The sequence below is a fragment of the Anabas testudineus genome, chromosome 2, assembly GCF_900324465.2.
Source record: "Anabas testudineus chromosome 2, fAnaTes1.2, whole genome shotgun sequence".
NCBI classification, from domain to species: Eukaryota; Metazoa; Chordata; class Actinopteri; order Anabantiformes; family Anabantidae; genus Anabas; species Anabas testudineus.
In genome coordinates, this window is record NC_046611.1 from 4,810,242 (window position 1) to 4,954,420 (window position 144,179).

Here is a 144,179-nt window from a genome sequence, read left to right on the forward strand (position 1 = left end):
GTATGGCATCATATATTCAGGAGTCAGGCCTGGTATTCATACAGTGCGAGAGCATGGGGGGGGTTATGCTGATGTTCCATGTCTGTGTTTCACAGCAGGAGATTGATCTTTTCAGTACCAACAATGTTCAAACTAACAATTCATTTAATCTTTAAGATACATTTGAAAGCACAAACACTGTGTGTTGTGGTTTTAATTCTGAGGCAGAAAGAAAACATGGTAAAAAAAAAAAAGGAGAGAGAACTTTAATTTAAGTTAAAATGGAGGAAGGTGAAAGTAAAAAAAGAGAGAGACTGTAAGGACGAGTGGGAGAGAAATGGAAGGCAGATGAGTCTGCGTGTTGGTGAATGATGAGGTGTGTGATGGGACCTAATCTGTTGTCTGCTCAGTACAGTGCACACTCTGTGCGCTGAATGTGAATGGGATGCTGGTGCAGGAAACTAAATTCTGTATATTGTTTCTCTTGCAGGTTGTGCACCAGTTTGTCCCGCTGTCAGTCACCAAAATGAACAAGTTTCCATCATGTGCATGTGTGACATCACTGGTAAGCTGTTTTTGCTAATTATTTTTGATTAAGTGCTTGAATGGGACTTTTCAGCACCGGAAGGTTACATTTTGAGTCTGTCATTTGAAATTGTCCTTGAGCATGTCTCATTGTTCTGTTAATAAATCGATTTATCAGCTGCATGAAATGTAAGGAAAAATAAGTTTAGCTGAGACATCAAGTGAGAAACAGGTGCTTGTTACCTTTGGACAGAGTCTAGTTGTTTCCCCCTGTTTCAAGTCTGTATGCTAGGCTAAATTAGCACGGAGACATAAAAAAAAACATAATCCCACACATTTGGAACTACTCCTTTAAATAAAGTACGGGGAGCATTTTCTGCTAAGAATTTCCTACTCAGCCATGAGGAAGTGTTAAACGTGTTGTTGTAGTAGCAGGTGTTTTATTACTCCCAGAATAGAAACTACTTTATATTGCTAGTATAACAAAAAAGGCAGATAGATGTAAACAAACAGAATTATGTCTAATTCCAAACGGAGATTGTATCAGAGAGTCAGGCCAAACAAAAATCCTCAACATTTGTATGTAATCTTATCAAACTGGGAACAAATGTGTTTAACTCCATTAATCTATCATTAGACATAATTTGAATTAACAAAGGAAAATAGAAAATATTCCGTGCATGTATAAAACATTCATGATGTTTTTTTTGTTTGTTTATTTTGTGAAAACATTACCTCTAATTAGATTTACTTAGGTTTTGTCTGAATGTGAATAAGTCAAGCAATTGGTACAGAAGGAGACACATCTGATGAATATAATTAGACACATTTAGTAGAAAACTCTTAATGTACGAGAAAATGCTAGAATCTAGTCAACAGTGAAGTCCTTGTTATTGCACCCTTGATGAAAAATGGTAGATCCTGCTGTAGATCCGCGGATGACAAGTAAAAGCCATTGAGTGGGAAGTTTTTTTGGCAGCTTGCACTTTTTCACAGGGATTCCAGTCAAACAGATAGGCAGTATGACAGGCCAGTCAATACAAGTCAGCAGTGATTATGCAAGTTGCTTATGCCTAATGAGAAAGGTCAGCGCATTGCCAAGAGAGTGGGACACATGCCCAGTTTCACACTGAGATGTACAGTACACACTGCTGTAGAAAACTGTGCTGTGCAAAAACATGCTCCTCGTTCATCTGTGCTGAAGTTACTAAAAATGTCACTAGAAAAAATGGGCATGACCTGATATTTTGTCTAAAAAATAACTTCCCAGGCTGCATAGTTTTACTACATTCTTTTTAAATGCTTCATTTGTTTGTATTTTAAATAGTTTTATGAAGATTTGTAAAAACATGTATAAATGTGCTGCAGCCCTGGCAAAGGGAAGCAGCAGGTCCACGGGAAATCATCAGTAATGTGGGACAGAAAGAAGAAATACACTGTCTGGTTTGCATTTCTGGGCTGATTTTCTCATATTCCTGCAGACCTGGAGCCAAACAGAGCACAGAAAACTGTGATGTTGCAAAGAGTTTTTTTCCAGCCAAAGCATCTAGATCTAAAGCATCAAGGATGTATGTCAGGTTCTGGTGTTGGTCCATCATCATCAGGCAGTGAAGGGTTCTTTCTTTAGAGCTGCCGTTTTGCATCAGCTTCATACTGACATCATACATCAACGTAACATAAATGGAAGATACTGTTGTTCTTTCCTCCAACAGCAGACTCAGCAAATGCTCCACAGCCATGAAAAATGACTTATTGAACCAATTTACTGAGTAAACTGAAACGCTTTGTGGTAAATGTAGAAACTGCTAAACCTCCACTGAGCTACAGAGCTAAAGAACATATCAACTGGCTTTGTTCCTCAGGTAGAACTTGCTCAGGTGTCATCATTATAGTTTATTACTAGACTTTGGTCATGTGATAACAGGTGAGGTGAGGCTAACTCTTGCTTGATGCCACATGATCAGCTGTTGTCTGTTGTGTGCAAATAGCTGATGTTACTTTCTTCTGGTACACTATCAGCGTCTAACCCCAGGGTACCTGCCATTTGACCAATGTAGTGTTCCTCACAGCTGCTGCAAGAGATGTCATTTATCATCCCAGTCATGCTTTCAGTGCATCCTGTCGTACCACCAGTGACATTACGGTGTTCAGTGGTTGTGATAGGTGTTGACTCCTTGTGCTGTCAATACTCTGGTTCTCTCTATTAAACCACCTCGAGAGGCACTGGGAGACTTTTGTGACTTTTTATTGTTATTTTTTCTGGACTTTCCCACCTACGCTGTAGGAGAAAGTTGGCGTTGTGCTCAGTACGTTAGTGATTACTCTGACATTTGACTTTGTCCAATTGTGTAAGCAATCAGACACAAAACTACGCTGGAGAATTTTCTGGATGACGAGGAGTTTAGTTTTGTAGGGAAGAAGTAGTTAATAGGCTCAAATAAAGTCATGTACCTACTTTTTTGAACTTGGTATCTTCTATCTACAGTACCACAGACACAAAATATCCCTTGAGGTACCTGACATATATACAGTATGTCAGCGTGTATGCTGAATAGCAGATAACAGAACATGTACTGCCATAAAATGAAGAGTAGTCCCAATGGTGGCAGTTCTCTATCAATAGAAAGATTTATATTTTTATAGCCAGCACATTTTCATATGACGCCCCCTCACCACCACCTCTCCCGCACCCCCCACCCGCCACCCTCCGGGCTAAGCTAGCTTTGGTTGACAGAGCAGCATCCTCTCCACACTTTATCTCCTTCGCTCATTGCTTTGATGTGTTGTGATTGCGTTGGTGTGGCGGTGGTGTGCTGGGTGGGAGGGGTTGGGAAAAAAGGGGAGGCTGGGGTGTGCGTGTGGTGGTGGGGTAGCAGAGAAAAGCGTTCTGCAGTGAAAATGTGCTCCCACTGAAGCGTAGAGAGACTGCAGCACAGTGAACGAGCCTGTGCACAACCTGCAGTCGTGTGTGTGTGTGTGTGTGTGTGTGTGAGAGAGAGGGAAATAATCACCCAAGACATAACGATTCAACACCCTGCTCCTCTCCTCTTTTGCCATCCTCTGTCCTCTCTTTATCTTCTCCCTCCTTCTCTCCCTTCGACCCAATTCCACACACACTACAATCATCTCGCTCTGTGCCTGCCTTGTATCAGCCTCGCACCGTGACGACTGCTGCGCGACCGATTGTGTGTGTATATATTGCGCATGCTATAGTGTGTGTGTCTTTACTAATAGTGTCTCCCCTCCTGTCTTGCGTACTTCTGCCACTTGCTGTCTGCCTTTTTGTCATTCCCCTCTCCTGATTTCTCTCACTCGTCCATCTTGACTCGTCCATTCACTGTTTCATTTCATTCTGTTGCTCCTCCACCTCTCTCAGCGATCACTACTTGATGCGCACTTTCGTTCACACGCACATCACCAGCTTCCCTTCAGTGACACTGGCTTCAGCTCTGAAATGTAAACACAGTGTGAGCACGCTCAATCTGCCATTCTCATTAGAAACCTCTTCTGTTTTCCGTCTTTTTTTTTTTTCTTTCTCTTTCAACCATTCTGTTCCCAGTCATTTCTCCCTTTCTCCCCCCTCCTCACTCTTTTGCTCCCCTCCTCCCGCGCTGGCTGAGTAAGTGCTGCAGCATCGGTGCATGTGTGTGAGAGAGCAGCACAGAGAGAGAGAGAGAGAGAGAGAGAGAGACCAGTGTGTGTGAGCTGAGTGTGTGAGCGTGAAGCACCGGGGATCCTGAGCCTGGAGGGGAGCCGTGTGATGAGAGGGGGGCTCTTCTGCCTGTGGATGTATGTGCCAGGACAGCGTTTTTTGCAGGCGAGCGTACGCATGCATGAATGTGTGTGTGTGTGTGTGTGTGAGAGAGACAGTGAGTGTGGGCATGCCAATGTGCGTATGTGTATGTGTAACGGTGTCCTCGATCAGCGACAGGCTCTTCGCATTATGCAGCCGACGGTGCTCATCACACTTTGAGGACTGACTCATCTACACTGGGCTGTGGAGACGGGAGGGAACGAAAGAGAGAGAAAGGCGAATGGAAAGACAGGAAAACAGTTTTAGGTTGTTGATGCACTGGGTCCCTTAAGACCCTCCAAAGGTCTAGCCTGTTTGTGGGATGCCAGTAGCTTCACACCGGCCCCCCTTATTCCCCCATAAATTGGAACTGCAGACACACAGCCAGACTGGGCCAAAATTGCCAAAAAAAAAAGCTGAAAGGAAAATAAATCCTCAGTCGTTGCCTAAATTGAAGGAAGGTTTTTAATTAATTTCTGCTCCACGGGCTAAAACAAGAGGGACCCCTGTCTCAACGGGGTCTTTTTTTGCTTGACATCGTTCTTTTTCGGGGGTTGCAGGATCCTATCCCAGAGCCAAGGGGGGAAATAAGAGGCTGGCAGACAATACGGGACAGACGCAGGCATGGCTCGCCTCAACTGGTGCCTTGCTGCTGTCATTAGCTGGGGCAAGTTCCTCTTCGCCTGCTTCTTTCCTCTGCGGGGGGCCAAGCGAGACAAGGTAAGACTTTGCGAAGGGGGGAGGGGGTGTTGGTGGGAAATAGGAGACTGAGGAAGGACTGAATGGACTTTGAGGATGACATCCGCACGTTGTCTGTCATATCTACCTTCATCCAATGCGAGTGACGTTCTTCCACCATAAATACCATAAAAAATCTGGAATTCTCATCCTGCGTGAAATATACATCAGGATGGGCCTCGTTCCTAATCAAACCACTCAACCATTACATGCATACAGCCAGCTTTACCTAAACCACCAAATGACGTAGCTCTAAAAATGAGCTTGGTGACTGGTCATGGACCATGAGCTTTGAACTGGTTGGCGGCCCTCTGTTGGTTGAGTCAAGGTCAGTGTTACATCTCCAAGTGGTCTCCATGAGCCTGCTCCAGATAAAGATGGTGGGGAACCATGAAGATCAGATTTTGGATATTAACATTAGAGCAAGGCACTTGCAGCAACCACCTGGATAGGTGGATAGTTTCTCTTGATACATAGGGTCACCTTGCTTTGACAACTGCAGAATTGTAATGCACCATCATTAAGGATTTGCGCAATGCCAATCTTGGTTTTCCTCATCCATCTCCTTCCATTGCATGTCAAGCTGTATTTGTTCGTTTTTGATGAATCTTTCATCCCTGCGCCATGTCGCGATGGTAGTATAGCACATGTGTGTGAGCAAGAAAGGCCAACCAGAGTTCATTGAATGGTATGAGATGAATGCACACAGTTTGTTTCTTTGTGTGTTTTCCCAGAGCAAATGTTAATAGCCAAACCTGGACTGCAATCTTTTTTTTCTTTTGATGCTTTTCTCTAGTGGATAATCAATCATGTGTAACAACTACGGTATGTTGAAATGGCACTGTTTCCTCTGACACACTCCAACTTGTGCACATATGAGGACACGAGAAACAGTGCCTGAGGTGATGCTCTGATGAATGGTGATGGGTGGCATTAATTTTGGAGGGGATTTCTTTCCCCTCATTTTTAAATGGCACAAGCACCTCTAGAGCAGTTTTCCTAAGGCAGGAACACAGAACAAATCAGCGTAATGCACTGCATCCTCAGCAGTTTTTAAAAATAATCTGTCCTCTAGTGCGAAGACTATTATGAAGCATAAACATCTTTGGGACTTTCCCCAAGCCCTCATATCCCTAATTTTCATACTCATTTCACATCACGAAAAGTATCAAACCTGACATAATATCAGCCGAAAGGTTTGAAACTTGAGTGTTGCAGTGCTGTAGCTCTCTCTCGACTACGTGTGGTGGTGTTAAAAAAAGAAAAGTCTGGTGGATGGTGGGATTTTTGCTTGTGGTGACGCCGTAGCGTGCAGTGCTGCAGCCGCCTGTGTCTTCAAGCCCCAACTCCCTCCCACCAGCACCAAGACCAGCAGCAAAAACCCCCAACCCCCCCCACCCCATTGCCGCAGCTCCTTATCTCTACAGCCGCGCTCAATTCCACCACACTCCCCTGTCGCACTCTGTTGTACAGTATGTGTGTAATGTGTGTGAGAGCCCGAGCAGACACACACACTCGTTATATATCTCGCCTCAGCCCCATACAATGAATGTCCTGCTCATTGTGTTCGTTCGGTCACAGTTTTACTCAGCTTATCCTTTTTTTCTTCAGTCTTGGTTTTCTCGAATTTTTTTATTTGACCCCGGCTCTATCTTTATAGACAGTTCATCCACTATTTTACCTACACTGGAAAATGGGACACATGACGTTGTCCATTGTTAATGCATTGATATCGAATGGCTCTGTCTCGTTCCTTATACATTCACATCACCGCCATCATTTTTTGAGCCACTGCGAAGATTTCAGAACTCATTTTTCAAGCCTGCAGTATTATTGTTCTTGTTTTAAGTATTTTCCAAAATCCCATCTAAATGTGTCTCGGTTCTGGACACAGACACTCATTCCTAAAAAGACTAGTAGTTAAGCCAGTTGTTGCAACAGCAGTTGGACTATTGACAGTATATTTGTTAAGTAGTCAGCAGTTCTGCACTTTAACCATTGCAGCGGGTTTTGTGAATTTTGTAATCTTTATGTTGGAGCTCGTTATTGGCCCTGTCCTGTTTGATTAGACAAATTGTACTGTAAACTGCATGTTAGCTCACTTTTTGCAGTGCACTTGATTCATTCAGTCATTCAGTCGGCTGCTGCTCTACTGCTCCAGCTGCAGCACTAGAGCTGGTCACGTGACCGACTGGGAGGTGAAAGTGGAGAGGTAAGGCTCTCTGTCTGATGTCTTCCCTCCAAGGATTGCTGTGAGGTGTTCAGTTTCCATGGCAACGCGGCTCACGCAGTCCCCACACGATAGGACCGGCAGACTGCAGGAGATGTGCTGGGAATATTGTTGGTAAGGTGTGTTTGACGGTGAATATGTGGTAGAAAATGAAACAGAGAGGTAGGCAGGGCGATGATAAAGAGGTTTTCTCCGTGTGTTACTATGGTGATACTATTGTGGTGTTATAGAAGGGTAACCCCCTCATCTTCTCTCTCTCTTCTCTTATCTATGTATTTTATCTCCTTGTCATTCTGATTTCTCTTCTTCTCTGTTTATCTTGTTATATTTCTCTCCACTTTCCTTGTCTTTCAGTGGATTTCCTCGAGTCATTTCATCTCCTGCCCTCATGACTTTGTCTTTTATTCTCTCTCTACTTGTCTTTGTGCTCTTCATCTCCTCTTCACTGTATCTCCTGTCTTGTCTTTTCCTCTTTGTGCTGTTCTCATTCCTCATGTATTCTCTTTTCTGTTTTCCTTTCTGTTCCTTTACGTCTATCTCATCTAATTTTCTTATCTGTTTTATGTCCTCTTTTGCTCATGTCTCCTCTCCTCTGCATTTGCTGTTTACTCACCTCCCTATTCATTTAACTAATGTCCGGTCGTGCTGTAAATTTACATCCTGCTGTCTTGCAGACAGCCAAAAGAGAAGAGGGTGATGGGAAACCTGTCCACTGAATGGCTCCTTATTCTCTCCCTCTAGATTGCCTCTCCAGCATATGCATGAAAACCTCATTCACTGCTTGTGTATTTATCACACTTTCCCAACCTACCCTCCACAAATCTTGGCCAGTTGCAGCGAATGGTGTGCAGGTACCGCACCCAGAGAATTGCAGACTTCTGCCCTGAATGGTTCACTGTACTCTGGCCGGCATTTAGCATGATGGATGCTGTGTTATTCTAGCATTAAAGCTTTAATGTGATAGATTCTCCGGCGACAGAAGAGGAGACTGCCCAGTGTGTGTGGAATACTTATCTTCGATTTAGCTTTCTTCTTCTTCTGCTTCTTCCTTTTCTACTTATTTTTCTTCTTCTATCGTAGTTTTTATTTAAGATAGATATCAAGTATAACCAAAATATTTAAACTTCACGTCTGGGTTTTGTTTGTGTTGTTGGAGCTGGTGATCAGATGTCACTCTCTCTCTCTCTGCATGTACAGCACGTGAGAGTATCCCCATAATGCAAACATTGTTAATCTAGACTTTAATGGACAGTTTTACATAAGTAAAATTCTGTGGTGAGGAAAGTGTGTGTTCTTGTGCCTGCCTGCCTGCCTGCCTGCCTGCCTGTGTGTTTTCAGTGAGCTTCAGCGTGTTGTATTGGGAATAAGGGAATGAGAACCTGACCTCACTGTGCAAAAATGTTGTACTGAGAAAATACACCACTCCCACTAACAGCCCCAAAATCAATGCTTTTTGCAGGTAGAAAAGTATCACTTCACTTGCCATTCCGGCTGCACCCAGAGAGAAAACAGGAACTTGAGATGTGTAGACGAGCTTTATATGCACATGTACAAAAGCATCCTTGCTGTTAGCCTGCAGAGGGTGTCTGAGGGTTGGTTGGAAGCCACTAGAGGCTGCTAGCAACCCAGTTTAGACCACTTGGTTTCAGGGAAATAGTGGCTGTCATGTATCAAACACAGGACCCGAATCCATTAAAAAAACAGTTCAGGACATAACATGGCTACTACAGCACAGCCAGCTGTGTTTCCCCAATGTGTCCGCACGTTATGTGCTCTTATTATGTTAATATTACACACAGAGACAGGCACACACCCGAATACACTCACACACACACAAACAGATTATGTGTCAGGCTTGCCTAAGGATTGAGGTAACTGTTACAGTGGAAGTGATAGACTGCAGCAGGAATCAATAGAGGGTGTTTTCTCAAAATGAATTGGCTCTTAGCCCTTTATGGATCTGGCTGTGGAGTGATGTAATGCACCCACACCACTGATATAATGTTGATTCAGTGCTGTACTTGATATAGATGTACACATGCTTATAGCAATCCCTCACACATGGGCTTGGAAATGCATATGTGCATTTTTAGTTTATGAAACTTTAGGATCAGAGAACTCAAAGGCTGCATTGTAGCCTATATGGATCACTTTCACTAGGGTACTTTTCCATTCAGCCTGATGCTGAATTTTAAATGTACGAAATGAACTTGAATAAACTCAGACATGAGCAGTTAAGCAGACAGGAATAATAAATGAATAAAGCTATGAGATTACCTTTGTCTCTTGCATATGTTCTACCTTTCTGAAGGTATAACTTTTCTTTGAGCATGTGCATTAGGTTACATGTGCAACATTTGTATACCACAGAGATTAACTCTGTGTTTTCTAATCTCATCAACCTCTGCAGCAAGTACCTGTTTCTTTGTTAGGCCACTGTGCTGCATCATGCAGCTGGTGAGTCCTGCAGTTATTTTGATGAAGTAGAGGAGATCTGGAAACAGGAAGTGGTTGCCAATGAAAAATTGAAGTGACATTAGTGCAGACATGAGCAAGCATGCTCGCAGAAGAGAGGTAGAGGGAAAGAGAGGTGAGGTATGCAATGCAAGGAAGCCAAAGGGGTGGAGGGTGGTCAATGAATAGAGTGTGTGACTGTGTGTGAGTGAAAGAGGTAAAGAAGGCAAAGGAGGGGCTAACAAGGATCATTTGAGGAGAGGGGAGAGGAGGGAGACCAAAACTCACCTCCCCCCTTTACTTTATTCCACACTTCAAGAGGGACAGAGAGGAAGACAGTGGTGAGTGACTGAACGAGAGAGAGCGTAAAGGAGCAAGGCTGGAAGAGGTAGAACAAGCAAGAATAAGAGGGAGGGAGCTCAGATGAGGGAGACTGACTAAGGACTAAGGCCATCAGAAAGAAAAAACCAGAGCAGTGTTCCCCTCCCCACCCTCTGTTCACCTCGCACATCTGGCATGGATCTGTGTCACCAAAGCCTGCGTGGAACCGCTGGGAGTTTCTGGAAATACTGTGGATCTCTGCCGTGAGCCTGGAGAGCCTTAGAGCTGCACTTTTCTCAAGATGCCTTCTGTCTCTCTGAATCTGCCCTCTGCTCTGGCAGGGAGGGCCAGGACCTGGGTTTGCCTGTCGTGTATGTTTTGGGTAAGAAATTTAGACAAGGATGAGAAACTCTGAAAGTTGGTCCAGCATCGTAATGGAGAAAAGATGTTTGGGATTTTTTAATTTAATTAATCAATTAGGGAAAGGTGCTTGAGGCCTTTGTGTCTGCTCACAGGTTTATCAGGTGTTTTGTCACCTTCTTTTATGTTGTCCATTGGGTTCATGTGTTATGGGTTTATGTGTGAAAGAGGAGACTTTATGGTGAAATGTTCCCCTTTGAGTCCAACAGGACAGCAGCACAACTGTTGTGTACCACACTCTTGTATGTATGTGTGTTATGGCAGAAAGTTACAGAATGTCACGTGTTTTAGGAGGATACTGGGTCAAAACGTACACAGGGCTAATGCAGTGCTAACCAGTTTCCTCTACTAACATTTTTCATTGTTTGGCCACTAAAGGTCAACTATGTCCAGCCCCTTTCTCATTCATCCCATCGTGCATTCAGGAGCCGTATGACAGGCAAATCTACAGTAGTTGGCTCCATCCTGTGATCCGAGCGAGGCTAATCTAGTTGACTGCTCCGTGGCAACTCACATCGCCGTGTTCTAGTGTCGTGTCCACGCGGCTTCGGCACTAGAGCTATTTCTGGTTTCTCCTGTATAATTTAATCTGCTGTTGGTCGCTTCTCCTCCTATCTGGGACTGACTGAGTGTGCCATGAACTGGGGGCTTTCCACGCAGCATCTTGGCAAAAAGAAAGTCAAGCATGCCAGCACACCCTTGGACATGTGTGGAGATGTGTGGAAGCAAGCGAACATAGAGACACATAAATTCAGCGTGGAAGCCTGCCATGTCTTTTGTGTTTGGGAAATTCTTCCTCCTATAGGTGCAAAATGTAAAACGTGCCTTTTAGCACGCTTTTCAGCCACATACAGTAGTCAGACATTAGAGCGAAAAACTGGGGGCTTTTTATATGTTAACATACTGTCGCATCACACATTACTAGCTTTTTATGCACCTAGCTGCAGCTTAACGCCACCTTTATTGGATAGTAGCTGCTTTTTTGTTGTTGTATAATGTATACAGTGTGTAATGATCGCATCCAAGTGTTAAATGAGGCATCTGCCCTACTTTTCTGTAGCTTGCAGGGCAGAAGAGAGCCATTTAGATGCAAGGGGAAAGAGGCACTGTGTGGAGAAGAAGCTCCCACGCAGTTCATATGCAAAGTAAGATATTGAGTTGTCCAAACGTTTCCAATCCAGCCCTTCAGATCGACAACAGAAAGAGATGAACACTGAAGAGGAGAGAAGAGGGAAAGACAGATGAGTGCTGTAAGGTGTGACGTCAGCAGAGAGAGGAAAAAGAGTACGGAGCAGAGGCTGAGTGACGTGTCAGTAGCGGGTTCTAAGAAAGCTCCTCAAATACATGCTATTATTAATTTATCAGCCCCACGCACACAGAGAGAATATTACATTTGACATGATGACAGAAACAGCCACAAATGCAGGCTAGTTCCTACAGCGCTGGCCAAATACTTCAGTGAGCCTCTTCCTGCTCTACAACATGCTAAGCAGCTCTGCTATGAATAACAACAACTGGTATTTGATTTTTAACATATTCACTGAAGAATTTCCTGCCAGGGTTCACCCAACTGCGCTCAGGGGGCTTCATCAAGACCTGGGGTTATGCTCATGTGAAAAACATATATGTCCTGTATCATAACTTTCAATAGAGACCTTAGATGTTCCTTTATACCAATCACTTTTTCTTTACAGTCAAGCGACGAGGGAAACATGAAATGGATAATTGGTGCTATGGCTTAGCAAAGTTTGTATAGGAGGCTTATAAATGCTAATGTGTGTGTTTTCTACCTGTCTTTTGCAAATGTCAAAGTGAAATCGCATTCTCTCGATCAAACTAACGGTTCATTTAAGTGAGCAATCTTACTGCCTCTCTAGAGCTTAGAAAATGTACAGACATACACATTTTACGCTCTAGTCCAGTGAAAGGCAGCTGTAACACTGTAAGTCAAGATGTATGGTAGATCCATCATGTCTTCAGTTGTCTAACAGAGTCCCTTATTGACTGAACAGAGTTCCCAGAGAGCTCTGAAAATCAATCAGGCTTTGATTGGACTGTTGCTGCCTGCCACGCCTCTGTGTGTGTGTGTCACCTCTATATAAGTTTGTGACATGTTGTCTTGTCTGTGTGTGTGAATAGCTTGTGTTGAGTAATGAGATTGATTTATGAATCTGTCTGTGCAGCTCTGTGTGCAGCCAGGTGACCACAGCATCATAATTGTTCCATTTTAAGTCCAATACTTTGCAAACAATTGGAATAAAATTGCATTTGGACTATTTAGAACAAAAACAATGTTATTTTGTCAGTCAAAGACTGAAACTGTGCTAAAGATTAAGTGTAACCTACTACTACTAAAGGACAGAAGGTACAGTGGCAGCAGGAGTTTTCATGTTCTTCATGAAGCTACTTTTTATTTGTTTGTTTTGTGGCACAGTCAGACAGACTGTTGCTGTCGTTATTTTGACAGTTAAAATTTTCCAGCATGTAATGATAATGATATTTGTGGTGATGATGATGATGATGATGCCCACCCCCTAATGACATAAAACTGCACTCAGACCTAGTTTTAGTTATCAGCCTCCAAAGGGACCTGATGTCCTGCTCAGCTGCCACACAGGCTGACTGTCCACAGCCAGAGATCCCTCCAACTCTCACTGGAGCTTTGTCCATGCTCTCATTTTTCTAACTAGTGCATTTGTGCCTGTGTATATGTGTGTGCATAATATGTGTTTCTGTATCTCACACTGTCCTCAGAGACTGAACCCATCACTCTGGCTAAACAAAGCTTTGTGTATGTGACCAGGTGATTTATATGTGATGTGACCAGACACCTCCCTGCAGACCCTCGGGCCATCACCAGTCAGTTCGTGACCTAGCTTCAGCACACTTCTCCTGGGCAGTGTGCACTGTGCTGTACTTCTCATCCCTAAATCTGGATCTCTGCCCACAGAATTTAGTAGATTCAGGCTTTGATGCTGTAGATCTGTCCGTAAATGTTTCAAGCGCACACACACACTCACTCACACACAAATAATTTAAGCTTGAATGACCACAGGAAATAAAGATGTAAATGTACCTAAAAAAATTATGATATCACATCTAACTCTGCAGCAAATCAAATGTATGTTTATTATTTACAGCTGCAATCAATCATTATTTTCATTGCTGATTAAACAATGCCATCACAATTTTCCAGAGATCATAGTTATATCTTCCCTTTGTCCGACAAAGTACTGTGATGAAAAACAGAGAAAGTCAGAACAAAAATCATATTTCGCCATAAAATGAGAAGCAAACATTCACATCATCTACATTTCAAAGCCACATTTCTTATGTGTTCTTGTCCTTGTGTGCTGTTTTTTCCCTGAGATTGACTCAGAGAGAGGAGACCTCATTAGCAAACATGGTATTCTAAGTTCATTAGCAGCTGACTAATGATCATAAGCAGGCTAGACTTCATGATCACAGCTCATTGATCTTTGCGTCGCTCTGTCTGCACCTGGTATTGATCATATCGCACACTTGTGCAAACAGAAAAATAGCTGCACCCTGGTGTGGACACACAAACATATGTGTTTAAAAGTTGATTTGATGCAGCGTTACAACATCACACACACATAAGCAGCGAAGCAGTTAGAGGCACACACACGCACAGACAGTGTTTCTTGGCTTGACAATGCTTGGAGGAGGGATTTAGCACAACCTAGCAACCGGCCCATGGTGTCGGTCTGGGGTCGGTAGTATTTCAATGTTCAATGTTCACGTTCTTTCAATTTCAATTCTTCTTCAATGTGTTCTTTCATTGCTTTGACATTGATTATTTCGGCTTCATACTGTCTTATTGATCCTAAGGTATTTCCAAATGTCTTTGACCACAAAGAAACATTTTGAGACACTGCTTTTGACCAATTTAATTATAATACCTTCTACTATGTTAAAAGAAAGCTTTCCTGTAAAGCAAATGTCTGCTTGACTTTACTATGATTGTGGGTACTTCTGTGCTGACAATCACTGATGTAGCCATAATCACAGTGAAAAGGCCCCTCGGGGGTTATAACCAGAATAATGACTATCCTGATATCTTGAGATCTCTCTCTCCCCTCTGTTATTTTCCCATCTACTGTAAAAATGTTCATAACGCAGATGAACTGGACAAGATCTCAATTAAACTTAAATTTGTGGTTTAAAGTCTTAATTTAAGGGTTGTTTGCCATAAAGACTTTCAGGGATCTCTGATATTTGTGCTGAGTAAAGCTGGTGAAACAGAAATGAATTGGCAGAGCAGTTTTGTCTGAACCGTCTTGCAGACTGATCTTGGCCACCCAGCTCATTTCAGCTGTTTGATATGCCATCTGTGTGTTAAGATCACAGATTCAGCGAGAGTTCAAGAGCGGAGGCTGCCAATGAGAGCAAAGTTTACAGTGAGGTTGAATTCAAATGCGGATGATGGCTGAAGCAGGCAGCACAGTATAGTGTAGTCATTAGCATTGTCACTTTACAGCTGCAAGGATCTGGGTTGAAGGCAGCCAGCTGCCTTTTGGCATGGACTTTACATGTTCTGCCTGTGTCTGCGTGGTTTTTCTCTGCATAGTCTGGCTCCCTCCTGCAGTCCAAAGACATGCAATAACGCTAATTGGTGGCTCTTAGATTAGTGACCTGTCCAGTGTTTAGCCTGCCCCTCACATTTACATATCGTCATTTGGCAGATACTTTTATCCAAAGCGATTTACAAGTGAGGTACAAGGTACAAGATAGAGGAACTTAAAGTCCTACTAACTTAGATCCTAAGGTCCTAATATGACAAATTCAGTACATTTACATGACTCTAGGGTGCATGTGCACACACACCAAGTATGTTAGAAGTGCTGAGGTTGATGTCACGCAGTCCTGCTTTGGGCTCGGTTCGAATGCCTCCCACGAAAACTCGCAGTCCGAGATCGTTTTTCCTTGCTTCAGCAGACTTACTCTGCAAACACAGAAGTCTCTCTTCTATCTCTAACCTCTCAGGATCTGAACAAACTGTGCTTTTTTTTTTTGATGGAGTGGTCCAGTATGTGTATGTGTATGTAGACTGCTGCTGGATTCACTTCAGGACTGAAGCTCACAGATAGACTCATTCTGACTGTCTGTTACCTAATCCTGTTCCTCATTCAGAATTTCAAACCCACAAGTGTTACCATTTTAAAGTGTTTTGTCTGTTTGCCAGGTTACAACATTACAGCTCCAGGAAGTCAGTGCAGAGATCTGAAACGTGGTGGAACATGTGTACTTCTTGATTAATAGAGATGCAAACATATTTAAAGTCTGTCTTCATTTTCATGTTGTTGGTAATCTTTTATTTAGAAAGGTTGTCTCATACAGTGTACCGTAGATAGTGTTCAAGGGTTCTTCACCATTACGTGAAATTGAAGTCCATAGTTTTTATGTGTTTTTGAAAACTGCTCTCTAGAATAGGGGATACAAAACATGGAAATGCTGACACACTCACGCACATATTACAAATATCATCCTGCTTCTTGTTTCCATTCTTTTTCTCCCACTCTCTTTGTCACAAAGGCACCCATTGTTCCTGACAGAATTTCAATTTGCTGCAAATTGAAAGCAGGTGTGCCTCTGCTTTTTCATCTCGGGTGGGTGCAGGACTTTTCTCTTACTCCCTGGCATGTTAGTTTATGTGGGGCCTGCTCCTCATGCCTGGCTTCACTGAGTCATGTCGTCCACAGTTTGGGCTGGTTTTGGCACTTTTTGTCTTTTTTTTTTTCTGGGTGACTGATTCGCTCCCCCCTTTCACTCTGTTTTTTCCATTAGGCAGGTAGAGATTTACAAAAGCATTCACCTCTTAAGGTGACCCACTCACTTTCTCTCACATAGTGTATCTTAAACAGTGGAGAGCCTTCATAGTAAAGAGGGAATATTTATTACAGACTCAACTTCAAACACCAGCTTCAAACTTTAATCTCCAGGGGCCTGCATTTATTTCACTATTGTTCCTCGGAGACAGATATTTCACATTAGGGACACTCTGAGCGATTAACGGACTGCAGGGATTGAGTCAAATTACACCATTTTGTAATTTATACTGTCTTCATTCTAACATGCTCTTCTTTGTGATTTTAAGCCCTTCTTCCCATTCATGCATTTATAGCTCCAACTCAGCTCTAAGTGAAACCACATTGGGAGTTTTACATTAGAAGAAACTTACATGTGGGAATGACACGTGGACGTGTGCAAGTTTGTGTGTGACAGAGAGTGCGAGTGGGGTTTTGCACCTGGAAAAACAGGACTACAAATATTTACCCTCTCTTGGTATAGTAAATATTTTTATACATGCACAACTTTAGAGAACTATTTTGGCAAGTCAGATATGTTCAGAGTAGAATAATATCGAGAGAGAAGTTGGATTGATGTTTGGTGTCAAATGCACTGAGGTCTACTGATATCTGAAATAATATCTGCTCAACATGACGAGCTGTTCATAGTGCCAGATAAGCCAGCAGTAGTGCACATTCGGTCTTATTTGTATTTTAGTCATCTGTGTTCATGTGTTGTTGGTGAACAGAAGGACAGAGCAGTGACTTTCAGAGCACCGTCCTCCCCCCCCACCCCCTTTCCTTTCACTTGCTGCTCCACATCTTGGCTCTAAGTGGGGTCGCGGTCGAGGTAGCGCAGTGATGCTTTTCATTAGCTAAGTGCAACTGAGAGAGAAGAGCACATAGTCTTGATTTACTGGGCCTGCTGTCTGTAAGCCTGGACACACACACACACACACACCTACTCTGCTCTTTCTCCATCCTTGGCTCTTAGATTGTACACTCTACCCCTCCATCTACATCCATTTCTTTTCCCCTCCCTAGCTGTCTTTCACTTTTCTGTGTGTCTACATAACTCTTCTTTTCATTTCTGTCACTCCTGGAGTCTGAAGAGGCCTTGGCTTGTTGAGTTTCTCCTCTGTAGTGATTGGTTCTGCGCTTGGCTTCATTCAGATGTTCAACACATATGTTAAGTCAGAAAACATAGCTTCCATTAAAAAAAAATCACAACACATGCAGATTACACTGTGGGAATTTGCTGATTTTCAATGTCTTCTGTGATATATATGATGATTGAGAAAAGGGTTTCAGAACATGCAGAATGCTTATTTTGTCGGTGTAAACCTGTTACTGTAGTGGACAACACATGTGAAACATGGCACATTTGTGGATGCCGAATGTTTTTTTTCTTGGCATGAACATAAGGAGGCAAATTTCATAGCAAATAATAAAATCAGTCATGGATAGTTAAACTGATGGTCGTCATTAGTGACTTAGCTTTCTGATTACTTGCTTAATTGTGAGCTTTCCTAACATTTTTACTCCCTGAAAAAAATAATGAGGGTCATTTCCATTGTAGACGTATGATCTTTCACTTTCCCGTTTCCATTTAAGCCTCTTTTCCCTCTTTCTTTGAAAAAAAATTGTAATCCCAGATGCTACCTGGCGTCCAGCCAGGAACCATTTGCACTCCTGTTGTGGTGATTCTCACTGTGGGCCTATGTGCCAGCATGTGCATGCATGTTTGTGTGTCTGTGCACAAAGTACAAATGTTTTTGCTCTGCTTTTTCTACCCCCTACCCCATCCATCATTGTCTGTGACAGCACATGTTGACCCCGGTTGCCGTGTCAGCCAGGTAACCATGGCACCTGCCTGTGACACAGTTGGCTACGTCTGATTGGTTTAGCTGGCAGCTTTCTGCCAGGTCATCTTTAACATCAGCGCTGAAGAGTTGCACAAAGATGTTTCAGTGGCTGTTTATAAATCCAGGCAGGCCGACATTCAGGGAATTTGCATCTTTTTTAGTGATTTAGATTCAGTCTGAGGATCTTTTTCTTTTTAGTAATTAAATATTGTTCAATATTTGGACTTCATTTCGAATGGTTTATCCTTTTTTTGTTTTTCTCGTGCACCATCTTGCATTGTCCTTTTTTAATTTGTCCTCCTTTTACATTCGATCAAACTGTGCAGAAAAAATGTTTGCAGTCTGCCTCTGTTTAAACCTGACCTGTTGTTCAATACATCAACAAACCCATGGAAGAAAAAGGTCATTAATGAGATGGATGGTGGAGTGGTAGTTAATGAAGGTTTTTTACAGGAATGATCAGCATGCCTGTAGCATATTGTTTGTTTGAAACTACCTGTTGTAATATGCTGTATCTGGCTCTGTGCAGCCAAGGTCAGACATGATTCCTCTCAGGAGCTTATAGCGAGTGTGTCACATTGTGACAAAAGCCATTAAGATTTGGGGAGATAAGGGAGTGAAAATGCTGAGAAATACACTTTTAAAAGCTTTGAGCCAAAGTGACTGCGGCACATGGAGGGAAGAAAATAGGCCGGGGAGCTTGAGAAAGGGACGGGAAAATTAGCTCAAAGACAGGGAAGCAAAGGATTACACAACTTAGTCTTGCTTTCATCAGGAAGCTGCAGCACACTTTGTAATTTGAGTAGTTCCAGTTGTAGTAGAAGTGACTTAAATTCGTAGAGGTAAAGGAAATGAAGGTAGTAATGTAGGAGAAGACACAGTGAAGTGATATTAGCTATCAAATTACTGGATACCAGTGGTGAACGGGCTGTGGTTATTAGTTGAGTTCAGACACTGAATCCCTGTTTTTCTTGGGTGAATTAATAGACGTGTTGTTTTGTGTTTATTTAAGTGATTTGCTTCTGTTTGTAGTTGTCTGATAGACCTTCATATTGGAAACATTAAGAGTCACGTTTGATCTGGACTGGTGGTTTCTCAAGCCCCGAGACCCTGGGCTTGTGCCAACCAGGCCTGTTGATTAATCCATGCATGCCAGTGGTTAGGCCAGATCCTTGCATGGAAGAGTCACCACCACCTGTGTATGTGAGTGAGTAAATTAGAAAAGTCTTGTAATGGGCTTTGAATAAATGCAGTTCATTTATCACTAGATGAATTCTTCTGTAGGAGCCGAACCTTTAGCCAAAGCAATCTTCTGTTTTTGCAGAAGATTGTTAACTTACGGTTAATTATTCCCATGATGACTTCATTCTTTCTTTCAAGGTGAAAGCTGGAACAGGCTGTTTGTAAAATACTGTTTTAAATCAAGAGCACCGAGATTTACCATTCAACAGAGCCCAACCCAGACTGACCCAGCTGCACAAATACACAAAGGAAATGACATCGTCATTATGACTCACTGAGGAGGGTGTTCAGACAGAGGGATGGAGGGAAAGAGAGTGCGGGGGGATCCAGGAGTGCTTGTTCTCCTTGGCTTGACTTCGAGTGGTGAGATGAGAAGCTGTCAGACAAAGAAATGGAAGTGGAACTTAAATGGGTTGCGTGTTCTTGGTGTCTCGTTTAGCAATTTGACCTTCAGATAGACAAAACAGTGACAAACGTACAAACACAGGGCTGAAATTTATGATGCTCCCAAGCATTTAGCTTCTGTGGAAGTAAGACACCTTCAAAGGGAATGCCAGTGACGCAGTTCGAATGTTCTTTGCTGCATTTATGTGCTTCAGGTTAAACTAATCAAATCCATAATGAGTAATGTTCAGCTGTTTGGAAGGAAAAGCACATTTTATCAGTGATTCTTGGAAAATGTTTTACATGTCCCTGCATGTCAAGAATAAATAAAATACTGTAAGACATACAGTTAATTTCCCAAAGGTCTTTTGGGATCTTTGTGCCAACGAGCAAGATGCACACGTCAGCTGCAGCTCCACCTTCACCATCATCTGCACATACAGTATCTTTCAGGACAAAAATCATCTGCACTCTTCTCTTTTTCTTGCTCAGGTTATGGTGCAGTTTCCAGAGCTACTGTGTCCTCAAGCTAAAAATGTTCCAGCACCACCAATCACACACATACAGTGCAGTACACACACACACGCGTGCATACACAAATGTATGCGCACAAGAGGCTATACTATTCCTAGAGTTTTTAAGGCAGTTGGCAGCTGTGAAGATTTTTTTCTGCCCTCCTCTTCATCGTTAATTAGTAATTTAATTAGAGAACTTCAAAGTGAAAACATCCTCTGCTGGTGGGCCGCTTCTGTCAGTGTGTGTGTGTGAGTGTGTGTTGGTGTGTATGCATGTATTTACAAGCAAAACACTAATGTCACCTTTTACATATTAACTATGTCGCCTTATTGTATGTGCTGTGCTCAGAAACCTTCACTATTTTTAATCAATCAATTCATCAATTTATAAGCTGGATGAAAACAGATAAAAATATCTGTAACAGTCTCCCAGAGCACATAGCCATGTCTTTGCTCGGGTTATCCAACAGTATGAACCCTAAGTTATTCACTTTATGATGGTATAAAATGGAGAAAAGGCAAAAATGTGGCAGCCAAAGTGAAAAAAGAGAAAAAGAATAACAAATAACACAGATACAAGAGAACAGGTCAACTGAAACCAAAAACTATCTGAGATCAGCCCCCCCATTGAGCCATAGATGAATACAGTGCATCACTGCTGAATTCCAAATGCGTTTTTATTGGCTGCAGACCTGCTGGCATCAATTCAGCCGACTCCATCTTAATCACTCTGTCTTCCTTCCTCTTCCTCCCTCAGCCCGACGAGCTGGAGGGTGTCCACACACACACCTTCAAGCTAAAGCCATTCAAGAAGGCCAAGAGCTGTGATATATGCAAGCAGGCCATCACTAAGGAGGGTCTCATCTGCAAAGGTGAGTATCTGAGATGTTGAGTTGAACTGAATCTGAGCAGATGGAAGATCAGACTGTGGTTAGGTTCAATTCCTGAGAGAATTAATTTATGAATACTTATGAACATGTGCTGGGGTCTGTCCCGGCAGGCAGTGGGTCAGAAAGGAAGGAAAAACAAATAGACAACGTTAGCTTATGAGAATAAAGGTTTGGTTTGATGTTTTCACCTGACTCCACTCTTTATGCATGAATAGACATGAAACTGATATCTTACAACACAAGATGCTGATCTGAAGATATTTATTGACAATAACATGAACTGTTTTCATAAGATGTTGTTGCTCTAGAACCACAAAGAATCATCAGTTCAGATTACAGACTGCTGCTATTTAGGTTGACATATGTTTGTATTTGACATTTAGTTTTCCACCACTCTCCCCTTGTTTCACTGTTTTTGTTTGCTGTATGCATGTAGATCGGTTTCTTTGCCCTCTTTCTGCCTCACTTTAAGCCCTCGCCTGCTCCTCTTCTTCCACAATCCAGTCACGTGTGTGATTCTAATTTTAGAAGAACTAAAGGTTTTATTGTCACTCCAAGAAACGTCCAGGGGAAATTAACATTGGAGGACTCTTGGGCAGCTTCACATTTTCTCTCGTTCTTTCTTCTCCTTCCTCGATCTCTCCTTCACAACTCCTCTCTCTCTCCCCCTCTCCCTTTTTTCCCTTTTTTGAACTACAAATGCGTTTAACAGGAGCCGAGTTGACAAACACACAGAAGCCTGGCAGTAGGAGAGCGGGCCTGTATAGGGCTTTGGCTGAGGATTTGCTGTTAAAATTAGCATGGCTGCTGCGGCTGCTGCATTAGCCTAGATAAGAGGGAAAACAGGGAAAGAGGGGTGAGTGGTAGGGGGTGGAATGAGTCAGAATAAAGAGAGAGAAATTGGGGTATAGAGGGATTGGAAGCTAGACCTGAAAAACGAATGGCAGAGAGTGAAAAGGGGAGCACAGAAGAATGACTTTTCCCTCCATTCCACTTTAGTTAATGCATTGCCTATGTAAAAATACAGCAGAGTCCTTGCCAAATGGTAACTCAGCCAGCTAAATGCATCAAACTGCCTCCTAAAGTCTTACAGTAATAATATGTGAAAAATGTGTGTGTGTATTTTGCTACGATTGCATGTTCTCATGCAAAACATCTGCACACATGCTCGTCTGAGCATCCATCCTGTGCCTGTCTCCAGGAAGTGTTGCCATGTTGCTAGAGGGCTTCTTGCCAAGAGATAAGATGTGACAACAAGACCACGTGCTGCGCACTCTTCCAGATGTGCTTATACATGTGCCACCTGAGTGAGACTGTTACCTGCACATTCTTCTGACTGCTCTTAATGCCCTCAGCCTCTTAAAGGAATATTTGGACATTTTGGGAAATAAAGTTGCTCACATTAGGTTATGTCCCAGAGTATTTGTTACCAGGTAAACATCATGCACGCGGCAGCCATAATATTTCCGGCTGCAAAAAACAACAGACAATAAAGAAGCTGCTGGTAAATAGTTTGAATTTCAAAATAAATGTTACGGTATTGTATATAATCACAGAGAGAAACTGTTCAAATTGACGTCTTTTAATTAAAATTATGTCTCACATTAGCTACAATTAGCACAATGTGTCTTATTAAAGGCTTTGTTGGTTACCGCAAAGCATCGGTGTTGTTGTTTCTGGTTTATTTACTTGGTCCTGTTTCCTCTGCCCTTTTTCTGAGATGAAGCGGCGTGAGGAGAGACTTGAACCTCCTGTGTATAAGTGGGGCTCATTAACAGTGCATAAAACCACATGATGATAACGATTCCCTCTGGTGTCTGCATGCATTAGCTCCACGTTTTCAGGATACAGAGAAAAGGGACTGGTTATTCCTTGAATATCAGGCAATAAAATAATCCTTATGATAGTAACACGTAAAAACTAAACACAGTGTTCTGTCTCTGTCCAACAATGGCCTTCTCACATGACCTGGTGACAACTGAACAAACTCTGCACTATAATGATCCTGTTGATGCTTGTGACTAAGGTCAGAGTCCAACACAATAAGCAGGTCATTTATTTATCTCCATAACACACATTTACCTTAATTAACCTTAATTTTTCATATTGTTTTCGTCCTCTTTAAGACCATCCAGAGCAGACCTTTACCCCTCTATCTACCCAGCCCCCCACACTACATTACTTCTGTCTCTTTCACTTGCTCTGCACACAAATCAAAAGCACATTTACACACACACACACACACACACACACACACACACACACACACACACACACACACACACACACGCACCACCAGGGACCACCTAGGCTGACAGTGAGGCAGCAGGTGTGGTGCATCAAGGTTGATACCTGCTATGACAACAAAACATGACTGTGTCATGGCTGGAGGTCGACAAGCTGTCTCCCTGAATGTTTGGATGTTTGCTGCATGTGGCCACTTGGGGGCAGCACCACAGCACGTGTGAGTCAGAATTAAAGGTTGAAGCTTGCGACAGGTCCAAAAAAAGAAAAACTCTTAGAGTAGAGTCAAAGAGTAAAAAGGCAAAAAACAACTGTTCTGTTCTCTGCAGTTCAGATGTGAGAGTTATTTTCTGAAACATCAGGACTTCATCTTTCCATAAAGGTGTTTGTTTGGGTTGTTTGTTTTTTTCTGACCACTTCATTTGTTTACTGTTTACTTATTTACTACTCATATGCAAATTGTGCAGATTGCATTAAGTTTTCTACTGTTCAATGACATTTTTTAAATCTTGTATGTTTTAATAAGCTGTATCTGTCTTCTTTCAGCCTGCCGGTTGTCCTGCCATAAAAAATGTGAAGTGAAGGTAGGACACTTAACATCTTTGACTGCTTACTATAAGTGTATGTTTGTTTATTATCAATACTTATAAAATATTTGTGCAATGCAGACAGATTTGCCGATATTTGTGCACGTGCAGTACAGTAGATGTATCTTGTATATGTATCTTTGGTTGGAATTTGGTGCATTGTCTGTTTATCATTACATAGAATTAATTCATTATTTAATTGAGGGCATTTGCTCAGTGTGGCTGCAGATGGTTGCTGGTTGTTCTTTGAAGAATTCTTTACTCTGGCATGTTTCATCACCAAATTTATTATTGCTATTTGCTCTTATTAACAATCATAAGAAACAAGATGTTGCTTTTTGGGGCTCTGTGCAGAGCATACAGTAGTTTTAGCTGTGTGTCGTGGGTAAAATCCTGTTATCTAGTATAACAGACTAGAGGCAGTGTTTAGAATCTCAAAAACCATTATTCCTGAATCATCTGTCCCTCCTGGATCTTGATGAGACAGCCTCTGTTTTTTTCAGAAACTTCTCAAATTTGACAAGTGTGCAGAATTTGACCTGACCTTACAAAGTTCATGCTGTTTGCCGACAGCAATGGTTACGCAATGCATACAGTTTTTTTTTTTTTTTAAAGTCACCAGGGCCATCATTCATACGATCACCTGCAGGATGTTTAAAAAGAAAATCCTGAAGGCAGAATTATGTGACCTCTTTATGAGAGGAAGTGAAACCGCTTCTCGCATCATATCGCATATTCCACATTTCCACCTCTTCACAGTCACAGTCACCACATTCAATCCCAGTCGGCAGTGGAAAAGGGAAAAATGCACTGAGAGAGCAAATGAAAAGGAAGGAACGGAGGAATGAATGACGAGGGGAAGGGAGGGAAAGGGCGGAGGGGAAGAGCGTAACAAGACTATTCTTAGTGGTTTTAGTTATGACTGGTGGGGAGAAATGTTGAAATATTCTGCTTCTCCTTTCCTCCCCTCTCCTCCTCTTTGCCCCGATTCTTACCTCCTCTTTTTCCCCCAAAACATCCTCAAAGCCACCCCTCAACCCAAATATTACTATAGGAACAAAAGCTGTGTGTTCTCAAAACATCCGAAGCAAAATCTGCGAAATACCTCTAAAACCCGGCAAAACCATTTGTGGTGGCAATTGGGGGAATAATCAGGATAGCCAGAGCCATGAGTGATTCATTCTGGTGGTGACAGACATTGGACAGGAAATGTTTTTCAAAGAAGGAGGACTAAGAGAGTGTGTGTGTGTCTGGACTGAGGGAAATTGTAACTTTGCTTCAAAATCACAGCATTGGCATCGATTTTCCCGTCCTTATTTGCTGATGTTCTAATCTCTAAATTGGTTTACTTGGGACTAAATATTTATGTTGGCTTTATCCCGCGATATGACCCTGGAATAAAAATAAACAGGACACAGTATGGCAGTGGCGTACTCATTGTCCCAGGCCATAAAAGTGCGGAAAAGTAAAGTCTTTGTGTCAATACGAGTGTAGCTTTAGTCAGACGGCGATGCTTTCTTCAGCTGACTCTGGGCTGACCTTGAACCGTAAATTTGTCATGAAGCACAATGAAGGCTGTTGCCAGCGGTTTGGAGTTCAGCAGACGTGAAGATAACTGCAGCACTGCACCGATTTCATTTGATGTGTGTATTATTTCAATCTGCCACAACTTTCCTTTTTATGCTGTACAGTAAAAGACAGTTGTGTGACTTCTTTAATAGTTGTGTTATTAGGTTTTATGCAGCGTCTCAGTGTTTTATGGCTTTTTAATAGGGCCAATTTAGACTTTAATGAGTGTCTGATGCAGGTAAATGTTTTAAACATATGATGTGAGATTATGTTTACATTCTTATTTGCATTTTATGCCAAGTGTCTGCGCTATAATGAATTTAATTCATCTGAATTATTTGTTTAATCAATTATGTTTCATATAATAGAGTCATTTTACTGCAATTCAGGGTGCACGAATGTAATAAAGTGTTTCATGTGAGTGGAAATATGCACATTTCTAAAGCAGGAATAGATTATTATAGTCAATCTACTTTAACAGCAATAAATCTTTACCTTTAAACTCCATAAAAAAGCCCTGTAATCTTGTTTTCAGTGAAACGATTAGTCATACTGTGTGTTTCCTTCTGTCTGCCTCACTCTGCTGAACATTGAAAATCTCTGGCCACATGCATTCACTTTTACAGCTTATGAAATTTTCTTTGAGAGCATCCAAAAGACAGTTGTCCAGTAATGTGCCTTGATGAAGAATGGTTAATTGTTTCTGGCTACCTTCCATTTTCCATTTTCCTCTAACCGCAGGTATCTCTGTGTGAGCAACTGTTGTTTGAGCCCAGTGGACACTATAAGTAGCTCTGCAATGGATGAGTTCTTTTCCCGCGGTCTATACGAAGCGGACTTTGGTGACGTCAGCTTGTTCTGCATGTCTATGCTGCAGTGAAGGTTTGGATACCGTCTGGAATCTGGTTGGACAGCCAGGCTGGGAGTTAGACGGTGGTTTAGTGTGTTGCGTCCTCTTACTTTACACCCAAGCTGTGAATTCCTAGAGGCGTTCTCAGTCATACTTTGACATTTTGATTTTATAAGTCGACCAATGTGTGTCAATCAGTATGGGTACGTGTTTCCTGCTGTTTTCGCTCAGTCATCTTATGATGACAGATAGATCCACACACTCCACTGCCTTGATTCAGGGTTCAATTTCACCCCAATGCAACTAAACGAATCCACCCAACAGAATACCATCGCCATCAGTATCCATGTGTGTTTTCTTGTGTCGACTAGCTATCACAGACTCTGTAAACTCTCTGTTCTCGCTCACCCACCATGGAAACAAGCCCTCATTATTCCTTTTTCTGATTTATCCCTGCCATGTCTTGGAGGAGCCTCCTGGAATGCCGCTCCAGCGGTTTGTGCTATTCGGGTTGGAATCCACAGGCGAGGTTTGGCAGGGAAAGGTAGAGTCAGAGAGGAATGATGGGAAGGGGTTGGCCATGACGAGAGAGAGTGCAAGAGGTTTGAATATTCCTCACGTAAACAACAGCGCTGGAGAGTGCCCTCGTCTTGTCTTGGCTCTGTTTAATAATACACTGTTTACAAGTTTGTGTTTGCTAAATTTACTGTGGTCCTTGCTGACATGCCATATGTGTTACTGCTGCAATTCTATCTTTCCCACAAGACAAATTTGTTTGGAAAACCTTGGAATACTGATGCAGGAAGAATGCAAGTTAAAATGCGACTGTGTTGTATAAAGTATTTTTTTTTTTCTTATTTTTCTAGTCTTACAAAACAGTCTGCAAGCAACGTTCCTAAAGCTGATTTAAAAAGTACCTGAAGTAGGTGTTGTAAATAGTTTGATTGTAAAACTGCGCTTCTCAACATGGTAACTAGTAAAAGTGACCTTTCTTGACTGATCATAAAGCTGCTGGGAAAGACCAACAACAGCAGGACATTTATTGTGTTGGAGCAAATTTAAAGATAGCACCAAAATCAAGAAGCAAATCTGTTGACAGGGGCTGTAATACTACTGACACACAACATGCAAGACCACAGTCGTCCTGTTATATTAACAACAGCAAAGGTGAGCAGTCAAGGTCTGGTAAGTAGGGCATTGCTGATCTCTAACCCAGATTTGTCTCTGGGTTTTGGGACAAACTGCTACTGTACCACTCTACCACAGCACTCAATGTTTTCAACGCTGAACAGCAGCAGGTTTTTCTTCAGCAGGCCCATTTAAAAATCTCACGCCTTGTTTGCTTATCGCTTCGGTCAACTGGAGCCAAACAAAGTGCTCTCGTAATCAAGCCTTTCCGCTTCCTGCAGTTGGAGATGTTCACAAGTCTTGGAGCAGCAGCAGCGGTGAAACAGGACGAATAGGAAGTGAGTCACTTCTGCAGTCCAAGAATAAAATAACACTGGGTGTGAGATACATTAAAAGCCAAAGGAGCATATTACTGTTGACCCAGGCCATCTGATAGAGAACAGTTTCATCAGCATGTGCAGCAACCAGAGGGAGGTCAGCGCAGTTGTGTAATAAATAAAAAGAAACTCAATAAAAGCCTGTTAACAGTCTTAAGTTTTTAAAGTGCACCTTTGTCTTAAAGCTGTTAAGGTTTTAAAGCAGATTTGGCAAATCCGTCACATGCTGAATCTCTATTCTTAGAAGATCTAATAGTTCCTTTGTCATGGAAAAGAAGATCCAGGGGATATTATAGCTTTGAGGAGACTGAGATGGTCCTGTTTCATCTCCAGTGGCCCAAAATCCCCATCTGTCAGCCTGTGCTCACTCAGCGCTTACATAACACGAGCACTGGTGTGTAAGAAACAGCGAAGCAGTTCAGAGGAAGCGGCGATGCCCTGTCAGACCTTATACTGATATCAGAAACCTCTCAATAGATTTCACTGTTGCAAACTGACTTCAAGCTGAGTTGTTTGTTTATTCCAAACTGAGCCTAACTTGAAATTATTTGGAGGTCAAGTTTTTTTAAAGTGTAGGTTTTAATCCTGGCACCCTAACATTTTCATCCACTTCCTAACATGTGTGGATGTGTGAAAACTGGGAGAGGGCTTTAATTAGGCCTCTGGCAAATGACATGCTCGATAAAATGCAACCCAGAAGCTCTTTAATACTACAAGAGGCATGAGTGCAACTCCTTTTTACCACTTATAGTAAAACTCTCACTATTTATGGCACTCTATTTATACAGAGAGCGTCTTGGCCTGAACTCAATCGAATGACATTTTGAAATCCTTTGCTAAGAGAATAGTTACAGTTGCATCCTTTTTGCTGCCTACGGCAAATTGATTCGATGGACATAGTTTAAAAAAAGCACAGGTCTGAATAATTACTAAATGAAAAAAGTCTGAAATACAGAATCTGCCCCAGATAATAATCAAATGCAAGCAAAACAATGCTTGTGCAGCTTATGTTTGTCCTCGAGTGGCACAACCGAAGCTCAGACTAAAACCTCATTAAACATCTGTGGACAGACGCACAGAAAGACAGCAGGTCACAGAAACTTCCCATCCAATCTGACAGAGCGTGAGAGGATCTATCAGGAAAAAATGGGATAAGCTTCTAAATCCAGGTGTGAGAATCTTGTGGAAACTTACCCAAGAAGATTCAAAGCTGTAATCACTGTGCTGCCATAGAGGCTTCTACAAAGCAGGGAATTAAGGGTCTGAATAATTATGTAAATAAGAGATTTCAGTTTTTCAGTTCATGGATGAATAAATTACAAAAAATGAAAAAAAAAACATATATTAAAATCACTTCCACATGATTTAGGACTGATAAGTGTGATTTCCGCTTCTGAATGAACTTTTTCCTCAGTCATTCCTTTTTAATAGTGTTGTGGAGGCCGGTCGCCTTCTAAGGTTCTCTGTTTTTATCTGCTTTATCTTCCAAAAGGAGAAAGTGCATGGAGCAAGACCAAAAACACAGATAGGTGTACAAAGGAGCAGGGATGAGGAGCATTCAAGAATGTTGGCATGGAAAAGAGAGTAACTATCCAAGCATGAAAGTGAAAAAGGTAGAACAAGAGAGCGAGGCAGCGGGTGAGGGAGGGGAAGAGAGAAAATGAAACACACATACACGTTTGCGAGAGCCAAGCCCCCCCATTCCTCAGCAGCCCTTCACAGAGACGAGTCTGTTTCCCCGGCTCATAGACGTCACATCAAAGAGCCGTCACTGTGCATCTCCATAGCGACGCCCTTCAGCGGTATGGATGCGGCGCAGTAGTCGGGAGACTGCATTGGCAGACAAACGGTACAGGCGGCCAAATAACCGGGTGCTAGCAGATGACTGATGGCCCAATTTAACTCAGCCCTCATCTGGAGGTCAAGAGCTAATTTCACCTGAAGTGCTCGAAATGGGAGCGAGGATGATGGTGAATGTTTTCCTCCCAAGTATTTAAGAAAAAAGGTGTGTTGGGGTGTTATCTGCTGACCTCAGGTTTTTGCCCTGGAGTCAAGTCAACAGGTGAAAGTACAGCTACGTAACTTTGCTCCTAAAAGCTAAAAGTACTGGAGCGATGTGCCTCTTGCTTCTGTGGCGCTGGCAGATATTTCAGTTGTTTTAACCCTAATGGTTAGTTTTAGGTCCCAGACGACCACAGCTCTTGTTAAACATGGTTAACATTGTTTTATTACTTTATTGCTAGCATCATTGGTAGACCTGTCAGAAGTCTGCTATATAAAATGATAGAGTAGTTGTGTTTTACCTCAGAGACACAGCTGTGGTTAAATACAATGAATGAGTACTTTTTATGTATCTTTACATAACATCATTTAATTGGCGTTCACATGAGGTATAACAGAGAATTACCCCCCTCTCGGGTCTACTTGACTGTGAGCACACGCTGTAGGATAACATACTGTACATTTTTTGTCTGTCAAAGACTTTCTGGCAAACAAAAGTCATATTAATCATTCCTATATTAGACAATATAACATATAGAATAATGTGAAATATGTGTTGATTCTTTCCTTAAAATTGCTGAAATAACAATGTTTTGTGGTTATTTATGTGTTGTGTCACCTTCATTAGATGTTCAAGCCCAGTTTGTGGCAAAGAAAACCACTTCAGTACTCGCCTGCATATTTGGGTTTTGACTGGGTCATGAGAGAAGAACAAGTATTCGTTTTTTTTGTTTTTTAGACATTTATGTGTGTCTAAAAAATATCAGTAATATGAACTGATGAAAATGTTTGCCAGTGCAGAAACAAGAACAGAAAAGTGATTCTTTCTCCTTCTCACTCTCTCTGTTAAGCATGTGTCAACAGCTACAGAGACGGTTATGAAGAAAGGAGGGAGGAGAAAGAGAGAGAGAGAGAGAGGAATAGAGCTGGTTAGCAGAGGGAGGGATACAGAGGGATTCAGTTACTGTCTGCCCCTGGATGGCTTATGCGCTCTCGTTTTGGGTACTGGAGTTGTAAGGAGCCCCAAGCCACTTTCTTGGCCTTATATAGCGTGTTTCAAAATTTCTTGGCAGTTGAAAGGAGGAACCAGAGCCAGCAGTATGAAGACTGCATCCTGGTCCAGTACAGAGGCTGCACAGACATCCACGTGAGCGCGCACGTATGCACAGAACCAAGTTCAGTAGCTCTCTGGCGCACGTTTGGGATTACTGCTGTTGTTTTGAATGAGAGTGGTGGAGGAGGAGGAGGAGGAAAGTGTCTGTATTTGGTACTTCGCTCTCTTGCCCTCTTTCTCTCCCGGAGGGGGGTCTGAAGGCAGGGAGAATGCAGAGGTAGAAACTAGGCAGAGGGGGAGAGAAGAGAGAGCGTGAGAAAAAGTGACACCAGCGTGCAGGTAAGAGGAGATTTCCATGTTCAGGTTCATGCAGTAGATCCCAGTGCTAGTTCGTGTTGAGTAAGTTTCATTTGTTTTCAGTTTGTTTGCATTCTTTCTTGGCTTAAAGACGAACCCCAGCTGAATTTTGAGTGCTTTGCAGCTCATAAAAATGCTGTTGTAGGACGAGTGGTGTAGCTACAACAAAGAGCGAGTTTTGGATGTCGGTTCAGATGAAAATGCTTTCCACTGCATGCTTGGGATATAAGCTAGTCTGCCACACACCCATGAGAACGTTGCTGCCAAGGGAACGGGACAGACTGAGTTCGTTTGAGTTGCTTTTTGAGGCTCGGGAGTCTTTCGTGACCCAACGAGTAGTGATTTGTGGCGGCAGAGCCGGAGAAAGACCGGGAGCAACTGGTCAACACAGCAGGCAAACACGTGTTTTCTCTTTCAGTATAACCTGCATGTGCTTTGGGATTACAAGACATAAAATAAAGCAGGAACTAAACACTATGTTTGCAGGAAACGTTTCTATTTTTTTTCTACTTCTCCTGTGAGTTATATTTGCTTTCCTTTCACTTTCTCACATGTTTTCTTTCTGACACCTTCTGAGAAGGATGTAGACTGATGACGGCAATCATTCACCTCTGACCTTGAGCTAACACAAGGATGATGGTTAAACATGAACAGTCAAGAGGTCGCAAGGCTTGTGTGTCCTGTTTCCCACTAAGGAGTCTAAACAACAGAAAGGAATGCAGGTTTTATTGTTGTACCAATTGCAAACAACTTATTTTATTCTGGCACATTTTTATAGGACAGTCTTTTATTTCATTTGAGGACATTACATCACCTTGAACCTAATGCTCTTGCCCTGGCATCACACATTTTAAAATGGTCAAAAGTCTCAAGGGAAATACTTTCTCTAACTTTCTCCACTTTGACCAGAAGTCACACTTTCAAACTAACAAAAGAGTCCTAACCCACGTCTCACTTGTACCTCATCACATGAAGATGTTCTCCGAGAGTCATGCTTATGGAACGGCTGCTTTCCCTGTAGGTCTGCCACTGTCAAAACTGCCATTTGTCTCTTCCATCTAACTCATCTAACTCCCACAATTTAATAACATACCTAGTCTCCCTCAGGGCAGTTAATCTTTTGACATATCAGAGAGTTGAAACCTTGACAGCACTGAAAGAAATTTTAGGGAAAAAATATTATAAATCACAAAGGAATCATCTCAAAAAGCTTAACGTAGATAACTTTAAACTTCAAGCACCACATAGCACATATTTGTGCAGATATGACTTTATGCAAAGAGCAAGACAAGCTGTGAAAACTACAAGATCCTCCAGCTGAGTCAGCTCTAAAGTATGTGCCGGAAAGTTTTAAATTATAAAAGCGGTAGTTAGCAGAAAGGATGGCATTTAACATGTAACCAAACAAGATGCCAAGGATGAATTAGTAGACAATGGGCCTACCCACCAATTTAGTTCTGTCAATAAGGACAGGCTGAAGAAAAATAATACACAAATTTAGATTAAAACAAATGTTTAATAAAAGCTAACAAAACCAATCTGTTTTCAGATTTACACTTCCAAGAAAACTGCATGCATAAGCATGAGTTAGGCTTTCACAGACATAATTGCAGCAAAAGAGCTTCCATGAATCATTTTGTACATCTTGTGTTTTAGGAAGCCTACATTTTATTGCACTTTTGTGTGTGTACACCATTGATTTTGGCTTGGCGTTGTTTCTTTATTCTCACTTCACTGTGCTATTAGTGGTGAAATGAGAGAAAGCATCCTGCAGTCACCCCTAATTAAACAGGAAATTATAAACCCATCGCCAACATCCAACACTGGCTTCATCCAGTAATGATAAAAAACACGCTTGTTTTCAACTTCCATAGAAGCCCAGCCTTTCAAGTGCTATGAAATTGCAAACATTTTAATTGCAAGTTGTTTCCCGCTAGTGGAAACCAAAGATCTTGCAAATCAGGTGAGTTTTGGTTTTAAATCTGTGCCAAATGTTAAACCTTTCCCATCATTGAATGACCTAACATTTATGATACGCGGTCATACCCCTCTTGAATAAAACTACAAGTGGGCTTTTCAGAATTGGAGGTTTTCAACCTGTATCCAAAGTGAGCCACAATTGCACATCTGATATTCATCATTTCCTTGTTTAATGGGGTATTTTGTCGTCTGTAGCACACAGTGATTTGGTTGTAACTCCACAAGGGGTGAAGCAGCCAAGCCAGAGCCCGCTTACCACTTGCTGTGGCTTGACCATGATCAAATAACTGCTTCTTCAGTGATCCATGGTCCCTGGCCGCTTGCGCGTCCACTTGAAGTTCCTTTGAGCCTCAAACCCAACATTGCCGTGTTGGTTTTGAGGTGAAATAATGTTGGTGCCTTTGTTGGATGCAAATATGAGCTCACTGGCAATAAAAATATTTGAAATAAGAAGGCAATTTACTGTGATGAATCTCATGTTGTGGTATACTTTGTCTGAACCATTTAGAGTGGAAGTGAACGCTTCTACCCATCGGTCAATTTTTATGCTTATTTATGGTGTGTTAACCATGTGGTAGTGATTTTGTTCTCATGTATAATCCACAAGATTTAGATGGCGAATTTCTCATAACACTAAGAACTTGTTGCTTGGTAGATTTCACGTCACCAAAAAAGCACTCGAGGAGCTTCAAAGGATGCTTCTCATCCCGCCGTGGTCTTGTTTTTTGTTTCATGCTGTGGGACGACCCTGTTTGCGTTGCACTACTGGGTGCTGACGGACACCAGTGGAAACTCTTGGTGGGCGGTACGCTCAACTATACAAAAACAGTTATTTACATCTTCTGTGTATATACCAGCCCTGTTCCGTCCTATTTGGGTGCAACAGCCTTTTAAAAAGCTGTTGGACTGAAAGGCATGTTTCACCGTGTTGTTAACTCAGACCTTCATCAACATGTTTACAGACTGACTGTCTTTTTTAAAAGTTAATCAATCACAAGTCTGAATCATTGCCTCTAGGCGACATTCTGCATAAGTCATTTAATTTGCCATTATTTTACTAGACTGTTTAAATTCTTCATCAGATATTAACCATTGATGGGACCACTCAACACTGCTAACACAGTCTTGGCAGAGACGCACTTCCACCTAGTCAAACATGGCACTTTAAATACTGTGATATTATGTCAAAATGTTAAAGCAGAAAAGGCACATGCTCTTCACCGACACGCTCAAAAGATTTATTTGCCCTCCAAGTAAAACAGAAACCTAGTCGATGTATAAATCCCTCCAAAGGAGCCGTTTGAGCTTCAGTCCTTATTTGGACCCCGTTTGGAAAGTGAAGAATTTACTTTCTCAGGCAAACTGCCATCAGCGCGGCAGTGGCTGTTGTGTGGGCAGGAGGAGTGCTTGAGGAATTTTCAGTGTGGTTCGACCAATGGCAGGCTTATTTATTGGAGCCAGTAAGATGATTTATGCACAGTGCCAAACACATGCTTTGTCCCATCAGCTAGTCTGAGGTAGATGAACTAAGATCAGAGTGATTATTGCTGAGGTAAAAGGGTAAAAGGGCAAAGGGAAACATTGCAGTTATGGAATGGCAAGGATCCAAAAGTAAAGAAAATTCAACTGCTCATACTAGATTTTTAAAATAGTTGATCAAAAATATATTTAATCTACAGTAATAGGAGAATTGATATCTCTGTTTTACATCAGAAAGCACACATCTAAAACAGTAAGTGCCCTGAAAACGAGCTGCTTGTTTGACAAAGTGCAAACAAAGAATGCAAAGCTGGCCGTATTCTTCCTTGGTTATCAGAAGATGCTTGTTCCAGCCTGTTTGAAGTGTTTCAAGCTGAAGGGAAAAGTTCATCACTGTCCTGGCTGAGCAATTATTTAACTTAGTGGACCAGGCTCGAGAGTCGTGCTGCACTCTTCATTTCCATATAAACCCACTCGAGTACATGAGCAGAAACTTTGCTGTAGTCATTAAAGCTCCCGCTGATCCACACTCTCAGTGTGAGGAGAAGGGATAGCAAATAAGAGGAGGGCGGCTCCGTGAAACTGTCAAGACTCATCGGAGATATTTGACCTTTGGTGCAGGTAATTCAACAATGTCAAGCCTCAGCTCACCTCCATTTGCCCCCTAATGAGGCCTCTCGGCTGGGTCAAGATTGCAGATGCCCCCCCGGTGGTTCGCTTGGCTCCTTGTTCTAGTTCAGTGGCTTTTCAGACACCCCTCGTGACTCAATGAGATTATAAGGTCCCTGTTTTAAAAGCCTTAAACAACTATGAGTCGTTTTTCTCATAGCTGAGTTTTTTTTTTTTTCAGTTTGTTAGTGAGTGAGTGGGGAAATTTAGAGGTAAAATAAAGGAAGCTCGACAAAATGTTGTCAACATTAATCTTTTATTAGTTAGCTGTCCCTAAAAACTGAAGGATCGAGGTCATCTGAACTGGATCGTTAACAGTTTTTGAGGTGGTAGCCTACAGATGGTGGTCCAACACTGTCTGTGGACGTTTAGGTGTTAGTGTACTGAAGCATGTGGCAGGACCTCTCAGAGATACTTACTCTTTTATCCGTCTGAGCTGGTAAAAACCACATGAACCTTGTGTTAGTCTGGCTTCCAGCTGCACTCACCATATATGGATGAGGTCGGAGTAGCTGTTGTTCTCTCGCTTTGTTGCACAGTGATGCGGTGAGGATTTTAAGTGACGCTGAGACATGGTGTTTGAAGGAATGTAAGATTGTGTGATTATGAAGTCAGTGTCTGTGTTTTCTCTCTGTCTGCTGCTCTGTCTGTCCATTCTCATATCCTCAGCTTCGCTAATGCTGCTATAGAAAAGCAATATTTGTTAGCAATATATTACTTTGTTTTTTATTCACAAATCTTGCACAGAATCATTTGTGATTCCTATCTGGGGAATAGTCTGGTTTCTGTGGATGTAAGTACAACAGCCAGTGAAACTCAAAGTCACCACTGTACCCTTCTGACCTTTGGATCAATACTGGAGGGAGTCATCATCAGGACATTTGCAGGCATTTGCTTCAGTACAGTGCACAGAACAGCACCTCCTGTCAGCTGTAAATAAAAGCAGATGCTCAAGCTACAAGGCCCTGGGGCCACTGGGACCGCCAACACTGATATATGAACGTCAGCAATGGCTCCAGTCAGTGTAGACACAGAAAAGAGCAAGCATGAGCTGACTCGTCTCTTGCTGCTGGCACTAGCAGCTTTATCTTATGTTGGCCTTGAGTAGGTTGGTATTAACTGCTTTGCTAAAGATACAAGACAATGAGACTGCATTAATTTTAGCCAGATGTACCTAATAAACTGGTAACTGAGTGTAGATTCATGAACAATCATGCTCATGTGTGCACTAGATACTGCATTTTGTTTTCTTTCTTTTCACCTGAATCTCTGTAGCACCTGCAGCAGCTTCCATTACCTCATTCACCTTACTTTAAACTAGAGATTCAAAATGACAAGCTAAAGATTGTTGCTGCACGTATTCCTTTCAATACCTTTCAAAAGTAAGTTTTATTGAATTCTAGATATTAACCCATCAGTCATCAATCATCAGTTTTTCCTGCACTCTGCCTTGAGGGAAATCTTTTACTGATTGCTTGTAAATTTATGGCTTATAAATTCAGTATTATTATATATTAAATGACATTTACTATCACCTATTGGCTGATTTTAAGTAAACCATATTTCTGTATATTTTGAGTATGTTAAACCTTGGGAATTTCTTGTTATTTCACACTAATTTGTCATAAAATATGATCTGATCTTCATCTAAGTGAAGAGTATTAATACATATATTGTGCCTGAATTAATATCACAAAATAAATTCAATTCATAAATTCTTTCATGTCTTTATTGAGAACAACCATGAAAACCTCACAGTGTGAGTGGAAGAAGTATGTGAACCCTTTGAATAATGACCTCAAAAAAGCTAGGTGTGAACTAGAGCTACTACGACTGACAAAAATCACTGTAACCACAGAGTTTGCTACACATAAGAAGAATACACTTAGCCATGCCTCGCACAAAAGGAGCTTTCAGAGGATCTATGATCGAGACTTGTTGATTTACAAGTTGAAAAGGGTTATAATCTGTAACAATCTACAATAGAGACACTTTGGGACTGTGGCTACACTACCAAGAAGAGGGCGGCCAGTCTAAAATAACCCCAAGAAGCAACCCTGAGTAACAGCTTAAGATTTGGAGGCATCATTGGAACTAGCTAACATCTGTGTTCATGAGTCTACAGCAGGGAAAACGATGAACTAGCTGGGTGTCTATGGCAGGACACCACAAAGGAAGCTGCTGCTTACTAAAAAGAACATTGCTGTACCCTGAGGTTTGCCAAAGAGCACATTGACACTCCACAGCAGTATTTGCAAAATGTTTTGTGGACTGATGAAACTATATTGAACTATTTGGAAAGAACACAATACTACATCTAGTGTAAGAAGCATATCATAGCACATCATCATAAGAAGTGCACTCCCAGTTGCAAAGTGTGATGGAGGAAACATCATGATTTGGGCCTGCTTTGCTGCATTAGGACCTAGCCAGCTTGGAGCTTTCAATAAAGAAATGAAAAATCTGAATTTGTTTGGTGTTATCACTTTAGGCACATTATATTTGTTAATACTCTTGACTTAGATAAAGATCAGATCACATTTTATGACAAATTAATGCAGAAAACCACCAAGGTTCACATACTTTTTCCTGCCACTGTAACTACATCAGCACTGACTGATGCCATCACAATGCATGTCAGCCTGCACTGGGTGGGATCTGTTCTGCTGCGATGTTATCCAGCTACTGTATTCTGATATACTTGATGATAGCATTACAAAGCGCGAGAGTCTTTTGTTTTCTCAGAGCAAACTAATTACAGCTGCTTCCTTCCTTTGCCTGCATCTGTTGTCTACTGATAGTGTGCGCTCTCATTTCACCGCTCGTAAACATCCATCACCTCACAACACTTGGGTCACTCGGTGCTGCATGCATTTCTCTGAAAATGCACGTGTGCATTGTCCCACATGCATGTTTATGTGTACACACCAAAGTAAATACAACCAGTTGGAAATCACTGGATTTGCCAAAGGGTATGTTTATACATCGCAATCAGTGTTTTGTAGTGCACAGGGTAATACAGACTATTAGGAACCACACTTGCATGTCATGGATACCATGAGCACACTGTTTTAGGATCCTAGGGGGCCTGTGATGCCAGCCTTGCTATTTAAAGACGCTACATGTAGCACTGCAACATCATGAAACCAATACCACACTAATTTTGAGGCTATAGTATAATTAGGGAACAAGTGATACTGTTGCTGGGAGGTTTGACCACGGGTGCTGGCCCCGGACTTTGCAGTTTATAGTACTGGTCTGCCACCAGGCCGCATTTGTTGGAAAGTCTACTGTTGTTTTACTGAGAAAGAAAAACATATCATACACTACAATGCAAGGGCAGGATGCTGTTTCAGAAGACAAACCTACTTTATAGTTTCATTATGAGGCTGTATTGTGCGGAGGTTTGCCCTGTGCCTCACAGCGAGTCCACCGGGCCGGTGTTGGGATCCACAGGTCGGTCACGTGCCTTTCTGTGTGGAGTTTACATGTTCTCCCTGTGTCTGTGTTGGTTTTCTCCGGGGAGTCTGGCTTCCTCCCACAGTCCAAAGACATGCATGTTGGGGTTATCTGGGGACTAGAAAATGCCCATAAGTGTGAATATGAATATGTCCGCCCTGTGATAGAATCTGTCCTGTGTACCCCGTGATGACAGCTGAGAGCTTAAGAGGACAAGCGATTAGGATAATAGATGGATATTGTGAGAAGAGATGTGGTTTGTAAAAGAAGTAAAATAAACTAAACAGATCCTATTTTCAAGTTGTTGTTGCTGTACTTAAATGATGCTGTTGGATTTGTTGTTTAATTTTTAGCCTGATTCGTTACCTGAATGAGTGAAAGTTGCTTGATGAGGCACATGGATTATAAAGCAGTAGTGTGGTGCTCGCTGTAATTAAATGTTCAATTTTATTTTTGTTTTATGGCTTTTACAGGAAGCATATGATATGTTTCCCACACCGAAGAACAGTCACAAGGGCTTCCCGGTTATTTCTGTACTGTTGAGAGCAATTTGGGGAATACTCAGGCATTCAGGAGGAAACATTCAGAGATGTCTCTCCCTCCCTGTTTCGACAAAAATAAATGCAGTTCTTACAGTAGTGTTTTTAAAACACTGTCCTAAAGTACTTTGGCGATGAAAAGATCTCTCAGTCATTTTGCTAAATTATTCCCCACTCTGTTTCTTTCTCTGTCTGTTTTCTTTTGTATCTGTTTAATCTAAAAGTCAGATCAGTTATAACCTAAGGAGCTCCCAGTGCATTTCTTCACTCCTCCAATCTGTGTTTCTTCTTTTACAGGTCACCACATCATGTCAAACAACTACCAACTATGAGCTGGTGAGTGTCACGTCGCTGCGGGTGTCTGTGTTTGTGCGATATATGTGTGAATTTGTACGCAAATAAAACTATAAAGGAAATGTTTAAAGAGCTCATTGACCTCTAAGATGCCCTTCATAATGTTGTGAGCTTTCCTGGAATTGTGTCAGGGAGCATTGTGGGGTCAAAGGTCAGAAGCTATAACCGTAAGAGCTTCCTCTCTATTTAATTCAAAGGAAAAAGGTCATCTGTACGACTCAGACAAGAGTCGCCAACAATGGCTACTTGTTCTGTCAAACAGCTTTGTTTGTTTTTGTTTTCATACACACGGGTTAAGCAGACGCAATTTCTTGGAGGTTATAAAAAATATCAAAATGTGACTGGCTAATTGATAACTGGCATTGAAATACTGCAGAAGATCTTTGCCTCCTTCAGTCACATTACAGAAACACTCACTTCTAATATGAGTTGCTGCACGAACACTTTTTTTAATCACAGTTAAATGTGTAACTTTTATTTGTATTTAGACGGGTGTAAATCCAACACACCCAGAGCACTGAGATGGAAACCGTGCCCAACTAAGAATTGCAAGAGTTGAATGCGTACTCAACGCGCAGCACTTTAGATCGCACGTCTGGGAAACAACAACTAAGAAAACAGAATCTTAAGTCGCTTATTTGGTCTGAGACGTTCAAGATGCTGTTTAAATAGCTGCAGTCAGTAGAAGAGCACAGATACTGCGCTGCAGCCAAAGTGCTAATTTTCCTTTCCTGCAGAAGTGATTTATGCACTGCGACACTGAGGCTTGAGTCGTTTTCACTTTAATGAGCTGGAAATGGGAGTTTTCATCCACTTGCATAAAGACTGCATGCTCAGCAAATTGTAGGTCGTCATTGGAAGGCCAGCAGGAATAGCAATTTGATCGTTCTCCCGATTACTGGTCAATATTCCTAAAAGTTAAATAAGAAAGTGGCTCAGTTAGTCCTGGTTCATATTTTTGAGATTAACCACCGATATTGTGACCAAATTAGGAACATTCCAAGCTGCAGTAACTGCTTTTCACTTATTTACATTGGACACTTGCCTTTTAAATGACTGCTGCAGCTTGTTAAACAGTCCCCGGTTTTGTTTATAGAGCTCACATCAGGCTAAGACGCTGTACTTAACTTTGTTAAGAGATTTTCCTTAACACATGGATCACTGTCCGTTTGTGTGTGTCTGTGTGTGTGTGTCACATGTTTTCATCTGCTTTCTCACATATTCTCCGTCATTGAGCATTAATATAATTTTAAGATTAAGAAACATTAATTTTATTTTTAATTGTCTGCTGCTCTCTTCCACATGTCTCTCCATGAGCTCCCTTTTTCTCCCAGCCTCATTTAATATATGAATACAGCTTTTTCTTTTAAATGTCCAAGCACTGCAAGATGCATCAAGAAAATACTCTTCAGGTGTGTGTGTGTGTGTGTGTGTGTGTGTGTGTGTGTGTGTGTGTGTGTGTGTGTGTGTGTGTGTGTGACAGAGAAAGTGTGCATAGATCAAAGAGACAAAAGAAGACCAAGTGTTTTCCTCAAGGTTAATATAATGACTCTGAGTCTCTGCTGTATCACCATCAGCCAGACGGAGCGAGCAAGAGAGAGAGAGCTCTATAAAGGAAATAGTCTCTCCCTCTTGTCTCTGTTTCTCTTTCCCATCCATTTGCTTACCGTGTTGTTTCTTCCTCTGCGTGAAAGAAACAATGACTAACCTACTGACTCTCGCTTCTCTCTCCAGCCTCCCACTCCTCAGCTGCCATTAAAGCATGTAGATACGCCGGTAAGTAGCACATGTTTATGAGTATTAGTGCCACGGAGACATGCTTTAAAAAAGCTGTTCATTCACAAATGCTGTTATTGTTATTGCAACAACATGTTGGAGTAACAATTCTGAAGTTCAAAGTGTAAAGTACTGTATGTGGAAACGTGTGTACTTTAGGTTGGGATGTTTTTAATGGTTTTAACTAAGCCCGTTAGTTCTAGTTAGAGATGACCATCACCTATTATTACTGCATTACTTACACCCCATCCTGTTTGTACAATCTATAGAGTAATTATAGGCTTCTCTAGTATTTAATTTGTAATTACTTAGTCAAATGTAAGTAATAATTAAAGCTGTTTGAGCTCTGACCCCAAAATTTATGTCTGCATGTTCCTGCAATCTGCAGAAGGTGGCAGCAACACAACAGTTGACAAGTCAGAGCCACTGATTGTGCTTTTTAGTTGCCACTACTCATCGTATACATCTCTAAGACATCTTTACATTACAGAATATTTAAATTGTCAGTGTTATTTTATGAGAAATTACTAAGTTACGTTTAAATTTAAATTCATTGCAGTGCAATTGTATAATTCTAGGATATATATATATATATATATATATATATATATATATATATATATATATATATATATATATATATAATTTTACAGTCTTCTAATTAGTCCAATCCTGATTCCACACAACCAGGTGTCGGACTGAGTCACTATAATGTTTTCTCCCGTCTGTGTCTATTTTGTGCGAACCCAACAAAGTCAGAAAATCTGCCTCAACAAATGGAATATAAATATGAATATGTGCCAGAAAGTGGTGCCAAGGCCTGGCCCGAGACAAAGCAGCCGTGTTTAGCTTGACATTGCTAAAGCATGAAGGGTGTGGGCACAGGCAGTGGGTTTCCAAAAAGGCAGCATTCCAAAAAATATACAGTAAGAGAGCTGACAACCACTACTGGTGCAAAAAGAAAACTGTTTATTCAAGCCAGCAGTCACAACAGCGAAACTATGTTAGGTTGTTAAAAGGTTTTTAGATTATAAGCATCTCCGAGTGTCTTCTTTTTCCTTTTCCTGAAACCAGAAGCTCCATTTATTCAAAAGATAAAAGCAGCTCTGATGCCTTACATCTCTGTTTTCTTTGTGTTTTGTTTTTTTCTCGTCTCTCTTTTGTGAGTCATGATAATGAGTCAGTGTTTGCGTCAGTCGCCGCCTGCATGTTTAGATCGGCTGCAGAAAATTCAGCGGTGACTCGAAGTCAGATTATAAACACAGATCGGTGCGTGTACACGAGTTTGAGTTAAGATTAATTCACTCTGTGAGTTCACACAAATAAAAAGGCCCATGAAAGTCTACAGGATGAGTTTGGGTAGAGCTGACATTAAATGAAAGGGAGACAAGCAGGTTGATGGAGACCAGAGGAAAAGACCAACACTGAGCAGAAGATGTGTAACATTTAAAGAAATACTGGTCTTTAAAAAGCTAACTACTGTCAAGGCCCTAAAACAGCATCAATTCCATCTTACTGTTGATATGTGTGTAATTATCATTATGTATCAGTATCCTCTTATTCAACAACCACCAACGGGGTTTATGGGAAATGGGGGCGTGACATGTAAACTGCTAACACTAAAAATACCAGGACAGAGGCTACTAAATTGTCTTGACCGTGGTCTGTTTTATTACTATAATTATAGAAAAGTTGTCACAAACAATTTTGACAATGACACATTGGTGTTTGGGAGTAAACACTCTACATACATGTAACCAGACATTTCACATAAAAAAAATGTATTTGTCATCATAACATTTAATAGAATTCATGTGTTAGGCTAATTGGTGAAATCCACATATTTTGGCTTTCTACAGAATCATTAGTTGTCTTGTAGTGTTATTTTGGCATCATCGGCTGTCTGTCTTAATACTGGAATAAGAAATCATTATCTCAGATGTCTGTGTTCATGTGTGGGTGCACGGTGTGTAGACAGAAGGGAATAAGTGCCAGTAGATATGTATATATATATATATATGTATGTGGCAAGAAGCAGTATGTCAGTATGTGAACCTTTTGGAATTATATGGTTTTCTGCATTATTTGTCATAAAATATGATCTGGTTTTCATCTAAGTCAAAAGATGACATTACAAATATAATGTGCCTAAAGTAATAGCACAAAATAATTTTGATTTTTTATGTCTTTATTGAGAACATAAAAAACTTCACAGTGGTAGTGGAAAAAGTATGTGAACCTTTAATTAAAGGTCACTTCTTGGTAGAGTAGCCACAGTCTCAAAGTGTCTCAATTTGTAGATTGTTTGTCTAACTGTAGACTGGTGAACTTCTAAAGTCTGTGACATCTCTCTTTGACATAACCCTTTCCAGCTTTGTGTAAATCAACAATTCTTGATCGTAGATTCTTTGAAAGCTTCTATTGGTGAGACATGGCTCACATAAGCGTATTCTTCTTGTGGGAGCAAACTCAACAAGTCAGAGTGTTTTTTGTCAGTCGAAGTAGCTCGAGTCCACACCTCCAAACTAATTTTCTTAACTTATGCTAACACCTGACTCCAATTAGCTTTTTTGAGGTCATTATTTAAAGGGTTCACATATTTTTTCACTCTCACTGTGAGGTTTTTATGATTGTTCTCAATAAAGACATGAAAGATCAGATTTTATTTTGTGTTGATACTTTAGGCACATTATATTTGTTAAAACTCTTAACTTACATGACGATCAGATCATTTTTATGACAAATTAATGCAGAAAACCACAAAATTCCAAATGGTTTAGGTATTCAGATGAAAATGATGATGATGAAAGGTACATACTTGTACTGTATAATGTATATCGATTTTAAAATCCTCCATCAGGTTTGTGCAAGTCCACCGTGGGGACTCTTCCTGTTGTTCTGGGGAAACAGAAAGTGGGTGTGGATGAGGACTGTAAATCAAAAATAATGTTGTCAGGCAAGGAGACAAATTTATGTGATGGGCAACAAAGAATCCAAAGCAAAAAATGGCTTCATCCAATTTCAACAGTTCTATAGATTAATCATTTTACTGCTTAAGACAACAGGCAAATATTAACATAGAACAAAAATATTGTTTTCATTACATATTTTTTTACACTTTGGTATCAGTCATCAAATTTTACAGCAAGGAAACACATGGCTTGGGGAAAAAAGAGAATAACAACAGGGTGGGGAGGTGGGTTAGAGTCAGAAATAATAAGATAATGAAAGCAGAGGAGGAGCTGTTCCAGAGAACACAAAGTGGGCGGTAGGGAGAACGCAGGAGAAAACAGGGAGAAGGCAGCTGACATGGATGGAAGAGAGGGAAGATGCTTCATGATATGCTACATAATTGTTGATGAAGCTCGGCACAAATGGCAATAGAGCGGAGAAGCGTGTGGACTCAATGGAAACTGCTCTTTGTAGCACTTGATGATTAAGGTCGTGATCACCTGGTTGATACTTGTTGTTAATCCTAAACCAGCAAGTGAGCGAGTACTTATCAGCATAGGAAAATATATAGAGGTAGTTTCTGTGCCGCAACATGCCTCTGGGCAGTTCTATTAGAAGGCGCTTTGCTCACCTGCATTCATCCTGGAGGTGGAGCACTGGACATCTGTTCAGCAAGGTAGGCCACTCCCACACAGGAAGTCTTTTTGTATTAACGCTTGCTCAAAATGTGCAATTTGTTCTTACATTAGTAGCTGCTCTGGAGCTTTCAAGTGTTTCACATGTTCTTACTATATACTTGTTTTTTTATTGTATTGTTTTTTATTGTTTGACATTTTCAACAAATTCCCTTTTTATCTATTTGTACTAATGGTAACAAAGGAACAGGACAGTTGTGACATTTGTGGATTTCTTTTGGATTTCCAACTTTTTTACTGTGAAAACAGTGTTTTCATGTCTGAAGTGCATTCAAATGGGTAGATAGTAAACTCCACTTTACATGCTGCACTGACTTTCCCGGGGCGTTCGTGCACCCATGTTGCTGCAAAACAACAGATTGTTCCTGCGATGTGAAATGTACCGACGTTAACACCCCCGAAGCCCCATGTGAACAGCCTGTTTCATTTTGCAAACACCAGCACCCATGGTCCGCCTAGCATCTGGTTCCTGTCAAATCACAGAGAATTATGCTTCGCTTTTTGGCTCCTGGGGGTGGGATTAGCTTCATCTGTGAGAAGCCACTCGGTAGCAATATGGAGAGCTTTGGGCTGAGTGTTTAACCTTGTGCCATGATTAGAGACCCTTGTTGCAAACATCTCTGTTCAACTATTTAAAGGCTAAAGCTGAACGTTTCTATATGAAACTGTGGGGAAAAGGAACGACGCCACAGAGGACGTTTGTGAAAACAAATTCTGCTGTTGTATCTTTTTGGAGGACTTCATCTTATTGATGGCAGCTGCCACACAGACGAGTTCTCCCCTGATAGTACGAGGAAGAGCCAACTCTAGCATCTATTATGCAGTGATTCCTCAACAGCACATTTAGGAACATTTTCCCTCTGCAGTCCTGTCACAGCGCAACAACTGGACTTCCACTGTTTCCCCAGTAAATAACTTGATTCAGTACAGCGTAATTAGAGTGTGCTGAAGTTCTGACATGACCTCAGATGGCTTTCTCCTGTGACACAATTGGATTCTTCTTCTTTTTCTTTTTCGTTCCTTCTTTGCTTCATCACAGTCGTCGTTTTTCTTCCTCTGTTGTTTTCTGCTTCTCTGTACTGCTTCACTTTGTCTTTCTTTATCTGCACCTATATTTTGTTGTGTTATTCTTGTTCGTCCTTCCTGAATACTTCTCCTTCTCCTCCTGCTTTTTATCTTCTGTTTATCTCCCATTTCCTCATTTTACTTTTCTTTTTCTCCTAAACACGTTCAGTTTTGCTTCTGTTATTTGACTTTTCCCTAATAGGTTATGTCACATTATAATTCAATAACATCATCATCATCACAACCAGATGGAGTATGCTTATGAATCATTTTCTCTCTCCCTTCCTCTCTCTCCCCCACTGTTTGCATGTGTGTGTGTGTATATGTGTGTGTGTGTGTGTGTGTGTGTGTGTGTGTGCGTGCACTCTCCAGGGATCGACAAGGTCCTGCAAGAGTGTGGAGATAAGGCGAAAGCAGTCACGGTAAGACCCAGCATCGTCATGCGATCATGTTATATAAAGTACTCACTTATTTCATTAGATAAAAATAGTAGTAGATGTTGAATAAATGAGAATCGATTGGGTGATGAGTTATTTTTTCCTCCAGCATTTGATTAGACAACGCACAGAACGAACAGAGTAAAAACATTTATCCTAAGGCTACTAAATGATTGTGGCGACACAAACCAAGCGAAATTCTGCTAGTTCCTTTTAACAAGTCTCTTAAAATAGACTGTAATCCACAGCTTGAATGTATTTTACGATGAACATCAAAAAACTATTTGTGTTGGATATTTGGCCTTGTTCTAGGAACCTAAGTTCTCATTCCACTCTCCTTTGTCTGTTGTTCGTCAAGCGTGGCTATTTCTCATGCAGAGCTTTACTGTACGCTCATTGGCCAATAAACCTGATTACTGTTTGGCCAGTGAAGCTGATTGCATAATATCATCAGAGGCCATGTCAAGTCAGTGAAGGACTGGGAATCTTTTCTTTTCCAAGAAATATAAGAGTGAGCTGCAGGAGTTTACATTTGATCGGGTGGACAGCTGCCATGAACTCTGTCGTTAGTCCCTGAGAGAAATCGAACAGTTGTAGAAGCGTCCTCACAACAGCTGTAAAAAAAGACTCATAAAGATGCTAATCACATATAATTGGAAATCTGTTTGGAGTGAACAAAACTAAAGCCCGTGACTCTTATAGTAAGCTAGTGTGGGTTGACTGTAGAGGTAAAAAGGTCAGAGCCCCCACTGTGCTCTGTCCTAAAAGGATCTGTACACTCAATCCAGTCGTCTGGAGTTGGGGAGTACATCTAGAGGGCTGGAGGACCTGTCGAAAACGCCCTCTGTCAAATCAACAAATCAGTGCAATACTTAGAACCCACCAGCTTGTTTCAGTTCACTCTGCTTTAGCATATAAAGCCTGTCTGATAACACCCGTCGCTTTCTCTACCTATTCAGGAGTCAGAGTGTGGTTCAGGCCATGGAGGAGAGTTATGAGGTCGACCTGGTCTACATCACAGAGAGAATCATCTCTGTCTCTTTCCCCGCCTGCGCAGAGGAGCACAGCTACGCCACCAACCTCAAGGAGGTGACATCGATGCTGAGGTCCAAACATGGCGAAAACTACCTGGTGAGATACCCCCCCCCCACTGAATCCAGGACATTTGACTCTTTTGGTGATTCCTGTTGTCTCTAAAGTTTCTGAACGTTTAATGTAATGAGATCAGATGATGCGTTTTCTGATTTTGGATACAGTACGTCTTCTATCCACTGTCACTAGAGACTACAAAGTGCTTTGACCCAATCATTTTGTTCTCTTTCTGATTTCAGATGCTCAATCTAAGCGAGTGGAGAAGTGACTTATCAAAGTTAAACCATAAGGTATAAACAATCATTTAAACCACTTACATCTATTATTAAGATCTAAAATCCCCTTTAAGAAAATCCTCTTGAGAGGATCCAGAATAAAAACACAACCCTGAAAAGTTTAGAAATGAAACCTCCTTTTCATCTGAATAATTCTCCTTAGGTTCTGGAGTTTGGTTGGCCAGACCACCATGCCCCAGCGTTGGACAAAATCTGCAGCATGTGCAAGGCCATCGACACGTGGCTGAATGGAGAACAGCACAATGTGGTTGTACTACACAACAAGGTATAGCAGCATTGACTGGTACACAACTATTCACAGAATCAAAGATTCAATTGATTAATTACCTTTTATTGTCAGGGAACTATTCTCAAAATCGGCCTTCTTAAGAAAATCATGTTATCGACAAACATTTCTTTTTTTCTCTTTGCTTCTGTGTCACAGGGGAACCGAGGTCGAACAGGGGTGGTGGTGGCTGCGTACATGCACTATAGCAACATATCAGCAAGGTATCGAACAGGTCGAGGGAGCTGACTCTACTAAATTTAAACAAGACAAGTATAACTGTTTGTGTTGAAAAAGAGTGTTTTGTGAAGACAGGAGCTCTAATCCATCACAGTTAGGGTTAAGGTCTGAGTAGAATTAAAAATGAAACACTGATATGATTAATGTGATAAAACACTCCGTCCTGGCTGGGTTATTATTCTGACTCTGTGAGAAGAAAACACTCTAAATAATGTCATTATTCTTTAATGCATCCAGATGTTAATAGGTAGGACAGAGCCAAGAGGATAGGAGGAAGCCAGCAGCTTTTTAAAACACCATGTTGATGATGGTACTTTGTAAGGTGCAAAATGTGCAGTGATGTATGTAGTTAAAGGAACAACAATGAGAGTCCAATGAAGAATTGTAACAATGCCCGTCTAATTTTGTGTTGTGCAGTGCTGACCAGGCATTGGACAGGTTTGCTATGAGGCGCTTCTACGAGGACAAAGCACTTCCTGTGGGTCAGCCATCACAAAGAAGGTTAGTTACAACCTTATTTCCTGTTTACTGACATTTGCTGGAGCTTTTGTGTCCGACAAAGTCTACAAAGTTTGCGAAGACTGAACCCATACAATAAAGTAAAGCCCTATGAGTTACTTCAGATATGCAGTTCACTACAATTAGGTGGCAGATTTACAGCTCTGAATTATGAAGTGGTTTCTAAACAACAGGTCCTTGATTATAGGCAAAGAAGCAAAAGGACACTTTTCATTTCTGATCAAATAACAGATTTTCTTCTCTAAAATAATAACTTTTATAAGCAGATCGCATCAGATTCATTTTGTTGTCAAAGTTAACATTAGCTTCACGTGTTTGATTGAATGGTCAGTGAAGCTGACTCATTTTAACACAGGGTGAGACATTGAAAAACAAGGGAATACTACACAGTGGATGTGTATATTACATAATAATGTGGTCATTCTGTTAAACCTGTGTGGTTTTGTGGCACCAACATTTCCAGTATAATATTGCAGCTATGTGCAGTTTATCTTACAGGAGACATTACACTTAAATCCAATCTTTAAACGTTTGCTCTTGTAACCCCCACTGACAACATGTCATGCAAGTCTTAAAATTTCTAAGCCATGATTGGACCACTTTAGTTTTAATCAGGATAATTGTGTGGAAATGTCATGGTACAGAGGAAGGCGATCTTTCTTGTCTGTCTGAGGGATTCCACTGGTGTCTCTGGGGAGCCTGTGGGGCTTGGTGGCAGCACATTCCTTTCTTTTAAGCATCTCAAAGCATATTTCCCTCCAGTTCCTTTCCACTTTTATCCTTAAGTGTTTTGAGATAATGTCCTTTCCCTGAACTGAGAGCAAAGCAGCAGAGTAAATTCCAAACCAGTGCAGGTCAAACCAATCTAGAGTGGTTGAAAGGTATTTAAACAATATCTTATTTTGAATGCAACTCACTCAATAGGCACTGTGTTTTTAGACGTCCTCCTTTAAGTCATAAATCTACTCATACAATATTATTAGTCCCCTTTGCAGTATGAGACAGTCAACTCCTTAAAGACTTGACCCCTCACTGTCTCTCTTCTTCACCTGCCAAGAGATCTAAGCTTCTTTGAAAGGATGAGGAGGAAAAGGGTTACAGGGAATAATCGAAGGAACACAGTAAACACCAGGGGACCTAACACCACTTCATTTCAGCTAGTGAATTAGGCAGCCGGCCATTCTCTAACAGGTCTATAGGCTTGCCCTCTGCCCTGCTGCTATTTCCTGCTTCGGATATAATTATCTTTGGCCCTGGAGTCTGGCAATATTATGGTCTGGAATGTGTGACATTAACATCAAGAGAAAAAGATGAGCTCAATCTGCTGCTATGAAAGCTCGTAAAAGTTTGAGCTGAAGGTGTTATGTGCAGCAGGTTCTTCTTGTGCGGCATCCTTCATGTTTTCACGGTCAAGTTAAGAATTGAATAAAGAAAGACGTGAATAGGTAATAAAAGGAGACTGTTTGAATCAATGATGTTAAAATGGTCTCCATATTTAATTTCTGACAGTGTGATTTCAGCCATAAAGATAATAAAAGCTGAGACAAAATTAGTCTAGTCTAGTCTAGTCTAGTCTAGGCTAGTTGTGGCTTAGACAACACAAGCCAAGAATAAAGTGTAAATAAATATCAGACATTCTCCCATAAAGACTGAGAGAGAAGATCTGCCTTGTGGACTCCACTACTCGCTTTACTTTATCAGACATAGATACATAAGACATGAGAAATGGTCATTTATTAAACGAGTACAGCTTTTTGAAAGGAACCATCACTAACTCTTTCTGTGTGACAGAAAGTGGGTCTTAATTCTAAGTAGTACCACTAGTATTAGGGATATACAACATACATTGTACTTTTGTACAGTAAGTTTACCTTTCAAGACTGTTGGATGAATTTTTGATAAAAGACAGAACATGCTTACATCCCATACTGTATCACACACGTGCTGTAGCTACCCGCTCCTTCCTTTCAGCGCTGCGTTTGCAGCATCCAAGCTCAGTCTAATTGAATTTCAGGGAAACTAAACCATCTGGCCACTGACAGCAGAGCAAGGGGGGTGTCTGCATGTGGCAACCCCACGGCCAAGGTCATGTTTGGTACCATCATCATTATTATCATTAACAACCAGACCACACTAACTCAACAGACCCCCAACTGGCCTCTGTACACACAAATTCACTCTGACATTTCCCATAGTGGATGCAGCCTGTTTTACAGTCAGAGAAGAATTCACTTCTGGCTGTGCTGTTGGAGCTGACGGGTTGAGGGTTTATTCACTCTGGACTGAATCTGGCCATCTGACATGTTTAGTGGTAGTGGTAGGAGTTGTTTAGGACTTCTCTTCCAGTAAGTATCAACCCAGTTTCCACTGAATTTAATGGTGATGTTCGTGTTAACCCAACCCACTGACCTTTAGTCTAAAACCAACATCAGGTCGAAATTTCTGTCTATTGAACAATTAGTTCCAGCACAGGGTGTCTCTGGCTGCAAATTTGCATTTCCATCAACAGGCAAAAATGCATGTGTGTAAAGTAGTAATAGGGAAGTGTAATAGCTAGATTGCGATGAAATTTACTGGGCACATTTGGTGTGTCAGTGCACTACAGTCAAGCCAAAACATCAGCGTTAAACCCAAAATATCTTGTAATTTATTTGGAAAAGCACAAATGATTCTGCCAAAAGGATGAAGTGCAGTTTTAATGACGACGATGTGCTTAAATTTAGTACCACCAGGTGGAAAAACAATTCTTTTTTATTCCCTTTAAAGGTCTAATCGACAGCTCCCGGCTCCAGGCTTCACAAGCACAGTGTTTTGTATTCATTCTTCTGGCTTATACTAACACGGTGATTCATGACACCTTATTTTCACAAACTAAATCTGCATAAATTATTTAAAGTTATGTAAAGTTTTGAAAAAACATGCAGTTGCATCATGTCTTGTTCATTTAAAACAGTGACGTACATCAACATCCGTTTTACTAACTAATGCAGTTTGGTTTAAATGTAGGAGTAACAGTAACCTTTTTTTGCCTTTGTACTCACTGCTGCTTTTTCCTGTTTCTGCAGATATGTGCAATACTTCAATGGCCTTCTGTCCGGACACATAAAAATCAACAACAAGCCTCTGTTCCTGCATCATGTCATCATGCACGGAATCCCCAACTTTGAATCCAAGGGAGGTGAGTATTGGCCTCGTCCAAGTGTAAAGGAATGAGTCCATTTTTCTTCTTCTTTTCTTTTTCTTGAGGATGTTTCAGTTTATTTTCCTTCGCAGGCTGCCGACCTTTCCTGAAGATCTACCAGGCAATGCAACCAGTCTATACGTCAGGAATATAGTATGGAAACTTTTATTCCAGTTCAGTGTAGTTTATGTTCCAAGGTACAGCTAACCCTATGAGGCAAACAGTAACTGAAAATAATACAGTATAATTGTTTTTTTTGTACCACAGCAATGTACAAGGAGACAGCAACACCAGTATCTGCATCACCATTGAACCAGGCCTGCTTCTGAAGGGAGACATCTTGGTAAGATGAATTGATCTGATCTAGATACTGCTGACTTGTTTTTCTCCTGCATTGTTTCATCCTTCTGCCTCAAGTCCTTCCTTTTTCCTTTAACGATCTAATTCCTTCTATTTCTATCTATCTATTTTTCTTTTCACACAAACATTATGTTATAATGTTATGTTATTATACCACGCACTTATTAACGTTTCCTGTTCACCGTAGCTTAAATGTTACCACAAGAGGTACAGGAACCCGACCAGGGACGTGGTGTTCAGGGTGCAGTTCCACACATGTGCCATCCACGACCTCGGGGTGGTTTTCGGGAAGAACGAGCTGGATGAAACCTTCAAAGGTAACAGATCTCCGTTTTCTGTTGTTACACATTTTATCTAAGAAATACATCTTTTTTTTAACTGGCTTCATTTTTTTACCACTGAAGATCATCCTGCTGCAACACTGCACGTTGTTCCTAACAGTTTTATGTCAAACAGGGTCCTCTGGTGGTGAATGTAGCTCAGCTCACGTACAGTTATATAAATGGAAGAAAAAAGAATGAAAGATCATCAAATTCTGATAAAGATCAGCCAGAGTTGTTGTACAATTTACAGTATTTCTCCAAATTTTGTGATAATTATTATAAATGATTTGCATAATGGATCACCAAGGATTTTATAATTTATCTCTGTGCAGATGAGAGGTTTCCAGAGTACGGGAAAGTGGAGTTTGTTTTCTCATACGGACCAGAAAAAATCAAAGGTATTTCACAGAATAAAAATCAATTTTTATAACACAATGTTCAACTTAATCAGGCCTGGTGCATTGAAAATCATAACAAGTCAGTTTTGTAGGTATAAACTGTTTCTTGTCCATCGTTCATTTGATGTGTTCGGCAGGTTTGAGCCACCTGGAGAATGGGCCGAGCGTTTCGGTGGATTACAACACCCAGGACCCTCTGATCCGCTGGGACTCGTATGAGAACTTTAACCAGCGCTCTGATGAAACTGTGGACACTGAACATGGTATGTTTCAATACAAACACACAGACACACACACATTTGATGAATGGGTTGTCTCCAGTTATCCAAAGACTCACATGCTGGATCATCTTGTATTACAGCTTCAGAGGTTTCATTTTCAACTAAATGAGCTCAATGAATGAGCTCTAATTTTTACACCTGACACTTTCCTTGCAGTTTTTTTTTTATATATATTCAATATACTGAAAACAAATGATGATTGTCATATCCATATTCCATATCTGGATGCAGTCATTTGTAATACATTGACCCACCTCCTCACTCACAACACGTCCAGGTCTCTGCCACCTTTACTCCTCACTCTGGACAACCCTGCACACCTCCTCCCCCCAGGCCTGTCAATTAGGCCTTTAAATAGCTGCTGCAGAAATAGGGGGCGTCAGTCACCCTGCTACTGGCTGCCCCCTCACCAGGGGGGCTGTAACCTGAAACACCACCAAGACCAAGTCCCACAAACACCCCAAACCACCTCTATCCACTGGTTTGCTATTACTTCTGTGTAAGGAGTACGGGACATTTGAAATTTGAACAAACATAAGAGATAGTAATTCAGTTTTAAAGTGAAATTTAAAACTAAATAAAATAACATAAAATGATAAAATTATTTGAATATGTAAAATAATAAATGCAATTGAGAAATAGTGGAAAATACAGTATATTGTATATAAAATCATGCCTCATCTCTTTCAGTAAATCTTGGTTTGTGTGAAAAAGAAGTTCGAAAGATCAACATCTGGAACCCTGTACTGAAATTTCTTCAGGGCTGATACTATTTGACTTTTTGTCCATAGTAAACTACCTTGCTGTGCAAATCTTTACGTCATTATTAATTAATTTATTTATTACAAGCCGCTCAGTGACATCTGCAGAAGTAAAGAAAGTTGAGTCATTACTAGTGTTGTGTTGTTATTCGTCCATACATGAGATTGTTTGCCACCTGTTTAACTGTATATTCTGTAAAGCACTTTATTTGTATGAATAATGGAAAGAGTGTTGAAGGGAAGTTGCACGAGTGGACAACAGAGAATAACACATCATTACAGGAGAGTCTGTGGAGCAAACTGAATGTCTTTAAGTTATAACATCATAAAATAGCGTTTTGTGTTTTTTCCAGATGTCTATGTAGAGTGCAGGGCCACTTAAGATAACTGACAGCTTTGCAGAGTCCCCTGGTTCCTCTCAGTCATGATGAGATGCATGATTACCGCTGCCAGTCTGAAGAAATTGCACAAATAGTAGGTTGCACTCACCTTCAGTTGAGCTAGGACTTGGCAGCTACTGTGGTGCTGCAGCCACTTTTGTATGTGGGATTTTTTTTATGGCTTTGGAAAAAAAACCATTTCATTTTTATGAACATCCCCAGAGAACCGTTATTGTAATTGCTGTGTTGCAAAGAAGGTCAGTGGGAATCGCCAGGATTGCAAGTTTGATCCTAATTGAATGGGCGGTGGAGTTCTCAGCACTCAGCAGAAAAAACCCTCGGCCAGTTTATCCATTTCTCTAATTGCAGCAGTTGCTCTTACACTTGGACGTGACAGTCTGGATGCATAGAGGAACCTGGTGCAGGAACACAGTGTCACTTTTACATGTATTGGACAGCATTCAGTTTACAGTCTACAAAAAAATTATTAAATTGTCAGAGATAGTTAATAATGACTGTGGGGAAATTCAGTCACATTAGTCAGTGAGGTGATCACATACAGTACAGTGATGGTGATGGTACATGAAAAACACTGTACAGTAAGGTCGTGACAGAATGGCCTATTTTTACATCCTGCAGTTCAGCGAGTGAATCCTTGTCACTCGTCAGGTATCATTTAAAGAATCCAGACTTATTTGTCCAGGTGTTAAACAAACGTTTCATCGTCAAGCGTCGATGTCTGAATGCTTGTCGGGCTCGACTAAGTCTTCTGACGCCATTTTTAACAGAGTCCAGCGACATTTGGAATCCACTCGTTAGGACTCAACGAAAGACGGGTGTCTTATAAAGGTTCTGTGGCATTAGGCGGCTTAGAGGTGTGTGTTCGTGCTGAGGCACACGCTCAGGGGGAATGTGAGGAGAGGCTTCCTAAGCTTTCTTTACCAAAAGGTATTTGCGAGTGTTGCTCTATGCAGTTGCTCAGTTTGTGTGTGTGTGTGTGTCTGTGTATGCATTTGTGTGAAGACACAGTATTTGTCCAGCTGTGTGTTAGGTGTTTAGGGTTTAATGGGCATGCACGATTGCCTTTGCCTATAAATTTTTCCTGCAGTTCTTATGTGGACTGTGTGTGTGTGTGGTTGTGTGTGTGCAGAGCACCTTGTGTTTGTCGGCTTACTTTTGCTCCACTAATAGCCCTGTGGTCTGGTGGCAGCTGTCAACCCAGAGGTCGAACCTGTCCTAAGGCCACCGTTTGGGTCACTTAGCAGCCACGGACCTGCTGCTCTTCTATGAAGAAATCTTCTTTTTAAAAAAGGTTCATCTTTTATTATCACACCAGAAAAAAGTTACATTCTAGGTAGCGGTGTGATCAAATAGGATAATTTTGCAGAGTAGTGATGTGTGGTATTTGGTTTGAGATGGAAGTGAACCTAGTTTGTGGTCATTCAAATACTGTACTTTGGGGTCTTCCTATGCTTCTTGTAGAATATTAATTGTATTAAACTGATGTTTTGTATGTTTCTAATTTGACATAAACAGTCGTGTGTGTGTGTGTGTGTGTGTGTGTGTGTGTGTGTGTGTGTGTGTGTGTGTGTGTGTGTGTGTGTGTGTGTGTGTGTGTGTGTGTGTACAGTAAGGAAACAGGCCCAGTAACAGAGCAGGCTGTCTTCCTTGTTTACCGCCCTCCTCCCGTGTTTGGCTGGACCTGGGACCTGAAACATGTCAGGAATAGCAGCATAGAGACAGACAGAGGGACAGAAAGAGAGACAGGCGCACAAATAGGCAGCAGACAGGCAGGTTTTTGAAAACCTTTGCCAGAAGTTCAAAGTGAGTGAAGGTTTTTTATTTTTGTATATTGCTCATGTTGGAATGAAGAAGGAAATGCAACGAGGGAGACGTTATAGAAAGAATTAAAACCAGAGAAAGAAGAGCAACTGAACAGCACTGAGCAGTGAGTAGTACTAACAGGCCCTAGGGATTATTACAGCATCTTTCTTTACAAACAGAAACCTTTGTTAACTTCTAAGTGTGGCTGCCTAAAACATACAGTACATTTCAAATACTACTAAAATATCCTAAAATTGTTATTTTTGCAGGTTAGAAATTGTTTCTTGTCTTTCTAAAATAGCTTCTCCTCACTGGCTTTTCTTCATTTGCTCTGTAAGAATAAGGGTCTGTTTGTCTGTTTATTATGTTTCCATGTCAACATTGTTGCATCCTGTGTGTTTGGCACCTATATGGTATAAAATGAGTCATGGAGCAGGCAATTTGTGTGTGGAACATTTTATGGGCAGGCTGCAATTTGGGTACACCAAAACTATTAGGGACTTCGGTTGGTAACTTCATGTGAACTCCAGGGAGCTTGGACTGGGACACAGTGCATGTAGGATTTGTTTTACATGCTGTTGTTTCTTGCTTTTTGGCAGAGATTAAAACACAAATGGAGTGTACAGTGAAGGTGATAGTTGAAGATATAGCTTTTCTTTTTTGCTCACTTTTTCTATATTATTAACTTTTCTGTACAAATGAAGTGAAGAGATCGACACATATAATATCCTCTGGTGCAAATGGCTACAGACTGACAGACTGAGATCGACTGTACTGCAGGTTGACAGCAGGCAGATGCACTTTTATGACAGTTACTGAGCCTCATAAGTTAAAGACAGATGGACGGACAGATGCACAGAAACCAAGCCACCACTCTGTAGACAGCTAGACGTACAGAGACATGAAGGCTAGATATGATCCTGTTGGTCATCTTTTTATGTCTACAGCAACATCATGACACACCGGCAGTTTTATTTAGATGTTGTTTATGTGTAAAGATGCTAATTTGTCCTCTTTGGTTTTGAAACATATTGTTGGGCTGAAATAATAATAATACTTTTTTTTACATTATTATATGAAGTTGATCATTTACATGTAGTAAAATGGTATTTAATGGATAAAAAAATGATATACTATAAAATATGAATCTTTGCTAATTAATCCGTCCGTCCATACATTTTAGGTTTAATACGACCAAAACTTCCCCCTTTAAAGCTCAACCTAAAATCCCAATCCGCAGATTGAGCTTACGTTTCCTCTCTTGCAAAAAGAAAAGGCATGTCATGAATCAGTCATCAGAGTTGTCAGCCAGATGTACAGACAGTCAGACAGATAACTTTTCATGACTGTCACTCAGACGAGAGACAGGAGGGTGGATGACATCATCCTCAAACTGTGACAGGTGGACACTGAGTGATGGATGGACCGAGAGGCAAACATGACAAATATAATATCGCGACAGTTTTCCCTATGCCAGTCACTGATACACCAACCATGACACCTTTTCCACCGGCTGTCACGTCATCCCTTATGAGGGTGTCTCTGTTTCTATCTCATTCTCTGCTGCAGGACATGTCCCACCTCAGTTGTACATTTGCAGACTAAATGTATTTCTCAACAATACAAGCATTTTCATATGTATTTAAGTAAGACTCCTAAAAGAATACGGCTTCTAAATCTAAATAAATGTTTTAATAGTGTTTAAAAAAGAAGATTTACCACAAAATACTGTCATCGCTTTCCAGATCAAAGTCTCGAGTAAATGGTTCATCAAAGATATTCTTTTAATTTTGTAGTGTCTCCCTCACACACACACACACACACACACACACACACAGGTCTTTTACAGAAGCCAGTCCAACTGTCTGTCAAACCCAGTCAGTCACTACTGGCATGCAGACTGGCTGTCGTCACACTCATATGAAATCTGTGACGGTGAATGTCACATCCTGCTGTGATACACCCAATGGCTCACTGACAGCATCACATTTGTGTGCCGCTGCATGTCAGTGTGTATAATTGTACCAGTAAGTGACACCAGTTGAGTTAAATCTTTGTGAGATGGATTTGGGAGATGCCTTGGTAGATCTGATCAGACTTAAAGGAATTTATTTTTGACCATCTCATATTTTAACTGTTAAGACTTGTTTACTTTAAGATACTAACTAAAAATAAGACAGCTCAGTGAATCCATTACATTTGTTTCTGTAGTAGTTTTGCCATTTTCACATATAGTATTTTTAACATTTCCCTAATACTAGGTTAATATCCAAAGGAAAACTTTTCAAGTTTTTCTCTTCCTTTATTTAGACTCAGCAGACTAAATAAAATTGAATTATTTGGTTCTGCATACGATAAAATTTATTCAAGTATAAGTAAAAATAACATACTGTAAATACCATGACGTAAATGTCTGCATTTTTATAAAACTTTAAACAGTACCAAACAGTATCAAATGAACCATTTCAACTCTCTCATTTGTTGAAATGTACTAACTATTCTATATAATCCACATCCCAGCTGGTCTATTTGATACAGCAATAACAGTGCTTGTAACACATTGTCTATTTATAATAAACCATTGGCCACAGGTGTTTAAACCGCTTTTTAATTACCTCCAAGGCTGCAATGTGGCAATAATGCTCTCAGACAAGCACTTAAGAGAACAGAGAGAGGTGCAAAGTAAATGTATGTGTGTGTGTGTGTGTGTGTGTGTAATGTATGAGCAATACTTCTGGCACTTTCACAAGAGACAAAAGCACCTGTCACACAGGAGAATATAGAAAATTGACAGGTGTGGGTTTGTTTATGTTTTAGAGATAGAGAGAGAGCAGGACCACAACTTAGATACTAAATTTAGAAAGCATTTGTTAGAAAAGTAGTTTTATTACTGAATATGTAAATGAGCAACAGTAAATTTTGCATTGTGATCTAAAGAAAAGGCAACGGCATGTTACGCTTTACCACAGTAGGAAACAGGTTGTTAGGTATCTAAGCTCTGGTGATTCAACTGATCTAATCTGAGGTCTGCTGCAGCTATTTATTGACACCACCAGAAGAAAGCCGTTTGTTCCAACCATGAGGTCAGCTGCTTGTTTGTGCCATTGACAGTAATGGTGAATGGATTTAATACAGGTTTATTCATTTAAAGGTGAATTTAAATAGACAACAGACTTGTCCCTTGGTCTTCCAGCTGAAGGGTGAGCATGTTAATCCAGTATGTAGTGGTAGATGTGTGTTGGTTTCCCAGCTTGAGCACAGGCTGGGCATGTGGTAAATATAAATCTTGTGACCTTCAACACGTGTTTAGTAAGTTCCTATCGTTCTCAGAGTTGTTAGTCACCTTTATTATTTTCTATGTCAAAACGGTGACATCAAACTGTCAGGCTGCTTAATTTCCACCGGTGAGGAACATGTTTAAATATGGGAGGCTTGTGCTATGTGTGTCTGTGTTTTATTTAAAAGATCCGATAAAGGCTATTTATATAGGTAGTTGTGCATCTGTTGTTTCACTGAAAACATTTTAGGCAACATCCCTAAACACAGGCACCAAACCAAAGTGAGACACCAAATCAAAAATAAATCAAAATTCCTGGTTTCCTGGTAATACAATTATAATTACAATACCACCACAGCACTTTTGCCTAAACGCTATTTCTCTGCACTTTTCAGTTTGTCTGTTCTTTCTTTCCTCTGACATGTCTGCCCCCTTGATTTAATGCCAGGATGGGGTTAACCAGCAGCTGGAAAAAGTGTCACCCTGACAAACTTGAGTTGTTTTTACCATATAGCACTGAAATATCATCTTTTATGTACTAAAACCAGGGCATTATCTATTTTATTAAAGTTCAGAGTTGAACTGAGGAAGTGAAAGACAGAGTGCTATTCAAAAACGTAGGCCACAGTTTGCATAACAGTCTCTAAAATGATTAAGTGTAAGTCTTATAAAGTATTATAAGCACTCTTATGAAGAACATATGTAATGCAATGACAGCTTTTCCCTGAAAAAGAAGGTGAAGTTTTATTTGTAAAAACACCAGATAGTTAGGGTGAGAAGAGGGGATCCCGCCCAGTGACTACGCAGGGGTGCAGTAGTGCTGGGCCAACAGATGGTGTGGAGGTTGTAGTATATTTGAAACAACATCACTTCGCAGGCAACAGGGTGGAGGTGGTGGTAGTGGCAGAGTCCCTCCCCCGCTGCCGGGAAAAGTCAGAGTGCCAGCTCACCCCTTTCAGCAGCTTTAGTGGTACAGCCCCACCTTGAACCAGTAGAGCACATGTTGGGTGATGGGTGAATCAGAGAGGACAGAGAAAGTGAGAAGGATAAGCCCAGAGGCAGAAAGTTCAGTCACAGAGAGGCAACAGAAGGACTACTGATGGATAGATTGAAATGTGGCTTCTTTACTTCAATCTAATTCACTATAGAAGAGGACATATGTCATTGTTTTGGGGATTTTTTTGAAGTGAATGAGTGAAAAGGGTGTGAAACTTCAGGTAAGTTTGTGATACTACAATGCAGAGATGAGTTGATGAATTTCCAGAAATAGGACACATTTTAAAAATTCAAAATCTGATTTATATTATTATATGATTGCTTTCTTCAACCTAACATATTCTGTGTGTCTTGATGACTTAGGCTGAAGTCTCATTTCAACTCACAAGAAACGTAACACCAAACCTCATTATACTGTAATGTACAATACATGATGTTAATCCCTGTGTGATTATTAAAAAGTGTGTTTACTGTTCTCCCACCTGTCCACTCGTTCTTGTTGCTACTGTTGCCTGTGAGTTGTTGTTGACATGAGTTTTGAAATAGCTGCGGTCCGAGTGATCCACCATCTGTCCCCAGGGTTTGCTCAATTTGGAACACCCCACACATGAGCCAGCCATGGTCATGTATATGTTGTGTATCACTTAGCCAATGTATGCTGGATGCGGAGACCAAGTATTGCTTTCTTCTTATAAGCATAGGTGATACCACAGAATGAGCTGGTGCTTGTGTGCTTGCTGTGATTGTTGTTTTACAGTTTAAAAATGTTGCCCTAGCCTGTAATTGTAGTATGTGCACTGTGTGAAAAACACAGTTCCCAACCATGATCATGTGTTCACGTGCTACAAGTGACATGTATTTTATACATTTCCACTACGGTTATACTGTTCATACAGCTCATTCACACTGGCAAAACCTTAACACCGCAAATTTAGTGGTTGTTGAGCAAGACGTTGATGTAAGTTGATGAAAAATGCTGAAAATAGCAGCCAATCTATGGTTTGAACAGAGGTGTCTGTTACTGGAAATCCTGTCCTTAAATCAAAAGTGATGACATACGCTGGTCTATGTGGGTCCAAAAGATGTCAGCTGCATTTCTACACACTTATGATACTATAAACAGATGGTGATTTTCCCCATGCCTAATGTTTTTTTAATTGATGTCATCTGGAAAGACTAATACAGTAACTGTCCAAATGTTTTGTGCCCTTGCTTGATTTCAAAATGAGGCTCGTTCAGACATAACTGCATGATGTTCAGTGTTTTTGTGGAGGACTGTTTCAAATGTTTTAATAGCTTAAGTTACTCTCCATTCCTTCAAATGGGCCAAAGCCAGGCCAAAGGAATTTGGTGTGGTTGTTCAGTTTAGATAAAGCAATGCCCTAGCCAAATTAAAAAACAAGCTATGTATCCATGAAAATAGATTGACAAACAGGAATACAGTGCAGTATATCTGCGCCATAACTGTTTTCTATACAAATATGTTCTCATTAAAAGATGAGTTTTATAATGCTGTGCAACATGTGTGCTCTGTGTTTGACTTTGCAACATGATTCAGCAGAGTGAAATCGATTTGAATAAGTTACTCCTCTCTCTTCAAACTGGCACTATTGCTCCTCCCTTTGGCTCACACAGACCAGCTGTTTCACTGTGTTGGATAGGGCCCACCCTGGTTCATGTCAGACCATGTGGACCTGCACTGACAGAACGTGACAGGGGCTTTAGCCTTGCAAATTGGCTATTAATAGAACTGGAAGGGCTGTGTTGCTAATGGTTGGAAGACATGCTGAACCTCAGGGTCAACAACGATGGGTGCTGGGGGGGTCACTGAGCTTGTGGTGCGAGTGATCCTGTGCAAAAATGACGAAAATAAAAAATGGAGTTAGTTAATAATTACTATACATGTCATTCTCTCTCTTTCAGATGTTGTCCATACCCAAGGTCCATTAGATGGAAGCCTATATGCCCGGGTGCGAAAGAAAGACTCCCTGGAGGGAGTTGTCACAATCAATGGCCTCCCAGTCCATGAAAACCCCTTGACAAATGCAGAGAATCCATTGCAGCACACCAATCATCCTCTCCAAACCACTGACCAGACCCTTCCAGTGACAGGCCACACCTCTCTCTCTGCCGTCGACCATACCCTGTCTGTGAGCAGTGACTCAGGCAACTCGACCGCATCAATCAAGACTGATCGTACTGACGAGCACAGTCAGTCTGTGCTGAGTGCTGTAAACCACAACAACCCTGCAGCGGCCCACCCATCCCTCAGCCCACAGGAGAAGAGAGAGCTCGATCAGCTTCTGAGTGGCCTTGAGGCACCAACTCACCAACGCCAGGCCTACCTGTCTACATCAACCAGTCCAGGGGGAGGAATCCGACACCTGGTTCCAGCACAGGTGCATGTCAACGGGGGCCACACAAGACTAGTTGGTGCCCCTTCAACAGATGAGCGTGAAACAGATATTCTTGATGACGAACTGCCGAATAGCCAAGAAGGCAATAGTGTGGACAGCTTGGGCACAATTTCTTCCCTTGAAGGCCAGGCAACACCAGCTGACCTCTACTACCAATCACAGACACCTGTCAGCGGTCAGATCGACGGTCCATACCTTGAGGGAGGCGTTCTTGAAGAATTGAGTGAGATGCCTGTGCATGGAGTACGAACTCCGACGATGCAAGACAGGTCTGTGGACTCTGCATCGCCACAGGGGGGATACAACAATTACCAGAATGGAGGAGGGATATACCATTCACAATCCTTTGGGAACCCTCCAGCCAGCAGCCCGGAAACCAATTCTAAACTGATGCCCAGGGCTCCTGAGAGAAGCACCAGTAGTCGAGAGGCCGTGCAAAGAGGTCTCAATACCTGGCACCAGTATAGCCTTCCAGATGATCCGTTCGGCCCTCCTCTTCAGTCCACCCATAGCTTGCCCCACTTCCCCACCCCAGCCTCACAGCGTGACATTGAGCAGTCCATTGAGGCACTCAACATGCTCATGCTTGACTTGGACCCGATAAACTCCCACATGTCCAAGTCCCACAGTGCACCCCCTGGAGAAAATAGCCTCAGTTCGTCACAGGTGCCCTTCTCCCAGACCCTGGCCAGACCCTCATACCAAGCAGACTCTGCCATCCATGGTTACAACAATTCTGGGTCTGTCAACAATTCGTTTCATCAGCCCCTACGATCAGCTAGTAAAGGGTCAGTATTGCCCAACCAGAGCCCAGTTATAGAGTCACCAGTGTATTCTCCCCAGAGACCCAATGCTGGCTACCAGCACCAAAATACCACTCCAACACACACTCCTGAGCCCTACCTTCACACACGCCAAGCACCCCACCACTATCCCACTGATTTGCCTTCGAGTTTCAACCAGCAGGCCCCACTGAAACCTGTGAACTCGTACCCAGCCAGTGTATTGTCCCACTCCCCAGACCTGCAGGGTTCGTCTCCTTACCCAGGCTACAGTGCTTCTTCTTCTCCTCTCCCTGCTCTCACCCCCCAGCCCAAGGACACATCTTCTTCCTCTTTGGCCAGAGAACAAGACGCTGAGGAGGAGACGCTAAACTTAGAAGGTCTGGTGGCTCATCGCATTGCCGGTAAGACACTGAGATTTCAGCTGGGGTTAGTAAATTAGGAGAGGGTGGCTGAAATTCTGGGCAACTCAAATTCCAGTGTTTCAGTCATATTTCAGAGTTAGGCTAAAAATTACTTTATTAGAAGAAACATTGCTATCTGGAACGAGATAAGTTAAAGCAGTAGTAACCAATATACCTTTTCTTTAAGTGTTAAGGTGTAACTATAAGTTATTTTATATAAATAGTCTAGATCACTTCCATAGTACTTAAAAGTATACAAAGGCAAGGTGGGTGAAGCCAAAAAGCAGATGGTGCTCACTAAAATTCACACAGATTAAATTTAACTTTATTCAGCAATTTCAACTTCAGTTTGAAGCATCTTTAGCCTAAAGCACCAAACAGCACATGAGCAGTGCAGCTTCCAGCATGTCTGGTACAGATTCATCATGGGGCACCATACCAGAGGAATGACCTGTCCTTTTAAAATTAGCTCTGCAGCTGAATAAAGCAGAGCTGGCATATGTGGAGATGGGAAAAGATTAAGAATAGCCCAACGTTCGGAGGCCCCAGCTTCCATGCGTTGTCTGCATTCATATTTAGGCGCCTCCTAGTGGAACAAATTTGTAAATTCTTCATTTTGAGGTTGTCAGAGGTCAACCTGATCACTCAAAGGCTTTGTGCTGTGTATTTTCCTTTACTGCCTTGAAGCATTTTCTAATCATGAACCCTGTATCACGTAGTTGGACTATGAATTAAATATCATCTCATTTGACAAATATCCTTTCATTTTTTTCTTCACCTCCATAGATTCATTTCTGTTATGATTTTCTCTTCTTTTGTGTTTAATTCATCTTTCTGCTGCTCCTCCTTCTGCTGTATGGACAACCCTTCCAAACATTGCTTCTCCCTCCGCACCTCTTTCACCTTTATCCTGCACCTCCATCCTCCATCTCCTGCCTCCCACCCACCACCCTGACCTCCCTCCCCGGGAACAGAGTACAACGCTCGTATACGGGGAATCAGTGAAAGCATGACACCTCAACAATCTGACCGCCATCGCTCCTATTCCTTCTCTGGTTTGTTCAAATTCCCTCGCTTTTAATTTCTGACATTTTATTTCCTGCTCTTGGTGACTCTTTTTCTGCTCCTCAATAATTCCTGATTTCTACTTTTCCTTTGACACACTTTCTTCACTCAACTTTTCATCACTTCCTGTTATTGCTCTGTTTGCCTATTTACTCTGTATTTATTCCCTGCATTACACTTTGACCTTGCTCATCTTTCTGTCAGGATTTCCTAATTAAGACAGGAGAGTTGTATTGATGTTTTGTTGTGCAAAGTGGAAAATCAGCCTACATCAGCCTATATGAACAAAAAAGTGCATTAAAAGGCTTTTTTGGAGAAAGAAATGTACCTTCTGTTTGACATTTCCTAACCAAAAATATTAGGCAATTATCAGTTTGCAGCATGTCAAAGTAAAACACAGTTGCTTTTCCACTTTTAAAAGTGCATTTTTCCATATTGCAAAATATTTCTATGGCATTGAATAAGGTAGATGAAAAATAATAATAATAATTCCAACATATTTTGGGGTGTTTTAGGAGTTCGCTCCAGAGGAATGACCCCAGAAGTGACACAGGAAACAGGTCGACGTCGGACCACCAGTGAGGGACAGTACCAAAGCAGCCATGAAAACATACCGACAGTGCATTCACCTAACTTTGCCAACAATCTGGCACTCAACCCAGGAGGAAAACCCAGAGAGGTACAGTATTGATGCACTCCTAAGCATGCGCTGTCAGCTCATTTAGCTAAAAGCTAAAAATCTCCAAGCTAATTTGTTTTTTACAGGGATTCACCTTCAGCATCAGGTCATAACAAAACATAAAAAAATAGTTTTTCTAGTTTATTGCTTATAACTGTTATTAAATTGATATTAATATATTATTATATGTTTATTATTTTATCTCTGTTTGAATTCAGAGGAATCTTTCTTTTGCAATAGATAAAACACTTTTTGGCACATTTTTGACATAGAATTTTGAATTTTGAATTTGTTCTCTAGTGGTAAGGAAAAGTGTCTGGTCACTCAGTTTTGCAAATGAGCAATCAGTATGGTCGAATCTGTTTTGATTTTCACGTTAAAATAGCAATTTGTTGCAAATGTATTAAACTAATGAAATTTTTCTTTGTGTCACCTTTATTTCTTTCAGGGTGCTATGCATAGCTACCGGGAAGCATTTGAGGATGACGAAGTGGACAGATTCAGCAACAGTCCATCTTTTGGAGGTGGTGGTGAGCGTTCTCCCCAGAGTCCAGGCTTTCCTGTGTCACCACAGACTCCTTACTTCAATCTGTGTAGGTCCACTCTGTCTACAGAAAGGGGGGGCTCTCTCCAGTCTTTTTAAACACTCTCTATTAACTTTAATCACTCTGGTTCGTGTTTCCTTATTGCCTAATTGTAAAATGGCTAAATTAGTGAAAAGACAAACCAGAAAAGCCGGCAAACAACTGCATCATAACAGCAACAAAATATGGTTATTATATAGTTTAATATTTTATTTTGCTGAAGAAAATAAAGACAGAATGAACTCTGAATATGAAGTGCATAAATTAAAGTCCACTCCAAAAATAATACTAACATGACAGAAAATTACTTGAACTACAACAAACTAATAAACCCATAAATACTAACCAGGAGCAGTGCAAATGCATTTCCACAGCTAAATTCTCAGTAGCAAATAAAATGGAGTCTCTCCCCACAGTCATGAGCTTCCCATACAATCTGTATTTCACCTCCGTCCACATTACTATCCTCAGACACACTCTGCCCAGCAGAAGGAGAACCACTGCTACCGGTACCACTGTTACTCTGCATCCCTTGCATTGTGTTCAGGGCACCACACTTTTGTTTGACATCAGGACACGGAGGATTTCCGTCTTGTCCCCAGGCCTCATAACTCAGTGGCTCTTTGTCCACCCACAGCCAGTACTCAGGTAAAAAACGCAGACCCATCCAGACTTGTTCTGTGGTGACATTTTTGCCCAGCTCTTTCTGGATGAGCAGCATTTCGGCCCCTGACGTCACGCTGGCCAGGTTGTGGTGGTTCTCTGTGCAGTACCACAAGGCTTCTTCCCATGTCTTTGTCTCTCTCACGACGACTGCACTGTAGCAGAAGGATGACAATTCCAGAATTCCATATGCATCGTGCCACTTGTAGTCCTTAATTAAACCGTAATCTTGTCCTAGTAAGTCATCAGGTTGACCTGTTTCCCAGTAAAATGTGGTTACTTCACCACCTCCTGACCAAAACCATTTGTCCTTGTTAGTGGAGCTTCTTTTCATTCCTATCCAGATATAGCCGGTGGTATTGCCAGTGAGCTGCTGAAGTTGGTAAGTGTCGAGTGCATTAGTGACAGGAGCCAGGTCTGTGTAAAGCTCCTGACAGTGCTTCTGAGCGTCTTGCCAGCTCAGTTGTTCCGTGATATAAACATACTTGCCAAAAGTCACATACAGGCTGAATAGGAGCAGGGTGCAGAGGAAAGCTTGATTCATCGCTGTCAAAGAACAGGAGAGTACAACAGGACGTTAGGGAAGCAGAGAGGTTTTGAAGATGACGCTGCATTCTGGGTCTTTTCTGTCCTTGGACATATTTGCATAGGGCGGGTCCTCTTTTTCACCGAAGCATCCTGTTTTCAGGTGTGAGATGAGAACACTGACACTGACTAGAGAACACTGAGTGCTTTATGTTAGACCAGAAGATCATAACTTTTCCGGCGTGTGAGATGGATCAGTTCATTTTCTATTTTCAGATTTTAGCAGGTGCTTAGTTCTTCCTGAAACATGTTGTTGTTATTTTATATATAATAAACTAAACAGCATTTTCTTAATATCTCAAATTAAACAATTCTTTAAGTCAATATTGATAAAATACAGTAAATTTGATTATAATTTTGTTTTATCAAGGTGATTTAATTATAGTTAGCATTGAACTAAATATCACTTATAGTAATATAAAATATAATCATGTGTGGTTTGAGGTTAGGTAGCTCAGTGAGTTGAATCAAGGTTACACTTGGGTGTCTTGAGACAACACACACACACATACTGTAGATGAACCACGTGTTCAAATGACAGTGAGTTTGAAGGACAGTCAAAACAAATTTTCTTTGTGAGTTGGATGACTTGTGTCTGCAAATTATGTATTTGCATGACAAGGGGAAATAATCATTTTATTATTTCTAAGTCACATGCAGTGTGTTTTATTTTCAGTGTCCTTAAAGAACATGCAGAACAAGTCACTGTTGTAGCCTAAACACCTACTGGAAGACTGAATTCAGATTTTATTATTCCTCTTCCACTTCTCCTTTTCATTCATTTCATTCATCCAATATAAGAAAAATGAGAATCATGAACTATGATGTGGGACTTTCAGAATTGGCTTCACATTTTCTTAAGCTGGATATATTAAAAGGAAAATGCAAAGTGTCTCACCAGTGTTTCATGGCTCTGTAGGTTCATTTATTGGAAGCCTGCACCAATCAAGTTTATTACTAATTCAATCAAACCCTGTGAGACCCAGTGTAGATTCTTCAGATTTCAAGACACCCACTCAGTTCAGTTCAGTGTGTTCAGCAGGTCTGTGTTGACTCTCCCTCCCTCTTCTGCAGTCAGTCTTGACCACACAGTTGTTGCAGTAAGAAGTTGCTCTGTGGCTCATGTCCGTCAAACCAGTGGGTTCATTTCCAGTGTGCAGAAATACCTTGTCCATCACCTTTAATATCTAACCAACCCTGCTGCATAAAATGTAAAGGGTCTAGTTAATTAGAATGGTTGTGTTATGTAAATTAGCTGTTAACGTTTCCCATCATGGCACTTTGTTACTTTGGTTGCTATGACTAGTGCTATGATCAGTGACATGATAAAAAGAACATTTGCTAGTGTCTCATTTTGGATTAACTCTTCAGTGTTTGGACAATGTTTGCATGTCTCTTCCACCATCCCAGCATCGGTCCAACCCCATCTTTCACATTTACTCAGTGTTGCCAATTCCTTCTGTCAGAATCTAACGTGGATCCAATAACTGTTTGTGTAGCACCACGCTATCAATCACTCACATAAACATTTCCATGACAACTTGCTTGGAGCTACAGCTTCATTATATGGTTTTCAAATTCCATTTAAATTTTGTAGATAAAAACAAATATAAAATAAATTATTTTACCTTTTTTCACTTGATACCTTGATTGTTACTGTTTTCTATATATTTTTTATGCAACATGTGAACACGTGAAAAACAAGCTTAATGTTACTGATTTAGACATCTGTTAGTACAAGCATAAGGTACATGCAGATACTTACAAATACTACAGATAAGAGCCAGCTTAACTTTACACTGTATATTAAATGTTTAATATAAAAGTGTATCCATCATCGAATGCATTTTCATGAGTAAAGGTTGTGTCTTTTCATATCTTACATGGGTAGTTTTACATTCTGCGTGGCTTTGGTGTACATTTTAGTGTCTTGCTATAAATGTTTTGTTAATTGTTTTCTGTCTGTAGCTCGCTCTCCTCCGGGTTTGACTAAGACTCCTCTGTCAACAGTGGGACTGAAGCCACATCAGCAGGCTGGATCAGGTCAGTTTGTACGCATTATCTCACTCACTTTCCACCTTGTTTCAACTCGTTCTTGCTGTTGATTTAAACTTCTTAACGAGCCGTTGTTCCTTTAGATCTCAAAGTTTAGTGAACATCTCCCAGTTTGAATAATGACAGCAAAAGAATTAGAATTAGAATTTTAACAATCTTATTTTTTTAGTGAATAATACATATAAAGATTTGACTTGGTTCAGTCCAGTCCTGCAGAATCATTGCATTATGTCAAACAATAGCTCTGGAGCGGATTGAGTAGAAGTTGGTACTAACACTGTCATTGTTAGTGTCTGCTGCCCTCTGGTGCCTAAAACTGGTCTTACTCCTAGAAAAGCTTCTTAAAATGCTAATGGCTAACACACACCCTGCAGTTCTTGCTTTGGGCGACAGCCTGTCTTATTTTCTTCTTCTTCTCTCTATACTTTCTTGCTGCCAGACTCTGACTGTAATGATGGACAACAAGGTACAGTTTCTGTGGCAATATGCTGCAAGCTCCTCTGCAATTACTGTAGCATCAGCACATTTTTTGCTTTTTAACATTTTTGTGTTTCCCTGCAAAAAAAAAGTTGCACACCCGCTTTCAGCAGGATATTAGTTGTATTAAAAATGTCTTATTAATAGTTTTTTTCAGTCCAACCTTTTATTTGGGTCTAACGCCTGAGAAATAGAACATTTTTGATTGATTGATTGACTGACGCACGAAGAGACCACTGACCACGTTTGTGTGTGATTCAATGCTTTCTGATTTGCAGATAATAACAGTTTTGGGGACTCCAGAGCACAAACGTTCAGCGCTCCTCTGTCCTCCAGCAGTCCAGTTCACAGTGCTGATGGGTGAGTAGTCATACTGTGGTTTTTATATGTTATTTATTTATGACATTTATGACATGACATTTATTTTTAATTCGACAAGCAAATTCACTTTAACTAGTGCTAATTTACTGTGTTTAAAACTCATCTGAAGTTACACTACATGCACAAAATTCAGTATTATTCACTAAACATACTGAACTCATTATTCTATTGTTGCTTTTTTGGTTCTAGGAGGAGGACTGGTTCTTCAGATGGGACCCCGCACAGACCGGCCTCCCCAGAGGGATGCCAGGTCGACGTCATGTGCGTCCACACTGTCCCTGGCAGTCCCAACACCCTGCACCGCACAGTGGCCACCAACACACCACCAAGCCCCGCCCTGCAGAGACGCCTGGGTCAGGCCAGCCCCTCACTGGCCAGACACCCACCTCCGGCCGGCGCCCCCTCCAGTCCTCTGATCGGTCGAAACCCTAAAACAGCTGGTGCCGCTGTGCCCCCCAGCCCTCTGATGGGACGCCGCACAGCAACAAGTGGCCACAGCACACCCAATGAGCTGGGGGCTGCATCTCGTCAGAGTAGCGCCCAGCCGCCCTCCACGCCTGCTTTCCCTGTCTCCCCACAGCTGCCAGAGAAGAGACACATGTCCAGCGGAGATGCAGAGAGGACGGACAACAAAAACCTGACTCCCACCCCCGTCAGTGGTGGCAGTACACCCAACCTGACGGGCACACACACACTCCCTGACGTCTCCAAGTCCATTTATGGTGAGACAATAAATGCACCAGGTTTTTTAAGCCTACAAACGTTTTCAGAGTGATTATTCACATTATGTCTTTTCATCCAAACAGATGGTTATCCAGACATTAAGATGAATGTCAAGTTTGTCCAGGACACCTCCAAGTACTGGTACAAGCCAGAAATCTCTAGAGAGCAAGGTGAAAGATATACAGTACATATCAAAACAAGTCCCACTCTGAATTTACTTAATTAGGTTTTCCACTATATATGACTTTGCCTTTGTGTTTATCCTCTGTCTGTCTGTGTCCCATCTCTTCATTGGTCACCTCTCTGGTCTCCTTTCAGCCATCAATCTGTTGAAGGACAGGGAGCCTGGAGCCTTCATCATTAGGGACAGCCATTCTTTTCGTGGGGCCTACGGTCTGGCCATGAAGGTTGCCTGCCCCCCACCAACGGTGCAGCAGAACAAAAAAGGTAAAGAAGCATGTGACAGCTCTAAGGCAGCATCACGCTTTTATGGTAACATAACATCTGTGTAACTGTCAGTTTTGACATTTTTAAAATCAATTATCTAAATATTTTTCCCAGTTGGCGACATAACGAATGAGCTAGTGAGACACTTCCTGATTGAAACCAGCGCTAAAGGTGTCCGTCTGAAGGGTTGTCCCAACGAACCCTACTTTGGTAAGTTTATGACTTAGTTTTGCTTTTTCTGTCAGAGTGATCGACTTTAACATGTGTAACATATGTGTAATAACATATATATATATATATATATATAAATTTGTATATGTGTAGGTTGTCTGTCTGCTCTGGTGTACCAACACTCGATGACTCCACTGGCTCTGCCCTGCAAGCTGATGATCCCCACCAAAGGTCAGCTTCAATCATTTATTCATTCATTCATTCATTCATCCTCCTCTGAAGCAGTGTAATAATTAATACAACTGAGAGCTGAGAGTGTATCTGTATACTATATATAATGTACTGTAACTAAACTGTGTTGCAAAGCATAAGGTTTTTCTCTGTCACTCGCAGACCCAAATGAAGAGGCGCTGGAACTTGCAACACCTACTGATCCAGTTGCTGAGCTTCTGAAGCAGGGAGCAGGTGAGCATGAGAAACTTAAAAGACAGTAGATCCTCTTTGCAGTTCACCTGAGGAGAATTACCCAGCAAGTCAGTGTTTCAACCCTTTAGATCATAGCATCATAGTTAGTCTTAATTAACTGAGCTATAAACAACACAGTCTTATTTCAGGTGAATTTTCTCAATTCAGTCTATAATGTACAGTGGTCAGTATTACTTTTTTTAGCTTTTGCTTTGATCTATGTGTCTGAATTTCATATCCTGTTATATGTCAGAATAAAATCTGCAAATAAATTCATACAAAACTGTCATTAAAAAACAAACCACTCTGTGTCAGTTTTAAATAAACTTTCCAAACTCAGTTAAAAAGACACAAAACAATTATGATATCTGGTTTTTACTACGCCATTAAAAACCTTATTGAAAATAACAAATTTGCTCACACATTGTCGCCCTTACCTTACAGTTCAAAAGGCTCCTGAGGAAGCCCATGGTAAATACATGCACTGCACTGCTCTGCTCCTTCATGCACTTTGACTGAAGATGAATGTTTGTTCTCTACAAGAAAAAGTTAAAACGCATGAATAGTATAACGAGAATGAAAGTCACTTCACTAAACATGAAATAGCATGTTATTGTATTAGCTGCAGTACAGCACCAGCTGTGCAGTGCATGACAAACTTAACTACAGCAGCCCTCACTGTACACTTTACTGCATGCACGTTGTTATCTCAGTATCTACTTTGTTAATCCGTGACTGTGTGCTACTTCTAGCGTGCAACGTTTTTTACATCAACTCTGTGGATATGGAGTCACTCACGGGGCCACAGGCCATTGCCAAGGCCATCAGTCAGACGCTGGCGACCAACCCTCTGCCAGCTGCGACCACCGTCCACTTCAAGGTGTCTGCACAGGGCATCACCCTCACCGACAGTCAGAGGAAGTGAGTTAAAATCCACAATCTGTATATCCTGTTTCATTTCCACCATCAGCAGTCTTCCTTAGCACTTTCACTACCTATGATTAAATAGTTTTTTTATTTCCTCTGCTGCAGAATTTTCTTCAGGCGACATTATCCCATTAACACAGTAACCTACTGTGACCTTGATCCCCAGGACAGAAAGTAAGAGTCTTCAAGGCTCTTTTTCCTCTACAAATGTCTCAACAGATCGCACATTTTGATTCCTTTTTAACCATTATTTCTTCTGTTTGTTTTCCACAGATGGGGCAAAGAAGGAGGTGGCTCAGTGAAGTAAGTCTAAATACTTAATACTCCTGCTTCTGTGCAGGCATGTGGGGATAATAGGTTCAAATTCATCTACTGCAAAACGCATCCTGGTTGTTTTTTAAGGTTATGTTTTTGTTTTGTTTTTTTATTTCAGGCTCTTCGGATTTGTTGCAAGGAAACAAGGAAGCACAACAGACAACGTCAGCCACCTGTTTGCTGAGCTGACCCCAGACCAGCCTGCCTCCGCCATTGTCAGCTTTGTGTCCAAAATGATGAAGCGGTGAAACCCCCAATGTCCAAACGGCGGTGGCTCATTTGAAATCTTCTTTCTTCGTTGATGTCTTTTTCGCCAGGACTCGATGGCGTCCCTTTTTTCTGTTTCCTGTTGGTTTGTTTCTGTTTCCCCTCTCTCTCGTTTCTTCTCTCTGCCTTGCTGGTTTGTCTTGGTCTTTTTTTGGAAGAGTCTGTTTGAAAGATTTGGTGTAGATCCAAAGTGGCGCTAGAGGATGTGTGGGGTGGAGCTGTGAACGTGACAAACATGGAGGCCGGTTAACCTGTTTTAGAAGAACTTTACCAGAAGTAAATGCTTGTTAGAGACTAAAGGAAAAGTGCTCAGCTTAGTGTGGGAACATGTAAGGACTCGTAAGTTTCAGGGTTTTCTGTTGTTATTTCTGTTGATTGATTTACCAAAGGTAGTTGCAATATAAGTGCAAGAATGATGTAGCTATTAAGCCATTATTATTTCCTCTTTTCAAAAGATGAAGTGTTGAACAAAAAAACAAAACATAAAAAAGAAAAGAAACACAGTTTCTCCTTGAACTTGTCTTCAGGAAAAAAGTTGGCCTTAATGGCTTTTAGCAAAACAGTGTCTGAAGACCTTATGCATGTTAGCTTGATCTTTAAGCTTGGTTCTTCTACCTTCCACAAACGTCATCGTAAACCATTAGAGTGGCCATTTCTGGGTCTGTTGTGTGTTGGAAAGGGCTCTGCAGTGAAATGACTGATCTTAAACTGCGCATAGCAGACCAGACTCAAAAAACTGCCACGCTAAGGTCACCACACTTTGTGTCAGTGCAGCTACACTCGCATCACCTCCGCCTTTGGTCCGAGCCTGATCACTCTCTCAAAACTGGCGTCTTGGATTACGCTTGCCTGAAATCAGCGAGCTCCTGACAGCATTGCAGACAGAGAGAGGAAGACTGTTTGTCCACGAGATGGCGCCGCTCATTAAGGCTTGGACCCTGCCCCCAGCGCCACATAGACTTGCCCATCACCAGCTGCTTACAGTAGTGAACCTGTTGATAGACGCTGCCACTGAAACACACTGGAAACCACCAGGGACTGGCCCAACGACCTGGACCTATGCACTGCTCTTTATGCATGTTGTTGTCCCAAAATGCACCCTCTCTCTCATAGCTACATTCAACATCACTGAAATCATTCTATGGTGTGTGCTAAAAACTTAAAACCTTTAGACAAGTGCACCGAGGTTGTATGACTTGTCAAAGACTGCATGAAATAGACAACATTTTTGTACTCTTCTCCTGAAAAGAAGTAGACCCATTGTTGAAGTAGTCACATGACGATGAGATGCTATATTTTTACTTTGTTTCTGTTACTTTTGGTCCATTTGAACCAGGGTTACCTTTCACTGTATCACGGGCAGTCCAGTAATCGTTTTAATTTTGTTTTTTTTTTGTGTTTTTTTTTGTATTTTTTATTTGTCACAGTGTCGTCAAAATTCACATTTAGATACGTTTTAGGGCAAAGAGGAAAAAAATACCAAAAAAAAAAAAAAAAAAAAAACCACAAGGAGTTTCCACACTGTGCGCAAAAGCCTGCTTGTTGAACACATGCTCAACCATTCACAATAAGCTAAGGAAAATTGATATTGATATAAATGTACATAGATATACTACTTTGAAAGGTGACATAGCGAAAAAGTATTTATTTTTGTTGCTTTGGTCCCTCATGATTACTCATATATACATATATTGTACAGTCTAGATAAAGATTACCTAATGGGTTGAGAAAAAAATATATACTTATTTTGGCTAATGATTTCAAAGTCTGAGGACTTTGAAATGTGTTTGAATATTTGGTGTACATTACTTTGTACATGTATATGTTTGTTTTCGGCTTGTCACGTTTTTCATTTTTGCGTTCTTTCCGAACGAGGTAGGGCATGAATGAGATAAAAGCCAAGAGTCTGAATTGCATGGACAGAAGCGTCTGAGTGTGTCTCCGCAGCAGGAACGCACTCCTAGAAGCAGATGCGTTGTAGCTGATAGATTTTAAGGTTAAAACATACAGACTTAATTTAAATTAAAAAAAAAGGGAAGCACGCAAAAGGTCAGAGGCCAACTTCAAATGCAATATGAAAACAGCTGTATGCACCCATGACCGTTACTACTATAATTTAGCCAAAGATTCAAACACTTCACATCTATGCTGACTGGCTGCATGTTGCTTTCTATGTTCAACTGCTACTCAGTTTCCATTTTTATGTTTCACACTTTACAACTGCACACCGTGCGCAGCTTTAACAGCAAACTTGAGAAAGGTGAACGAGCCAGGAGACACAGAGCTGGGTGTTACAGGTTGTACGTGTAACACACAGAGGCCCTTGCATTTATACAGCGAGACATTCAGCTGCAGATGACGAAGGCGTTATTGCATTTGTTTTTACTGGTGTCTCAATGCTACAAAAATGTGTTCACCTCCGTCGCCCGTTCAAGAGAGAACAGGCCTGCTGTGCCCCAGTTGGAAGTGTGCAAACAAAGCACTTATATTCACAATACCAAAAGAGGAGTGACATAAATTCCATATGGGTGTCAGTGCTGGAGGTAAATAAAGTTAGACGTGTCTCACCATGATGCTAAAGCGCTACAGCTGCAGCTTTGTCAGACTGCCAAAGGTGTCTCCTCCGGCACTCTCGAAAGTCAGTGATTTATTTATTCTTATTTATTCTTTTTTTTTTTCCTGATATGTTTTTAAAACTCTTGTTTCATTGTCGCATTTTCACAATATCGCAGTTTTAATTGGGGAATGTTAGGTGGCGCTTTATTGAAAGCAAAGAGGTACAGTGCACTTAAATCGACTGCTAACAAGCTTAATGTCATTTTTATTCATTTGGAGAAAAAAAATAAAGAAATGAAAACAAATGGCCTCTAAATTTGAAAAAACAAAACAAAAAACAAAGCATCGTACCTGTTGGCTTTGAGTCAAGAGTTACTCTGTTGTGTCAGTGAAAAAAGACGTGATCTCTGTGACCCCTATGTACAGATGGGACTTGTATGAATGTGCTACTACGGATGTACAAAAGGGTCTCAGATATTGTTTGCGCTTATCATTTACATTATATTGTCATGGCTTACCTGTTCCTAAGGAGAAAAAACATTAAAGCAATACAAATCAGTTACATTAAAGCTACCTGACTGTTCATTTGTTGTTGTTCATCGTCAAACATTAATCATTTTCTTCTGGGCATCCAACACCAACCTGAAGCCTTCATCACTGAGCTTCTGTGTCAGGTGTGGAGCTCCCCTCGTTAGGATTAACTTGGAGCACCTTGGGGGAGTTCATTTAAAGGGCTTCTGGATATCAAGCACAACATGTCGCTTGTGTTCAGAGATGAGCTCCAGTGACCTCAGCTGCATAAAACGTGGCATGAGATTAAAGCGAGGTTTTGTCTTTTTCCTCATGTGAAACCTCTTTGCACACGAGCTGAAGGCACATGTGACTGTTGGTTCACCCTCTGCCCTCTTCACCTTTGCTTCCTGCCATGTTATTTTACTGTCAAACTACTGCATGTTTTTAGTTGGCTCGTCTCCCCCCCATGTAATCCTTTTGTGACAGGGGAGCTGATTTATCTTTTTAATTCTGTTCGTTATTTGCATTTTAACACGGCAGGTGACCAGGTCAGAACGCACAAAGGCCACAATACATTTCGACACGACACAGTAGGAAAACACAGGTTTAAAAAAAGAACAGCTTAATATGGCTCAACTCCATTTGACTTCTTTAGTTTCACACGCATGGTGTTGTGCAACAATGGCTTCACGTCAGCCAAGCAGAAAAACAATTTATGTAATATTTCATCTTTAATTCATCTTTTTTCTGTTTTGGTGCAAACTTGAGCAGCGTTTAAGTTTCGTGTTTGCAACCTTTCGTCCCCATCAATGTATTTGTATTTGTTGACGTAGCCCCTTGGCGGTGGCTATTGGCTGTTTCACAACTTTTAATTGTTTTGTATGTACCAAAATAAGATCAGCCACAACCAGAAAATAAAACACTCCAGACTTTCACTGTTGCATAAAGGAAAACAAATTGATAACAGGTGTGTATTTGTGGCACAGCCACTGAGCCACATGCTATAGAGTCAACAAGGCACCTCTCCAAGCAGTAACCCAGTCTGTTTGTTTGGCCTGAGCCCCTTTGCTCACCACAGGCAGAGACACGAGAGATGGAGGCAGGCAATAAAGAAATATAATCAAAACTCTGTGAGGTTCTCACGGCTGCAGACAGTGTTCAAACTCACAAATATGCATGACACAATTCCCCTCTGACAAATTATGTTGGTGCTGCAGCTCTATCGCCGCGGCACATTATGAGCTATAAGGGAGGAACACACTCCCACGTGCATCATGGGTCTCTTGGCTGAGTTTACAGATACTACATATGCATTCATCCCCACAATGTACAGATGAAACACAGGGCACTTTGGGTCTGATTTGATTTGACAGTGACAGCACAGTTTTCTTTCACAGTAGTTGAAACAGACAAAACAAACTCAAAACACCAAATCTGTCAAGGCAACAAAAACAGAGCTAAAGTTCAGACATCAGATCAGCAGCAGAATGAGGGCTGTTAGGCAAGCTGCTGTAAAGGCATGACGTTCAGTCTGAAGGTTGGGCAGATGATGGTGTTTTACGCTAAACAAGAAGTTGCGAGAAAGAGAGGAATCGGGAGTTCACCTTGTGACCTTTGTTGGATTCAAATACAGCTGACTGAGCATCTTTAGCAAACTTCTTAGTCAACTAAAACAAGTTTTGCTCCTGCTTGTCTGCAGTGCCACGAATACGCTGAACTTGATGCACAAAGCGCCCCTGAAAATTTACTATACTCTTACTATACTACAGTATTCAATATACAGAAAAATACATTTTAAGAGGAAACATGTTATGTTGTAGTGCCTATAGATGTGTTTTTCCTTCTGTCTTGCATAAGCAACCTTACAAAGGGTAAAATGCGCCTGTATGTACCTAAATCAGACAGCATAAAAAATCAAGAACAATGACTACGAAAACATGTATGCATAGACAGTTCATGCGTTAAAGCCCTTGCAACTCTAGCTTTTCAGGATCTGAATTTCTCTGAAAAGAAGCTTCCATGTTCCCTTTATGAAACATCTCCTCAACGCATGATTTGATTTGAAAAAGGCAGCTTGGAAAGACTGAATGGGCATTTAACTGAGTTTGCTGGAATGACCAACGTTGCACGTGTTTAACATGAGCGTGAGCATCTCCGTGTTAAACTGAGCCAACGAGTGCAAAGAGGCGGAGAGGCATCTCACCCAGGTATGACCTTCCCACACAGAGACGCAGTCGTTTTGGAAAAATCTGACCCCTGCACATGTAGATGCCACTGGACTGTAAATACTCAAACAAGGGAAAATTCCCACTCTGCTCTTATCAAATGGAAAAATCAACCTGCTTGTTTTGCTTTGCACTCCACCTCCTCCGTGTCTACTTGCGTTTCTTTACTTCCCAAAGAGAGCTCATATTTTCTAAGATAGAAAACAGATTAGAGTTGATTTAATCCTCTGTAGCTGCTCACAGAGCAGAGAAGCAGGTGCTTACTATGAGTGACGCTAAATGCACAACTGCCATTTCACCACCTCAGAGTGTCCATAGCATGACTATATTTTCAGTACCCAGGTAGATGAGGAAGAAAAATATTTTCATATATTATTATAAGCTCATCTGCAACATTGGTGAGCTGTTTCTGTCACAGATAATGTTCCCGGGAGAAGCCTTGATTTAGCCCATGTGTTGCAGAAAACACCCCTAACTCCTGTCATATCTGCAGTCTGACCGGCTCACAGCTCTTGATGGTTTCCTTAAGATAACAGTGCTGAGTTCAGACTAATTAGGGGTGGAAACGGAACACTGGGTTTCTCTTCACATCCACACATTGGTCAGGAAGAGGCCAGCGAGCGCTCAGCTCTGAAACAGGCCAGCTGTTCTCCCGCCAAAGCGGCAGAACAGGCCCTGTTAGACTCCCAACGTGTCCCTGCAACAGCTCACTGACACCCTTTTGGTTTCAAGCTGATGTGACATCTCTCCAGACCAACTAGCGAGCATCAGAGGGCACATCAGTGCTCATGTGTGCCGCACCAAGGTCCATTTCCAGAACAGAGTGACGAGTGAAAATTCACATCCAAATGAGCTTTTAAAGGTTCAAGTTCTATGAGACTGTATGGAAACTATGAGGTATCTCAGTCAAGTGTAGATTTAGGTTTGGAAGAAAACAAGCAGGCTTTTCCAAGCCAGGATCAAGATAAGGGTGAATGTTTCCTCTTGTCTCTGCCACAGAAATACATGCAGAAACTGTGCTGTATTGGGTGGTTTCAGAGACTGAATTTTGTGATTGACCACATAATTTGAAATTTGAGGGAGATGTTTGACATTTTGGGACATTTTGACATGTTACTTTATGTGATGAGTATTAGATGAGAGGAAGAAGAAACGGATTTCGTTATTTCTGGACAGCACTGTAAGCATAACCCCCCCTTGACCAGGCCACGTTGGTGCAGTTGTAAAGTGTGAAACATAAAAATGGAAACTGAGTAGGAGTTAAACATAGAAAGCAGGCTGGTGTTAGTCCTAGAAAAGTCACGTACGGTACAAGTGAAGTACAAATCAAGCAGCCAAGCTAAGTAAGGGAAACATTTAAAAAAAATAAAGTGCCCCGAGAAGATGTTTCAGATTTGTGAGACATTAAGTGTCACATAGAGGAGAGAGAAAACACAAACTGTCATGACCGTGAACACGCTCAGATTTGAATCATCCTGGACATAAGTGTTTCTTTTTACAACGTGGCCCTTGAGGAGCCCCAGGGCCTGTCCTCTTCAAAAGAATCCACAATGTTCAAACCTATGAGCATGCAGTAATTTGTTTCATATGCTTTTATTAAAAGTCATATTGTACATGTGACATGTATATCCTTGTCATCACATCGTTTTCAGAGATCCTATTTCTGAAAATCTTTCCAAGGCACAAAAGGAAAAAATAAACCTTTAAGTTGAAGATTCATCTGGCTGGAAACTGCCTCTCGAGGCAGCGCAGGAGTGATTTCTCCTCAATGGTTGCCCAGTATCAAAATGTTGAGTGCACCAGACACACGTGTGGTTAAACATGTTGGATGGGTGCACTCCAGTCAGTGTCTTTCCAAAGTTAATAATTTCTTTGCTTTGAGGGATTTTTGACTTTTTCTTCAAAAGGCAGCGATAATTACCAGCATGAATGAACATGACCACCACCATTTATTTCCTGTGTTTGAGGCAGCACCGATTCCATTACACAACCATTATTTAGTCTATGAATTCTGCCAATGGCAATAAAAATCGAGACGATCTCCTCCACGGTGGAACTTACACCACTCGACACATTCATTCAGAGACGAAGCGGCCAGAAAGCTGCATAGACTGTCTATTTTAATGCACCTTTTTATCTCGGCTTCAGTCTCACATTTTTTCGCTTTAAATCAATTTGTCGGAGGAGTCAGAGGGCCAAGTATGCACATTCACACATCCTGCACTCTATATATGCTACAAATGCCTTAATCTGTAAAGTGCAAACATCCACCACCTTATAAATCTGTCAGAATCCAGCATAGCAAGGATTCCGCCTCGGCACTAGGACTTCTGCATTAACAGGATATCTTACAGTTTATATGATTTTGTATATCTTCAGGGTGGTATGTGTTTCTTTAATTCATAATATGTTCTTGCTCCCACTTTGCAGAATGTTATGTTCACTGTTTGCTACTTCATTTGAGAACATTTCAAAACTGTTGCTTTAATATTCATTCATTTTAAAACAAGACACAATAAACTTGTCTGCACTAAAAAGTACATATTGTTTCTCACCAGGAGGGATTTGATCATCGCTGGGAGACAATACAAACTGTTCTACAGTGGCAGTTGAACCTTTGATCTGATCCTCATCTAAGTCATAAGTATTAATAAATATAATGTTCCTACAACAATAACACAATAAAACAAAAATCTCTAGTTGAAAAAGTATGTGAACCCTTGGAATAATGACCTCAAAAAAGCTGATTAGCATAAGTTAAGAAAATTGGAGGACTAGAGCGACTCTGACTGACAAAAAGCACTCAAACCTTTCCTTCTTGCTCCGCACAAGAAGAATACGCTTACGTGAGCAATGCCTCTCCAAAAGGGGCTTTCAGAGGATCTACGATCAAGAATTGCTGATGTTCATAAAGCTGGAAAGGGTTACAAAGTGATGTAAAAGATGTAAATATTCACCAGTCTACAGTTAGACAAACATTCTACGAATGAGGACACTTTGGGACTGTGGCTACTCTACCAAGAAGTGGGCGGCCAGCGAACACTGATTAATGAGGTAAAGAAACAACCCAGAGTGACAGTCAAAGATTTGAAGGCATCATTGGAACTGGCTAACATCTGTGTTCATGAGTCTACAGTATGTAAAACACTGAACTAGGAGGGTGTCTATGGTAGGACACTACGAAGGAAGCTGCTGCTTATTAAAAAGAACATTGCTGTAGCCTAAAGTTTGACAAAAAGCTCAATGACACTTCACAGCAGTATTAGCAAAATGTTTTCTTTACTGCTGAAACTATATTAAAAGCAAACTATTTAGAAAGAACACACAGCACTACATTTGGTGCACAAAAGGCACAGCATGTCATCATGAAAACATTGTTCATTATTAAGTATGGTGGAGGAAACATCATGATTTGGGCCTGCTTTGAAGCATCAGAGCCTGGCCAGCTTGCAGTGATTGGGGGAAGATGAATTCAATGTCTGTAAGTCAGCTGAAACTCTGTAGAAGTTGGGTGATGCTACAGACTAAATACCAGAGCAAGTCCACAACAGAATGGCTTCAGAAAAACAAAATTTGGAGTGGCCAAGTCAGAGCTCAGTCCTTAACCCAATAGAGATGCTCTGGAACGACTTTAAGAGAGCCACACATGAGACGTTCAAAGAATATGACAGAGCTAAAGCAGTTCTGCAGGAAGAACGGGCTAAAATTCCTCCTGAACAATGTGCAGGTCTGATCCACAGCTACAGGAAGCGTCTGGTTGAGTTTATTGCTGCCAAAGGTGGGAGGGGGGTTAACCAGTTATTAATTACAAAGGTTCATAAACTTTTTCCACTAGCACTAAGAAGTTTTTATGGTTGTTCTCAATAAAAATGTGAACGATCAGAATTTTTTAATGTTTATATTTCAGCCACATTATATTTGTTAATACTGTTGACTTAGATGAAGATCAGATCACATTGTATATATACACTCTATATTAGATGTTATCTCTTGCACTCTGGCCTCACTCTTGCCCTGAGCTACAGAAAGCAGAAACTGAGACCAATTACATGAGATTTTTTTACAATAGAGAAACACACTAGCTATAACAATACAGCACCATGCATAACACTGTGATCGTGTTACTACATGACAGTTACTACTGTCACTTGCTGTTTTGACTCACGATCAAAAATGCATGGGCTTCTGGATCAAACTACACAACATTTGTCTCTTGAGATGGTTCAAACAAGGTGCATTTAATCCCTGACAGGAGCAGTATGTACCCACACCTAGAACAGTATTAGATTGCTGCCTTGATGTCACGATCTGCACGATGTGGAAAGGTGATTGGGACACGGGAATGTCAACAACTGCTGTGAAGTGTACCGTAGTTAACTGTGCAACCGACAGCGTCAGTTGTTATCTATCATGACACCCTTTGCTAAATAAAATGACAAAGTTGTGCCTGGTGCTTATTTTTGTTGCAGGTCACAGCCATGGCCAGTGCCAGTCTGGATGCTGTGCTCCTATAAATCCTGGAATCTTTGGGGCCTCAGACAAAGAAGCTAATCAAGACCCCCCCATCTCCTTCTGCTGCATGACATTTACAGACATGCTTTTATGGGAGAAGTTTGTTTTTCTTTGTTTTTTTTTTGGGCCCCTGGATGCCCTTTGGTCAGACAGCTTACAATGAACTACAACTATGTTTTATTGTAAAACAACGGTCAGTCTTTTAGCTATGTCCTTGATCAACCTAGAACCTATAACCTTATCTACATTTATTACTGTAAACACATTTTTAGTTTGAGGCTGATTAAAGGATTGCCATCTATCTATCAAACATTTTGAAGTAAGGACAATTTGTTCTTTGTGCATACATCAAAAATCTCTTGACTTCTTGAAGAAGTGTAGAGACAGAGACACCCCACAAAGACAGCACATTTCTCCATTTCTGAGGAAAGCAGTCGTATGTCTTCCAAAAAAAAGAGCACTTGCACTGGTTGCATGCCAGCAAAACTCAGCACCTGGCAAATTATGGATGAATCGCTAGCATTGGTCATCAACCGTGTCAAAAAAAACATACAAACACAGGCTTGTGCCTGCTTGTCTGCTAAGTTTGACCACTTTAAATCACATCTTCCTGGAAACCTTTGTTTAGAGGGAGTCAAAATATAATTCACTTTTCTCCAGTAGTGATTGTCAGAGGGACCCCAAAATACCCCAACAATAAGGAGAGTACACGTGGTTTCACTGAGCTGCTGGAGGAGGTTTCGCTGTAAACTTTATGAGCACGATCATGCAGCAAAGAAAGGGTGCCTGCTCAGCAAAATTTAACTGTATAAATAAAGGTGGGAAAAAGAAGAGTGTGAGTCACTGCAGACTCTGAGGTGCTACAAAAAGACATCTCATGTCTTTTGTTCAACACCCCGCCGGACCTGAGCTGAACTTGTTGAACTGAACTGTTTTCCTTGAGGGGGCTTAAAGGTGCGTGGCTGGTGTAATCCCTTTTCTTACCTTAAGTGACACGGAAAAAGAACACTTTGTAGTGATGCCGGGAGATCAGAGCTGACAGCATCATTGGCCTCTGTCCGTGAAATCGAGAGGTCACCAGTTCAACACTATCAACAGCCAACATGTCCATCAGCAACCGTTTGATCTTTGTATCCTGGGGCAAAGTTCTAATGCAGCCCGACTTAGGATAAAGGCGTCAACGTAGTGCCTAACTGTCCTCCTACCTACAGTAGTAATATCTTTCTGAGGTAAAAATAAAGCAAGTGGGAAACAAATAGACAAGGTCAAGAGGTCAAGTACTAGTTGATTCTACAGGGAAAATAAGCGGTTTCAGTAAGTGGTTTCCTGCTTTTTGGTTTAGAACCTCTTAAATTTAGAAATTAATTTTGAAGCCCAGATGAACTTGTCAAGTAGTTATGACACCATAGTATTTCTGAAAAAGCACAACTATGTGTTAACACTGCAAATTCTCATCCAGGGATTTTGTAGAATGAGCTAGTATTTTGTAATTATCTTAACGTAAATGTCTAAGTTTCATATTTTCAAGCAAATTCAACTCAAAATGTTCCGTTTTATTGACAGAACTTTAACATGGAACATGTCTTTAATAAATACATTAGATTGAAATAATTTGATTTCACAGTAGTATAAATTATTAGAACCATGATAGAGGTTGGTATTGAATTTATAACATACTTTATAGATCCCCTTGGGGAAATCGTTGTTTCAGACAGCCACAGTAGGTGACTGTGCTACTGTGGGGTTTCGATCTCTTGTCCAAGGAAACGTCAACATATAGCCAGGAGGAACCAGGGATCAAACCAGTAACCCTGTGGTTTAGAGATAACTGCTCTACCAACTGTGCTAACTACTGCTGCTCTTTATCCCAGTACTCTTGTTACAGTATGTTGACTGCAGGTTCTTTTACTCAGTTTGAAGAGTCATAAATAAACTGAGAAAAGGATAATAGGTATGCAAGTTTACAAAACTGCGAGTAATGTAACTGATAAATCAAACAAGACTGATGTTCACACAGCAGATTGTTCAAATGAAGCTCAATTTTTAGGTCCAATCAACTTGTTCAAGTAAAAAATCTGACTCAACCAAACTAAGACATAAGTTTACACAGCATACAACAAGCAATCAAGATGATGTTTAGTGTGTTAGAAGAACAAATTGCTTTTGTTGACTTGACGTTTTAACATTTTAAAGCAGTCCTTTGACTTGTGTTTTTAAGTTGAAACAACATTAAACGTTACATTTTACAGTGAAAAGCTACTAAAATGCTCTGCAGAGCAGAAGGGACCTGCAGGGTTGTGTGATCATTTTCCGTGAGTTTGTCATTCACACACCTCTGTTGCATCACAGATGGTAATTTCATATATTGTTCTTGTAAAACCATTTATCATTGCAGCTTTAAAATGCTTCTAGGCAACTATCACACAAGAGAGTTACATTCTCATGGATTAAATCCCATTCCCTTCTGCTGCCGTAGTACAGTAGAGTAATCCCTGCAAGTCTATAGCTGATCGCATGACTGCCCTTAAAAACATGCTGTGTCTGCAGTTTGATGTCTGTTTAAAACCACGACGAGCGTGTGAATACATGTATGCACTATACAAATACTGTGCACTCTAACTATGCATTGCTGCTTGATTTAATATGTGATTGTTTTCAAGTACCTGCAATATCACCTGTGGATGCAGGTTGTTGGGAATGGACGCAAAAGATGTAAATTCAGAAGTTGGATTAGGGTCATCTGGAGAAGCTGGGTTAAGAAAATCAGACATGGGTGAAAAAATCGAGTTTCCATTATGGGTTAAAGCAGGTTTGTTACTGTAGAATGAACTATTTTAAGTTATGCTTTTGTTATCAACGCATGAAAAGTATTTTACAATAAGTGTCCTTATGTCCAGTGAGCATTTTGTGGAGTGAGGGGAGGCAGAAAATCACAGGTCTCTGTACAACTGCCTGATGAAATGAGCATGTGGTTGCTGTTTTGTCTTCACCTGAGCCCCTTGTAGAAAGAAGCTGATGACTGAGTCTTTGATGACTGTGTTGCAGTCCACTAATGCACATTTTAGGAGGTCGATCATTTAGTGAACCCTCCCCCCATCAATGAAAGGTCAGTGTTCAACCAAAGTGTCTCACTCCTCAGGCACTGAAGTCTGTACCTGCTCACGCCTTTCAGCAACTAGAAACTCAACATTAAAACCAATGTAATTTATCTAAAATTGCACTGTTGATCAATTCCTAAAGAAGGCTGTGGTACACCTTTAGAAACCAGACACATTTTTGAAACTTCAAGGTTAAAACAAAAGTTGATCACACCATGTGATGTGATTTTAGTTGGTGTTTCTTTGGCCGTCTTATCTTCAGCCTTTGGATATTGGTATTACATATTGTTTTCTATCACATGCGTTAACAGCTTAGCAATTCCCTAGTAAGGTGATGCTAATTATGTTTAAAGTGTTAGTGTGAGTCAGCTGTGGTGTCATTTAAACGAAGACACTTTACTTTTATATTGACATCCATTCACAGACCTTTGTATATGTTCATATTATCTTATCCATACTGTGATCACATGCACCAATTAGTTTAAAACACATTTGAACATTTCCTTGATAGAAATGTTTAATAATGGCAATACATTGACAAAGATGACGCAGATCCATTTGAAAACAAAGTTTTTGTTTATTTTTAAGTTTATTTTCAATATTCCTGCACTTGCAAGCTCAGCTTTATGTTTGACCTGCTGTTCCCTGACTAACTGACTTCTACACAATCTGAACACAGCACACCAAGTTACATTTTAGCTGAAACTGTCATCGTATCCAACATGTTTAGTGACGTTTGGAACAGCAGTAAGCCACTCAGGGACTCAGCATCTCTGCTGTCACTCAAACAGCCCACTGAGTCTCTCACACACCTCCACAGGCAGATCTTCCTCCACATCTATCCATCAAAGCAACATGGTCTAATCTCATTGATCATCGTGAAGAACTATCAGATGGAAAAAATCCAATTTTATCATCACGTCTCAATGGTTCCTGACCTTGGAAGGGCTTCCTACAACAAGATATAACATCTTGAGTGTAATGAATGCAATTTTCCCTCCTCCTGCGCTGTTTTGCAGGGTTGATATGGTGTTATGCATGTTTAAAAACTCACAACCCTCCCACACAACCATCTGTTATCACACTGTGTGTTTCGAAGTATTTATCATGCACTCATGCAATCAGATTCTTCTGATGCTGCAGAAGTTTGTTCAGTTAACTTTTTTTTTTGCATTTTTTGAGTGTGAAATTTACAGCACAATCACTTGCTATCATGCTATCAACATTTTTGCAGTCATGAAAAGTACATAAAATGGGAATTATGATGCTGCAGCATGCATGTTAACAAGCCTCCCCTCCTCTCTGTCTCTCTGATCTGCTTAAGAGGATCTGTGGGCCTGGATTTGGCATGGCAGCTGTACAAGGCACCAAGCTTCCAAGCGCCTCGTATCTGTTTGCTTTGGATACTGGTGTTGTTGCGAACCTCCCGCAAGAGGATAGTATTTCTGTGTAATTAATAGCAGCCTGTTCTGTCTTTTGGCCATGGAACGAAGGTGGTTTGCAAACACAGAGAGACGGAAATTTTGCTTCCTTGCTGGCTGTGGCTGCATTGGATCCGATGGATGGAAGTGGCAGGGATGGTGTCCCTTGACCACAAAAATTCAGGGTCAGGTCTATGTGGTGCCAAAGATTAGCCCTGCTGAAGTACCTTTATGCATAAGCCTGAATCCCTGCCATCTCATCTCACTTACTAAACTGATGTACAAACTTTCCAAGCTCCTGCAACTACTTAGTCTTTTACAGTGGAGATGCAACAGAGAAGTCCCAATACTCCCAGTTCTTTACCAATCTTCCAAAGCAAAACAAATGTGATAGCTACTTCTTTATCTGAAGTCAGTGGGTTCATTAACTTGGGTAGAGCTCTAAATAAATCGGCTTCAAGAAGAGTACAAGCACTACACTTAGCATAATCTGCAACAAATGCCACTCTCTCCCGTCATAATCCTGGAAGACTGACTCTTGCTTTGCAAAGACACTTAGCAAGATTTTAAAGACGTCACTTTGAGTATGACTGATTAATCTTTGCAAGTTTGCAAAATCTTCTCAAATACTGACAAATCTCGCTGTAACTACTGCACTGCTGCAAATAGAGAATCACATTTTACCTGTTTAAACCATGTATCAAAAAAGCAAAAGCCCTTTTTTACACATTAGTCAAAACATCAGTGTGCACACACATCCGGCTCTGGCCAAAAACAAGAGCAGCTCTGTGTGTGTAGCGGAGAAAGAGGCGCATCCCTCTGACAGATTTCCATCGACTCCAGAGTGTGATTGTAGGAGCCTTGTCTCCGCCAAGAAGAGTGACTCAGGCTGCACTCCTGACATGTTATTAAATCAAGACTGTAGCGGGTATTAAGATGTGTCGGTGACAGCTTACTGAAAGGTTTGTTTTGCGTTGTTTTTCTTTTGCTGTGGACGCAGACTGTTATACAGCGGTTCAGCTTTAGGGAAAGGGTTGACTTGAGAAATTAGATGTTAAAAGTGGCAGGCGATGATGAATTCTTTAAAAAACACAAATATCAAAGCTGCAACAGTTGGTTCATTCTTGCTGGTAATTGTCTTGTCTGTGCAGAAAAAACTAAACTAAAGCTGACTTTACCAGAACAACTAGTCCCTCCTGTGTGTTATGCTCAGCTGAACCAACTCTCTCCTGACGAAAAGCATCTTTCTGCAAGAGAAACAAATAAATACAGTATAACGCGCAGGAATAGCTAGCTTGCGCAGTCCGAAGGTAACAAAATCTGCCTACAAACACGTCTAAAGCTCAAAATTTAACATGTTGTATTTTGTCGAAAAATCTCAAGTGTAAATATGAGAAGTCTTGTAGCAGTTTTACAGCAGGTTTGTGCCAGAATATTCTTTGGCAAGAAATGGTTTGGCACAAAGCAACAGAAAGGTGACAGGTGATACATGATGGTTAGCAGCTTAACATAAAAACCGCAAATATCCTCCTAACAATATATACAGTGTCTTTTTCACTCACACTTTTTTTTTCTTATGGGTTAAACAAACAAGACAAAACAAGTCAGTAAGCTTTGTAAATGCTGGTTAGCTGTTTTTAGTCTTCATGCTAGGCTAAGATTAAATATTGCAGGTTGTACTGAATTAACCACAAAGACACTATAGGACATAAGACTCTTCTAACTCCCTGCATGACACACATGAGCAGATGCAATATTCAAAAATATTAAACCATTGTTTGATGGATTTGTTGACATTTTGGGAAGGCTTTCTGTTGGAACTGGCTTTCAATGTATGTAACATATGTACATGTTGTATCCTCTGTATTTAATCTTAGTTTGCCTTATTATTCGCCATTTTCATCTGCACTCAGCCTTCCTTCTTTTAAAACATCCCATCAGCTAAAGGTGTCGAATCATCAAATGACACTTCTACTACACTGTTTCTTCTTCGTCTGTGAACATGTTATTTTTTTAGATATATTTTTGAGTTTCTGTCTTAAAAGCACAACACCCTCTGACCCATTCCACCCTGACAATGCCGATCATGATACGATATCGGATGTCCCGCATAGAGCCACGGTTTTGGCAGCAGCTCAGAGATCACCAATTATGAGAACAAGAGTGTCGCTCCAGCCCATTTGTGGAAGCTGCCGTGCTGCACGTAGAAAGGCAGGTGTGTTTTTTTTACTTTAGTTTTGTTTGTTGTGTTTGTGCTTGTAGTAGACAGTGTTCATCATGCTTCGTGCATATTTCCATGATTCTCATCAGTACGATCTCAGCACCTTGGTGTCCAAAAATGCGGAACTGACCAGCTCAGCACATGAGATAGAAATCTGCAGTGCTCATTGAAACCTTCTTTTCCCCTCATTTCCCCTTATCATGCTGGTCTCCTTGGCCTCTCATTGCCATGCTATGCAAGATCCCCAAGGTCACTGCCGAAAGCCGAATTTCTTGAATTGTTTAGAGGACTTACCTGATGTAAAACATGCCAGCATCATTAAATAAAGCCACAGATTGTACTCCCACTGCAGATTCTCCACATACTGACGTATCATTATACACAGGGAAAAATCGTTAAGGATAATTTGCATCTGAGGATGTAAAACCACAGTGTACCAGTGTTTATACAAACCCACACCCACATGAGCTGTTTCTTTAAAAACCTTCAGCTTATCTAGTTATTTCTGTGTAAAATGCTGAATGTAAAATCAACACAGATCTCAAAGAGTCACTTGTCATTAATTATTAGGAAAGGGATCTCTTTTTACTATACTTTTATGTAATGATTAATTTGGAAATATTACTTTTTGTGTTTATGTGTGTGTACATGTGAGGTTAAAATGTTTATGTAAGGGATAAGTGTGCACAAGGCTATGTCAGGGCAAAGAGATTAATTTTTTTTATCTGCCCCCAAAAGCATGCTTCTCAGTTCGAGGCACATTCTTTTCTTTGAGTCAAGCCGAAGGATATGCTCCCTATATAATACCATACTATAGTCAAACAAGATTAAATTAGGGGTGTTGCTTTATGAGCGTTCAGAGCTGACATATTTACTACTTGATTGAAGGTTTCAGTGAGGTGTGTGAGCGTTCCTTCGTCAGCAAATTTCAATGAATGATTCAACTATTTTGTACCAAATTACTCGGGCTTAATCGAGACAGGAACCAACCTGATTAACCTGATTACACAGTTGCTTTATTGCGCTGCATGGAGGACACAAAGTCCTACATTGTGAGGAGACAGCCTCTGGTTATTTATGGTTGGGGTTGTTGTAATAATGGAGGCTGTAAGGAGGTAGGGCACATCGGATTTTCACTGCTGAAATCCACAAACTGGTTCAGTATATGCAAATCTTAGAAGATGAAAAGTAGTTCAAGAACAAGATTGTCTGATTCTTACGTTAAAACACTTCTCTAAAAAAGTTATATTTTTTTATATATATATATATATACACATTAAAAAATATAACTTTTTTTAAGTGTTTTATATATCAGTGACACAGTATGTTGGCACTACTACAGGGTGTTGGTGTCTCATCCAAGGACACTTCAGCAAGTAGCCAGGAGGAACCACAAATCGAACCACTCACCCTGGGGTTTGTAGACAACTGCTCTACCACCTGAGCTACTGCCACCCCAATGCAAATTGTTTGAGTGGAATTTATTACATTTAAGTACAGGTTCCCAAAGAAATTATATAGTGAACCTTATATAAAAATACAATATTTAAAATATAAAACAATATTTACATTTACATCAATTATTTCATATTAACATGAATATGATACTGTTGGTTATAGGGCAATTGGAATTGCTTGTGTTCGTTAATTCGTTTTATTGTATATACAATATAACGCCATGTCACATGTGTCAAGTCAAATACATTTTTTGTACCGTCTGTTATTACCTTGACATATGTAATTAGATATATGCCAATATATGTCAGTAACTAATGTGAATCTACATAAGCAGACACACACAGCTGAATGGGAGAGCAGAGATTAAATATCATGCCTTCAAAACCCCCCTCACCCATATCCTGCCAGTGACTGTGTGTGTGCATGTGCATATTTATGAAAAGTCATATTTATGTATTTTTCATCTGTTTGTTTCTGTGAGCAAGCCATCTCAAAATGAGGATGTTAACTGCAGGAAACACTTCTATGGCACTTGACGTTTAGGCACGCTGACACAAATGATGCACAAGAAATGTGTGCGAGGCCAGAAGAAGTTAGTTTAGCCTCTCCAAGTCACACTGACCCCAAAAACCACAGCGGGACTTCTTCTGGGAAAGACCCTTTTCAAAAACCTAACCATCACTCATTGCTTTGTGCATCGGTGCCAGTGGGAAAGCAACAAAGCGAAGGACAGCGTGACCACAGCTTCAAACTGTGTAGGCCCACAACAAGGGCTGAAGCCTCAGAGCAGTAAATCATAACGATTCCTGCGAGAGCATCCTCTAGCCAAATTCATCCATATTTTCTTGGGAGATCTTGTGCATAACACGCTGCAGACGAGTAGAAACCATGTATTCTGAGAAAGTATTTCCATATGAGTAATGGCAGTTAAAAGTATGCCAAATCCCAGTTTTCCAAGAAATGTTTTGCTAGTATCCAACTTAGTGCTCTGCAGGTGCTATGGCGGGGTCAGTGCATCATGGCCCAACGATGTATTTAATTATATTTTACTGAAAGCCAGTGCACACATTTAGTAAAAACGCTTTATTTAGGAGTACATTTTTGTATGTGGGATATTTTAAATATATCAAATCTTATAGATAGTTACAAGTTAGCGTAAATCCCCTTGCCATGCCACAACATTCCTGTGATGGATCACATTCAAGCTACCTCCATATAAGTGAAGGATCACCAGACACAATTTGTCTTCGCTGGTAAGACATTTAAATACAGCTCAGGTTACAGAAAGTGAACAATTTGCCAACAGATTGGAATATTCAGGCTCCATAGATTCACAGAAAAAGCACTTGTTCTTTGAATAGAATCGGCATGGCACAGGCACACCAAAGCTTTTCCAACATCTGGATCCAATGAGCTGCCTTTGTCCAATCCACAGTTGCCAGGGCCACACAGATGTGCTGACAGGGTTTTAGCCAATCTGCCATCTCACGTACTGCTCCCTATTATCCTCCTTCTTCACCAAACTCTGCAGAGCTCTTCAAACGCCTCGCTCCTGATTGTTTTTCCTCTTCTTACCTTGTGCTATAGTTTCATATACAGCTCACAGCACCATGCTGATTTGCGGTCGACATTTCCCAGACCTGCCCAATGGGTAATTTGGTGTCGCCGACTGCAGTTGCAGTGTCATAGAAACAAAAGTGCACTGTCATCTTAGCAAGTTTGTGAATCACACCACCGCAGCCAGACAGTTTACAGTAAAAGGCAGTTTTTGGTGGAAAATATTGATTGGCACAAGTTTTGTTTTCCATCTTCGCTGCAGCTTGTAAACAACACATTTGGTTGTTGTTGTTTTTTTCCTTTTTTGGTCGTTGATGTGGTTTTTGGTTCACCCCACTGGCCACATGTGAAACAGAAATCTTTTTTTCTTGGGATTTTCCCCTGATTAAGTTTATGTAGGTGTCGCTCTGTTTGATCACTGCTCGTGCCCAGTTCTTTATCTAATTGTTCTAAACAAACAGTGCTGCTGTTGCCAGAAACATGAAACTTCTGACTATTTGTGCCGCAGTGGATAATTTTCCATAAGGAGTTGACAAGAGGCTATTGCAATTAAACAACAATGAAACATGCTAAACAAATACATTATGTTGTTCATTAGTTTTCTCTCGAACATGCATTAGGAGAATTACAGTGTTCACCACCTGTATGTCACTCACACACACACACAAAATCTTGCATTTCTTGGAAATTCATGCCCACTTTGTAAAAAGTATGGGCTCCTTTAATCCTTCTGAAAATCAAGTGCTTACTGTATTCTGGGAATTGACTCTATCTCTGTGTGAGGGTGTGCGTGGGGGTGGCCAATGCCCGCTGCCTCAGCATATTTCCCGCGGTCGACTCGGCTTTGTCGCTTACAGTAAGCTCTGACTGTGTCATGTGGTGCACATCGGTCGCACAAATTAGTCATCTACTTATCAACAGTGGGTTGAAACCAGCTGGAGTCATAAGTAGCAGCAACATATCAGGACACGGTGGAAATGCACTGTTTGTAGTGTGAGCACATTGAACGTAGATTAGTTTATATCCGTTTTTTGCAGCCCATGCATTTTTCTTTGTGACCACTGACATCATCCAGTGCCTCATAGGTGCTTACCTGAATAATGTAGGTTTATCACTAGATTTTACCATCCTAATCAGATGCTGAATCACCTGAACTGTTCTTCTCCATCTCTTAATGGATCTGGGTCCAAACTCGTGGTTTTTATTTTTTTTGTTTAGTTTTGTTCTTTTTTTGTCTACACATCCTTCTTGATTGAGTCACTATCATTTACCCTTGTATATAAACTGGTACATCAATAACACAGATGCCACACCTGTCAGGTTTATGTTCCATATTACATCTGTACATTTGCCAAAGGCTTATTCATACCATACTTTTCCTACCCTCCGACAGAAATACTTAAGGCCACTTCTTGCTTTCGGTGTCCATGTGTTAGTCTCCATGACATGTCCTCGCTGCCCACAGCCCTATATCACTGAATACAAGTGTCCAAATGGTAAGCCAGATGCTTGTTTCATACACTGAAGGTTTGTGACATTTATTGGATTGTAAGCAATCCAGCAGGTCCACATGCTGTTGTATTTGTTTCTCTTCTTCTCTGTTAACTGAATCTTCTTCCATCAAATACAACAAACAAAAGCACTTTGTCTCTCTGTTGCTCAGTTGTTCAGAGTCGCCATCCTGTTTTGTACCAGGTATGTAGGGAACTTATTCATTTACTGTAGGTATCCACAGTTGTATAAATAGAAATATGTTTGGGTACAGATCCATCAAAGTGGCCACTATGACCTGGCCTTTACAAATACACTTCCGTTTATACTACACATGGAGATGTGCACACAGAATGTTTTTGTCTGTATTTGATTGAACAACATGTACAGCATACCTTGTTTAGTTCCCTGTGTCAGAACAGGAGCTTTATGGACACTCTATGGAGGAACATTTACCTTTACAAGCAAATGTTTGTAGAGGGTTGACTTGGCCATTATTAGATTAAATTAAATTCTGTTTTATTTGTATAGTGCCAAATTACAACAGAAGTCATCTCAAGGCACTTTACAGTGTTTAAGGTTTAAAAAAAGTACAAAGTAAAATTGTATACAGAATTACAGAAAACCCAACAATCCCATTTGAGCAGCACTAAGCACCGGTGGAGAGGAAAAACACCTTTTAGAGGAAGAAACCTCCAGGAGATCGCGGCCATCTGCCTCGACTGGTAGGGGTGAGTGGAAAGAGGAGAGAGAAGAGAACAGCACTTAAATGATGACAAAATTATGCACAAAGCTTAAAATTGTTTCTTAATCACAAAACTATCAGCTAAATTAAAATGATCTCACAGGTTGATGTGATAAAATCACAGGTTTTGCAGTGTAAAATGCCAAACATTTGGCAAACTATACATTAGTTAAATCATAATTTAAGCAAGGTGTGGACAAGTATTGCACATTTCAATTCAGAAAGTAAGCTAACTAGCTAGGTTGTATAACTTCTTATCATGTTTTATATGGGAAGTCAGATGAACTGGAGATATAAGATGTTATCAGAACAAACTGCCAGACATGAGTGATCCAAAAAAGTTAAAATGAATGTGAAGTTTAGGCCGATTCGATGCCACCTGATTTAGATGTGCGTATGTAAAAAGGGCTCTTCCAATGTTAGAAAACGTCTTGCAGTGAAGGCGTTCAAGGTATCATTTTCACAAGGATGACTTCATTGTCTGGCAAATTTTTTTCTCCCCTGACTCTCTCCTGTAAAGCAGCATGTTAGCCTGAGGTCCTGGGGCTGGAGAGAAATACGACACTGGAGCTCTGTTTCCCATAGATTGTATCGCTGCTCTGAATCATTTTGTGCTGAGTTGCTTCTTTTCTCGGCTTTTGATCATTTTCTCCATTCGAGACGTTGCTCGAGTTGGTTCCATTATCTCTTCCAGAACAAGTGCAGAAGCAGCTTCAGTGTCTTTTGACAGATAACAAAGTAGGTCAGGATATGAAAGCCAAGCTGCTGACAGAAGCACGGGGACAATGGTAGAAGAAGAGGAGGGAGCCAAAAGATACAGTAGATGACTTGAATATACATGAATTTATAAAGTAAATTACATCCCAAACCTTTTGAGGATACAATTTTATAGATATAAACTTAAATATACTCTCTGATGGTCTGTAAACCTGCACATATTAAACCTACATAAAAAATGGCACCACAATAAAAGTACTTTTCTGCAATGGAGCAAGCAAAACTTATTCCTGCTTGTTTCTACTTTTAATTATTTACGATCTCCCCTTTTTTTAACAATCGACCCACATTTTGGACCAAACGTTGACTCACAAAAGAAAAGACAGGCTGAGGTGAAGAATCTGGGAAACAGAGGGAGAAAAAGGGCTGTTGATGGAGGAGGTGAGTGTCGATAAGATTTGTGTGTCTGTCTCTGTCTGTGCTGTTCCTCTTTAGCCCGAGGGCTTCCAAGACCCAAGTTTTGGTGGGTGGTATTCTGTCACAAGCCTCTCAATACATCTCTTTAGTTGCCACACACATACTCTTTTCTTCTCTTTCTTATACTGCTGCTATAGGAGTTGGATGCAAACCAGCACTGCGGGGTTGGGGGTGTCCAAGCATGAGCAGCATTACATCATTTGGCTGGTGGGTGTGCATTTTAATTCACATTACCTTTTTATTCCTGGCTAAGAGTTAACCAGCATCATGTTTTCTCAATTATACCCAAAAGGAGGTCAAAATTTGAAATCAAACAAATTACAAGAAGGGTTTTTTCTCTTTTGGCTTGTTTTCTTAAGAAGGTCAAAGGTCAGAGTAAGGTCCTGTAGACAGGCCCTGAAGAGTAGGAGGTGAACTTGCACTTCAAGTTCAACACTCTGGTCTCACACAGACTAATTTGTCCATTTTCAACTTTAGTTTTAAACATCTAACAGCAGCAGAAAGATTTCTGAGGAGTGTTTGGTTGTATGCAGCAGATAATGTTTGTGAAGTTGTCACAGATTTTTATATCTGGAATCTTTTGCTTAAAAGGTAAAACAAAAAACCTTTTTAAACAGTTTTATCAGAACATCCTTTTAGTGGCTGTTCTGGAGCTTTGCATCATCTCACAGATCATCATGACACAGCCGAGAAAGACCGCATTCATGACAGTAGGAGTGTAAATACTATGTGGTCTCACACTTTTAAATGGGATAGTCAGTGTTGTTTGACTTGAATTGAGCCACTGAACTGGAACACAACTTTCGGTGTAACAATATTATTTGTCCTTCGCCACTCGGCACTCGGCGTTCAGTTCAGTTTGTACCTTCCTTTGGTCTAGTATGTCCTATAAATGAAACAACCTTAATTCACTCTAATAATTGCATATGTTTGTTGCACATAGAATATACAAAACACATAATACAGAGAGTACTGACTAATGATTTTATTATACTACTTGGTGTAACATACAGTAATTCTGTGTGTGGCCTCCCTGTTTGTTGTCAGCCTTGAGCCAGTCGGTGACAAGTGTAATTAGTCTCATTCTAAGTGCACCAAAGCTAAAAGGAGAGTCAGGAAGAAGTTAAGAAAGCACATACTGTCACTCAGTCTGGAGAAGATTTCTAATGAGCCAATATAAATTGTACAAGTGAGGTTTTGGAATGGGTCAGCTGTTTTCTGTTTGCTGAACCGTGCGAGTCAGTCTCAGCCTCCAGATTGCTCATACAGAGGATGGCAGGAGTTAGAAGAGTGGAGCGGTGCCAGAGCTGGATTCATGAATTCAAAGTCAGTGTAATGTACTGAATTGTGGGTATGAGTGTCATCTGTGAGTGTGTTGCTAGAGAAACTCAACACCAAACTCTTCTACAGCATTGAAACCTCAGCTCAGTTTAGTCCCGGGCTTAATTAACCAGGGAAGTCCCTTGCACCTCTATCCAGAGCAGCTACATCCACCATCTGTGCCTCATATGGCCCATATGCACCACCTCAGACCCAAACTATACAGGAAGCCCAACTGTGAACAGCACTTTGACCGCAGTTCCATCATGTCGCACATCTGGAGAAAACAAAAGAAGTGTAGACATATTAGGATTGCCAACATGCCTCTGGTTCATAAATCATCAATTTATGAATCATAAAAGCATTGATGAGTCTCAGGACGGCACATAGAGCTTTTCTGTTGGATCCTTTGAAAGGCGTATGTGTAGCACGATTTCAATCTGAATGCCACTCTGTCTTCAGCTCTACAGGTGAACGAGGGAAATGAAAGAGCCGAGTGGGCGACTCGGAGCTCACCTTTCTGACGTGTGACATCATATGACACCTGATACAGTGCAAAGGTCAAGGCAAAGGTGAACAGGTGGTTTATGATCTGAACTAAGTTTGAGGGGGGGGGATGTCAGAGAACGGAAACGAAACTCGACACAGCAAATGAATGAAAGCTTTGATCCGACTCTTAAAGGCAGTTTCAGAACCAGAAATATCTGAAATGGGATTTATGTGACACTTAAATTCCATTTCAAGTACAAAACAAGCTGAAGCATCACAGGATGCAGGCAAAGAGCTAAATAAAACCAAATAACCAAAACAGTTTTTCACAGCAATAACAACCTACTCCAAGAAGATGAGCATGACCAGGGTCAGAGGCATTAAATTAAGTCATCTTGTACTCCTCGGGGACTCTGTTTACTAAGAACAAAAACATACTGATCATCTACATTCCTCAGACATATATTGCTATCTGCCAAAACATCAAGTGAATTATGAGTGTTTTGTACTCAGTTACTCTCCATGAGAGCTGACCACTTATCTCACTGGACACTGACCTCGCTGAGTCATAAAATAGGGTCAGTCCGAGAGCAGTTTGCCCCGATCTGGACCGTTTTTACAGCGAGCCACTGCAGATCTTTGGAGAGTACATTTGTTATGGTTCGGACAGCATCACACAAATATTTAAAGTTACAGTTCTTTGGAAAACAAGAGAAACCCAAAGATATCAGAGGGGAATTATAAAGCTTTCTTATTTCCCATGCAGGAACCCACCCTTTCCTTCAACAATAAGTATTGAATAAGTATTTGGAGCCGTTAAACAGTTGGATTTCACCAAATCGTTTCTAACAGAACGCAGATAACACATGGTGGGATCTTACTGCTGGATCCGCCTGGCTGCTCCGTCTGTGGTCGATCTAAAAATGTGAAGGTCGTGTTAAAGTATTTCGATTTTAGATCCAACCCAAACTTGAACACTTTACTTGTAGCAAGCTCATACAGTACTTTTAAGTGTTGGACAATGGTGTATAGCAAAGAAGACAATCCACACTTTTTGATTATATCATGTGACAGATATGAAGAGCAGGATGTGCAGCTTAACCTGAAACATTAAAGGAGATGTGATGAAAAATCATGTGCCATCATAATACAGCGCTCCGTAAAGCAAGATTAGACTAAATATTGGTTAGTTCATCAAAAATCTGTCTCTCAACAAGTCTTTCAGTCTTGATAGTAACATTTTTCTTTAAACAACAGCACCTGACACGAGCTCCATTGATATAGGTCACATTTCAACTACCAAGTTGCAGCAATGCCACCATCATCATGTGACTCTTTCTGTAAACTAATTTTTTTTTCTTACTTCTTTCTAAAAGGGATTTCTAACACCAGCAGCGCGGTTTGGAAAGGTTGCTGTCTGAGATTCAAATGAAATTCAAATACGTTAGTGATCCAGTAAGAAGTAATCTGCTTTGTCCTTAAGCACAAACAACTAAACAATGAAGAATATATTGTGTTTAGAAGTTGGGAGTGTGGCCACTGTGCAGAGAGGGAGAGAGAAAAGGTCTTATTCTGTCGCCTTCAGCAGCATCGTCTCGTATCTGGCAGATCTGGAGACATGCCAGCACCCGCCCTGTGAAATCAGCATCGCAGCAGCGCACGGAGTTGACAAGTGCGCCTCCCCCTCCAAAAGTTGTTTGACATACCCATCGTTATAGGCTTCGCCTCTGGCAGTTTCTTTTTTAAAAGGCAAGCTCAAAGCCACTGATTATACATTCTCCTCACAAACCGTGCGGGTAAAATAACCTGCGGAGAGCGGCAGCGGGAAGAAGTCTCATTTGGAGAGGACGAGCCTGCGCGTAAACGACACCGGGCATCACTGAAGTGAGACATACGTGGTGCCTGGATATTTTCTGATCTTTTTCTATATATTGGTAGACTGCAAGGTTGAAGGACAGCGCGGGGGGAGCGGGGGCTTTGTGGATTGCGAGCATCGGATGCTATAACATTTGGGACTTGAGCGCTCAAGGCACCTGTGGATGCAACAGCAAACACTCCTCTGATGTTTAGACTCAACCTGTTTACGAAGAAAGGATTCAACATCAAGTCGAGTTGATAAACGCGGATAATCGTTCGGTCCAATACCCCGTAGTTTAGACAAGAAGCGCACTATGCTGCTGAGAGTTTCTTTCCTGGTGGTTCCCTTGTTGAGCATGACCGGCTGCGGCGCGTCGTACGTGCCGTGCGAGCCGTGCGATCAGAAGACCCTGTCCATGTGTCCGCCGGTGCCGGTGGGGTGCCAGCTGGTGAAGGAGCCCGGCTGCGGCTGCTGCCTGACGTGCGCGCTCGAGGAGGGCCAAGCGTGCGGTGTGTACACCGGGCCGTGCACGCGCGGGCTCCGCTGCCTGCCCAAGAATGGCGAGGAGAAGCCGCTGCATGCGCTCCTGCACGGCCGGGGGGTGTGCAGGAACGAGAAGATGTTCAAACTGCTGCATCCGTCCAAAGGTAGGCAGGCGGAGAGATGACTGCCTTTAACTTGGAGATTAAATAACCACATGAAATGAGTCACCGGTTGGTGGCAGCGTCATGTTTAGTCATTATAATGAACCTTATTTGATCTTATTTCCCCTCTACAGAGGTTTAACACCACTATGCTCCTCGGTTATTAATCATTCGTCTGTGATAGACCTGTATGTCAACTCTGACCATGTTTCTGTTGCATTTGCATTGCAGAAATTATGCGTCAGCTGAAGATCTAAAGGGCGCTGGTGGAAATAAATAGCAAACAGCTGGATAAAGATGTTACTCCTCCCTTGTCAATGCAGGAATTTTAATGAAGCCCACAAGTGACACACACAGAGTCAGCCAGTGTTGCAGTGCAAAAGGGGGAAAAAATGACGTCCAGATTATAATCACCAGGCCAAAAGTCAATGACTGTTTCACACCCTGCCATAAAACCCTGCTCCAAAACCTACGCTATGAATTTCTTTTATATTTTCTAAGCATGAGACAAGATGGTGATTTGGGTTTGGGTGCTCTGCTCCGTCTACTTGTCTCTTCTCAAGCCAGCCAGCGAGGCTGATGTGACTCAGCTCCTGGTTCTGTGTAGAGCAGTTGGTCATTAGCGAGGCACACCAGTCAAAAGCCCCCGTGTGCCTTGACCCTGTGAACTCTGTCAACAATTGGTGCAGAGTACCGATCAACCTATCATCTCGGCTTGAAAGGCCCTTGTGGGGCTGCAGGCTGTAAATCAGTAGGTTTCGTGTGAGTGGCCCATCGCCTCGGGGCCCCCCAGCCGACATAAAACAAGGGAGATGATTACAGGTGGTGCTGTGCGAGGCTCCTTTTTGGCTCCGTTGAATGGCAGTTCAGGGACAGTCACTGTGTCTGCTGGGTAGCACTGAGGAGAGCTTTGTGGGAAATGTTGGCTTGTGGCCCTCACACAGACTGTGTTCAAGGTGTGAAGTCATATTTTACCCAGTTCACATCCTCTACAATCTGTCTTCTGTCTTTTTTTCTTTCCTTTTTGTCTTTGGCTTTTCTTTTGTCACTTCCTCTCCACTTTTCTTCGGACACCACCTGTTCCTTTGCCCACACCTAAGACAGCTTTTTGTCTCCGTCTCTTTATTCTCTCCCACCACAGTGCCTCTTCTCCTCTTTCCTGGCCTGGCTACTGTCTCTCTTCATCTTTTCCACACTCTTCTTCTGCCCCCCACCCCCACCCCGACTTTTCCATTCTGATGTGTTTTATTTTCCTGCAGATTGGAGCTATACAGTAGAAGCAAAGATATTCTGGAAACATACATAACCCAATAGCTGTGTTAAACTTCAGTGAGCTGAGCCGAATGGTTTCTATAGCTGAACATTGTCGTTGTCGTTAGTGGTTTTGTGATCCAGGTTATATTTTTAACCGTTAAATGTTGTGGTTTGTCAGTTTGCACTTTTACTTTTACACAGCCAGCGTAAGACAATATCAACTTTTAGAGCAACTCAACATGTGAGAAACTGTTGTATAATTAAAAAAATAACCCAACCCTGTGTTCATCGCCCCTTTCCCAGACCATCCTCTGCTCCCTCCCACCCAGGTCTCTTCATCTGTCTCCCCGCTCCTCTCTTTTCCTACCTCCCTTCCCCCTCCCTGTGCTCTACCCTACCTCTCTCCGTCTTGGCAGTGCAGGCAGGCTCAGGCTGTGCAGTGATTCAGCAGAATGCAGGCTGAGCGTGGGTTACTGATCCCCCGTCTGTCTGCCCATCAGCCAGCTTCTCCCTTAACTCCACATCAATGACATTTTATAGGCAGTTGAGAATTTACAAAATGAGCCAAAAAGGTCCGTGCATACATACGTAGTTATTAAAATGTTAAATGTGCATTTTTAAGACCTGCTAAACATAAACAATGCACAGCTTTAGCACTTCATCAATGCACCACTGCACAGGTGTCCATGTCGAGTATTTGGCACATTCATCATGTGTTAAAGAAATAATGGTACAAAGTGTCATTCAAGGATAGAGAAAGAGAAAAAAAGAAAGACATGATCAGTCAGCACAGGTCAGATTAGACGAGCTCAAGGATTAGCAAGTGAAGACTTGATTGGATGTACACTGGCTGCAGATCTGCGTCAGCTTTCTCTTAAGAGAAAAAAGTGTCAGCAGGAAACTGGAGGGAATCTCTCTTACTTTTTCCAAGAATCTGTCATTATGGGGACAGATGACATCATTTGCATCCTCATCATCGTCACTGGGGGTGGAGGGGATTGGGAGAATTTAAGCATAATTTGCATTGAGGCTGTGACCTTGTTTCACCGCCCACTTAGTTTAGTAGCTTAGCAATCACGTCAGTGCAGAAATGGAGGGGTTTATATGCAGAGTTTGCAATCTGCCAAAATGACAAGGCACAAGTGCGTGACACAGCAGTGGAAATAGGCCAATTGTGGCTTAGGACACATACAAGGCTAATGCATGTTTAAAGCTATAAATGAAGAGAAATATCAGTTTAAAGTGCTTTTAGGAAAGCAAGCCGCAGCCGCTCGCTCTGGTCCCGACACAGTCGCTGTGGTCGCATGAATAGAAGGTGGGACGAGGGAGGGGGCGAGTGCTGGGTTTGTGTGACTGTGTGCAACTCACCAAAATTTAGCAAAGAGCAGTATTTTTTACACAGATGAAAAGATGCATGAACATGAGGGCTTCTGTGGGGGTTGGGACCCAAAATGGGCTGCGGCTGTTTCTGGTGGCTTGCCACATGACAAGTGTAATAGCATGTTTTCATGAGCCTGGGTGCCAGGGTGAGACTAAATATCTCATTTAGGTCACTGGCTATAAAAGTTTTAAAACCCCTGGTCTGCATATACCCCAAACTGGCAACCTAACTTGCCATAAATGTAGGCTGTGTTGTCCCGTATGTCAACGCATCCAATCTGAACCTGGCCAGCAGCCACTAACTATGCTAAATAAGCATTTAGTTGGTGCTGTGAAATAATCACATCGTGTTGTGACGTTTCCAAATTTGATGCTCCTGTCCTGTCCCCTCGTAAGTTTAGCTTTACTTTTTATTTTTAGACAGTCAAATAGATACATTTCCAGGTGGGAGCAATCATAGAGCTTTTGATTTTGACGCTTCTTCAAACACACTTTTGAAGGCAACAGAAAAAGCTCTGTTCGCACAGGACTAATATTACACCTGTGGACATTAAGTTGTTTGTAATAATTGGGTATCATTGGTTGTTTTAATGCTGCCATGTCTGTAATTTGTGAGGTTCCGGTGTAAATTACTGACCATACTGTGGTGAAGACATTTCTCTGATGATAGTAATCCTGTATGAATCAAGCTCGAACTAACTGCAGCTGCACTTTTTCTGTATGCTTTCTTGTTCAAGCTTTTTTAATTGTGTTTTTATTCTGTAATCCCTTTGCTTATAATAATGTATGGAGTAATGCCCATGATTTAAATTTAATTAGGAGTTTCTGCGTATCTACCCATTAAACACCTGTCCACGGATCACAGTTGTCAATGACAACACACCAACATTGCACTAGCAAAAAAAACAACTAATATTTTTGTGAATGTAAACAACGCAGCTGTTAAGAAGTTCAAGCAAATCAGCTCTGCAAATGTTTTATGCACTCCGCTCCTCCACAGATGCTCTTACACAGTGTATTTTGGTGAGGAACACTGAATGTAAATATAACTTGGTGTTTACAAGAAAAGCCCACAGGGCATCATTAATGGTGATAGTGATAAGTGACCCTCCTCCCCCTCTCCGTCTCTCTCTCTGTGTTTGTCCTCTCCAGCAGACGACTCTCACGATGACGACCTGCTACCCGTCCCTGAGTCAGTGCTGCCCCAAACCAAGGTGGCCTTATATGGAAGAGACTTCATCAGCAGTCAGAAAGCTCTGGCCAGGAAGCACGCCAACGACCGCAGGAATCAGCTGGCCAGGCGGGGACCTGCCCCCAACAAGGAGTTCTCACCAGTAATCCTGGATAAACTGGAGCCTGAGTTGGTAAGTGAAGTAGAGATTAGAAAATGACATACCGGAATGAAAAACTGGGGGAGGTTTTGCTTCAGTGATCATGATTTGGAGCAATCCTCTAAACCATATATGACTAGGATATTGGTGAATAAGCCGTTCTCTTTAGTGAAAGGTCTTCCCACTTTCTGAAGGCACTGTGAACCCTAATTCTTAACTCTGGTGCACAAAACCACACATTTGCGATTATAGTAGCAGTCACACATGTGTCTTTGTGTGTAGGGGCCCTGCAGGAGAAGACTGGATAATCTCATTCAAGCCATGAAGGACACCTCTCGGGTCATGGCTCTTTCTCTCTACATCCCCAACTGTGACAAGAAGGGCTTTTTCAAGCGCAAACAGGTATGGATAAATCCTTTCATGTCATGTTATTTATTCAGTTGACTAGCAAATCAGATATTATTTCTCATCCGCTTGTGTATTTCGGTCTAAAGGCAGAGATCAAGTCCAAGATATTACTCATTCAGCTTCTCATCCTTTTCTAACCGTTCTTTACCTGCAGTGTAAGCCATCTCGTGGGCGAAAAAGAGGGATCTGCTGGTGCGTTGACCGGTTTGGGATGAGAATCCCTGGCATTAATTACTCTGCAGGGGACCTGCAGTGCAAAGATCTCGACAACAGCAGCAACAGCAACGAATGAGAGTTGAACCAGTTATACTTGTTGTGCCCTGTTCTTTTTAAAACCTGCCAATCAAGCTAGCACACTTAATGACTGTTGATAAGGAAAATGTGGCACTAATGCTTATATACATATATATAAATATATATGATCAGGTGTGATGGACTGCATTATAGGTTTTTGTTTTTTCAAAGGGAAGTTAAATCTGCACATGTAGGTCTTAACTTTGGCTTCCCTCTGTCTGTGTACTATGTTTAAAGGTCACCTCATCTGTTTATATCCATAGATGATTGAGAATTCTATATATTTGTATAATATTGATTACATGTTGTGTAGTGAGACTGGGTGCGAGTTATATATTGCTAAATGTACTCCAAGAAATTCTAAGACAAGACATGTTTCAAATGTGGCTAAACGTTTAAGGACAATAGGCGACATTGTCAAAAAGTGAGTCAGTTCTCATCTAAATTAGCAATGTTTTATTAATTGTTAATCGTGCGAATGAGTTAGTCCTGCCCTCAACCTAATATGCTATGTGTAGGATACTTTGTCAAGCAGGAAAAGGGGAGATGTGTTCTGCAGGGTTCCGGTCAGGTTATCAGATGGCTAAAAACCAGCTAGGCGGTGGGCCGGAGACATGCAGAATCAGCTGAAAGCCATTTCATACACCATTTCCATGTCAGCATGATAGCTATCACTGTGCGTTCAGCATAAACTCACAGAATTGTTTGTCTATTTTCGTAAAGTAGAGCCATATCCGTAAATCTGCAGTAGATGAGACGACTGATACCACGCTCATATGAGTCCATTAAATATGAAGCTGAAGCTTTAGCATAAAGACTGGAAACAAGGGGGGACAGCTAACCTGGTTCTGTCCAAATGTAAAAAAACATTATTTTGATGCTATCAAATTCGCCTTGTATGTCTTAGTAGTCACTGTTCAGCTGGATTTATGGCCATTTAATTGATTTATTCAAATTCATGTTTCAGACAAACAAACAGCAATCTGGATAAAATGCATCCCTCAAGCAAATGTACTGTATTGCTCTGTCAAATGTTAGATATTTGAAACCGTCCTTTTAAAAAGCCCTTCGAGACAACTGCATCTACTGTTGTTCAATGTACCTACAGTGTGTGTGCGCGTGTGTGTGTGTGCTCTATGTGCCGTTGCTGCCCTCATAGTTCTTCTTCAAAAAGCTATGGTTTCAGATCCCTCAAGCCCAGCTTATCCAAGGTACCGTCCTTCACAGTTCGCACACAAATCGTATGCAAAAGCCTGCATTGTTTATTTTTCCATGTGCATGGTCCTCACTGCCACCATACAGGCAAATCTGTTGGCCGATGAAGACTCGCACTCAGGGTTCATCGGGTCCTTTATCCTGCGAGGAGCAAGGTCGCTAAGTTTGTATGTAAATTCAAGTGCCTTCTGCTCGATGCCACTTTGAATTCTTATTTGCATGTGAATCCATTGTGTTGTTGAATGCGAGACGCTCCAGCACAAAAGAAGAAAACTATTTGAAGAGTGGATGTGGTCTGACAGATTTCTTTTGTTTTTATGGTTTCCAGTTTCATGAAGATTATCATGATCTTCCAGTCCAGTGGGTGTAAGATGACAGAGGACAAATATTTTTGTTGTATAGTTCAAAATATGCTTAAGATCCTGTTTTTCTTGTTATAATATGACTCTTATAATCTCTGACATTGCCTAATCACTATTTTGTGATGTTAGGAGAGCTTTGACAGGGGCTCATCAGCCTTTTCATCCCAATAAAACACCTCTCTCGTGCTGTTGATTCTAGCACACGTGTAAAACACAACACGGCGACACTTTCAGGATCTCATTTTTAAAATATCAATGTGAACATAATAGTGAAATATTTATCAGGCGTGTAATTGATGTACCCATTTTTATTTTGTAATGACGAATCACTATTTAAATAAACTTCCTGTATCTGCACTTTTGTTGTAAATGTGTAAACGCTGCCAAGATGGTAAATTGATGAGTCAGTTGCTGTGTTTTTACTACTGCTAACACTGTGACCTTGGTACTGTTAAAGATGCCATGTGAAGGTCTCCATCTGCCGTCAAAACACCCGCAGTAACATCACTGATCAGGTGTATTTGAAACAAAATGTGCTTCAGTGTAACTCATAGATATTGAATATTGGTATTAGGTAAAAAGTTAAGAACTTCAGAACTGGAACAGCTGATTATTTTAGCTACTTGGATGCAGCAGAAAGAAGCTGTAACAACAGAGCTGCTCATTTTCTATGCCCAGTATTCCTCTTTTTAGCTTTGTTTTGGTCTCCACCAACCCCTGTGGACCTTAAAGGGTGGCTTCACTGATTTTCAACCTGCTTTCCATGGCTCTAATTTTGGGGAGTACTACTTTGGGAGGACTAGCATAGAATAGAAACCAGAGCAATCTGTCACTCATACTACAAAGGTTCCACTATGTTCACCAGCTACCAGTCATTCAGCCTTTCAGCTATTTGGTGCAGAATGAATCAAATTATATAGTAGCACGGCATACGCTGAGCTGAAAGATGCTTAAATGCGCCGTAGAGGTAATGAGAACTTTAAAGATAAGATTCTCAGTCACTACATTGGGGCCAAAAAAACGAAATAAAATGTCTTTAATAAAAACACAGGCACACATTCAACTAACTACTGTTTTAATAGCATTAGCTTTTAATCACTAGGCAGTCTAAACATCATGTTCTCCCACAGAACATGTACTACATTACATCATTAATACTGTGTATTAAAAGCCAGGTGTACTCTAAGCCTACAGTATAGAATGAGGCGTGACAGTAGTCTACAAGCTAGGACACAAAAACACACCTAGAAACATCAAATATGTCGAAGACTTTTCATTTTTCAACACATACAGTACAAAACACTTACAACAGAGCAAAGTCACAGTTAGGAAAGCAAAGTCACTGACACTCCAGCTGACATCTACTGACTATCTGTGACAAGCAGGAGTCTTATTTTTACTGCTCCCTCTAAAAATAATCTGCAGATACATGCTACGCAGCAAGCTGGATTCTATCATTTAATCTTTTTTGGTGGCTAAGATTGCAAATGTCATCAAAAGAACTACAGACACATACCCACACAAAGATAATATATAGCTTACTCAGATGCTCTTTGTTCCCAAGTACTTTACAGTTTGTTTTTTTTACTTTCGTTCCACACTATATCTGGGCCATGTCAGGGAGCTCCAACTCCAGCTCTCTGAGATATTGGCTGCAGTTGGGGTCACCCCTCACAGTGGGGGCTGATGGGATAGGTCGGCCGGTGTGAGGGCTGACGCACCAACACTCACCCCTCTGACCGTGGAGAGACATCTTGCACTGCAACATAAATCATAGTATTTTAGAGTATTATTGCACGTTTATTGTCATTTTACATGACTAGACTAAATACACAATCATTGTTTGTGCAAAAATATTCCACATTTTTCAATGACATCCCATTTCGTGCATATTTATATAGATATCATTGAAATAAAATGCTTTCTTAAGAGATTTAAATAAAACACAAATGACTTATCTGCAGTAGTAGCTGTGGTAGAAAACAAACAGAAAATCACTTTATTCTGACACATAGAGAAAACATGAATAAATGATTTTATCATTGCCTGTGATTAAGTGCCTCTCTATCAACACTCTGCTTACAACCCTCATTCCTCAAATGCCTGGATTCACCTGTTTGAGGTTATACTGCCCCCTCTTGTCACAGTTTGGGATGTGCAGCGCATACAGGTCCTCCAGGGGACCTCTGTTATCTCTGAAGGGCATCTTGGATATTCGCTCCAGTACCTGGTCGAGCTCCTGCTGACACTGAGTCTTGAAAACAGCAAATACAGCAAAAATGTTCAAGTCTACAGGCTTGTATGGCAGCATCTGTGTGTGTCGGGTTTGTGTGACAAGATTTTATGTAGCTTTTATATTTTTATATTCAAGGTTTTTTTTCAAGTTTTTCAAGTTTGTAAATTTAGGAATGTCCAAGATACAGATGTATTTTCAAGCCAATCAGCAACATTTTCACACACAATATAAAATTGCACATAAAACACAAACACATTTCCAGTACAGCAATAATCTGTTATTGATTTTTATGATGATGATGGTTACAAATATCCAAAGTTCACCTGTCCCAGCTCCATGGTGGGGAACAGCTTAGGTGTATTTAATTTGTCTTTTAATATAATGGCTGTGAATGGAAAGCATTGGTATTGGGATGAATGGAATAACAATCGTTGGATTTGTACCATAATCACCTCAGAATTGTTGTTGCTTACTGCTTTGAACCGACAACAACTACTATTCATCTACATCTAGCATGAACTCTTCTTTGAGTCATCTTCAAACATGGAAACAAAATACTTTTTAAACATGAACAGCTGTTGCACCAGAGGGAGGCAGCACTGCGCTCCTTTGGTCCGTCACGCCTTGGCTCTGAGAAGCTAATTCTCCACAGGAGCATAGAAGATTTACAAAGTGCCCGTAATCATGATATGTTGTCTTCGATCAGTCGGGAGGAGACTATAAAGAGCAAACTTCAGCAGATAAAATGTGTGTGGTTTTGAACTGTTGGTCAGACAGAACAAGCGCTTTATCCAGATAAAGCAGCCACACACACAGTGACTGCGAGTATTACCTGACTGGGTCCTTTGTATTGTACCTGGTGTCTGTTCCCTGTTCCTCACCTGTTTGGGCCGAGTGGGTTTCACCTCTTCCACCTTGTTGGTCTTCATCTTGGTCTTCATCTCCTGTCTGTGCTGGCGCACGGCGCTCTCTTTGGGTCCCAGCCAGGTGGCTTCTTTACTGGGCTTCCGCACGACCGGGACCTCACTCACACCCTGTTCAGGCAGCGGCTCCACAGCCTCACCTGCGGTTGTAGAGAGACCACATAAAATCCATGTAACAATCCCAATTTTCTACTGCATCAATAAAGTTAATTGTCAAAAAAATATCCAACATATTTTACACTGCAAACAAAGTGCTGCCAACAAAAATGAACCGCAGGTTAGAGAATAAATTGGGCAAGAAAAGGCTTTAATATGAAGAACAAGGACACATTGATGGACACATTGGCAGCTAAATGCATTTAACCTGTGACTTTTCAGGACGCTCTCTCTGTGCACTAAGCCACTCTGCCACACTCCTGCCATCAATGTGGTAATGGATTGGGCTTTTTAGAGGCTGGAAGTGGGAAGAAATGAGCTCTGAACTGTACAGATCATTTTTCAGAGTGACAAAGTGTGTGGGCTGTTCTGCTAAAAAGGTTTTTGGAAATGGCTAGATGGACTTCTCCCAGCTGCAGAGGTGACCCTGACTGTGCAGTCTGAGCTCTTTGAGGAGGGTAAAAAAGGCATATTAATCTTTTTCTTTCTGCTTTTCCTATCAAATAGAGCTCTTTTATCTTCAGATCATGCTTACAGTCCATGTTGCAGATGTTTAATCGTTCAAAAAGCCACATTCTGTCCATTAATATGCACCCATTGAAATTAGTTAGTTTACATTAATTTGTGATCAAATTAGCAAATACATTTTCTAATTTGATGAAAATGCAAAGTTAATTTAATATGTTTTTGGTCTTTGTGTTTGCTTGCTGTGGAAAATGAGGCTTGGGAAAGTGGAAAGGGGAACATGGAAAGATTTGGAACGGAGGATCATAGGCGATAAAACTTTCTACATTTTCTCATGTCTCCTCCACTGATGCTGACTCTGAACGCTACCTGCCAACTTAAGGAAGATGGTTATCTTGTTAACTTCACCTGGGCACCTCCAGGATATAAAAGCTGGCGCGTGAGCTTGACTGTTTTGGCAGCTGGCATCCACATTGCATCTTTGTCTTTTCATTTTGGCACAATTTAAGGCGTCCACACAACATTGATCCCGCAGCCATGCATTGTTAACATTTTCACCCCCTAATGTTTATTTGATTTAAGATCATATTTTGTGCAAGGACATTTATTTTGTTTTTCCAATTTTCTGCATTGTCAAAATTGAGTTTTTCGCTAATGTTGGAGGAGAAAATGAGCTTTCACATGTCCAAACCACTGAAGTGTTCTGAAATACATCAGCAATCAATGAGTCACCAAACTCTTTTCCTTTCTCATAGAATGAAGGAACCACATGCAGCTCCGTTAACAAGCTTGCGGGCTTAGAAATGTTGGCCACTGCTGAACTTTAGTCACAGTCAGGTTTCCATGGTTTCTTTTTTCCACCTAATGTGATTGAGTTTCATGAGCAGATGTTAAAGTGGTGATAAATAAATTCTAAAGCTAATGTAATCAGACAGTTAAAGTTTTACAGTTTTCTACAGTGGATTTTTAAAAAGGCCTCCTCAATGGATTAAAGCAGACATTGTCATAATCACGGTTGAAAATGCTTTAAAAAGATGATATAATGTGAAATTCAGTGTTGTCGATAAAAATCTGCAAGGCCAAATTCTTCACCTGTACAACAATAAATAAAAAGAGGCCAACTGTTCGTGGTTTTCATACATGAGAACGCTTAAAAAACAAGGAATTCAGATCAAGTCATGTGGCAAAGTTCTCTCTGCTGACAACAAATGCATTTCTGGATCATCCTATTAAACCGTGTCAAACAGCAGAGTCCCTGTGGCCATCCAGTGATTCCTCCAGGCAGTTTTCATTGACTCTGACCGTACCTTCTCTCCTTGGAGTTGTTAAACATCAACCTAAAAAAACTCTCTCTTCAAACAGATGGAGCAAACAATGTGAGAGGCCATCAGGTCCAACCCAACATGCTGTTTCTGACAACAGAGCATACTTAGGGTTGATTGGCAGGGAGTGGAAGAGGAGTGCCACTCCTAAGTTGAACATAGAATTTAAAATGATCAGAAAAACAGGATCCCATCTCAGACTAATAGGGAATATTTCTGATAAAAGAAAAGAAAATGGCACAGAGAGTAGAGAAGGTCAAATATTCAGCCAGTAAGTAGATGGTTCAGACTTATATAAGGGCCAAGCTGTAACGCGCAGACTTGTGGAAAGGTGTTTGGAGGACAAAAATGAAAGCGAGTGTGTGTTCCTGGTGGTGGTGGTGGACTAGAGAGACATTCCCTGTTCTCTGCAAGAGGTAGCTTTGACATCCGGTTGTAGAATATGATTACAAAAGGCGAAAGAGAGAACGGTAGAAAGGAAATTCCAAACGAAGCAATAACAAGGTTCTGGCGCCTTTTGCCATCAGATAGATCTGGTGTTGTTGGACTTCAGTTCCCCCTATGACGCTCCACCGTGCTCTCACTGGCCTGTCTTTGAAGGCTAACTTTCTCTGCAAAAAAGGGGCAAAGGTCAACTAAAATCAGGTGTGGGCTCATATGTGTGTGTGCACACGCATGTTGAAGAGATAAACACACAAGACTCAGGAATATCAGCAGATGGGGTGCCTTTTGTTTTGCTGACTTACATAATCCCTACAGTATCCAAGTTCAATACCATCACTCCCTGTTTTCTGAGGAAACCTGAGATGTTCACTGAAATACACATAGACACACACGGACAGACAATATATTAGCAGCAAAAGCTGCAATCTCCTCCTTGAATGTACACACACACAAACACAGAGGGTCAGGACCCCACTTTTGGGGGGCAGTAGGCCTCAGCAGCACCAGTCGCTCCACAGCGGTGGGCTGGGGATCAGCAGTATCAACAGAGCAGCAGGCCTACTGTCCAGTCTACTGCTTGAATTAATCCTCTCACAATGGCCTGAGAGGCTTCCTCTCTATATATGACCCATGTCAAATTCCCAGATGGCACGAAGGCCAGAGGTGTCATGTGTGATTGTCCAGATTCTGGTCAACTGAGCAAATGGCAGACTTGGCCAGGACGTGGAGAATGGAAAAGATCCTTAAAGCACACCAGCGTTCTCGCTCCATCACATTTCTGCCGATGTAGATTTGTGTTTTATTGTCAAATAAACAACAAACAAACAATATGTCATTGACTTTCACTTACAAAATAACAAACTACATTGTTTTCAAGTACACCAGGTGGAGTTGTGTTGCTTCTATGAAATGAGGAAAACAAGATTTCCAATGTCCTGCAGCACCTTTCTGTGGATTACGTTCAAAATTTAAATGAAAGTCAGTGGTTACATTACAATTTGTGTCAAGACCGGGCTTAGCTAATCTAAGATCATCAAAAAACATACATTTACACAAAGTTAATCTACAGCCTACACAAACATTAAAAAATCCCCCCTCTGATTCTGGTTATGTACAATATTACCCCAAAGCCGAACTGTCCCCTTTAAATTTTGTCAATGTCTAAAACTAAGTCTTAAAGTAAACTTCTTCCTAGTTTGCCTCTTAATAACGCTCAGGTGTGAAATAGGTTATGTGCCACATGTGCCACGATGAAAGCTACAGTGCAGAGTAGCTGCAGTCCTTCATCCATTACAAGCCCTTGTGGGACTGTTTTTCTGCAAACCTAAACTCAAGAGTGCATGTGCAGAGTGCAGATATGTTTACCTTCAAGGCTTTCTGGCCTGCAACAGTCATGTAAAAGCAGGTTTTTGGACAGGCTCTGGCACGTACGTACACACCGCCGCATCCAAGACCAGGCGTCTCACTCACTACTAGCACCACTGGTGAGCTTTTATATCCATAGTACCAGCTACTAATAAACAACCCTTCACATAAATGCCCTGAAAGCCTAATAATGTGGGAACGATGTATATTAGCACATCTTGCATATTGTAAATGCCATAAATTGAATATTGTGTTGTGTAAATGTCTTTGTTAACCTAAGGCAGTCAACAGACATGCATGAACCAATTTTGGAAAGAGGTGTGTATTTTTGTTGAAAATATTTGGCTAGTCCTGTTCTTTACTGCACCATCAGGGAGCAGTAAAACTCTCCACCATGAAATTTTGTGAGGACATTCATGGTTCCCAAAGGATGCATCCCTTCGATGCTGGGGAAGGCACAACTATTGAATTGACTCCTATGACTTTTGGCTGAGTTTTCCTGTTGCACACTTACGCTTCAAAAGGTGGGTGTGAAAGTGTGGATTGTGTCTCTGGAGAACATGAGGACGCTTCAGCCGAGCTTTATTGTTCAGAGGAGGATGAGGGCCAAACTGATCAATGAGACTGTATTGTACGAAAGGTATGAACATATAATGAGTTTTATTGCTGTTTAACATTTTAACACGTTTTGACATTTTTATACAGTTTCAAAATATATTTCCAAAGACAAGAAAATGACAAAAGATAATTGTATGAGTCTCCAAATGCTCCTTTTGAGGCAAAACTAAAAACCAATATGGTATCTTTAGTGTACCTAACTCAGGTCAGTTTATAAAATCTGAGTTGGCAAGAGTCAGAAAGGTCGATGTCGGCAGTAATATTTTGCTCACCTCTCGTTAAATTTGTAACATTTGTTAACCTAGAGTAACATCTAGAACATCAACTGTTTAAACGTCTAAATACGAATCAGCTGGACTATTAGAGAATATCCTACACTGTCCTTCAAAGCTTTTGTTTTCTACTGCTTTACATAATATCATAACAATAATTACTCACACTGTAACTAATCTGCACACAATATCGTTTTTACAATAAATATTATGCAAAAATAAACTCAATTTAACTAGAAACTAAATATTTTCAAGAACACAGCCGTTGAAGCTGTAATAAAGCTGCTGATGCATGATGTCCAGTTTAGTGGATACACAGAAGTATCTTATCCAAATGTATAACATCAGTCTGTCTACTATTGTAGAACAGAAGGATGGACAAGGCGTACCTCCCATGATCAACCTTTCGTCTGACTTTCTGTAGGCCATCTTGGTTCAAGGAACTTTTAGTTGCAGTTGCAACTTCTGGCCACTGGGTAGAAACCTACAGGTTGGTGGACTAAGGTCTGCTGAAGCGGCTGTTAATTAAAACCCACGCCTTTACAGGAAAATGGACATTGAATAGCTGTCCGCTGACAGCTACTTGTGACCAGTGACCACTATGCATGAAAGGGTTAAATCACCCTTGGCCGAAAAGGAGGGTTGGAAGTTATTTTGGATCTCAACAGGCACGAGAAGATTCAGGGCCTGGATGCACATTAAGTTGATGCCTGGGGGAAGATGGCACAAATGCCCCTGTTTTTGGAGAAGCCTGGGGTGGGGGGATTATCTGGGAGCTATTTCAGTCCTGCAGGCTCCGTCTGGACAACCCCGCAGGTACACAGGAATGCCCCTTGTTAGCTAACATTGTTATTTCAGCAACAAGATGGCACAAGAGTAAAGCCCCCCGCACAAGAGTAAAGCCCCCCGCACAAGAGTAAAGCCCCCCGTCGGAAAATGAGTCCCCCGCTCATTTTCCGACTTTTATAACAGTATTGATTTCCCTTCTGATTGTTTCTAGATAAGTCTTGGCAACATTAACACTGAAACACAAGGTTGCTGTGAACAGGAATAACCCATTAACGGGACCTCATAGTGCAGTGAAGAATGAGCACCACTGTTGTCGAGTCACTTTTTCTCATTCAAGTGACATTTCAACAACCAAATCTGTGCCGTGCCTGGGCTTTGTTAATCAACTCGTTCCCTCACAAGGTCATATATGGTATGATCCCAGTCAAAACAATCCAATCGGATTAAAGGAACTTTTATTTGGGTCCAGGTTTCTATGGGAGCAGGATATCAAATGATACTGTGTATAAACAGAGAGGGTAATGGGAAAATTGTGAATGTTAGTTTTGAATCTTGGACTCTTTTTGCTGCTGTAAGCAGGAAATTAAAATAAGAATATATGTTTATTATGTCATTAAAATCTTAAAATTGCTCATTTTTCTTTCCAAGACATATTGCTTCAACACTATAATTACTCTAAGAGGCAGAATATCATTTTATCCTGGTGATTTCAATTTGAGAGTCATCTCTGGCTCATCACCTTCAAATTTCTATCTTATTTCCAGGATGTTCTGTACTCCACGAAATCTTGTTGATAATGTTTTGCCTGAAATGACATTAGAGTGTGCAAACGTAAGTAGAGAACATGTTTTCCCTTCTTTTGCTCTGATGTTCCAGCATGTCTCTATGGTTTTTGAGTTGTAAACATTAGGCTATTTGCTGAATTAGAAGTGTTACGTCTCTATCTGTAACTCCATCCTTGCAGCTACAGAAAAAGTAGATGTTTACGATCATGTCACCATCAGCGAGAAGATATGTAGTCAACAAAATAAATCTGCAGCTGTTTAAATAATCAAGCAAATGTTTTACTGATCTTCCTAAAAACTGAATGCACTTATACTGTAGGCTAACTTTAAAGTGAGTCTGCCATGAGTTGATTTTGTGGCCCAAGTTTAATAAAGTTAAGACATTTTCAAATAGTCTGTGCACTCTGGGGAGGCATTTCTAAGAGATTTACGACGCAGTATATGTCACATGCTTCTTGAATTGCTAATGATGCTGTGATCGGTTGCTTCAGTAATTTAAAAAGCAAACACAAATTGTCTGTGGTCTTGACCGGAGAAAAAATAAAGTTAAAGTGGTGTCGGTACATTTCATCCATTACGTTTCATTAAAAACAGCTCATATTACCACATGCTTTAAGTCATTTACATATGTTCATCATATTATGATGAGAAAGTTTAACAGAATTTGTAGCCTCCACAAATTGGTAATCTGCCATTCACACTCCTGCAGTGTGTTTCCCTCCTCTGAGAGCTTTGTTTCCACCTCCCTTTCTGTCTTTACCTTGGTTTTCTCTTCCCACATCTTTCTTACATGATCATTGTAGAGTATGCGAACTCTACAATGATCATGTAAGAAAGATGTGGGAAGAGAAAATGAAGGTAAAGACAGAAAGGGAGGTTCAATAAAAACCTGTATTAATGTCCCTTCTGACGGCGTATAGTGAACTCTCTGCTGCTGTTGCTTGTTGGAGTGTGTCATGTTTAATTGATAAGGGATTGGAATAGGATATGCCACATCACAACACAGGGTGTGAGGATGTTGGTTTAGAAACCTCCAAATATAGCAGCTGTAATATTTCATCTTTTGTTTTTTGCCCATGGTGTCAAATGAGCCTATGATTCACAGGTCTCCCTGCTCAGCTGATTACAGCTACTTCATTATTGTATTGGACACATATCTCTAATACACAGATTAATTCCTGGAACAAAGAAAATGCAGTGGAGAGCAGCCAGAACGTTAATGTTTGCTCTCAATCTTCCAGCAGCCCCTGTGAGCAGATTTTATCAGAGATTTCATTACTTCCTCTTTTTTCCTGTGTATCTGAGTAGAATTTATTACAGGAAATCAAGTTTGTGTACTCTCAAACTGGGCCAAATGAAAGCAGGAGACTGACAGTAACCATCTGTATCATCAACATAACTGTATAATGTCTTATTACAAAAACTGAAAGGCATAAAAGAGAACGAGTCTTCGTGCAGCCTGTCAACGTATTCTGAAGTTCATACGCTAGATTTCTGCGGGTGAATCCCAACTGACACAAGAAAAAAGGGAAGTTTGGAGGTCTATTCAGTTGCACTTTGATGAAAAATATATTTTTCTCTCATTTTTTGGCCTTGAAAAAGCTGCACACTCCACTCGCTGTCACACTCTCTAGCTCTGTCTTTGTCAAAAATCACTCTTCCATCTGCAGCAGCAAGGCTTTTATCCAAAACAACTCTGCATTCGACCTTTAGAGCCAATTTCTAAGCTTTTACCATTTTTTTAGAAACATCCAGCTACATACAGACCTTCCAACTTGCAAGCTGAAGCACAGTGACAAAAGGCTGCAGAACAAAATCACTGATATCTAACAAACTGGCTTCTTGCAAGCAAGCCTTTACATGATGTGTCCATGTATTTTGTTCTCATTTTGTGCTTATGTAACTCTCCCTGTTTTATTACCGTCTGTTATTGTTTGAAAAGGAGAAATCAACTTTTCAAAGTAAAGGTTACATAAGCATCATTATCAGGCTGATTATTAAATCATCCACGTGTTGTGGAGCATTTTGACCTTTTGTCAGCAGGCTAGAGAGTCCTTACAGACTATGAGTGCTGTCTCCGGTAGTTTCTCTACGTTCCAGTAGTTGAGTGCCAAAATAAACGTGTCAGTCTGGAGGTAAACTCCGACAAAGCATGGATTTGGAAATGAGTAGAAATCACACCCTGGCTGGCTCCACTGGACACTCACGGACTGTTTGCAGCCTCGGAATCAGCCAATTAACGGGGCTGTTTACTTTTCTTCTTCACTGTGACCTGTCTTTGTTTAAACACAAACCACATGAGCCTTGCTTGCTCCAGGTTGCGCGGAGCTTCATTGTGATCCCCCCTGTTAGTACATCCACCTCATTTTCCAGGTAGACACCCCCGGTAATGTCCTCCCAGTCATCAGCAGTTTATAGTAACTCCTGGTCAAAACCTAAAGTCCACTTTTCCAATCAATGCTGCATTCCTCCTGCTCTCTCTCTTTCTCTCCCTGTTGCTTTCTCTCCACTCCCCTGTGGAAATGTCAACATCAATACTATAATGTTTTCTGTAACCATCCCACTGGGTACAACTTCTGGGAATTCTGCAGGCCACTACCTCATTCTCTTTTACAGTGTTTTGAAGGCAGATTTTTGGATGGATGTTGGGAAAGACTGCACAGCCAGCTGTTCGGAGCATAGCTAAGCTTAACTTGTTCCTTTTGTTGCTCTCTCCCCATGCACACCACTTTAAGCAGGTCTATGCAACACAACATAGCAGGGGTTTGACAGGAGAGTGCGAATGCCTCATGCAACAAGGAAAAATAGGTGAACAGTAAGCAGTTTACTAATGAACCATTAGGTCTGAAGAAGTGCTGGCAGTACAAACTTCTAGATTATTTCTAAGTCTGGAGGTGAATTCTGATTCCAGCTGGTGTAAAATCATTTCCAAAGGAGCTTATAATAATCCAATAAACGTTAAAAAGGTGAACTGCACACATCAAAGCAAACCCAGATTTAAATCCATAAATCCAACCATCTTGGTCAAATCAACCACTAAAGTGCAAAATGGTCACTAGAACTTTTACACAGATCTGAAGCCTTCACCCTTCATGACAATGCACTATTTCTACACTACTCCTCAGACTGCTGTCTAGACAGTGTCATTAAAAATTGATAGATGAAAACCACGTTTCCAGTAAACGGACTGACCGCTGGTTTGCTCCCGGTGCTCCTGGCTGTAAGTGGTCGTCTCGGTGTCCACTTTGCGCCTGCACTGACCCTGGCCCTGCACCAGTTGCTCCAGGGGAAGCTCCGAGTCGGGTGTCGGGTAGCATCGCAGACCGGTGGAGCACCTCGGGGTGTAAACGCCGCACATCTCGCCCTCTTGCCGGGCGCACACGGGGCAGCACCCGCAGCCCGGTTCGCGCACCATCTCCGCGCAAGTCTCGGTGAGCTTTGGGCAAAGCGCCTGGCGCTCCGCGGTGCAGCTCGGGCAGCGGAACACCATCTCGGCAAGGGAGGCACCGGCGAGAGACGCGGAGAGGATCAGCAAGCTGCAGCCTGCGTACGACAGCATTGTTATAGGCATGAGGTTTTTGGTCATTATCATGGGGCGATGGAAGGCAATCCCAAGTGAAAAAATGGGGAAGAAATGTGCATGCGAACAGGTGAAGCCGGGGGCTGGGAGGTCTGCTGGGTCCTACAAATTCCCAGGTTTGCTCTCGGGGCCACATATCAGGGATTATTTAGGAAAATAGGAAGACGTCAGATGTAGTTTTCATGTCATCTTTTAAATACCTTAATATTTTGGAGGCAAAATACAAAGACTGCTCGAGAGAAGGCCTGTTGTGCCTCTTTGGCCATTAAATATAAATCTACATTTTTAAATAGACTATTTGGTGCAAATTGAATATAAAATAGTAACAGGAACTAGTAAAACTATATGAAATTGAAGTTCTGGGAATACTGAAGTCTGAATGGTACTTTAGTGTCAAAGCTCTTTTCTTTTACGGGTCTTAAGGAGATCATATTTGACCAGTTGCTTTTTTTTGTCACCACATCTAATCTGTGCAGGCTTCATGGTTGTGATTCATAAGTCTCGTTAACCCAGAATGAAATAAAAATAATTCAGATATCCTCCCCTTTCAGCAACAAATAACCATTTTTCAGAAATAGCTTAAACCCTAAAATCTGAAATGCATCACATGTGGTGAACATCTCCCATGCAGGCAGACCCAGTGTTTCCAGTAAAGTCACAGCCTACAAATACTGGACTTGTTTGGCCTTGAAGAGAATGTGCAGATTCATTATTCTCTGTTGTCCCCAATAAAAATTGGTTTTGGGTTTTTAGTTGCAGAAACATTTCAGTGTTTCTTTGTGAAACGATGTGGTTCCCGGCCCTTCTCCAGCAGCAGCAGCAGCAACATTTTCATCAGTGTTGTCATCATAATAAGATGAGATAAGATCCATTTTAGTCCCACATGAGGAAATAAAAGTGTAGCTACAATCATCTTTTAATGTATCTCTGCTGTAGGCCACATGTTCAGCTACTGTCCAGCTGACACAGACCTCTTTATGATGATATCAGGGGAGAAACGCTTCCTAAAGGTAAACCTATATAAAATAGCTTTTGCAGATAAGCAACATTAAAAAAAAGATGTGAAATTCGAGCTAGACTCAAAAACAGTGCTGAGAATTATAACTCCCTGACTGGAGGACTGTGCACTACTATATGTGGCCTGTTTGTTTCAATCAGCACAGCCCAACTCCCAGAATGCATAAACAAACAAACAAACAAACAAAGGACTATGTGCAGAGCATTCCTTACATGGACAGACCTCCCCAGTGTGGCAGACTTGTCCATTGACAGTCAATTACACGTCGCCAGCTGCTACCAACGTATATACCTGTGTACAGTAATGCCACTGTGCACGTATGCAGCAAAGTTTCCTATCGATCGGTGAGGCCAAGCCTTGAGGTGTCGTGCTTGCCCACTGAACAGGCTCCTATTAACCCTGTCCAGTGGGGTAGACTAATCTGTGTTTATCCAAGGGCCAGAAATAGAAGTGGCACGTGTAACCTAACTCTGCAGATATAAATGCAGATTATTTTGTTTTGTGGGTGCCCCCTGATTTAATACTATTTGCCCCCATTCATGATCGGCATCCTAGCTCACCTTAGGGGCAGAGGGAGGGAGAAAGGGCATATTTCAAGCTGTCTTTCTCTCCGAGGGTGGGAGGCAGGAGGATACCCAAAGGGCTGTTTGCACATAGAACCTCATATGTCATTTTATGAAACCATGGATGGAAAAGCAGCAAGAGAGAAGGCCTGGCATTTTATAAATACAAGCCTGGGGGCGAGGATTTGTGTCTGGGATGGCCACCGGCTAAAAGGCCTAACTGGCCGCAGTATCTGCCCATGTGTGTAAAGTAGTCCCCACCAAGGTCAGTTACTTAAATTCCTCCCCATGGAATTGTTTAGCAAACACAAACTCTGGATAAACTTCATATTGATAGAGGAAGGTATGGGATCACTGATGGGCAGAGGGTACATACAGTATATGTGCCTCAGCGAGTGTACAGGGAGAGTTCTGTATGCTGTTCACCTCCTTAATTACAGTAAGTCTGCAAAAACTGTACACAGCTTTTAAACCAAAACACTTTATTAGAACAGCTATTTCGAAGTTATATGCAGTGTGTAGTCAAATAAATAATACTTTACAACACACTAAAATATAAAATATGACATTTTAAGCCCCTATTATTGTATTTATTAATAATAAGCTGTATAGTTATACTTATTATTAGATGACACACATGAACAAAGCCTTCATAAAGTATTTATTGACGGTTTAGGAACAAATAACAGCAGAGTCTGAAACCATACAGGTTGAGCACATGCAAACATACTGTCATATACTTTTCTCTGCTACTAGCATTAATCCTTTAGAACAGGAACAATGATGAGTTATTAACAAATGCATGATTTAACAATTTAAATTAACCTTAACTGTGCCCACGTCTCCATTTTAATGCATTATAAATAATCTATTAATTGCACATTGCTGCTTATGAATGATTAATTGTGGTTGTTAAAACAAGGTCTTGCCACGTTAGGATTTGTGCAGCATAAATGTTTAATACTGAAGTTATTCCATGATGCTGATAGTTCCGTTTTTTGGAACTGCTCCTCACTACTGAGAGCTAAACCACTGCCAACACGGCGATCACCAAAATACCCTCTCAGAATGGCTCAGATAGTTTTATCTTAATCGATTCAGTGGTGACATAAACCGCTAACAAGGTAATCCATGTTTGTAACGCTACACTTCATCCAGCTAATTTTGAACTGCTAAGCTTCACAGCAGGCCTGTTGGAACAAACTCAGCCTCAACAATGGCAGCAGCAAGGCAGAAAGTTAAAAAGACTTTACTGTCTGAAAACCAACTTTACCTTGTGCTATAAGACAACTGTCTCTACAGCCAAAATGCATACTGTGGAAGCAAACTAAACTGTGATTTGGCTCTACAAAGAGGGTTTATTAACTTGAACAGTTCCCTAAAGACATCCTAGTGTTCAATGTCAGCAATATATTAAGATATAGTAAGATTAAAGGTTTTGCACTTGCATGCAGAAAAAAACTGCCCAAACTAGCTTTGTGCCAACTGTGTATGAGACTCCCTTTAGCTGGTCCAATGTGCAACATCTCACTGAATGGAAATGTTTACTAAATTACAGTACATAAATCCTTACATGGAAATGTTCGCATCACACGTCCCAAATGGAAAAATGCGTATGTGTGCATGTGTGTGTGCCTGTTAGTGTGTTTGTTTGCTGCCTAGCAACGAGTGATGCATGTGTAAATTAGGAAAGTTTTTGCTTTGTATGCTCATGTAGATCTTTGCGAGAAAAAAAAAGACCTGCAGGAACCAGCTCTCACATAGCGTTGAGTTAACTGGATTTAGAGTTCTCATTTAAAAGACGCTGTCATCCTGATTATACTGTATGTTGATATCAACATTACACTGACTTTGCAGGGGCCTTGTTTCCCCTTCAACACTGTTGAGGTCATCCCTGTTGTAGCAATAACATTTAATAGACATAACTTGCATTGCATCCACTTAAAACCCTCTATCTACTGCAGCTAATATGTTGGTCACATCAAATTAAAATGAAGTTGGACATCTTGTTATTAGTCCGCTTACAAGTTTTTGTTGGTGCAGCACAAATCAAAAACAGACTTTGTTTAATCAGTCTTACTCTAAAATCTGAACACTTTCTGCAGGCATGCAAAGTAACCATAAATAACACTCATCACACTCCACAGCCAACTAGCTATCCAGCTCTGTTTTTTATTGGTGCTATGACTCGGATATGGTTTGACCAACAAGCAGATGTGGTGTGAGTCTCAGGTTGGTAAATTTGACAGCTGGCATTTATTAAAACCTCAGCTAGCATGAATTATATGCCTTACTGTTTAGGCCTTGAGAACTGGGAAGCACAGAGGGTCTAATGTTGACCTTTATTGTATCCATGTAAGATGTGAAATATGCTTAAAAAGATTAAACTTGGAACTTTTTTCATGCTGTCATTTGTAGGATATATAAAATGCTGCTTGATGTGAAATTTGTGCAGAAATGCTGCTAAAATCTTTATTCCAATTTTGTATTACATCTCTTAAAATATACTACTGCTATAACTATTGCCATCATCACAGTATTTCACCACCCATTCCTTTGTAAAATGCTGCAATAATTTTGTGCACATTTCTCAGCATTTAAATTCTATTTTTATTATTGTTCATCTTCATAAACTCAAAACCAAACTACATTTCCTTTCGCCAAAAGCTCCAGGGACGCACAATGTCATGCCATGGCGTGACAAAGTACTGCAAAAGTATTCATATGACTGTGATGATATAACAGTAAGAGTACTTCCTACTATCCTTATATCAGTGTGCAGTGAATGCTTGGCTCCTTGCTGCAGTGCGCCACCCAGGGGCTAAATCCACTCTCAACAGCCTAAAAAAGCAGAAATGAGATGATGGTGATAAATGTGACGCTGATGTTGCAGATTTAAATTCTCTGTAAATATTATTACCCTTCTTTTTCTAACATGACATAGGATTTGTCATGAAGGTTGTTGAGATGGAAAAACACTACAAAATAATGTATGTTTACACAGGTTATTTTACATTTAAGAATCAAAATTCCTATTAAAAAATAATAGAAAACGATTATAAATAATAATTATATATATAAAAAAACTACTTGCTGCTTTTTGGACAGAGAGAATGTATTTTCTTATTTTGAATAAATCTACTTTTTGGTACATCGCAGCCACCGTAGCTGCTTTAGCCACTTCGTCATGTGATCTAAAACTTGTCAACATTACTGTGACAGACCATCAAATTACCACCGCGTAACGTCGTTTTCTCTGTACACAAACATTAACATGTTTAATTGCCGAGTTCTCGAAGTAGGAAGTTAATGTTAGCTGCCCGTTATTTGGCTGTCACTGCAGAGGTAAGTCGTTTTAGCCTAGCTACCAGCTGTTAGCTAGGTAAAGTGCACAGTTTGAAATGCTAATGTTAGCTAACGTTCATATTCATTAATGGCAACAACACAGCAAATGTGTAACGTTATTATGAGACAGTAGATTTGTGGTTTTGTATAAGAATAAGGCGGAGCAACAACTGGAACACGAGGCTAGCAACTTCTCCTTTTCTAGAAAGCTATATAAGAAGTGCTGAAGGGTACACAGTTAGTTTACTGTTGTTTAGATATTGTTGCTAACAGTTAGCTTTGTCTGAAACGTTGCAGGATGGCTGTATCTCACCCTGGTCAGTCCTCCCTTGTACACAGCTTGGCCACACTCCTCCGAAATGATGGTATGTTACAGTGATGATACACTGACACTAAATACCAGATCTGTTTGGGTCTGCACAGTCCGATATATATATGTGATCTTGTCATGGTTTGGTCCTGCTTTATCTTGCACAGATGAGATGTCTAATCAAATCTGGATTTATCACGTAAAAATAATTTTGAAAGGGATTTGTTGCCTTCAGATAGTTTCAGACCGGGCTCTACACCTGTGTTGAACCAACTAACCCGAATAACTATCTAATTTGAGTTTGTCAGCTACGTCCACTGTCCACCATGTGCATGAGATTTGTCAACAAGACTTGTTTTGCCTGCTCCTGTTTTATGCATGCTGTATGATTTTAGATTTCCTACTTTTAACTGAGTCGACTCTTTTAACCTTTAGGTGACTTGGTGCTGGAAGGCAGCAGCACATTGACCTTGCAGGCAACCAGCTTGCACCAGCTCATCAGGCTATTTGAACAGTACTTGCTGTCCAGGAGCCAGCAGCATGGCTTCCTGGCCCTGCCCTCCCATCCTGCAGACACGGAGTCGCTGCTGCAGCTGCAATTCCTGTTTGACATCCTGCAGAAGACCATTTCCCTCAAGGTAGGCCAATACCAGGACCCTCAGGATTCTCCAGAGAGCCTGTTTTAACATGTGAAGAAAACAAAACAAGCACTGTCCAATGGACTTCGGCTTCTAGTGAAATAAGTTGAAAAACTGAAAGCTCGCTTCCCCATTTCAGTCGGAACATGGGGAACTTTGAGCTGAGGAATGTCACTTGAATGCAAAGCATAGTGATTGTTACACCGCTTCACAATAAATGTATGCAATGGTGCATGTTTATTAATTAATCTTAAAAAGTATTGCCATCATAAATCTACAGTGTCAAAAAGTGATTTAATTTTTAAATAGAGCTGTACCGTGAATTTAGGTGTAAATCTCTATTAAAATACACCCCTCCTGCAGTTTGTACAGTATGCATGACATGATGTGTGTCTTAATTTTAAATGCAGCTCATCAACCCACCAGAGGTGAGGCTTCAGTCTGTGGTGAAAATCTTCCCATTCAAATCTCTGAAGTGTTTGGAGGTACAGTTTCAGCATTGGCTACAATTATTTCTTCATTTTATCTTTTTTTTTGTTATTCCAGTCCTGCTTCTTCTTGTCTGCCCTAAAATCCTAAGTTAGCATTGTGCTTTAAACTCATGTTGCTTTAGTGTGCCAGTGTTTTGGGTCATCGCCCTGTAGCATTACCCAACTTCTACAGAGTTTCAGCTGACGTACAGAGATTCTCACATTATTCCGAAGAATTTTTTGATACACTTGGGAATTAATTTCCCCCTAATCACCTGACCAGGCCCTAATGCAGCAAACTTTACTTTAATTTATGATGACCTTTTTATACTGATGTAGTGCTGTGTGTTCTTTCCATATAGTTCAATATAGTTTCATCAGTCCACAAAACATTTTGCTAATACTGCTGTGGAGGTTCAATGTGCTCTTTGGCCAATTTCAGGCAGCAATGTTCTTTTTAGTAAGCAGCAGTTTTCTTCATAGTGTCCTGCCATAGACACCCTGCTAGTTCAATGTTTTACATACTGTAGACTCATGAACACAGATGTTAGCCAGTTCCAATGATGCCTTTAAATCTTTGACTGTCACTCAGGGTTGCTTCTTTACCTCATTAATGAGTGTTTGTTTTGCTCTTGGGGTCATTTTGACTGGCCGCCCACTTCTTGGTAGAGTAGCCACAGTCTCAAAGTGTCTCCATTTGGAGATTGTTTGTCTAACTGTAGACTGGTGAATTTCGAAAGTCTTTGATATCACTTTGAAACCCTTTCTAGCTTTATGTAAATTAACAATTATTGATTGTAGATTCTCTGAAAGCTCCTTTTGGCCAGACATGACTCACATTAGCATATTCTTTATGTGCGGAGCAAACTCAAAAGGTTTAAGTGTTTTTTGTCAGAGTAGTTCTAGTCCTAACTAGATTTCTGAACTTATGCTAACCAATTAGCTTTTTTGAGGTCATTATTCCAAGGGTTCATAGTTCTACTAGTACTGTGAGGTTTTTATGGTCTCAATAAAGACAAAAAACATCAGACTGTTTTGTGTTATTACTTTAGGCACATTATATTTGTTAATACTCTTGACTTAGATAAGGATCGGATTACATTTCATGACAAATGAATGCAGAAAACCATGAAATTCCCAAGGTTCACATACTATTTTTGCCACTTTTTCTTGTATTCTGTACTCTTTGTACTCTTCTCACTAGCTGAAGCGGATTCCCCCACACTGCTTAGAGGGACTTAGAGGAATCTATTCCCAGTTGGAGGTATTCATCTGCTCAAAGAGTCTCAGCTCCCTGGAGGTACTTTTAATGTGTCATACTTTGTATGTCAGCATGTGTCCGTCAGTGTTTATATAGCATGTCTGACAAAAAGAGATATTGTGTTTCTGATGTGTTTACTAGGAGTTGCTTTCTCTGTGTGGAGGTGACCTGAGTTCGGCACTGCCCTGGCTGGAACTGCATACACTTAACTTCAGCTACAACTCCATTGTCGCCCTAGACCAGTCACTAGTGAGAAAAACAGACACACACACATGTAGCACTGTCAGTGTTTTAGCCAATATTTTTTTTTATCTCACTCAAGCCTTCTCAACTCATTCTTCCATAGAGTTTACTGAACATCCTGAAGTCTTTGGATCTAAGCCATAACAAGATTCAGGACTGTGCCGAATTTCTAAAGGTAGGACAAGTACCATCATTTGTGAAAGTATGATGAAATATGTTTTAAACTATTTTTTATACTATGTTTTATACTACTATACTAATACTTCCCTGCTTATCAAACACCCTATCAAACACCAAGACACATTCTTTGCATACTAATCAAAACTAATCAATACTAATCAATCAAGCCTTCTCAACACACTCTGATTGTTTTATTTCCTCTTTGTTTCTCGTAGCCCTTGAGTGAACTGGAACATTTGAATCTTGGGTACAACTTCCTCCAGAGGGCGCCAATGTTGAGCCTAAGTGCCAAGGCCAAACTTGTCACACTCATCCTCAGAAATAATGAACTGGAGACTATAAACGGTTGGTAGACTGATAAAGTGAGTCACCTACTGTTCTTCAAACACAGATAAATAGTCGCTGGCCATATGAGAAAGAGCTGTTTGGCTGAATTGGCAAAGAAGGGCTGAATCCATGATAACTTAAAACAACTGAAAAAACAGGGAAGCTAAGACTAAGACTTTCTCCAACAGTGACCCTCACCTCAGTTAGAATTCCTCTTGTTTGTCTTAAAGATAATTTATCATAACACAGTGGAACACCCTATAACCATACCACTGCTGGATTGTTATGTCTCTTTGGATGAGAAGAGGAAATGGCATTAAAATCAAATTACATACTGAAGCTCCCAGTTTTAGTGATCCCCGCTGTTCTGTTACATATTCATCCACATGCTTAGGTTGTTTATGTAATTTAGATATTTTATCTCTTTTTCTGCCTTGTTGCTATCTGCTGAAGCAGGTGTGGAGCAGTTGTCTTCCCTCCAGCACTTAGATCTGGCCTATAACCTTCTTTTGGAGCATTCCCAACTGGCTCCTCTTTCCCTGCTGCACTCCCTCAACACAGTAAGAACACACCTACACAGATTTACACCCACAAAGGCTCCATTATATAATTTAGTGGACACATTTATTTTCTTTGAATATTTGCCTCACATACTCCGAAAGCAGTTTGCTGTAAAAATGTGATATATTCTTTTAGCTCAACCTTGAGGGCAACCCGCTGTTCTTCCAGAAGACCCACCGCACGTGCACTGTTCGGCATCTCTCCCCAAAGGCCGCCAGTCTTAGAGTGAGTAACAATTATTGCCAGACCTAACCTTAAACCAAGTCATCACCCTAAAATTGAATGATTTGTAAGATTTAGATTTAGTTTTGTCCCCAAAAGGAAGTTTAGTGCCCAAAATGTAAATGTTTGCATGTTCCCAGAATTTAATTTATACCTCAACTTAACATCTAACATCATTACATCTGTGTTATTCATATGTGACAATACACCATTTACATTTTGACAAATTATTCCTCCAACAATGGGAACAGTCTCCAATAATAAAATCTGCAGTGGTCTTAAAAATAGCATAAGTTAATCACGGGTCACGGATCACTGTTGTTTGCATCTGTCCTCACAGTTGTGTGGAATGAGTTACGCTGCAACATTAGGATGGACAATGTATTAGGAGTAGAGCGATGTGCAGGCAGGCTCATAATAAAAGTGTCCAGTATGGCTACATGACTACACAAGGCATAATGACAGCTACTGTAAAATTCACCAACTCAGCAGCTGAACACTGCAGCAGGTCACATAGTGCCATGGACCCTTGAAATGCCCTTGAAAACATAAAATTGAAGTGGGAACTGTTAAATGTCCAAAGTAGGCTGGCGGTCTTAAAGTCTGCTGTTACAGTTATTGCAGCTCGAGGCTCATGTGTTTTTCATCAGCCAAGTTATGTATGTCTTGATTTTTACGTGAAAGCACAGCCTCTCTACACGGAGAGAACAGCTCTGCCATGTGTGACCTGAAAGGTGTTTCTACGTCACTTGCTGCACTGCAAATTTCTACTGGCCTGTGGTCTCCTGCCATACTCTTCAACAGGCCTTAGTAAGGACAAGATATGACTGAAATAATGTTTTCTTCTTTTCTTCTTTACAGCTCAAACTTGATGGTATACCACTTTCCTCATCTGAGTTATCGGTAGGTTTCTCAGTCAGTATGTGATTATCTACAACTTTTCAAACGTGTTCAGAGGTAATCTTATATTCTGATATATATCTCTTTTGCAGGTTCTGCCAAAAGCAGCTCAGCTTCTGACTCAGGTCCAGACTTTGCCTCCAGTTGCCATGCCACCAGAACGGAGTAATCTAGAAGTGTCCAGCGGTGCTGGGGAGCTTAGTGACAGCATGTCGTTTGGTGAAGTAGGAATCTCACACCTTCACAGGAAGAAAGTCAAGGTATGACAGCTGCTCTCTCCGTCATTTCTCTATGGAAGTAATTTTTTTTAACTCACAAATCCTAATTCGTAACTTAATTTATATTTACTAATGACTGACAGACTCAATTTTGACATTTGTGTTTTTTTTGTGCTTCAGAGTAAAGTGAAGGTGCGGAGGGCCAGTATATCTGAGCCCAGTGATACAGATTACGAGCCCCGACCGTCCTCTACATCAAGTGGGTTTTCGTGTACTGTCATTTTAACTTAACTCTGAAAATACGACTTTCCACACTTGTAGTTTAAATTACTATCTGCTTGTAATATTGGTTACAGGATTAACACTCTGTCTCCACTAGGCATTGTCCTCGCTCATCAGCACGAGATTGAGCGCATGTCCAGCTTCAGAGATCGGCTGGGAGAGGATTGGTTGAGGTACCAACACCATCTAGATGGAGGTTCTACATCCAGCTTCACCACCACCTTCTGCACCAACCAGCCAACCCCTCACTATCAAACCCTCCAAAATGGCCTCAGCACCACCGTGCCGTGTGCTTCCACCAGTCCTGAGAAGCAGCCTTCTCCACTGTCAGCCCCAGAGGTCCTCCCTCCACCTCTTCTTGCATCTGAGCCCAAGACAGAGACATCTGACATGGATGGAGACCTGGAAACAGAATCCACCCTACAGTGGCCCAGCCAGAGCCCTCGACTGACAGAATCCACTTTGGATGACAACATGGTGGATGATCAGATAGCATGCCAGGGAACTGTGAGTTCTCCAGGGCAGAGTCCAAAGTCCCAGGTGCTGGCTAGACAAGAGAGCATAGGTGCTAAGGAGGAAGAAGACGAGGAGGATCTAGGAGGTAGGTATTTAAAATGTATTAGGGTTTATCACAAGAACCAAAATATGCAGCACTGCTGTGATGTTTTCAAGATATGTTTCCATTAGTGCTGAATTCATCAAACAACCGCCAATATTATCTATGGTTCAGAAGGTAAAGAATGTACAGTGTAATATGTTAAAAATCTATTTGCACTTCTAAGGCTAATAAAACTGCATGTACAGTATATTTTCATTCAAATGGAATTGAAATGAATCCACACAAATAGCTTATTTGGGGTCTCCTCCTCTACAGATTTCCTTTCTCTTCTCTTTTTGGTTTTCCCTTTAGTGGACCTGTGTCACCCCCTACTTGTTGGCATCTTGTCTGACAAAGAGGAGGAGTGTGACAGTGAGCAGGTGAAGAGAAGGAGAGTGTTTCTGTGCCTTAAAAAGGGCCTGATGTTGGAGGTTGATATGCAGCGCGGGAAGGAGAGATGCCGTCTGGAGCTGGACAGCTTGACTCGGGTGGAGACCACAGAGGCATCATGGATGCGTGCGGTAAGACGAGGAAGCATGGAAGCATGGGTGGAGAAAGAACATATAAAAGAAAAGATGAATCACTTGTGGGCACTTATTAAAGCAAATAACGTTAATTCTCAGAAAAGCCTCCTGTGTTTTATACTTGGCTGGATATTAAAGGATATTTTTTAAAGTCTGTCTTAAAACAACAGGTATAAACAGTAAAAGGGCTTTTGCTTGCTGCAATCATTTCTCCGGTTCATGCTGGTCATGACTTGATCCTTTTAGTAGATCCTTAGTATTCGTATCTTTGTGAAAAAACATTCCAATAACATCTTAATAATTCTTAGAAGAATTTAAAAGTATTTAGTTTAGTTTTTTTTCTCTTTTTGTCTCAGGACACAGAAGAGACGCTTCCAGCTGTGGAACTTCAATTCGACTACATCAGCAGGGAGAAGAGGAAGAAACGCTACGTGTTGCTGGATGATAACCCACAGGAGGCACTTCAGGTTAATAACACACACACACACACACATTTACATTCGTGCACACACAATCGGTCCTATTGGCTAACTAACTATTTCACAGCTTCCAGAAGCAATATTCATTCGGTAATATGTTATAAGTCGTCACGAGATCAAGGAGTTCACATACTACACAGATTGCCCCCTACCCCAGCCCTTGTTTTTAAATGTGCCCTCATCGAGCAGTACACTCCGTACTATGTTTACTACAGTGGCTTGTGTATGATTTTCATCTTCTCATATTGTGCAACATCATCTCTAAGAAACCAATTCCAGAATTGAGATTTCTTTCAGATTAGTGACGATTGGTCAGGGATTTATGATGAATTATGTTTTATAAACACACGCATAGCTCAAGTGACAAGTATAAACCTCCAGCACACACCTTCAACTCCACCATAGCTTCTACTAGGAACCACACACATTGTGCTAGTGTTTATGGAAACACTCACACATGTCCTACAACACGGGACCAGTTATGACGTATCACGTAAAAATTTAACTTGAGCTCTACTGATTTTTAACCTTTAAGAAACTTGCTGAGACTGACAGTTTTTAGTTGGCAGCTGTTATGAACTTTATAAAGCTTCATATGCATTTTAGAGTCACCAGACAGAACAATTAAAAAAGTATCTTTAGCATTGAAAAGGCACTTTTGCAGTAAACATGTTTTCTTTTTTTATTCTTCTCACAGTGTCAACATGCCCTTTACATATACAAATGTTATTGTTTTCTGACTAGGCTCTGACTGATGTGCTGTCTCATGTGGTGGAGGAAAACCAGCAGCGTGACTCCAAGCTTCGCCCCAGCTGCGTTCGCCTGCAGTGCCTCCGCTGCAGGACAGAGTTCACGCAACAGGGAGATGGCAGTGAAGAGGAGGCAGGAGGGAGAGCCAGGAGGAGGGGGGCTGACGTGGACGAGCCAGACCTGAGTGAGGCTGAACATGATTGCAGCAAAGGTGAGAGCCATGAAAGAAAAGTTACAGCCAAAATTATCACTCTTCACTGTTTTTTTATCAGTGTCAGCTGGATTTGTGGCTGAAAACTGAAGATAAAACAGAAAAGACACAAGACAAGGTCGTGCATTTCACCTGGCACATTGTCACATTCATGCACGTCATAGCAGTTCATGCCCGCTACTCAGCTATCAGGCTCCTATTGGTTTTCTGCACACGGTTGCATATCTTCCCAAAACAAAATTTTGCTTTCCGATGTACCAGAAGAAAACATTCCAGGAGTTATCTCCGTTCTTTTTTTTTCTCCACATGACCCTTTCTGCTGAGTTCCCATCTCTGTAATCAGCAAGAGGCAGATAATACCCTTTGCCCCGGCAGCCACTTCCCAGTATTTCGACCTAACCCAACATTAAGACCTGCTCCAGCATGCAGAGACAGCGCAAAGGCCTCATTGACAAATGTTTTGAAGACTTCTTGGAACTAAGCTCATGTTTTAGGGCACTTAATCTGGTGCTCAGCTAAAATTTCATGCAATAAGTACCTTATTCATTCACACGTGTCTGAACTTACACAATTATTTGTCTGTGGATTACAGAAATACATGCCCTGGAGAAAGGGAAATAATTGTTCCGCGTATGAAATTTGTTTGGAAAACAGGCGTTTCCAGTTTTGAACGTTTGCATGATGATTGATTTTGTTGTTAATATATATTGACTTGGATGATGTAGTTTTACTTTAAAGCACTCATATCTGTGAGACACTGAGAATTGACTGACACGTTCCTTAATTTCATGGATGACCAAACTAAAGCTGCTTCAGACAGACCTTGGCTGTGTGTGGAAAAAGTTTTGCCAGTCATGCTTGTGCACTTTCCTGCTACAGTGTAGTATTTCTTCTCTTTACTTTCATGATTATCACAACCAATTATCAGATAAGATTTAAACACACAAATGAACATGAAACAGGACACCTACACTAATGTAAGGTAAATGTTTGAACCAGGTAAACCATTAGAAGGTAGGTCTACTGTAATGACCCATTACTGCCATGAGGGGGAGCACATCATGTTGTTTGTCAGTGACCAATGTTTTTATCCTGACATAGACTGTTTTATATATACTTTGCTTTTCTATCACAGGAAACAGTTATTGTTGTCCAGAATGTGATAGCGACCATGTGGTCCAGCTAGCTGGCCAGACAACACCTTACAGCAGTACACCCATACATCATTCATCAGTGCCCAACAGTGAGAATGATTATCTTGATACAGCCCAGAGCATTTACAGTTCCAATAAGGCCATTAAGGTATTTATGATCAGTTACACTTATATTTTTTTGGTTTGTTTTGTCTTTTATCTCTTTTAATCTTTGTTACTTTCGTGTTTTCCCTTTATCAAATCAGGACGACTACACAGATGGGAGTATAAGCAGCAGCCCTATCCTGGAAACTGCCATCGCTTCAGAAGATCCCACATTTGCCACTGCCCAGGGAAGCTCCTTCTTCATTGGGGATCGTCCTAGTGAAACCTGCAGCCTTTCTGACAACACAGATTGCCAAAGTAGAGAGGACCTGGCTGGAAGCTACCATTATACTGCTACTGGTTCTACACCACCTGATGTTCAACCCCAGCCTGCAGGAAGATCAGATCTAAAAGGTGTGTTTTAGTATCTCAACAGTTCCAAAGTCACTTTCCCCATTTAATACTCAACTTTAATTTATAGAAATTATACATTTATACTAGTTTTGATGAATCTATTGAGGCAATAGAGAAAACAACTGTGCTGCCCTTTAGTAATATTAAATAAAAAAACATTTTAACAAGATAAAAAAAAAGATGCAGCGCTGATAAGAAAGAACACGAAAGAATTGTTGCTTCAAAATAAAAGTGCTATCATGGAAATTCAACACACGTGAAAGTTTCAGTAATGTTTTTCTGATGATGCTGCCACACTTTCCCAGACCTCAAAGTGACATCTTTAACAACTCTCTGATAATTTTAATTTACAATGATTTATTACAAAGAAAAGCTGCAAATCTTAACATTTTAGATCCTGGAACCAACAAACTGACAGCTGAAGCCGAAAATGGATTTGATTAATAGATGATCAGACATCCAAGATAATGTTGTGATGTTGTGTTGGAAAAAAGGCCAAACCACAGTAAAAAGAAATGTTTTTTATTACCATTTATTCAAATTCTAAATTCACCTGGTCATTGTAAAACATATCAACTGTGGCATATAGTATAAACTGTTTACGTCGGCTTCACTAGCTTTCCTAAAGATCTATTTAAGTCCTAATTGAAACTGAGCAGAGATGGGAAGGATTTGGATCCTGTGGATATTGTGTGGCACACAAATCCTTCGTGAAGCTCAGTATCTCTTTGACAGCATCCGATTTCCCCCACATCTGTCTGCCATTTTGAGATGAACCATGTGGTAACTGTGCAACAAGACAGATTGGAGTAATTACTGGAAGTGATGGGAGAGGGAAAGAGAGAAGGAAGGCCTGAGAGAGGGAGGGCTGAATCGTAATAATAGCTTTCTGTATGTTTTTTTTGTTGTTGTACTGTAGTTGCAGTGTCAGTACCATGTAATCTGTCCTTCTGAAACCACACTGGAGACAACTCATACCCATCCCAAAACTCTGACTGACACTGAATATAGTATCTTTTTTTGGTGACAGTATATCCATTGTTGTAGTGCAGAGCCCTGATTGTCTTCTCTCTGAATAAGTGCTTTGTCTGTACAGATAAAACATATGTGTGTGTGTGTGTGTGTGTGTGTGTGTGTGTGTGTGTGTGTGTGTGTGTGTGTGTGTGTGTGTGTGTGTGTGTGTGTGTGTGTATACATACTGTATACCTTTCACCTTTAAAAAGAATGTCGTCTGAAGGTTCAGAGGTCTTTTTAATCTGATCCCTGTTTGTACTCTCCTCACATGAAAGACATTGGGTTTGTTTTGGCCTCTGCAGGTCCGTGCCTTGTCATTTGTGATTAGCTGTAACCATTCATCATTGTTGAAATAACCTCTATCGCTGTTCATTGGTGGATTTATTGCTCCTAAATACCTTTCTGCGTGAGGGCTGTTGGCCAGTGCTGCAGTCTGCTGCAGTAAAATTTGGCTAAAGTTTCACAAAAGCCAAGAAATATGAAAGTCAGCACAGTGATGCCAGGAAACTATGGCTCAGCTATTAATGCTAGATATGATTTGAGGGAATAAATAAAAACAGTTATTCATTTCGAGTATTTCAATTCTAATTCAGAGAGATTTGTGTTTTAAAACAGTGCTGAAAAATACAAGTAATACTGGCACTGAAATATAGCAAACAGATACTCCAGTGATATCTTAGGTTTGGTTAGTACTAATACTGAACAACTGTCGCGTTTGTAGATGGCTTGGACCTACTGTCTGAAGACTATGAGGCGGTGGATCATCGGCTGAAGCTTTTCCTGGATGTGGAGGTCTTTGAAGAGGAAGAGGAGCTCCACTCTTTCATTAAGGTACTTATAGTAATAGTAAGGCATCCATGCTTTAAAGTCCTCAGGCAGGAGATAATCTTACATAAACCCCTCACAAAACCAGCAACTGGTCTTTTTAATTGGCTCTAACTGTGATTACTGAACTTTAGAGGTGGATTTTGTTATGTTTGGACAGAGCCGGGCTCACTGTTTTCTCCTGTTTCACTCTTTATGGTAAGTTAAGCTAACCAGCTTCATATTTAACGCACAGGCATGAGCATGGCGTACATTGAACCGTAGAGTAGATTTTCCAAAATACAATTTGGGTTTTGTTTTGTTTTAAACCCTCAAAGCAAAACCCTGTGTGTTGGTGGTTATTAGTTTACATAAAGGTTGGCAGTGCTTGCAACATAAGCAAACTGTCATCACATTTCTGTTCAATATGCGGCTTTACTTTTGCACGGAAATATAGTAAGACATTTTTCAACTGCACCCTGCCTCATTAAACCAGTGTTTAATGAGGCAGAGAAGAAATCCTGTGGAATAACCAAATCTCCATGGGCTAAAAGAAAGGTGCTCTTGAAGTGGGTTTAAAATATAGATTTTTGGGGCTTTAAAAAAAGCAGATATTAAGGCAGGAAACATTATTAATACCAGACTGCGGTTTAAACAGATTGTAGCTAGTGCTGGCAGCCTGTGACTGATCACTCAAATATAGCAGTACAATGTTTTTATGTCGCAGTTATTGTTTCTTTTGTGATTGTGGTTTTTAAAAGTCCTCTAACATGACTCCCTAATGGCCAAGAGATTCCAGTTTAATAGGTGGTGACAAGTTTAAGACCTACAGCTCTCGCGGTTTCATCTCAGCCATCCAAGATGAATGCAGTCAGTTGATCTCCGGGGAGTGCATCCAGCCCTGCTCTTCTTCTTATTGTGTAGCCACTTTTGAGTCGTTTTGCACCCCCCCCGCTGTCACTCGACGTCCTGTGAGACCTCTGTAAAATACAGTGAGCTCCACAAATCAGCAGGCTGTTGCTTTTCTCTGTCGGACACCTGGACGAAGAGCAAAGAGCAGAACAGGGCTGAGCAAACCACAGCTGGAAACTTGAGGTCCCCCCTCTATTCAGCTTAGTCTGTTTTTTAAATGTTTTTTTTAAACAAAAACAAAAGACAGCTTTGATTTTGAACTCCTAAGAAGCTTGTGATAAGATAAAAGTTTTGAATTTTGAACTGTATGCTCAATATTATACTGTACAAGTCGGTATTCAGGGAGCATCATCTGTTTAATCGTCACTATCAGTGAAAATGTTTTACTTTATGTCATATGTCCTTTTTTCTGTGTGCCCTTAGTTGTCCTTTGTCAAATTTGGGGAGCCAGGGGAAGTGCCCTCTCTGTTGGTGGTGTCAGACAAGCGAATCTATTTCCTGGAAATGACATCAGAGATGCAGTAAGTGGAGCGGTTCTGGCTCAATGATTGAAAAGCAGGTTCCACACTACAGTCCACAATTATGACTTTTAGTGTTGGTGTACAGCTCAACACCCTGGATGATATTGCATAACCTGTCCAGGTTTCTGGGTCACATCTTGAGAACACATTGACCTCAAAGTGTCGTGTTGAATGTGAAGTATTTTCTCTTTCTGTCCACTTTAGCCGTTTTTTTATTTTTAGTTTCCTCTGTCACACAAATGAAAAGCTTTTTGTGTCTGATCAAAACCCAGTCCGTTTCCCTCAGGTCTGGAGGCTGTGCGCTGATGGTTCTCCCAGAATGGCTTCAAATCCACTGAGATTTTTACACCATAAGAACTGACGTCTTGTTCTTAGCACTGTGCAAGAAATCAATCTGTCATTTTGGATATGACCTTTAAATCTAATCCCTGAAAAATTAGGCATTACATAAGGTGTTACCATGGTTGTACTGAATAAACTTTGGCTTTAACAAACACATCTTAAAGTGTTGTTCTGGCAGTCACAGCTCCAGGTGTCAGAGATCAAGTAAACCATTTCATCTGTCTCACCACGAAAGTACATTTCCTACACTTTCTAACGCCTTACATCTCTTCCTCCCAGCAGAGCACAGCTCTCTGACTGGCTGCAGAAGAGAGACAGCCACCCAATCCTAGAGCTCAGCTACCTGGAGGTGGGACTGGGTTCTCAGAGCATCCACATGGAGTTTGGAGACGGAGGTGTGGCCTACACCCTTCTCGTGAGGGACAGTTCACGCTGCAAACGCTTCTTTGGCCTGTTGACAGGTAAAGGAAAACACGACCAAACACGAGCAGATTTGTAAATAGTTTCTGTTATATATATGGAAAAACACATAAAAGGAAGTATTGTTTTGTGACTATAGTCGAAGAGGGAAACTCAATAAGTCTGATCTCTCTGTACTTACTGGTTATACTGGTTTCATCTGTTGCCTGAGGACACTTTGAGGGAAGATGCCACAAAATAAACCATGGACTAATTTAGATTAAAACAAGTTGTAGAGCACCGTTGATCCCTGAGGCAGGTATTAGAACAGCATGTTCCACTCTTCGCACTGTGCCACAGACTGAGAAACCCAACCTGCTCCCCTCACAAACTAATACTATACCATATGTGTACTGTGGGATGTAAATGTGTGTCCCGACCCTCTTAGTATTGGGTTCACACAGACCGAGTACACCCTGCCCAGACCAGCTTGTCTAGAAGGAAGAGAGGCAGGGAGGAAAACCTTTTATTAGAGGGGGGCTCCTGCTCGGGTTTGGAATGTCTGGAAAAATATGGAACATTAATTTGACAATGTCCAACCCCTAAATGTTTGAAGAAAACAAGAAAACATCTTGGCTCATATGGAAAAGTGGGGATGCTCTGTTCTAGTACACATAATTGTACATTTAGGGGAATGTGCAGTAGAAAATTGATGTGTATTTTCCAGTTTCAAATGACCACTTTTCACTTTAGAACATATTAAATACTAGAAAAAGCTTTAAATTCATTCAATAGACGAACTCTTTAAAAGGTCAGTCCACTTTTTGACACATCTCTTTAGCTTCAGCTGCCATCAGATGCTATGAGAAGTGCTGGAACAACTTAATATTTTTTCTGGTGTTGAATGCAAGAACATACCTTAAAATTGTTTTAGTTCATTTTTGCTTTTAATCACATGACAGTTGGGGTTAAAATGTCAAACGAGACATGAAAATCAGAAGATTCTCTTGTAGAAGTCAGTGTTTAAATGCCAAAAATGTACACGTAACGTAGAAGATGTTTAAACTTTATTGCACCCTTATAGACAAATATAACTTTAAAGCCAATTCTGCTTTTCCTAATGCTAAATTAACTCCAAAGCAGCTGTTGTAATATTTTGTCAGCAGAAGTACAGAAAAGCTTAACAATAACAAACCCCGTCTATCATCCAAGCTGGCTCCCATCATGTGGACAAAATACAAAAGAAAACCACAAATGGAATGACGAAGGACTCGCTGGCTAGAAGAGAGAGAGAGAGGATGTGGTTATAGTCAGGACGGGTTTCTCCAGCTTGAAGCTTCTTGCTCTAACCGAGCCTGACACGACTGTATTGAAACATAACACGAGATAACACGAGACCTCTGGCATCTGCAGCCTGAGGAGACAAAAAGTCTTGTCAGGCATCAGTGTTGCTGATGTGCTCTGTTTCTGTTGGCCTTGTTGTTTTCTCTCACTTAGAGCAATTTGTCATTGTCCTCTGTTGTCGAGCTCAAAGTGTGTGAGAGTGATGGATATGTCAGAATTGATGGATGAAAAGCACCTTTAGTTTCTTTACACACTGGAAATCCAGAATCTGATCTTCAGCTGCTTCCTGTTTCAGCTGTCCAACATATCAAACAGTGCTGTGGTATTTGATTCCATGTGAGAATCATCAGGGGCATTGGTGTTGGTGTTTTAGGCGGCCAAAGAGTCTAAAACAAGCGGAACCAGCTAGAGTTCATCCTCTGCAAACATGGTTCTCAACAGGCTCGTCTTGGATGGCAGCTCGCCGAAACTGTCCATGTTAACACGCTATTTAATCGTGTAGTTAGTCTGACACTAACTGTTTCTCCTCAAACACATTTAAATGTTCTGCCAAGAGTGTGGCCCGCTTCCCTCTCAAAGAGAAGCGATTACGAGGCTGTGAAGTGAATCTGATTAAACCTGACATTATTTTATGATGTGCAGAGAACGTAAAAACATCAGAGACACGACAGGGAACAGGAATCGAAACAATCGCTTTTGATGAACTCCAGAATCCACAACATTTCAACAGTTCGGCTGTTCAGAAGACGCCATGGGAGCTGTAAGACCTTGTATTTAGTCCTCGTACACACCTATAGACTCACTTCTGGGAATATAGGAGTGTGATTTTTGTGACGCACATGGAAAACTGATATTTTTCCTTATACCCTTCCCCTGTTAGAGTGTATTGATAAGACAGGAGTTGTTTTCTCCTAATCTCATTTTCAGCCCCCCCTTCGTCCCCTTTCTTCCCCTCTCCTCCTCTGTGTCCCTTTAAATCCTTTTTGAAGTGCTGTCTATTCAAACTTGACTGTGAAGCCACACTGCAGATATCCTGTCCACGTTGTATTGTTGTCGTCCTTGATGTCACGCTACAGTTTGCGAATGTGAGCGTGACCCAGCGCATTGTGTTCCCAACATTTTCTCACCCACTGATTCTATGAAGTAGAAATCCTACACCTGCAACTCGAGACCTTTTGGCTTTCTTATTCTAGTTACAATAGGAGAAGAAGAAGTCTCAGATTGAGTTTGGCTTTTGTGTGTAGACTTCTTACTACGATTGTCTGGGTGTGACATTTTGCCCTACTGTACCCATTCTGTTTTTCAGACGGGGGATAGTTTTCACTTGGTTTCTGTCCCTGCATGAGAATGTTTGCATCGACAGTCTTTAACAACAGTGTCGGTACTTGTTTCAACATCCTTTTATCTTAAACTTGCATGAAGGTGAGCAGGGAGATGCTGAGTGTAAATGAATCATCTCATGGATCTTTCATTGGAAAATAAGGTTTCAGGGTCTTCTTATCCTATCCTATCCTCCTTTACGTTTGTCTCTTCCGTATCATTTTTGAGTCTGTTGTGGTTTCATGGATGGATATCATCATGCAGGTGCAGTTCAGGGCTGCAATTAATGTGTATTTTTATTATTGGTTAATTCTATGATTAGGTTTGTTGGTAGAGCAGTCATCTAAGAACCATAGCGTCAGTGCTTCAACTCCCAGTTTCTCTTGGCCACATGTCTATGTGTCCTTGGGCAAGACACCGAAACCATGTAGTAACACCATCATCTGTGTGCAGTTGTCCAACACCAGTTTGCCCAGGGGGATCTGTACAGTCATTACTTTAAAGAACTGAAGAGGCTTTTTAAGCAGGAGAAAATGTCATCCTACAATTTAAAGTCCAGTTTTCCTAAACGTAACATAACTAGATAAGCTGTGGCCTGGATGACTCACTCTTTTTCCCCTCTTCTTTAGGAATTGTGCGTGAGATGGCTCACAAATCAGACAGCATGCTGAAGTCCATCTCGACCACAAGGCTCAACCCTCAGCACCATCTCTGGTACGCTCCACTCAGCCTGTGTACTCCGACTTTGTGCAGGAAAGCTATTGGATGCAGTGAGAAAATGACAGCTCTGACTTTATTTGTGCAGATGCTGAATGATGTGGTTTAACTAGTGTTGTGTGCATTTGTATGTGGTTGGGGAGGTGTAAGTTAAAGGGAGCCATGTTTGCAGAAGTTACAACACTGCACATTTGTGACACATCTTTAGTTCATTACAATCAGCTTTTTTAGACTTTATTTTGTAAAACTGCCCCACTAAATTAGCTGGTAAACCACATCTTAATTTGTAACATGTGTCGTGCTAGAAATCATGAGGCATGTGGTGTTGTTTGTTATCATCTTGTGTTGCTTTTTTACACCTTTTTAGATCTCAGCTTTCTTTGGGCTCTTGGAGAAAAAGAACATCTTAATTATCTTAACGACTCCAGAAAAGAAAGCAGCTAAAACATTTTCAAGAACAAGATGAAAATGTGCAAAAAACATGCTGTAAAAATCAAAACATTTCAGCCATACAAATGGGATTTGTAACAGTCTGGACAATCTGGAAAACATATTTTATCCAACTGAATAAATAGCCTAGAAACATAGTGAGCTTTTCAGTGACATATGTAAAGACTAACTTTAGTATGAAGAGTGGATTTGACTCACTAATACTTCAAATCTCCTAATTTGTAATTGGTCCTCATGCAACAGCTCAACAATCAAAAATTAAAAACAAATCAAAGCAGCACTTTCATGTGTTGTGAAGCAGCAAACCACACTCTCAGAACACACTTCCAGCTTTTGCACAATCAAGGTCTTATCAACTATTACTAGGTCAATTATCCCCTTTGCTTCACAGTTACTGTAAAGCTCACCCTGTGATGTTGAAGTGCTTCCATCTGAGATGTCGTAGCACAAGCCACAGCAGCCCCCTGCTATCTTTGTGAAGACAGTGTGTCTGCTTTTAACTAGCTACTAAGGAAATCTTTGTGCTAATATATGTACATGCAATATTATGCCAACACTTGATTTCTTTTGATCTAGGGATCTAGTGTGTGAAGACATCCAGGCAGATGTGGAGGATGGCCAGCTGCAATTTTTTTACATTCTGGCATTTGTCCTACAAGGTGACATGTCTGCTTTTTCATTAACTTCATCATTGAGTCCATGTTAGGTTCTTTTTTTCTTAAGACACTGTCTTCTTCATGATGTCTCTCTCACTGAGGTCACTGG

At 41.0% G+C, this 144,179-nt stretch overlaps 4 protein-coding genes across 16 annotated transcripts in view; 3 read left to right on the forward strand and 1 right to left on the reverse strand.

Annotated features, from left to right (window-relative positions):
• The first annotated feature begins 4,857 nt into the window (after positions 1–4,857).
• On the forward strand, positions 4,858–77,463 carry tns1a (tensin 1a). Of its 11 annotated transcripts, none has more exons than XM_026361612.1 (33): positions 4,858–5,017; positions 21,034–21,148; positions 23,957–23,994; positions 39,757–39,795; positions 41,548–41,589; positions 46,674–46,723; positions 47,698–47,869; positions 48,070–48,120; positions 48,269–48,391; positions 48,551–48,615; positions 49,049–49,132; positions 52,216–52,328; positions 52,424–52,484; positions 52,599–52,674; positions 52,879–53,008; positions 53,347–53,412; positions 53,550–53,675; positions 62,855–64,534; positions 66,115–66,278; positions 66,727–66,808; positions 70,079–70,153; positions 70,921–71,002; positions 71,213–71,745; positions 71,830–71,916; positions 72,065–72,193; positions 72,308–72,403; positions 72,518–72,595; positions 72,758–72,829; positions 73,274–73,300; positions 73,582–73,750; positions 73,862–73,930; positions 74,030–74,059; positions 74,190–77,463. In XM_026361612.1, exons 1-33 carry the CDS (start codon positions 4,922–4,924, stop codon positions 74,317–74,319), a joined length of 4,950 nt encoding a protein of 1,649 aa, XP_026217397.1. In that variant the 5' UTR covers positions 4,858–4,921; the 3' UTR covers positions 74,320–77,463. The 11 variants fall into 11 exon arrangements, with proteins under 11 accessions (XP_026217397.1, XP_026217395.1, XP_026217393.1 ...); XM_026361608.1 differs by having other exon boundaries at positions 4,861–5,017; positions 66,727–66,871; XM_026361609.1 differs by lacking the exon at positions 4,858–5,017 and adding an exon at positions 10,327–10,422 and having other exon boundaries at positions 66,727–66,871.
• Positions 77,464–100,857: 23,394 nt separating this feature from the next.
• igfbp5a (insulin-like growth factor binding protein 5a) lies at positions 100,858–108,241 on the forward strand. 2 transcript variants are annotated; one of them, XM_026362938.1, is made up of 4 exons: positions 100,858–101,643; positions 105,430–105,638; positions 105,888–106,007; positions 106,168–108,241. In XM_026362938.1, exons 1-4 carry the CDS (start codon positions 101,310–101,312, stop codon positions 106,303–106,305), a joined length of 801 nt encoding a protein of 266 aa, XP_026218723.1. In that variant the 5' UTR covers positions 100,858–101,309; the 3' UTR covers positions 106,306–108,241. The 2 variants fall into 2 exon arrangements, with proteins under 2 accessions (XP_026218723.1, XP_026218722.1); XM_026362937.1 differs by having other exon boundaries at positions 100,862–101,643; positions 105,427–105,638.
• Positions 108,242–108,942: 701 nt separating this feature from the next.
• igfbp2a (insulin-like growth factor binding protein 2a) lies at positions 108,943–120,889 on the reverse strand. Its single transcript, XM_026361250.1, has 4 exons — positions 120,452–120,889; positions 111,002–111,183; positions 109,998–110,138; positions 108,943–109,643 (listed from the first exon to the last, which is right to left on the reverse strand). Exons 1-4 carry the CDS (start codon positions 120,849–120,851, stop codon positions 109,485–109,487), a joined length of 882 nt encoding a protein of 293 aa, XP_026217035.1. The 5' UTR covers positions 120,852–120,889; the 3' UTR covers positions 108,943–109,484.
• Positions 120,890–125,601: 4,712 nt separating this feature from the next.
• stk11ip (serine/threonine kinase 11 interacting protein) overlaps positions 125,602–144,179 on the forward strand; it is a 21,673-nt gene continuing 3,095 nt past the window's right edge. The window contains exons 1-24 of one of the 2 annotated variants that reach the window (XM_026362874.1): positions 125,602–125,765; positions 126,063–126,130; positions 126,511–126,713; positions 127,124–127,198; positions 128,388–128,483; positions 128,586–128,693; positions 128,791–128,862; positions 129,083–129,212; positions 129,651–129,754; positions 129,891–129,980; positions 130,839–130,880; positions 130,970–131,137; positions 131,276–131,354; positions 131,475–131,978; positions 132,288–132,496; positions 132,856–132,966; positions 133,723–133,939; positions 135,075–135,241; positions 135,339–135,591; positions 137,327–137,436; positions 138,745–138,842; positions 139,464–139,645; positions 142,877–142,961; positions 143,991–144,073. In XM_026362874.1, coding sequence (XP_026218659.1) covers positions 126,064–126,130; positions 126,511–126,713; positions 127,124–127,198; positions 128,388–128,483; positions 128,586–128,693; positions 128,791–128,862; positions 129,083–129,212; positions 129,651–129,754; positions 129,891–129,980; positions 130,839–130,880; positions 130,970–131,137; positions 131,276–131,354; positions 131,475–131,978; positions 132,288–132,496; positions 132,856–132,966; positions 133,723–133,939; positions 135,075–135,241; positions 135,339–135,591; positions 137,327–137,436; positions 138,745–138,842; positions 139,464–139,645; positions 142,877–142,961; positions 143,991–144,073 — 3,253 coding nt within the window. In that variant the 5' untranslated portion in view covers positions 125,602–125,765; position 126,063. The remainder of the gene's footprint in view (positions 125,766–126,062; positions 126,131–126,510; positions 126,714–127,123; positions 127,199–128,387; positions 128,484–128,585; positions 128,694–128,790; positions 128,863–129,082; positions 129,213–129,650; positions 129,755–129,890; positions 129,981–130,838; positions 130,881–130,969; positions 131,138–131,275; positions 131,355–131,474; positions 131,979–132,287; positions 132,497–132,855; positions 132,967–133,722; positions 133,940–135,074; positions 135,242–135,338; positions 135,592–137,326; positions 137,437–138,744; positions 138,843–139,463; positions 139,646–142,876; positions 142,962–143,990; positions 144,074–144,179) is intronic. The other variant, XM_026362875.1, reaches the window with a different exon arrangement.

Excerpts from the sequence above, each read along its gene's own strand:
- tns1a (XM_026361608.1), top strand. The coding sequence starts at position 4,922 with ATGGCTCGCCTCAACTGGTGCCTTGCTGCTGTCATTAGCTGGGGCAAG. Across the intron at positions 48,392-48,550 it reads TGGTTGTACTACACAACAAG|GGGAACCGAGGTCGAACAGG; the intron begins GTATAGCAGCAT and ends TCTGTGTCACAG. Across the intron at positions 49,133-52,215 it reads GGTCAGCCATCACAAAGAAG|ATATGTGCAATACTTCAATG; the intron begins GTTAGTTACAAC and ends CTGTTTCTGCAG.
- igfbp5a (XM_026362937.1), top strand. The coding sequence starts at position 101,310 with ATGCTGCTGAGAGTTTCTTTCCTGGTGGTTCCCTTGTTGAGCATGACC. Across the intron at positions 105,639-105,887 it reads ATAAACTGGAGCCTGAGTTG|GGGCCCTGCAGGAGAAGACT; the intron begins GTAAGTGAAGTA and ends CTTTGTGTGTAG. Across the intron at positions 106,008-106,167 it reads GCTTTTTCAAGCGCAAACAG|TGTAAGCCATCTCGTGGGCG; the intron begins GTATGGATAAAT and ends CTTTACCTGCAG.
- igfbp2a (XM_026361250.1), bottom strand. The coding sequence starts at position 120,851 with ATGATAATGACCAAAAACCTCATGCCTATAACAATGCTGTCGTACGCA. Across the intron at positions 110,139-111,001 it reads AACCCACTCGGCCCAAACAG|ACTCAGTGTCAGCAGGAGCT; the intron begins GTGAGGAACAGG and ends GCTGTTTTCAAG. Across the intron at positions 109,644-109,997 it reads GGCAGTATAACCTCAAACAG|TGCAAGATGTCTCTCCACGG; the intron begins GTGAATCCAGGC and ends TTTATGTTGCAG.